General features: G+C 38.4%; 1 protein-coding gene across 3 annotated transcripts; it reads left to right on the top strand.

The window, feature by feature from the left end:
* Positions 1-27070: 27070 nt before the first annotated feature.
* On the top strand, positions 27071-125093 carry P4HA2 (prolyl 4-hydroxylase subunit alpha 2). Of its 3 annotated transcripts, none has more exons than XM_056811147.1 (15): positions 27071-27331; positions 86155-86252; positions 86821-86917; positions 94102-94253; positions 101117-101254; positions 102188-102427; positions 103787-103983; positions 105350-105526; positions 113238-113308; positions 114680-114779; positions 115451-115504; positions 116701-116760; positions 122646-122714; positions 123401-123497; positions 124594-125093. In XM_056811147.1, the coding sequence occupies exons 2-15, from the start codon at positions 86171-86173 to the stop codon at positions 124662-124664; spliced, it is 1605 nt and encodes a 534-aa protein (XP_056667125.1). In that variant the 5' UTR covers positions 27071-27331; positions 86155-86170; the 3' UTR covers positions 124665-125093. The 3 variants fall into 3 exon arrangements, 2 of the variants coding, with proteins under 2 accessions (XP_056667125.1, XP_001371555.2); XM_001371518.4 differs by lacking the exon at positions 27071-27331 and adding an exon at positions 72497-72902; XR_008915053.1 differs by lacking the exons at positions 27071-27331; positions 124594-125093 and adding an exon at positions 72779-72902 and having other exon boundaries at positions 116678-116760; positions 123401-123470.
* The last annotated feature ends 19086 nt before the right edge of the window (positions 125094-144179 follow it).

The following is a 144179-nucleotide window of genomic DNA, read 5'->3' as shown; positions in this document are numbered from 1 at the left end:
TGGGGAAGAGAAAAGTAGTGTGGGAGTTGAGGCCCTACACCTGCAAAACTCTAGAGTGCAGCTGCACCAGATTAAAATATATTTGGGAAATGTTTAACAAAATAAATACAACACACAAATAAGCATCATTCACCATGGAGAATGTCAATCCACAGGAAACCATTACTATTATATTTGCCATCACTGGTGGGAGTGACTGAACTTGCAGGGGATGTTAAACCAAAGGGTTTTTAGTTCTCTGTGGAAGGGTTGTTGCTACACATTCCATTCAGTTGTGTTCATTTAATAACCTGGAACAAAAAATGTAAAAGAATTAAAACATATATATATATATATATATATATATATATATATATATATATATATATATATATATATATATATATATATATATATACTATACTTTGAACACAGATAGCAAGGCTTGAAGCCCAGATAGCAAGGTTTGTCAGAACAGAAGATCAAAGCTTGTAGGGGAGGTTTTAGAGATCATCTTGTGCAATGCTCTTTATACTTAAGGAAATACCAGTCTAGGAAGGTTCTGTAACTTGTCTATTGTCTCAGGCATCTTATTAGAAACCAGAGATATGGCATTAAGCTATAAAATATAAAATGTCTCATTGAAAGAGAATGTAGAACTGGAATCATCCTATACCCAATTTTTTTGAGGAAGGAACTCAGGGGAAGAAATGTGATTTATCTAAAGTTCATCTTCAATAACCTATTTTGGATTCTTTTACTTTTATTTATTTATTAATTGCTTATCTACACCCTTTATTTATTTATGTAGAATATTTTCCCATGGTTACATGATTCATGATCTTTCCTGCAGCTCTCCCCTCTCCCCTCCTGGAGCTAACAAGAAATTACACTGGGTTATACTATAACATTGTTCAAAATCTATTTCCATATCATTCATATTTGCAATAGAGTGATCTTTTAACACGAAAATCCAAATCATATCCCCATTGAAGCATGTGATCAATCATGGTTTTTTTTTTCTCCATTTCTACTTCCACAGTTCTTTCTCTGGATGTGGATAATGTTCTTTCTCCTAAGACCTTTGGGATTGTACTGGAGCTTTGCTGTTACATAAGTCTGTTACATTTCATTGTGCCACAATGTTTCAGTTTTGTGTAGAATGTTCTCCTGGTTGCTCATTTCACTCTGCATCAATTCCTAGAGGTCTTTCCAGTTCATATAAAATTCCTCCGATTCATCATTCCTTAAAACACAATAGTATTCCATCACCATCAGATACCACAATTTATTCAGCCATTCCTCAATTGAGGGACACCCCCTCATTTTCCAATTTTTTGCCATTATAAAAAATGCCTATAAATATTTTTGCACAAACATTTCCCCTTATTATCTGTTTGGGGTACAAACCCAGCAGGTTTATTGCTAGATCAAAGGGCAGGCATTCTTTTTGAGCATAGTTCCAAATTCCCTTCCAGAAGAGTTGGATCAATTCACAACTCCACCAGCAATGCATTAGCACCCCAATTTTGCTACATCCCCTCCAACATTTATCATTGTCCTTTGCTGCCACTTTGGCCAATCTGCTAGATGTGAGTGAGGTAGTGCCTCAGAGTTGTTTTGATTTGTATTTCTCTAATTAAGTGGGATTTTTCATGTCCTAGACAGTTGTGAGAAGATACAATCCACCTAGGAATTCATCAGGGCCAGTTAAGCACAACCCCCTGGGCTTCTAAAAAACAAAGTTTATTTTGTTTAGGGAATAAAGGAAACTGTTAGGTAGGATCCTAATATTCTTAAAACTAACCCCCCCCCCCCAACTTCTAAGTTTCCTGCTTAAGAAGATCTTTCTGTTTTTTCTTGGTGCCCTGCTCTACCTAAAACTCTTCCCCAGGCTATCTGACTCTATCTTGATCTTCCTGGTAGTAATTAGCAAAAGAAAGGGAAAGCCTGGGTTTGGCTGTATTAAGTAAACCAAACTAACAGAAGAAAACTTTGATTACTTTAGCCCCAAAGGATTTCTGGCAGATGGACCACTGGCAGATGATCTCTGGACTCAGGGAAAATGGTTTCCCCCAAATAAATTCTCTACCAGGAAGTCCAAAATTTCTCCATGAAATTTTGACTATCTTGGGAAAATCAGGGCAAAACCTTTTGGCTTCTTGGAAATTCAGGCAGAGAGTCCAACCTACTTCCAGCTCAGAGAAAATCCAAGAAAGAAGTAAACTTGGTTATTTTCAGTTCAAACTCCTACAGTTCCTTTATCCTTTCCAGAATCCTCTCCCAAGACTTATATCAAAATTCCCTTCTTTTAACTAATCTTTGAAGCCAGTCTATCCCTAACTTATGTTCCTACAGATTTAGAACACTTTTTCATGTGATTATTGATAGTTTTGATTTCTTAATTCGAAAACTGCACATTCATATCCCTTGATCAATTGGAGAATGGCTTGATTTTTTTGATGTAAATTTTACTTAGTTCCTTATATAGTTGGGAAATTAAACCTTTGTCAAATAATTTTTTCCCAAGTTTGTTGTTGCTTTCTTTCTAATTTTGGTTTGGTTTGTACAAAACCTTTTTAATTTAAAACAATAAAAATCATTCATTTTACATTTTGTAATATTTACTATCTCTTGCTTGGTTTTAAATTCCTTCCTTTCCCACAGACTGACATGTATACTATTCTGTGTTCATCTAATTTGCTTATGATTTGACTCTATATCTAAGTCATTTACCCATTTTGAGATATTGAACTAAACCTTATCTCTCCTATACTGTATTCTAATTTTCATAGCATTTTTTATCAAATAGTTCTTATAACAAAAGCTGGGATCTTTGGGTTTATCAAACACTAGCTTGCTGAAGTCATTTCCCCCTAGTCTATGTAATTGATCTACCCTTCTGTCTCTTAGAACCAGATTGTTTTGATGACCATTGATTTATAGTACAATTTAAGATCTCATACTACTAGGCCATCATACTTCAAATATTTTTTTTATTATTTCCCTTGATATTCTTGATCTTTTTTCTTCCAGATGAACTTTGTAATAATTTTTTCTAATTCTATAAATCATTTCTTGGTATTTTGATAGGTATGATATTGAATAATAAGTTAATTTGGGTAGGATTGCCATTTTTATTATATTAGCTCATCCTATCCATGAGCAATTAATGTTTTCCCAATTATTTAGATCCAGTTTTAATTGTGTGAAAAGTGTTTTGTAGTTGTGTTCATATAGTTCCTGTGTTTGTCTTGGCAGATCGATTCATAAATATTTTATATCATCTAGAGTGATTTTAAAGTTTCTCTTTCTAACTCTTGTTGCTGAGTTTTGTTGGAAATATGTAGAAATGCTTATGATTTATGTGGGTTTATTTTCTAGGAATCTTTAAGTATACAATCATATCATCTGCAAAGAGAGATAGTTTAGTTTCCTCATTGCCTGCTTTAATCTCTTCAATTTCTTTTTCTTCTCTAATTGCCACTGCTAACATTTCTAGAACAATATTAAATAATAGAGGTGATAATGGGCATCCTTGCTTCACTCCTGATCTTATTGGGAATACTTCTAATTTATCCCCATTGCAGATGATGCTTGCTGATGGTTTTAGATATATGCTTTTTATTAGGAATGGTCCTATTCCTATACTTTCCGGTGTTTTCAACAGGAATGGGTTTTGTATTTTGTCAAAGGCTTTTCCTACATCTATTGAGATAATCATGTTAATTCTGTTGGTTTGGTTATTGGTATGGTCAATTATGTGAATGGTTTTCCTAATATTAAACCATTCTTGTATTCCTGGTATAAATCCCACCTGGTCATAGTGAATAATTTTTGTGATAACTTATAGTCTTTTTGCTAGTATTTTATTTAAGATTTTTGCATCTATGTTCATTAAGGAGATTAGTCTGTAGTTTTTTTTCTCCCTATTTCAGATTCTAATTTTTTCCTCCTCTTCCTTTTTTTGGGGGGAGGGGGGCAAGGAGGAGCTTCCTTTAGGAAATGTAAGGAGGCAAATCTGTCTTGTTCTAATTTCAGAACCTTAGGGATAGTTCCCTTTCCTTCTCCAAAGAAAGAAAAATGTTTTCTGATTACTTCTCCATATTAAAGTCCTTTATATAAAAAGAATAAAAAGCTTCTAGCTTAAGTGTTAAAGAATTTGAAGAAGTTTGTTTTTTTGGTTTTGTGTATGTGTATGTGTGTGTGCATGAGTGAGTCCAGGGAGATGAAAAAAAAAGGCAGTGAAAGCAGAAAGAACACTACTAAGAGATCGAAGATGTGTGTTTCATTTTGGCTTTGTTGCTGTGTCAGTCATTTAACTTTTCAGTTTACCTTCCTTTTTAAAAAACATTACTTTTTTCAATTAATAAGTACTCAATTTGTCTCCCTTGCCTCCCACTCAGCCAACTAAACAACACAAAGAAAATTTTCCTTTCATTATGTTCATTAAGGATATTGGTCTATAGTTTTCCTTCTCTGTTATTGGTCTTCCTGGATTGGGAATCAATACCATATTTGTATCATAAAAAGAATTTGGTAAGACTCCTTTTTTGCTTATTTCATCAGTAGTTTGTAGATTATTTGGATTAATTGATCTTTAAATGTTTGACAGAATAAACTTGTGAATCCATCTGTCCCTGGTGATTTTTTTCTTAGGGAGTACTTTGATGGCTAGTTCAATTTCTTTTTCTTATATGGGATTATTTAATTATTCTATTTCCTCTTCTGTTAATGTAGGCAATTTATATTTTTGGAAATATTCATCCATTTTACCTCGATTGCCATATTTATTGCCATATAATTGGGCAAAATAGTTCTTAATAATGACGTTAATTTCCTCTTCATTAGAAGTGATATCACCCTTTTAATTCATGATACTGTTAATTTCATTCTCTTTCTTTTTCTTAATGAGATTAATGAATACTTTATATTTTTTCAAAATACCAGCTCCTAGTCTTATTAGTTCAACAGTTCTTTTACTTTCAATTTTACTAATTTCTCCTTTGATTTTTAGGATTTCTAATTTGGCCTTTATCTGAGGGTTTTTAATTTGTTTTTTTTTTTAGTTACATGCCCAATTCATTAATCTCCTCTTTCTTTTTTTTGTTAATATGGGTGCTCAGGGATATAAATTTTCACTTGAGTACCACTTTTGCAGTATCCCCAAAATTTTCATATGCTGTTTCCTCAGTGTCATTCTCTTCAATGACATCATTGTTTCTATAATTTGTAGGTTAACCAACCAGTTTTGTAGAATCTGATTATTTAATTTCCAATGAATTTTTTAATTTGCCTCTCCATGTACCCTTACTAATAATAATTTGGATTGCATTATGATCTGAAAAGGTTCCATTTATTATTTTTGCTTTTCTACATTTGTTGGCAATGTTTTATGCCCTAGAACATAGTCAATCTTTTTGAATGTAATCATGTGCTACTGAAAATAAGATGTATTCGTTTTTATCCCTATTTATTTTTCTCCATATATCTATTAACTCTAATGACTTCATTTGTATCTCTTATTTCTTATTTATTTATTTATTTTTTGTTTAATTTATCTAGATCTGATGGAGGAAGGTTCAAGTCTCCCACTAGTATAGTTTTACTATCTATTTCCTCCTTAAGCTCTAATAGTTTCTCTTTTAAAAATCTGGATGCCATACCATTTGGTACATACATGTTGAGTACTGATATTTCTTCATTGCTATACTGGCTTTTATGAGGATGTAATTACCTTCCTTATCTCTTTTAAGACAATCTATTTTTACTTTGGCTTTTTCAGATATTATGATTGTTACTCCTACCTTTTTTTTCTTATTTGATGCCCAATAAATTCTGCTCCAGCCTCTTACCTTTACCCTGTGTGTGTCTACCTGCTTCATGTGTGTTTCTTGTAGACAACATATAGTAAGATTTTGGTTTTTAATCTTCTCTGCTCTCTGCTTCTGTTTTATGGGTTGGTTCATCCCATTCACATTCAGAGTTATGATTACCACCTATGTATTCCTCGTTATTTTGATTTCCTCTTTCAGTCCTGCCCTTTTTTTCTTTCATTATTTCCTTCTATACCAGTGTTTTGATTTTAATCTATCTCACTTTTCTTCACCCTTATTTTATTTTCCTTCATATTCCTTTCCTTCTTATTCCCCTCTTATTTCATTTCAAGGTTTATTAATGGTCCTCGAATCTTTCCTTCCCTTTTAATACTCCCCACTGTACTCCTCCCCTTTGTTATTCCCTCTCAAGTTCCCTGTAGGGTAAAATAGAATTCTGTAGCCCAATAGATCTAACTGTTCTTCCCTCTCAGAACTGATTCCATTGAGAGTTAAGTTTAAGTATTACCTATTACCACTTTCCTCCTCCCCTTCTTATAATAGTATTCTCTCTGCCTCCCATGCACCTCTTTATGCAGTATAATTTATCCTATTTTTCTTCTTCCTTCAAGTGTCTCTTAGTACACCATCCTCCTTTTTTTTGTCCCATCCCCCCATTTTTTTACACATCATCTCAAACAACTTAATGCCACACCCTATACCTATGAATAATTCTTCTATCTACTATCACAATGAAAACAATTTCTAAGAGTTAGAGATACCATGTTTCCATATAGGAATATAATCAATTTAACCTTACTGAAACCCTTAAAATACCCCCCCCCCTTTCTTGTTTACCTTTTTATGATACTCTTGAATTTCATATTTGGACTTCAAATTTTCCATTTAGTTCTGGTCTTTTCTTTAGGAATGCTTGGAAATCTTCTATTTTGTTAAATGTCCATACTTTCCCCTGAAACTGACTAGTTTTGATGGGTAGGTGATTCTTGGTTATAGACCCAATTCTCTTGCCTTCCTGGATATCGTATTCCAAGCCTTGTGTTCCTTTAGGTCCTTTAGGCTGCCAAATCCCGTGTAATTCTGACTCAGGATCCTTGATATCAGAATTGTCTCATTCTGGCTGCTAGCAATATTTTCTCCTTGGCCTGGAAGTTCTTGAATTTGGCTATAACATTCCTGGGGGTTGTCTTTTGGGCATTTAATGGAGGGGGTGATCTAGGGATTCTTTCAATGTCTATTTTGCCCTCTTGTTCAAGAACATTAGGGCAGTTTTCTTGTATAATTTCTTGTAATATAATGTCAAGGCTTTTATTTTGTTCCAGGATTTCTGTTAGACCAAGAATTCTCAAATTGTCTCTCCTGGATCTGTATTCCAGGTCAGTTGTCTTTTCAATGAGATATTTCGTATTTCCTTCTATTTTTTCCTTCTTCTGATTTTGCTTTATTCTTGTTCTACTAGAATTGGGCTTCTACTTGTCCAATTCTAGTCTTTAAAGACTGATTTTCAAAGGAAAAAAACACCATAAGGAAATGTGGAAATCCTGAATTTTGGAGGAGATACTGTGAGCAGAGCAGCAGAACATTGGGAAAGGGAACTCTTAGGTGAACCCCTTTCTCACTTTAAGAAGGTCCCATGGTTCTACCATCCAGGAGGACTGACATCTCAAGAAATGGCCAGATTTCCCATTTGGAGAAAAAAACCAAAGAGAACTTTGGACTAATGGAGAGAAACTTTCTCACAATGCCAGTTCCACAGACAGGTTTTGGAGGGTCTTTCTCTTTTTCATCAGAAGTTCTAAGAGTAGGCCACAGTAGGGAGAGCCCTTTTTTGCTACAGAACAAACAGCTGATTCTTCTAGAGCCCTGAGGCCGAGATTCCCCCATTCTATGTCATTTCCTAGAACCCTGGGATCTGGGCACACCAGGGAGCAAAGTCCTGATTTTGCAGAGAATCAGAGCTGCATGCCTTGCCCTTCCTCCCAGAGCCCATGAGGACTGGTGCTGGGATTCACATTGAGAGAGAGAGCTCTTAGGCTAGAAGGGCCCTCAGAGGTCATGGAGTCCAAGCCCTTTATTTGCAGAGGCCTGGGGACGACCTGGGAATTGCCCAGAGTCCCTACAGGTTGGAGGCAGGTTTTGCATCCAGGTTTCTCCTGACTCTCATGCCAATCCCCTTGCCAGTGTACCAGGCTCTCCCCCTCTTCTTCCAGGGCTTCTCCCATTTTAGTGTAAATGTCCCCCACCCCCACCCCCCCAAAACAGCATACTGTCCCAGGTGACCAGAAACAAGCTGAGCACTGTATTTGCTGGTAGCACAGTTGCTATTTTAATACATTTCTTGAGCACAGTCTATACCACATGACCCCCAGCCTGGCCCCTGGCCCCTGGGCCCTTTGTGGCCTCTCTCTCCAAGACAGAAAGTGATTGGGACCTGGGCCTAAAGGTGTGTGAAGGAAGTTACTGAGGGGACTGTGATGGTGAGCATAGAACTCTGTCGTCCCCTGTAGTCAGCAGCAACGCCAGTAATTAGGGTAGGGGACAATGAGGCAGGAGGAAGGGCGACAGTGGCTCACGAGGCAAGATGTATGTGAGCCAGGGGGCAGAGAGAACGGCCCAACTGGATTCAGTCTCTACCACTAGTGTTGGAACTGCCTGGGGGGCCATCCTGCTACCAGTAACACGGAGACGCTTTAGAATAAACTTCCTCTTAGATCAGTCTGCCTCTACTCTCTCCCTCTCTCCTCTTTCTCACCTTTGCCTTTATAATAAATGAATAAAATAAAATCTAAAAAAAAAAAAGACTGATTTTCAGTTATGATCTTTTGATTTTCCTTTTCAGTTTGGTCTATCCTGTTTTTCATGGCTTCTAGCAGGTCAATTCTGGTCTCCAATTTGAATATTACTTCATTTGAGTTCTGTGCCTCTTTTTCCATATACAATTTTGTGTTTTCATCTGTTATTTTTTTATTACTCTCATTTCTTTTTTCCACTATTCTTCCAATTTTTTCTATCTTTCTTATTTCATTCTTGAACTCCCTTTTGAGTTCCTCAACAGCTTGAGACTAATTTCCATTTTGGGGGAAAAGTTTGGATGTATTTGCTTGTTTATCACTCACCTCTATTGCTTCTATATTTTGTCCTTTTTTCGATAGAAATTATCCAGGGTCAGGAGGTATTTTTGCTGCTGCATATTCTTTTTGCCATCAGTAGATTGGGGTTCCTGCATGTTGCTTCTTATCTTAGCTTCTGACTACAGGGCTTTGCCTTGGCGGTATACTCCTTTCCCATTCAGAAGCCTGAGTGAGGGCAGATAATATGATGTTCTCTGTGTAGTATGCTTTAAAAAATTTTTCCCTGAGGCTATCTTTCTAGTCCCTGCTGCCTAGGCATCATCCAGCCTTGTTTCTACCCACACTCTGCACTCTGCTGCCTAGGGTTCACACTCTTTAGTCTCAGATCTCAAGTCTAGGTGCCAAGGTTTTGCACTGCCCTCAGGGGTAAGTCTATGGTGTTTTCAGCCAGCCCCTGAGAATTGAGAAATTGCCCAACCCTTGCTGTGATTCTGGCTCTGGTGGTATATGGTGTGGGGGAGGTGTAATCAACTTACACTTTTATACACAACTTAAACAATACACAGTTTTGCCCCCTTATAGCATGGGAATCTCCAAACACTGCCTACCTTTAAGGCTGCATCCAATGGGAGAGGCCCTTTGCTCATCTGATTTTGATTTCTGTCCTTTTTTATTTGGTCAATTTAGAACATTATTCCTTGGTTACAAGAATCATATTCTATCCCTCCCTCCCTTACACCCACACTTCCCATAGCCCACAAACAATTCCACTGGGTATTATATGTGTCCTTGATCAGAACCTATTTCCACGTTGTTGATGTTTGCACTAGGATGTTCATTTAGAGTCTATATCCCAAATCATATCCCCCTTGTCCCATGTAGTCAAGCAGTTGTTTTTCTTCAGTGTTTCTTCTCCCACAGATTTTCCTCTGAATGTGGATAGTGTTCTTCCTCCTAGATCCGTCTGGGTTGTGCAGGATCACTGCATTGCAACTAATGGAAAAGTCCATTACATTGGAGTGTATCACAGAGTGTCAGTCTCTGTGTACAATGTTCTTCTGGTTCTGCTCCTTTCACTCTGCATCAATTCCTGGAGGTCGTTCCAGTCCTCATGGAATTCCTCCAGTTTATTATTTTATTGAGCACAATAGTACTCCATCACCAACATATACCACAATTTGTTCATCCATTCCCCAATTGAAGGGCATCCCCTCATTTTCCAACTTTTTGCCACCACAAACAATGCAGCTATGAATATTCATGTACAAGTCTTTTCCCTATGATCTCTTTGGGGTACAAACCCAGCAGTGCTATGGCTTGATCAAAGGGCAAACAGTCTTTTATCTCCCTTTGGGCATAGTTCCAAATTGCCCTCTAGAATGGTTGGATCAATTCAGAACTCCACCAACAATGAATTAATGTTCCCACTTTGCCACATCCCCTCCAGCATTCATTACTTACCATTGCTGTCATGTTAGCCAATCTGCTAGGTGTGAGGTGATACTTCAGAGTTGTTTGCATCTCTCTGATTATAAGAGATTTAGAACACTTTTTCATGTGCTTATTAATAGTTTTGGTTTCGTAAACTGAAAATTGCCTATTCATGTCCCTTCCCCATTTATCAATTGGAGAATGGCTTGATTTTTTGTCCAATTGATTTAGCTCTTTATAAATTTGAATAATTAGACCTTTGTCAGAGGTTTTTGTTATGAAGATTGTTTCCCAATTTGTTACTTCCCTTCTAATTTTGGTTGTATTGGTTTTGTTTGTACAAAACCTTTTTAATTTGATGTAATCAAAATTATTGATTTTACATTTTGTGTCTTTTTCTAACTCTTGATTGGTTTTAAAATTTCTCCTTTCCCAAAGATCTGACATGTATACTATTCTGTGTTCACCTAATTTACTTATAATTTCCTTATGTTCAAGTCATTCACCTATTCTGAGTTTATCTTTGTGTAGGGTGTGAGATGTTAATCCATACCTAATCTCTCCTATACTGTCTTTCAATTTTTCCAGTAGTTTTTATCAAATAGTGGATTTTGGTCCCCAAAACTGGGATCTTTGAGCTTATCATAGACTGTCTTGCTGAGGTCACTTACCCCAAGTCTATTCCACTGATCCTCCTTTTTGTCTCTTAGCCAGTACCATATTGTTTTGATGACCACTGTTTTATAGTATAGTTTAAGATCTGGTAGTGCTCGGCCCCCTTCCTTTTCATTTTTTTCCCCATTATTTCCTTGGATATCCTTGATCTTTTGTTTTTCCAAATGAACTTTGTCATGGTTTTTTCTAATTCAGTGAAAAAAGTTTTTTGGCAGTTTGATGGGTCTGGCACTAAATAAGTAAATAAGTCTGGGTAGGATTGTCATTTTTATTATGTTAGCTCATCCTACCCATGGGCAGAGAATGTTTTTCCAATTGTTTAGATCTAGTTTTAATTGTGTGGAAAGTGTTTTGTAGTTGTGCTCATATAGTTCCTGTGTTTGTCTCAGCAGATAGATTCCCAAGTATTTTATATTGTCTAGGTTGATTTTAAATGGAATTTATCCTAATTCTTGCTACTGTGATGTGCTGGAGATTTATAGAAATGCTGATGACTTATGCAGGTTTATTTTGTATCCTGCAACTTTCCTAAAGTTGTTGATTATTTCAACTAGCTTTTTAGTTGATTCTCTAGGATTCTTTAAGTAGACAATCATATCATCTGCAAGAAGTGACAGCTTGGTCTCCTCATTGCCAATTTTAATACCTTCAATTTCTTTTTCTTCTCTAATTGCTACTGCTAGTGTTTCTAGTACAATGTTAAATAATAGTGGTGATAATGGGCATCTTTGTTTCACTCCTGATCTTATTGGGAAGATTTCTAGTTCATCCCCATTGCAGATTATGTTTGCTGATGGCTTTAGATAAATCCTGTTTATTATTTTTAGGAAAGGCCCTTCTATTCCTATACTTTCTAGTGTTTTCAATAGGAATGAGTGTTGTATTTTGTCAAAGGCTTTTTCTGCATCTATTGAGATAATCATGTGATTTTTGTTGGTTTCTTTGTTGATATGGCCAATTATGTGGATGGTTTTCCTAATACTGAACCATCCTTGCATTCCTGGTATAAATCCCACTTTATCATAATAAATAACCCTCATGATGACTTGGAGTCTTTTTGCTAGTATTCTAGTTAAGATATTTTTGCATCTATGTTCATTAAGGAGATTGGTCTATAGTTTTCTTTCTCTGTTCTTGACCTGCCTGGCTTTGGAATCAGTACCATATTTGTGTCATAAAAGGAATTTGGTAGAACTCACTCTTTGCTTATTATGTAAAATAGTTTGTATAATATTGGGATTAGTTGTTCTTTGAATGTTTGATAGAATTCACTTGTGAATCCATCAGGCCTTGGGGATTTTTTCTTAGGGAGTTCTTTGATGATTTGTTCAATTTCTTTTTCTGATATAGGATTATTTAAAATTCTATTTATTCTTCCTTTAATCTAGGCAATTTATATTTTTCTAAATATTCATCCATTTCACCTGGATTACCACATTTGTTGCCATATAATCAGAAAAAATAGTTTTTAATGATTGCCTTAATTTCCTTTTCATTGGAGGTGAGGTCTCCCTTTTCATCTATGACACTGTTAATTTGGTTTTCTTCTTTCCTTTTTTTTTTTATTAGATTGACCACTACTTTGTCTATTTTGTTTTTTCAAAATACCAACTTTTAGTCTTATTTATTAATTCAATAGTACTTTCACTTTCAATTTTGTTAATTTCTCCCTTAATTTTTAGGATCTCTAATTTAGTTTACATCTGGGGATTTTTGATTTGTACACTTTCAAGGTTTTTTATGTGTATGTGCAATTCATTGACCTCTGACCTCCCTAATTTGTTAATATATGAACTCAAGGATATAAATTTTCCCCTGAGTAATGCTTTGGTTGCATCCCATAGATTTTGAAGGGGTCTCATCATTGTCATTTTCTTCAATGAAATTATTGTTTCTATGATTTGTTCTCTAATCAATTTTGGAGAATCATATTATTTAATTTCCAATTAATTTTTGATTTGCCTCTCCCCATACCCTTACTAATCATCATTTTTATTGCATTATTATCTGAAAAGGTTGTATTTATTATTTCTGCTTTTCTGCATTTATTTGCCATGTTTTTATGCCCTAGTATATGGTCAATCTTTGTGAATGTACCATGTGCTACTGAAAAGAAGGTGTATTCTTTTTGTCCCTATTTATTTTTCTCCATATATATATTAACTCTAATTTTTCTAAGATTTCACTCACATTGCTTACTTATTTCTTCTTTTTTTTAAATTTGATTTATCTAAATTTGATAATGGTAAATTCGGGTCTCCCACTAGTATAGTTTTAATATCTATTTCCACCTTCAACTCCACTAGTTTCTCTTTTAGAAATTTGGATGCTATACCATTTGGTGCATACATGTTGATTACTGATATTTCCTCATTGTCTATTATACTTTTTATCAGGATGTAGTTACCTTCCCTATCCCTTTTTTTTTAAACCCTTACCTTCCGTCTTAGAGTTGATACTGTGTATTGGCTCCAAGGCAGAAGAGTGGTAAGGGAGAGGTAATATGGTCAAGTGACTTGCCCAGGGTCACACAGCTAGGAAGTGTCTGAGGCCTGATTTGAACCTAGGACCTCCCGTCTCTAGGCCTGGTTCTCAATCCACTGAGCTACCCAACTGCCTCCTCCCTATCCCTTTTAATGAGGTCTGTTTTTACTTTAGCTTTGTCAGATATCATGATTGCAACTCCTGCCTTCTTTCTGTCAGTTGAGGCCCAATAGGTCTTACTCCAACCTTTAATTCTGACCTTGTGAGTATCTATTCACCTCAGGTGTGTTTCTTGTAGACAACATATGGTAGGATTCTGTATTCTAATCCACTCTCCTATTTGTTTTCATTTTATGGATGAGGTCATCCCATTCATCTTCAAAGTTATGATTGCCACTTGTGTATTCCCCAGAATTTTGATATCCTCTCCTAGTTCTGTCTTTTTTCTTTTGCTATATCCTTTTAAACCAGTGGTTTGCTTTTAATCAGTCCCCCTAATCCCCTCCCTTAATAATTTCCCCTTTCTGTGCCCTCTCTTTTTGTTCTCATCTTAATTTTTCAGGGTCTATTAAGTTCCCTCCTCCCCTCTCTTTTCCCTCCATTTTTGTACTCCCTGGTCCCTACCCCTTTTAGTTTTCCCTTCCTACTTTTCCTGTAGGGTAATATAGAATTCAATACCCCAATCGATCTAGATGCTCTTCCCTCTCAGAATTGATTTCACTTAGAGTAAGGTTTAAGTATTACCTATTAGCTCATCAAAACAATTTGGTACTGGCTAAGAAACAGAAAGGAAGATCAGTGGAATAGACTGGGGGAAAACGACCTCAGCAAGACAGTATACAATAAACCCAAAGATCCCAGCTTTTGGGACAAAAATCCACTATTCGATAAAAACTGCTGGGAAAATTGGAAGACAGTGTGGGAGAGACTAGGAATAGATCAACACCTCACACCCTACACCAAGATAAATTCAAAATGGGTGAGTGACTTAAACATAAAGAAGGAAACCATAAGTAAATTGGGTAAACACAGAATAGTATACATGTCAGACCTTTGGGAGGGGAAAGGCTTTAAAACCAAGCAAGATATAGAAAGAATCACAAAATGTAAAATAAATAATTTTGACTACATCAAACTAAAAAGCTTTTGTACAAACAAAACCAATATAACTAAAATCAGAAGGGAAACAACAAATTGGGAAAAAATCTTCATAGAAACCTCTGACAAAGGTTTAATTACTCATATTTATAATGAGCTAAATCAATTGTACAAAAAATCAAGCCATTCTCCAATTGATAAATGGGCAAGGGAAATGGATAGGCAGTTCTCAGATAAAGAAATCAAAACTATTAACAAGCACATGAAGAAGTGTTCTACATCTCTTATAATCAGAGAGATGCAAATCAAAACAACTCTGAGGTATCACCTCACACCTAGCAGATTGGCTAACATAACAGCAAAGGAAAGTAATGAATGCTGGAGGGGATGTGGCAAAGTAGGGACATTAATTCATTGCTGGTGGAGTTGTGAACTGATCCAACCATTCTGGAGGGCAATTTGGAACTATGCCCAAAGGGCGACAAAAGAATATCTACCCTTTGACCCAGCCATAGCACTGCTGGGTCTGTACCCCAAAGAGATAATGGACACAAAGACTTGTACAAAAATATTCATAGCTGCGCTCTTTGTGGTGGCCCAAAACTGGAAAACGAGGGGATGCCCATCAATTGGGGAATGGCTGAACAAACTGTGGTATATGTTGGTGATGGAATACTATTGTGCTCAAAGGAATAATAAAGTGGAGAAGTTCCATGGAGACTGGAACAACCTCCAGGAAGTGATGCAGAGCGAGAGGAGCAGAACCAGGAGAACATTGTACACAGAGACTAATACACTGTGGTATAATCGAACGTAATGGACTTCTCCATTAGGGGCGGTGTAATGTCCCTGAACAACTTTCAGGGATCCAGGAGAAAAAAAACACCATTCATAAGCAAAGGATAAACTATGGGAGTGGAAACACCGAGAAAAAGCAACTGCCTGAATACAGAGGTTGAGGGGACATGACAGAGGATAGACTTTAAATGAACACTCTAATGCAAATACTATCAACAAAGCAATGGGTTCAAATCAAGAAAACATCTAATGCCCAGTGGACTTACGCGTCGGCTATGGGGGGTGGGGGGGAGGAAAAGAAAATGATCTATGTCTTTAACGAATAATGCTTGGAAATGATCAAATAAAATATATTTAAAAAAAAAAAGTATTACCTATTAGCACTCTCTTCCTCTCCTTCTTATCGGAGTGTTCTTCCCCTTCCCTTCCCATATGTATCTTTCTGTGATAAAAATTATCCTATTTATTTTATTTATTCAAGTATCTCTTAGTGCCATCTTCTATTCTCCCCTCCCTTTTTTTGCATATCATCTTATAGGACTTATTACCCCAATTTCTTCCTGTGGATGATTCCTCTAATTACTATAATAGTAAATCTAATTTTTGAGAGAAACAAATAACATTTTAAGCCCTTAAAGACAAAAGTTTGAATAAAAAACCTTTCCCCCCCTTTTCCCTCTCTTTCTTATTTAACTTTTCATGTTTCTCTTAATCTTTGTGTTTGGATCTGGTCTTTTCTTTACAAATACTTGGAAATCTTCTCCTTTGTTGAATGCCCACACTTTCCCCTGGAAGTATATAGTCAGTTTTGATGGTTAGGTGATACTTGGTTGAATACCAAATTCTCTTGCCTTTCCGAATATCATATTCTAAGCCTTGTGATCCTTTAGTGTGGAAGCTGTGTAATCTTGTGTAATCCTGATTGGTGCTCCTTGATATCTGAATTGTCTCTTTTTTGCTTCTTGTAAAATTTTCTCGTTAGCTTAGAAACTCTTGAATTTGGCAATTATATTCCTGGGAGTTTTCTTTCGAGGATTTAGTGTTGAGGGTGTTCTATGAACTCTTTCAATGTCTATTTTGCCCCATTCTTCAAGAACATCAGGGCAGTTTTCTTGGATAATTTCTTGTAGTATGATGTCAAGATTTCTGTTCATTTTTGAGTTTTTTGGTAGACCAATGATTCTCAAATTGTCTCTTTGTGCTCTGTTTTCCCGATTCATCATCTTGTCGGTGGGATATTTTATGTTTTCTTCTATTTTGTCAGTCTTTTGACTTCGCTTTATTAATTCTTTCTGTTCTGCAAGATCATTGGCTTCCAATTGACTAATTCTGGTCTTTAAAGACAAGTTTTCCTTTTCGGTTTGGTCTATCCTGCTTTTAGTGGCTTCCAGCTATTTCTCCAATTGGGAGTTCTTGTCCTTTAAATTGTTATTTTCTTTTTGAACTATTTCCCACTTTTCTTGCCAGAAGGCTTCCATGTTTTTGATAAGCTCCAATTTAAATTCTTCAAGCGCTTGTGGACAATTTCCAGTTTTTTGGAAGGTTTTGGTGCATTTATTTGTGTTTCCTTTTCTATTTCCTCTGTAGTCTGGATCTTTCTTCCATGAAAATTATCCAGGGTCAACCCCTTCTTCTTGTTTTTCTTGGTGTTGGGAAGTTGTTATTCCTAGGCACTGTTTGCCATTACTTTGGTGGCTTTTTCTTCCCTTTCCAGTTAGAAATCTGAGTGAGATGGGCAGGCTCTCTGTGTATGGAGCTAAGGCGCAAGGATTTTGGCTGAGTCCAACTCTCGAGTCTATGCACCTTCCACTGTTTGCTGCGCCCTCTCTGTGCTATCTCCGTGCTGGTGCCCATGGTCTGCACTCCTCAGCCTGCTGGGTCTCAGGTCTAGCTGCTCTCAGGGGTAGGTCCTTGGTGGTCTCAGTCAGCTGCCAAGTACCCAGACATGCCCTTCACTCACTCCATAGGTGCCCCTCACTCACTCACTGATTCTAGCACACACTGGCTCTGACTCTGGCTCCATAGGTGGGGTGGGGGAGGGTGAATCAGCTCGTGTTTTTGTGGAGGCTCTTTTATCCCTTATGGTGTGGAGATGCCCAAATCCCATGTACCTTCAATGCTGTACCATATTGTAGAGTCCCTTCGTTCATATGAATTTGGTTTTTTTTTGGGGAGTGGGGTTGAGGTAGTCTGTATCAGTAGGAGGTGAAGAGAGGAAGAGTTCTGTATATAGACTGCTGCCATGTTTACCCAGAAGTCCTGATTTCTGTCCTTTTGAGATGCTTTGTAATGATTGGTTGGAAGGAGATTCAGAAAACTTCTGCTGGCATGCCACTATCTTACCTCTGCCCCCAATCTGGACCACTCTTTTGATCCCCACCCCACCTTCCTACTTGTGCTTTTGGACTTCCCCATCATTCCCTGGAACCTCATCTTACTGCAAAATAATATCAGCCCCATATGCCTCATCTGTGCCCTATGCCTTTGAGGCTCCTCTAACTGGATACAGGAGAACTCACCAATGAATTTCCATTTAGGGTCAAATGTGTTGTTGTTCATTCAGCTGTGCCTGGCTTTTATTGATTCCATAACAGGCTAGGTCCTTTTATACTTTGCCATCTCTGGAAGACTGTTCAAGTCCATGTTCATGGTCTTCAAGATACTATCTATTCATCTTAACCTTTGCTGTTCCCTTCCCTTTTTACCTTCAATCTTTCCCAACATTAGGGTCTTTTCCAATGAGTCTTGTTTTCTCATTATGTGCCTAAAGTATTTAAGCTTCTTCTTTCCAATGATCTTCCAATGAATTGTCTGGCCAGTTATCTCTACATTTTTCACCTTGTCTTTTGCCCTTCCCTTTGCAGCTTCCTTTTCTCTGCCCATCTTTATAAAATTGTAAGCTCCTGTCTTTCTTTTTCTTACTTGTGTTCCCAGTGCTTAGCATAATGCCTGGCACTGAATAGGCCTTAATATTTGTTTACTGACTGACTGATTTTGAGCAATGTTGGTTTAGGTTATGGCCATTCATCTATGGACCTATATTAAACACATACATTTCCTATACAATATTTTACTCTGGACTTTGGGCATGAGCCAATTTTGTGGTCTATCATAAATTCAGTCTATAACTAGAGATCTAAAGTTAGAAGGGAACTGGAGGACCCTGCTGTTCAGATGGTACAGATGAAGAACCTGAGACCCAGAGAAATGAAATGACTTACCTCACATGGGTAGCATGAGGCAAAGGTTGTATTTGAACTTAGGTCCTCTTTCTCCAAATCCATTTCTTTTTCCACCGTATCACACCAATTACTCTTAAGCTCTTTAGCAATTTAGGTTCTTCATAAATATTGTGTCTTTACCCCCATTATTAACAGCCACAGGACATCAAGGGGAGAATATTGATATTCAAAGGATGGGTGTGTCAAGGAATATCATAGGTCCATGCAAAACACTTCCAAATGAAATCTAGCCCACTCTCCTCCTGTTTGATTCTGGGCTAATTTACTTTGTATTTGCAGTGCTGGTCCCAGGTAAATGTACTGATAGGCTGGCCCATGAAATCAAAATCATATAATTTCAGAATAGGAATAAATCTGAGAGGCTAGCTGATTTCTTTAAATAGAAGGGCCATCTAGATGGAAGACATCCAGGCAGTTGTGAATTACAGCACACATACATAAAAGGGACCCTTGATCTGGATGCACTCAGACTGTATTCTTCCTAAGAGGCCTAATCCCTAACAGATGGAGGAGAGGTAGCCACATTTATCTCACTCTCTGGCTCATTGCTCCCATTCATGCCTTTGGGGAAATAGCTAAAACAAAACTCAGATATAGTTTATATTTATAATCTCTCCCAAAAGCAGGTAATAGGTAATTTAGACGTTGACTGTCCTTTATATTTTGAACCCTATAAGGCATAGGGCAGTGACTCATTATAGAACTTAGTTTAAATGCCAAATCTGTGTGTATTAACAAGAAATATAAAACCATAAGCTATTAAACTCATCATTTTCTCCCAAGAGTTAAGGAAAACTTAGTGGGTTTGCTACCTAGATATTTAGGGTATTCACCTTCAACCTGGACAGACCAAGTCCCAAGGTCTGTGGCCCCTTTGGACCCTGGCCAGCCCAAATGTGGTTTGAGCTTTCATTGGTCTTTTTCACTACAGCATTCTCCTAGCAATTGAGTGACATAAAATTTCAGGGAATGAAATTTCTTCCTGGGCAATCAATAAGGGCTCCTTAACATCAATAGTTTAAAATTCTAGTTTGTCTAGTTAGCAGATGCAACTTCTAAGCAAGACTACTGGGTACATTTTTCTAAAATACAATCATGACAGTATATATATATATATATTTTTTTTAATGTCAAAACTATTCCATTAGTGGGAATGGGATAGCACCTCTTAATGAATGCTCATCTCTCTGTGAGCACCATTTTTTTTTTCTGGTGCAAATAAAGACCTACTACAAATGGACACCCGGTTCTAGTGTCAAAGAAGCTTTACAATGGCTTGATCGCTCATGTGTGTGCATAGACATGTGTATACTAGTAACGAGATTTTCCCCTGATGACTTTAACTGCTTGCATTGTACCTATGTGACTACATGACTCTTGCAGGTGTAATATTATTTCCCACCCTTGGCTCAGATGCTGGCTTAGATGTCTTGGGCTCTTTCATTAGGAAGACTATGGTTTTCTTATAACCAGAAGCAAGCCAAGTTCCTCAGTCTGGTCACCACTCAACCCCAAGTATATAGTTTGTTTGGCCTGACACCAGCTTTTGATCACTTAATTCAAAGACTTGTCAAGTCTGTGAAAATCCTGGAAAAAGAAGGCAGGCCTGACTGTCACAGCTAAATGTTTTGCTCACAACAATTTGATCTTTTCATTAATTGATGCCATTACTACCTCCATAATTTTGGGGTAGGAATGGAAAGAAATTCCAACTTTATTTCTTTAATTGTGTGGTTAATAAAAACTTGTACCCTACTTCTTAACTTATGAATTCTCCTCTACCTATCTAGGATCACTATTGAACTTATCCTATAAAGCTAGCACAAAGGTTCTAGCCAATGCTCTGGCAGTCTTTCTTGGGTTCTCTTGATTTTTAGATGTCAACAAAGTAACTAGAAATACCTGTTATCTTTGTGTTTTTTCTCTTTTCTAATTCTTTTCTCTATTATTTCTTACTTGGTTACTATGGTTCAGGCAACAGTGGCCTTAAATGGGACTAATTGGTGATTTTATCATTAGTAAGAGGATATTGGCCTGGGCTCCCCTCAGGATAATGTATATATTTGGAAGTTTGTTAGGGAAATGGCAAAGGACTAAAGAGGAAAATGTTTTGAATATTCTTATTGATTTAAGACCTCCTTCTTTACTATGATTGCTTTTGGGATCTTGTTGCCTGATATTTTCCCAAGAAATCTTGTTTTTGATCTGTTCTGAACTGTCCATAATCACACACATAAAGGCGATGCTCTATTAAAATAAAGATTATGTTACCAAGGGAAGGGGCTGAGCTTCATGGAACCCCAAGTAAGACATTTGTTCTCAGAGCAATGCCCATGACAAGAGGGGTTTGGCTTTTCCTTCTCATCTTTCCATCCCTAATTATATTCACCTCTTTCCCCCTCAAAATCTCCTTCATCCTCTCTGCTATGGTCAGTGTCCTGCCTCACTCGTGACTCCAGGGCTCCCTACTGGTCGTGAAAGATCAGTCAAAATAAACAACAAAGGGAAGACAGCTTAATCATCATGGTCATGGGACTGCTTTGCATTTTGACAGCTGCTCCCCATTCCCAGGCTTGATTTTTATTTTTATACCTATTTTCTTGGCATGCAGATTGCATTACCTAACCCACATGTTCAAAGAGAGATAATTGGGAAAGTGATACATTAACTTTTAACAAATCACTTGAATAACATTCTACAGCATTTTTGTATTGTGATTACAGAAAGAATACAAGATAAATGATTTCATCACAGGTGGCTTACTAGGGAGTTTCTGAGTTACTGATTGGTGTAATTGAGTCACTGAGGCATATTGAAGCTTAGTGTACCTGTACTGTACCTGTAAATATTATATGGGCCTCTATGATTGATTTGTATGCTGGCTTCATGAGAATAGGCTTCTGTGAGTGGTAAAGTTTTGGGCTTGGACTGTAGCTGAGGTTTCACTGGGAATTATGTAACTAAATAAAAGTTAACCCATGATAGTCTTTTGGGATTGGGCTGAAGGTTCTGATCTTTTGGTGATGTTTTAGAGAATTAGGGTACAGGTGTTTTGCTCTTGCATTATTTCTTTTAAGCCTAGTGGGAATAATAATCATGTCAATTGAGAGGTAAGGGGCATTGATGAAAGAGGTCATGTAAAAGGGGACTGGGTGGACAGTCACATCTCACCAAGGACCACTCTGTGATTTCCCCAGATACCATGCGTGACTCTGTCAAGGTGTCGTGGTCTGATGTCCCTGAGCACTTCTCTAAGGTGATTTTTCTGAGTCTGAATATGAATCTTGTCTTGCTTTGAATATGAATCTTGTCCTGCTTTGCGGTATATGTGTTAGTATTCCAGCAGATACCTTCTCACCTGGTGATTATTCTTCTCCTCTGCAAATAGTGGGCTTTCTTCTCTCATTTTAGTGATCTTTTGAAAGGTGGTGATATTAGGGAAAAGGTATGTTAGTAGGTTACTAGGACAGCCTAGGTTGATAGATAGTAGTTGTATAAACAAGGGGAGGGGGAGTGGAAATGGAAAGATCAGTTGAGATCAGTCTGAATTGGCAAGACTGGACAATGAAGTAGGAAGGAAGGTGAAAACAGAAAGATATCTGAAGTTTTGATCCTCAGTGGAAAATAGAAGCAACAGAAAATCAATATCAATAAAGACATTAAAGTTCTGCTAAGGATATGTAGAATTGGAAATGCTTGGACATAATATAGGGGTGGATCTTGAGCAGTAACTTAAATGGAAGCTTGAGATAAATTAGGAGTAGGGATAGATTTGAGATTCATCTGAATAGAGGTCAGGGGACAGTATAGACGAGAAAGATGAACACAGAAATGTGAGGAATTGATTCTCATGTTTCAGGGGCTCAAAGAGTCCAAAAGGCGAATGAAGAAGAGAATAAGTGAATTGTTTTCAGAGGGAAGTTCTCCATGAGAGCTTAATTATTCATTTTTCTGTTAATTGGATGTTTATGGGAAGGGAAAGATTGGCCAGTTTTGCTTAAATATGGGGGCAAGGAGAGGTGGAAAACTTCACTTTGACAGAAATTTGTTCAAAGCAGAATTCTATGTTTTAGTGCTTCCCCAGTTCTTTGGCAGGTACACCATTGAACAGAAATCCTGACAGAGAATGATATAAATCTATTCTATTCATGATGTACTGGGGACTAGCTTTAGCTATTATTTTTGGTCTTCCCCCAGCCTAAAATATATTGCTTCTAGAGTGAGATACACTGGGTAAGATGAATGTGGGAGCTCATGTTGTCTTGACAGTCAATGGAGATTCCATTATCTACATGTACTGTTTGAGTCCCATAAATTATTGCTAATGTAATTTGCAGGGACTCCACTGAAGGTCAAGGTACAGAATCATGGACGTAAGTTCTTTCATAAATGGATTTATCCTAACTATATTGATAGAGGTGGTTTGAATGAGGATAGTATTAGGAGCAAGGACCAGGAAAAACCTCATATAGAAGGAGGCACAAAAGCTCAATTAAGAGATTCTGCTAAGTGAAAGTGAAAACAAGCAGCATTCTAGGGGATATGGGACAGCCTTGTTTTGGGAGACTAGGACTTGAGTATGAACATATAGGATAGTATCCATCTATATCTAAGCCTAAGAAAAGATTCCAAATACTATCTCAAGGGGATGTAGAATCAGTAGCTGAAACTTGGCATAGTCTCCACACCTGGATTATTTTTTTCCCTATTTTGCTCTATACATTCTAAGTGATTAACATAAGTACAATAAGAGGTACTAACTAGGACACTGTTTTCTGCAGCAACCAAAGCTAGCACAGTGACTTCAGCCTGCAAATCTTTCAGGTCTTGAAAGATGCCATTCTCAGTCACTTCCATAATAGCAGAGAGATCCCAGAGTTCATCCCCAGATATGGTACAAATTACTAAGTACCACCATGTTTCTGAGTGTATTCTTCCTGCTAATGTCAGCCATGGTAGAAATTACCCACATTTCTGGTTTCCAAGTATTGATATTAATGTGTCATTTGTAAAGTGAGGTAGTCATATGAAAAATAGTATCAGCTAGACTTGTTTTAAGGAAGATGTTTATAGACTTTTTGTCCTCAGAGGAAGCACCACACATGACACAGAACTATGAAGCAAAAGTAATAGGATCTGAAATATGTTTGGATTTTCTAAGCCTTTTGGGAAAACTGTACCTTGGTTGCATTGAAGAGGAATGCTTCTTGGTAACATTATGCTTGATGGTAATGTTTTCTTTGGGGTGACAAGATCGTATAATAGAATGCCAGGCCTGGTAGGGCAAATCTGTCCTCAGACACATAATAGCTGTGAGACCCTGGGCAAGTCACATTACCTTATTTGCTTCAGTTCCTAAAATCTATAAAATGAGTTGGAGAAGGAAATGGCAGTATCTCAGCCAAGAAGACCCTAAAAGGGGTCATGAAGAGTTCAATAAGACTGAAACAAGTGAACAACAAACATGTTTTCTTTGGTATCATCAAGGTTGCATGACATGCTTACTGCACATACATTACTCCTAAAAAGGCATTACAGTGATCCCTCACCTATTGCAGAAGTTGCATTCCAGAGATCCCTGTGAGCTGAAAATCTGTGAAGTAACAGGAGAACAAACAGTCTGATGCTACAGTCACCGAGTCAATCAGCAACCAGGACACAGAACAGAGATCAGTATTCTTCTCCTTCCTTTAAAATACTCAAATAATAATCTGTAGTTTCCAATTCATGAGAGCTGCATTTTTCAATTCTCAACTTTTCTAGCATATATTTAAAAATATTAATTGCAACATTCTAAATTGATTGCATTTAAGGACAATACAGAGGAATCTTGATCAACATATGCTTTAAAAGGTCAAAAACTTATTTTTGCAGTTTTTAAACACATTGTCTTGATAGTAACATGAAAATTAAGCTCAACAGCAATAATCTATATCTAATATTTCCCAGGGCCAATTTTATCTTAAGGTATATATTCCTGAAATCCTTCTTTCTACAATACCTATTCCACAAATATACTCACCTCTTCTTTTACAATTCTTAATAACAAGACTTTCTTTCAGACAGTGGAAACATCTAACCTGGGCCCTAGGCTAAGACTTTTCTTTTTTCTTTTTTTTTATCTTTTCCCTTATAGACATGCTGGGCTATATCTTGTAACTCATCATTTCCTTTCTAATTCAATGGGCAATTCTTTAAGAAAAAAAGTTTCAGAGCCCAATTAAACATGGATTTATAATTTCTAATATTTAAAATAAATTTTACTTTACTATTTAAAAATAAGTATTAATTTTACTTACCCGCAAATTGCTTCCTACACAAAGCTCTCCTTCCTGCTTGAACCTGAAAGGAGAGCTTTGTGTAGGAAGCAATTCTTAAAATTCTTAAGTTCTTAAAAGTTCTTAAAATTCAAATTGGAAACTTGCTTTGAAATATAGCCCAAATTGACTTTTCTCTGTTTCTTCTTACCCTTATATTCATATAGGGTACTGGTCTTTAGTTCCCTGATATACTTCTTTTGCTAATTAGGGCAAAAAACATAGAAATACCATCTTAGGACTGGCAGAGATTGATTAACTAAAGTAAACCTGGGAGGGTTTTTTGGTAGCAAATGGTTCTGTATACTACCTAGCATTTTTAGACAATGTATTATAAAAGATGTTAGGGTGTCATTTTTAGAAATTGATAAATACCTCAAATTTGGGGCTGGACAGAAAAAGCAAGCATCAACTCTACAAAGCAATCCTCTGTAAAAATATTTCAGCATGTATAAAAAATAATATTCAAACCACTGTTTGGAAATTGACAGTAAAGGAACTATCTTTCTGAAGGCTTACAAAACTTTCCAGAAAGGTTTCCATTATTTCCCCAGGAAGAAAATTTGAAGACACAGATAGACACAGGGAAGCATTTGCCAGAGAGATTTTTCCTTCTTATCTCCATGTGTATAGTTTTCTACTCATACAAAGAAGTACAGAGTTGAAGGACCTCAGGGAAGCATTCCACTGTGAATTGCAATTATATTTTACAGCCAGCAAGTTGCTGTAGTCATTAGATGGCTCCAGAGACTGTACTATAACCAGAGGATCCCAAACAAAGACATGAAGCTCTTAAGGAAAAGAATTCTTTTAGGCTCAATTTTGGTTGCCTTTTTCCTCAACTGGGAAGATGAGCTTCCCTACCCCTTAATAGGAAGCATTTCTCTCAATTTAAGATCGAAAGCCCTCTTGAAGAAGGAATAATTCAAAGGTTTAAATTCCTTACAGGAATTGCCCAGGCTTTGTGTTCCCAATTATTGTCAAATTAACACTGGACAAAAATAGTACTCTAAAAGAGAACAAAAGCTGCAGACCTTCTCAATAAGATGCTTGCCTTAAACTTGGGAGAAATTGAGGCCAGGAATTTCCTGTTTGTAGTCCTTCCCGAAAAATTGAGATTCTATACAGCAATAGAAATATTGTTTGAAGAATAACTTGTGTATCCACCTCCAGAGAAAGAGTTGATAGATAGAAACAAGTAAGACATAGTTTATACATATATCTTTTTGTCAAATGATACCTTTTCTAGTGCAGGGATAGGAGGGAAGGAGAGAGAAAGGGAGGTATCTGAGAACTTAATATAACAAAATAATTAACAAAATAAAACTAATATTACAGTAACCTCATCTGAAAGTTTATGTACAGTTCAGTGGATAGAGCACCAGGTTTGGTATCAGGAAGTCCTGGATTCAAATATGACTTCAGACATTTCCTGGCTATGTGACCCTGGGTAAGTCACTTAATCCTAATTGCCTATCAATAAGTCTAAGGTGTTTTTTTAACAAAGAAAGTTCATATAACATTGTATATGTACAACAAGGCTTGTTCCACTCCCACCACTCTCTTAAAATTCATTTATTTTTTCTTCATCCTATTGAAGGAAAAAAGAAAACTTCTCACAACATATGCATAGGCAAATACCACAAATTCATCTGTCATTTCCTTTCTACTTCTCAAAAGAGGAGAGGGAAAGCCTTCCCTCATAATATAAGTAGCCTTATAAAAAACTTTTTTTTTTCCAAACAGCCAAGATGGGAGATATAGTTCAGTTTTCCTGGAGTCTGGAATGAATAGTATGTTTCATTATCAGATTTATGAACCGTGAATGGTCATTGCATTGATTATACAAAGTTCTTCGACAGTTTTTCTTTTGTTGTCATATAAATTGTTTTTCTGACTGCACCTTTCATTCATTAGTTTAATAAAAGTCCACAAAACTGTTCATTTTTATATAGTAATAATGGAAACGGATCTTTTCACTTCATTCTGCATCAGTTCATGACCTTCACTTAAAAATATTTCCTTTCCCAGAGCGCTCACATTTCCCGCCTCCAGATTCTGATTGGTGGATTTCTATAGAGAGTCTCCCAGATTGGTTGGAAGTCGGAAACATCCCTGTCGCTCCTTTCAGTTGGGCCGCCCGGACTGGCACCGGAGCTGCTTGGAGGTCGAGAGACTTCCTTCTTTGTTTTCCTTGTTTGTGTAATCTTTTCTTTTGGTCCAGCCCACAAGAGAAAGACAGCTGGGTGTGTTCTGTCATCCAGTTCCCGCGCTATAACGGCCTTGGGGGTGGGGCGGAAGGACTGCTTCCGCTCTTCCTTCCGGTTGGGCAGTTCTGAGCTGGAAGTGTTTTTCGGCGTCTGCGTCAGCCTGTTTCTTTTCCCTGGATGAAGAGTTAGGTCAGTCTCACTTTTTCGTCCTAGGGCCCCTGTCCCTCTGGTCCGATCCCAGAGCGAGTCTGGGTTGGTCTGAGCTGCCTGAGGAGGCTTCCGGTTCGTATGGCTACTAGTTCTCTCTGTAGGAGGAACGAAGGCTAAGATGAGCGGGGCCTTCCACGCTAGCCCTAGATGTCTTGTGTCCTTACTTCCTAGTCACCTGCTTCTGTCATCGGATGAATGACCTACCTGCCTGCCCACCTCGGAGAGTTGTTATGAGGGTCAAATGAGAGAACTTGGGAATCGCTTACAGATCTTTTAAGTGCGATAGTAATATTTGCTATTAAATGTAGCAGTGGAAGTATGATGCAAACATTGTTTGCAGATAATCAATTCATTCTGCGGTTTAGTCTCAAATAAAAACTTTTCTGAGCAGTTTGTAAAGTAAGATGAAAAGTAGAAAGATACACATACATTTCTTCATTAATAAAATATTGAAAATCAAAGCAATTCTGTCCTTTAACAACAAATAGGAACATATGAACAAAGGTAATAAGGTATGGTATGATTTAATCAGTAGAGGGAACTCTAAGTGAGTCTTAGTGAGAAAGCTCTGAGAATTAAAGTGATTGGCCTAGAAGTCACATAGCTAGTGTGTGTGAGAAACAGGGCTTGAATCTAGTGCCTCCCATTGAGTCCAGCACTTAATCTTCTGTACATCTCTATCTTTAAATAGCCACTGTTGGAAAGATTGAAGAAAGTCAGACATGCTTATATCCTGTGGTTGATCTGCACATTGGTGTACATCTTCTAGAATGCAGTTTAGAATTATGCAAGAAAAAATTTACCCAATTTTCCTACCATTTAACCTAGTCAATCTCCTACCTAGAGACTGAAGTTAGAAAAAAACAGTATCATATATGACTAATTAAAACAGCACTTTTTGTCGTAGCAAAAAACAAACATCGTGTGTTACCTATCAAGCTACCAAGAAATTCTATATAGATTTAGAAAAAAAACTATCACAAATTTCATCTGGAAGAACAAATGATCAAGAATATCAAGGGGAAATGTGAAGGATGGGAGCTTAGCAGTACCAGATCTTAAACTACTATAAAGCACTGTTCATCAAAACAATCTGGTGCTGGCTAAGAGACAGAAGTGTGGATCAATGAAATAGAGTAGGGGTAAATGACCTCAACAAGCCAGTGTTCAATAAACCTAAGGATTTGGGATAAGAACTCATTATTTGACAAAAACTGCTGGGAAAATTGGAAAACAGTATGGGGAAAATTAGGTGTAGATCAACATCTCATGCCCTATAGCAAGATAAATTCAAAATGGGTAAATATTAAATATAAAGCATGAAATCATAAATAAATTAGGTGAACATAAAATAGTGTACCTGTCGGATCTGTGGAAAAGGAAGGAAGATATAGAGATATAGAGTTATAGAGCAAGCTATAGAGAACATTACAAAGTGTAAAGTGAATGATTTTGATTATACTAAATTAAAAAGGTTTTGTGCAAACAAAACCAAAATTAGAAGGAAAGCAACAAACTGGGTGGGGGGGATTGTATAACAGAATTCTCTGACAAAAGTTTAATTTCCCAAATATATAAGGAACTAAGTCAAATTTACAAAAAATCAAGTCATTCTCTAATTGATAAATGGTCAAGGGATATGAATAGGCAGTTTTCAGATGAAGAGATCAAAACTATCAACAATCACATGAAAAAGTGTTCTAAACCCCTCTTGATTAGAGTAATGCAAATCAAAACAACTCTGATCTGACATTTCCTAGCTGTGTGACCCTGGGCAAGTTACTTGAGTCCCATTGCCTAGCCCTTACTACTCTTCTTCCTTGGAATCAATACATAGTATCAATTCTAAGATGGAAGGTAAGGATTAAAAAAAAATCCAAATTCTGAGGCACTACCTCATACCTAGCAGATTGGTCAATATGGCAGCAAAGGAAAATGATAAATATTGTAGGGCATGTGGCAAAATTGGGAAGCTAATGCATTGTTGGTGGAGTTGTGAATTGATCCAACCATTCTGGAAGATAATTTGGAATTATGCCCAAAGGGCTTTAATAGAATGCCTGCCCTTTGATCTAACAATACCACTGCTAGGTTTGTAACCCAAACTGTACAAAAATATTTATAGTCGCTTTTTATAATGGGAAAAAAATGAAAAATGAGGGGGTGCCCCTCTATTGGGGAATGGCTGAACAAATTGTAATAGCTGATGGTGATGGAATACTATTGTGTTTTAAGGAATGAGGAACTGGAATATTTCTAGTTGAACTGGAAAGACCTCAAGGAATTAATGCAGAGCAAAAGGAGCAGAACCAGGAGAACATTGTACACATTGTGGCACAATGAAATGTAACAGACTTTTCTACTAGTAGCAATGCAATGATCCAGGACAACCCCAAATGTCTTATGAGAAAGAACACTATCCACATCCAGAGAAAGAACTGTGGGAGTAGAAATGCAGAAGAAAAGCATGATTGATCACATGGTTCAATGGAGATGTGATTGGGGTTTTGGTTTTAAAAGATCACTCTATTGCAAATTTGAATAATATGGAAATAGGTTTTGAACAATGATACATGTATAACCCAGTGGAATTGCTTGTCAGCTCCAGGAGGGGGGAGGGAAGAGGGATGGGAAAAATCATGAATCATGGAATCATGGAAAAATATTTTAAATAAATGGTTATGGGATGGTTTAAAAAAAAAAACAACCTCTGCAAAGTGGATGATCCCAGATCAGGAAATGTTTGGGTAAATTTAAGACTCAATTTTTTCCTATGCCTTTGGTATTTTCCCCTCTTCCTGTGAAAGCTTTTGTGAATTGATCCCTCAATGCAGTCACAGTTATGTGTGCTCCACCCTTTATTTATTATGTATACTTGTATACCTTGGATATATGAGGTGTTCAGAGAAGTCTAGGACCTATAGTATAAGGCTTTCTTAAGCCTTTTTCAGTGCTGCTTTCCTCCTTTGATATCCACCTGCCACCGCACTCTCACCTGTGGCTTTAAGAAGCTGTAGCATGCACAGTGGCTATACCATTGTAAAACTATCTTGGTGGCTAAACTATGTTGAAGGTAGCTGATGGGCCACAAAACTGTTGGTGAGTTAGGGCTGGGGTATCCCCCAGGCTTATGAAGACTTCAGACATGTGATGATAGTTTGTTCCAATGGTCATGAAGCAGACAATATGGAGCACTTAGAGCTTGGTGAGACACTGAAGAAGCCAAGGCCATCTACTGCATCCTGGACCATCATCAGTTATCTTGACTTTTGTCTTGCACTGGAATTTGATGACTCTGGAAGAGACAGTGAGGCTGATGACTGTGTAACTCTACCTCCCTTCAATACAATTCATATTCCAGTCAAAAGATATCATCTGTGATATCATTTTGGTCTTATATGAGTACAAAAGACAACAATCAATCAGCACTCATATAGCTAGATGGCACTGGATAGAGTGCTAGGCCTGAAGTCAGGAAAATTCATCTTGTTGAGTTGAAATCAAGGTCTTAGATACTTAATAGCTATGTAATCCTGGGAAAGTCACTTAATTCTGTTTGCCTCAGTTTCCTCATCTACAAAATGATATAGAGAAGGAAATGACAAAACTAATCCAGTATTTTTGCCAAGAAAACCCTAAATGGAGTCTCAAAGAGTCAGACACAACTGAACAACAATGACATTTGCTCTGGTAGCTGCTTTTCCCATCTTTGTTTTCTGTAATACCATTTCTATCTCCTATATAAACCTATCTGGTAGCATTTCCTTGACTTAACGCTCTATGTAATCTAGCCCTGAAGCTGACAGACTTGCTCAGTAACTCTTCAATATAGTATATTCTAGTGGCTTTGTGGGTGTTCCCAACAACAATGCAGATTCCAATCCATCTAGATTTGTCCATCTCTTAGTCTAAGTCTTCCTATTAAGTTCATCAAATGGTGTGCTCAAAGTGCTTGCTTGAATTTCACTTCAGTTTCTTGATACTAATTTCTAGAATACCTGGACAAATTCACACCTATCTCAACAATTCTGGTATCTCTGAAATGTGGAACGCATCAAAAGTGACTAAACCATGATAACCCTTTGGCCCAGTGATACCACTATTAGAGGTAGTCCTCAAAAGCCTCAGAGAAAGAAGAAAAAGGACCTATAATGCACAAAAATTTATAGCAGCTCTTTTAGCATTGGCAAAGACCTAGACAAAAGTGCCCATCACTTAACCAGTTACCATTACAGAAGACCAGTGAGGAACCGTGCTACTCACTTCATGAAACAGAAGCATTGGATTCAAAATTCCCACTCTGATCCTATATGAAAAATGTCATTCTCTATTGTCTTGTTTCATCGTGCATATTTCTTTGTTTTTTTCTTTTTGTAAAAATTTCTCTCTCTCTCTCTCTATATATATATATAAATTTTTTATTATTTAGTCAATTTAGAACATTATTCCTTGGTTACAAAAATCATATTCTTTCCCTCCCTCCCCTTCTGCATCCCTCTTGTAGCCGAGGCACAATTTCACTGGGTATCACATGTGTCCTTGATCAAAACCTATTTCCATGTTGTTGATGTTTGCACTAGGATGTTCACCCAGAGTCTACATCCCCAATCATATCCCCATCGACCCATGTAATCAAGCAGTTGTTTTTTGTGGGTATTTCTACTCCCACAGTTTCCCCCCTGAAAGTGGATAGCATTCCCTCTCATTGGGATCACTACATTGCCACTAATGGAGAAGTTCATTACATTCAATTGTACCACAGTATATCAGTCTCTGTGGCACAATATTCTCCTGGTTCTGCTCCTTTCACTCTTCATCAATTCCTGGAGGTCATTCCAGTTCACATGGAATTCCTCCACTTTATTATTCCTTTGAGCACAATAATATTCCATCAACAACATATATCACAATTTGTTTAGCCATTCTACATTTGATGGACATGCCCTCATTTTCCAGTGTTTTGCCACTATAAAAAGCGTGGCTATGAATATTTTTGTATGAACATTTTTACTTATTATCTCTTTGAGGTACAAACCCAGCATGATAAGCACTTCAAAATGCTGAGATGAATATTCTCAGCAATGGTATTACTGGGTCAAAAAGTTTGATCATTTTTTAAACTTGGTGTATATTTTTGCTATCAGCCTTCCTGGAAAATTGCCAAGATGGTACTGAGCAGAAGCCAGCTTTACTCTTCAAGTTAGAGAACCATTGATCAGCCCAAGATCTGCTAATTACTATTGTTCCTCCTAGTACCAACTATATACAGCTATAAACTAGGCTCACAAATCTTTGTCCCTAAAAGACCCCTAAGAGGGTCCCAATTGCTAATATTACCTCAATTCTTTGATTCCACATTATAATCTGAAACATTGACTTCTTCATACAGATAAAATAGGTGCTTGGCTTTCTCTCACTCTTTTGTCTAAAGGAGTCCTAAGTCTAAAAAAATGCAACATGCCACCTTATACAAAACTATCCACTTATATAACAATTTCTATTTTATTCTATTCTCTCTCTCTATATATATATATTCATATATATATATATATTCCATTTTAGTCTGTAGGCCTATAATCCAGAGAGTCACTACATGATTTATAGGATTTGTGTTTATATATATGTGTGTGTGTGTGCATGCTCACATCATGTGCAAATTATTTACAGAAAAGAAGGGGACTTATATTTAGGACTAGTTCCTCCAAATTCTATGCTAATCCTGAAATGAGCTTTGGGTTGATGTCACATCTGAGCTCTGGGGTTTATTTTACCCTATGTATTGCCAGGTTATTTCCAGCTGTTGCTCATTCCAGCTCATTCCAGGATTCCTTGACCCCTATTGGAATTTAGCTTAGTCCTAGCACCACTGTCCATCTTCCTTTTCGACAATAGGGATGATGTCCTTTATAGATATGCTCTCTTTCCACAATGGCTGCTGGGATCCATGGAAGTAAAGCCTTCTTTCTCCAATATCAACTTTGAGTCATTCTGAGACTTTTAAGGCTAAAGAAATACTTCAGAGGATTTTAGAACTAGTATTTTAGAACCAGATAATAGCCTTATATTCCATATCAGGCCAGCTGGTAAGAGCTATCTGGAAATACAAGAAAGAATAAAGATTAGAAAGAGGAAAATAGGAACAGCTCATAGCCAGAGACCTTTTTAGGTGAGTGCAGGTAGAAAATAGAGGGAACTTTCTTGTAGAGGTCTGAGCATAGCACCCAGAGAATTCATGTATGAGCTTCCCTCTAGTCTTCTAGATCTGCATCAGCAGGAATTAGTTTTGGTCCATCTCAAATTGTAACCTGAGGCCTGCTAATAATTTTGCTGATAGAATTTTCTGAATTCCTTCTCAGTCAGTATTTAGAGCAGTTCAAGAAGAATGAGAAGAAAAGCTTTCAAATAGTTTATTTGGGAAAAGACAGTCCTAATTCAGAGCCTTTCGTTGTTTCTCTTGTGGTAACTGCTTTGTCCTTTACTAAAGTGTTGTTAAAAGACTTATCCAGAGAGTCTTCCTCTCTAGTATTGGTGTAAAAAAAGGAAGGGCTTTTCCCTTTATTTATACCCCATTTGACAATCTTGTCTTTTTTTTTAAAACATTATTTTATTTGGTCATTTTTATACATTATTCATTGGAAACAGAGATCATTTTCTTTTCCTCCTCCCCCTCCTCCCTCCACCCCTCCCCTAGCCAACGCGCGATTCCACTGGGTATCACATGTGTCCTTGCTCCGAACCCATTTCCTTGTTGTTGGTATTTGCATTAGGGTGCTCATTTAGAGTCTCTCCTCAATCATATCCCCTCCACCCCTGTAGTCAAACAGTTGCTCTTCCTTGGTGTTTTTACTCCCACAGTTTGTCCTCTGCTTGAGGATAGTTTTATTTTTTCTCATAGATCCCTGCAGATTGTTCAGGGCATTGTATTGCCATTAATGGAGAAGTCCAGTACATTGGATTGTACCACAGTGTATCAGTCTCTGTGTACAATGTTCTCCTGGTTCTGCTCCTTTCACTCTGCATACTTCCTGGAGGTTGTTCCAGTCTCCATGGAATTCCTCCACTTTATTATTCCTTTTAGCACAATAGTATTCCATCAACAACATAGACCACAATTTGCTCAGCCATTCCCCAACTGATGGGCATCCCCTCATTTTCCAATTTTTTGCCACCACAAAGAGCACAGCTATGAATATTCTTGTACAAGTCTTTTTCTTTATTATTTCTTTGGGGTACAAAACCAGCAGTGCTATGGCTGGATCAAAGGGCAGACAGTATTTTATCACCCTATGAGCATAGTTCCAAATTGTCCTCCAGAATGGTTGGATCAATTCACAACTACACCAGCAATGAATTAGTGTTCCCACTTTGCCACATCCCCTCCAGCATTCATTACTTTCCTTTGATGTCATATTAGCCAATCTGCTAGGTGTGAAGTAATATCTCAGAGTTGTTTTGATTTGCATCTCTCTGATTATAAGAGATTTAGAACATTTTTTCATGTGCTTATTAATAGTTTTGGTTTCCTTAACTGAAAATTGCCTATTCATGTCTCTTCCTCATTTATCAATTGGAGAATGGCTTGATTTTTTGTACAACTGGTTTAACTCTTTATAAATTTGAGTAATTAGACCTTTGTCAGAGGTTTTTGTTATAAAGATTGTTTCCCAATTTGTTGCCTCCCTTCTAATTTTAGTTACACTGGTTTTGTTTGTACAGAAACTTTTTAATTTGATGTAGTCAAAATTATTGATTTTACATTTTGTGACTCTTTCTAAGTCTTGCTTGGTTTTAAAATCTTTCCCTTCCCAAAGGTCTGTGTTCACCTAATTTACTTATATTTTCCTTCTTTATGTTCAGGTCATTCACCCATTCTGAGTTTATCTTGGTGTAGGGTGTGAGGTATTGATCCAAACCTAATCTCTCCCATACTGTCTTCCAATTTTCCCAGCAGTTTTTATTAAATAGTGGATTTTTGTCCCAAAAGCTGGGGTCTTTGGGTTTGTCATAGACTGTCTTGCTGAGGTCATTTACCCCAAGTCTATTCCACTGATCCTCCTTTCTGTCTCTTAGCCAGTACCAAATTGTTTTAATGACCACTGCTTTGTAATATAGCTTGAGATCTGGGACTACAAAACCACCTTCTTTTGTATTTTTTTTCATTATTTCTCTGGATATCCTTGATCCTTTGTTCTTCCAAATGAACTTTGTTATGATTTTCTCTAATTCAGTAAAAAAAGTTTTTTGGAAGTTCAATGGGTATGGCACTAAATAGATGAGTTTGGGTAGGATGGTTATTTTTATTATATTAGCTCATCCCACGCATGAGCAATCAATGTTTTTCCAATTGTTTAGATCTAGTTTTAATTGTGTAGAGAGTGTTTTGTAGTTGTGTTCATATAGTTCCTATGTTTGTCTCAGCAGATAAATTCCTAAGTATTTTATATTGTCTCGGGTGACTTTAAATGGAATTTCTCTTTCTAATTCTTGCTGCTGAACTGGGTTGGAGATATATAAAAATGCGATGACTTATGCGGGTTTATTTTGTATCCTGCAACTTTCCTAAAGTTGTTGATTATTTTGACTAGCTTTTTGGTTGAATTTCTAGGATTCTTTAAGTAAATCATCATATCATCCCCAAAGAGTGACAGCTTGGTTTCCTCATTGCCAATTTTAATACCTTCAATTTCTTTTTCTTCTCTAATTGCTACTGCTAGTGTTTCTAGTACAATATTAAATAGTAAAGGTGATAATGGGCATCCTTGTTTTACTCCTGATCTTACTGGGAAGGCTTCAAGTTTATCCCCATTGCAGATGATGTTTGCTGATGGTTTTAGATATATACTGTTTATTATTTTTAGGAAAGGCCCTTCTATTCCTATACTTTCTAGTGTTTTCAATAGAAATGGGTGTGGTATTTTATCAAAGGCTTTTTCTGTATCTATTGAGATAATCGTGTGATTTTTGTCAGTATGCTTGTTAATATGGTCAATTATGTGGATGGTTTTCCTAATATTGAACCATCCTTTCATTTCTGGTATGAACCCTACCTGATCATAGTGGATAATCCTTGTGATGACTTGCAGGAATCTTTTTGCTAGTATCCTATTTAAGATTTTTGCATCTATATTCATTAGGGAGATTAGCCTATAGTTTTCTTTCTCTGTTTTTAATCTGCCTGGCTTTGGGATAAGTACCATGTTTGTGTCATCAAATGAATTTGGTAGAACCCCTTCTTGGCTTATTCTGTCAAATAGTTTGTATAATATTGGGATTAGTTGTTCTTTGAATGTTTGATAGAATTCATTTGTGAATCCATTTGGACCTGGGGATTTTTTCTTAGGGAGTTCTTTGATGGCTTGTTCAATTTCTTTTTCTGATATGGGGTTGTTTAGGTAATATATTTCTTCTTCTTTTAGTCTAGGCAATTTATATTTTTGTAAGTATTCATCCATATCACCTAGAGTGCCATATTTGTTGCCATGTAATTGGGCATAGTAGTTTTTAATGATTGCCTTAATTTCCTCTTCATTAGAGGTGGTGTCTCCCTTTTCATCTTGGATACTGTCAATTTGGTTTTTTTCTTTCCTTTTTTTAATTAGACTGACTAGTACTTTGTTTATTTTATTTGTTTTTTTTTCAAAGTACCAGCTTCTAGTCTTATTTATTAAATCAATAGTTCTTTGATTTTCAATTTTATTGATTTCTCCTTTGATTTTTAGGATCTCTAATTTAGTCCTCATCTGAGGATTTTTAATTTGTTCACTTTCTAGTTTTTTAATTTCCATGTCCAATTCATTGACCTCTGCCCTTCTTAATTTGTTTATATATGAACTCAAGGATATAAATTTCCCCCTGAGTACTGCTTTGGCTGCATCCCATAGGTTTTGAAAGGATGTCTCACCATTGTCGTTTTCTTCAATGAAGTTATTAATTGTTTCTATGATTTGTTCTTTAACTAGCCGGTTTTGGAGAATCATATTGTTTAATTTCCAATTAATTTTTTATTTATCTCTCCATGTACCCTTACTAATTATTATTTTCATTGCATTGTGGTCTGAGAATGTTGCATTTATTATTTCTGCCCTTTTGCACTTGTTTGCAATGTTTTTATGACCTAATACATGGTCAATTTTTGTGAATGTACCATGTGCTGCTGAAAAGAAGGTATATTCCTTTTTGTCCCTATTTATTTTTTCCACATGTCTACTAACTCTAATTTTTCTAAGATTTCATTTGCTTCTCTCACCTCTTTCTCATTTATTTTTTGATTTGATTTATCTAGTTCGGATAGAGGAAGGTTCAGGTCTCCCACTAGAAAATTTTTTCTTTCTATTTCATCCTTGAGCTCCTCTAGTTTCTCCTTTAGAAATTTGGATGCTCTGCCATTTGGTGCATACATATTGAGTACAGATATTTCCTCATTGTCTATACTGTCTTTTATCAGGATGTAGTTACCTTCCCTATCTCTTTCAACTAGATTTATTTTGACTTTGGCTTTGTAATATAGCATGATTGTGACTCCTGCCTTCTTTTTATCATTTGATGCCCAATAGATTTGGCTCCGTACTCTTACTTTCACCCTATGCGTATCTACCTTCCTCATGTGTATTTTCTGCAGACAGCATATGGTAGGGTTTTGGATTCTAATCCACTCTGCTATTCGCTTGTGTTTTATGGGTGAGTTCATTCCATTCACATTCAGAGTTATGATTACTAGCTTTGTATTTCCCAGTATTTTGATTTCTACTCCTGGTCCTGCCTTTTCTTCTTTCACTATTTCCTTCTACACCAGTGTTTGTTTATAATCAGTCCCCCTAGTTCCCACCTTATTTTACTTCCCTTTCTATCCCCCTCCCTTTTTATCCCCCCCCCCTTATTTTCCCCTGTAGTCTTTTTAAATTTCACCCCCACCCTCTCCCTCCCTTGTACTGCTTCCCTCCCCACCAGTCCATTTTTTACCCTTCTACTCCCCTATAGGGTGCAAATTTATTCTCTGCCCCAATGGATTGGATGGCTCTTCCCTCTTTGGGTCAGTTTCAAAGCACGTAAGGGTTGAGTATTTCCTATTTCCAACCTCTTTATCCTTCCAGTGTATCAATGTTCTCCCCCTCTCCCGCCATGAGCTACTTTGTGACATATCAATTTACCTTCATTCGTTTCTTTTCCTATTTCTTTTAGTATTAGCCTCTTTTTTTTAGTTCTGGTTGTATATATACATATATATGTATATATATGTATGCATATATATACACACATGTATATGTATTTATGCATGCATATACTATTATAAACCTTAAAATTTCACAGACTTATGAATGTTAAAAATTTTACTCCACATTGAGGAATCCTCCAATTCCCTACTTGAAATAATCCCTACCAGATAGTGAGACCTCTACTTGAATGTGAAAACTCCTTGCTATGGGAGGATCTCTACCCCATCCCTACTTGGGACTGCTTTAGGGGAGAAAACTCCTTGATATGTGAGGACCTCTATTCCACCCATACTTAAGAATGCTTTTGGGCAGAAAACTCCTTGCTAAACAACGAAAGTACTTGAAAACCATACTTATAAAGGAAAGGAATTCTTTGAGCCATGCCTATTTTTGGAATTGATACAATGGGATGCTAAGTGTCTATAAAGGTGGGGCAACTTATAAACTACTTAGACCTAAAAGGTGAAAACTTACTCAGAGGTTTTCTCTTAATGAAATTAGTCGACACAGCAGCATTTTTTTTTTGACTTACTAAAGAGATTAATCTACTCAGTGTGAATTCAAAATGGGCTGTCTTTTGGAAAACATCTACAGTGATTGGTAGATGGAAGAACTTAGGGGAGGTGACATAGGAGATTTTGCCCTTAAAAATAAGAGCTCACCAGAAGAGCTGAAACTCATTCTGAAACATTCAGATTGAGGAGGACTCATTTTGAGGAAGACTGATTCTGAAACATTCAGATGGAGGAGGGAGCTGGTGAAATCAGCTGAGATGATGCTGGCCTGGTGTCACTAGAATCCTTGCTTAGACAGATCTTGTGGTGAGTGTTAAAAAACTGACTGATTTCTCTCTTAAGACTCAGGTCTAGGCCATATTGGCTTGAGGCCCTTCATACTTATTCCTTTCTTACTCTCTCTCTCTTTCTTTGATTACTCATTATATTATTAATTAAAATTCTTTATAAAACCCAGTTAACTTGGGCATATTCATAATTGGGAATATATTCCCTGGCGACCACCTTATATTTGATTTAAAACAAGACATTGTAGGAAAACATATTTTGAGCGGTCATAATGCTTTTCCTTGTCTCTCCACACTTTTAAATGCCACAGTTTAAGGTTACAAATTATTTTAAATCTCACAGTATGTACCTATTTATGTCTTGTCCTTTCATCCTATACAGTTTGTCACTGTTCCCTCTAAGTGTAATTCTTTTAGCTGCCCAGTTGATAGCAATAGTTTTTAAGAGTTACCAATGACCTCTTTTCTTATAGGGATTCATATTTTAACTTATTGAGTCTCTTAAAGAGTTTTTTGTTGTTGTTGTTTTGTTTTGTTTTTCTTTTCCCCCTCTTTTTTACTTACCTTTTGATGATTCTCTTGAGGTCTGTGCTTGGACATCAAATTTTCTGTTCAGGTCTGTTCTTTTCTTCACAAATGCTTGGAATTCTTCTATTGTGTTGAATGACCATACTTTCCCCTGTAAGAATATAGTCAGTTTTGATGGGTATTTGATTCTTGGTTGTAGACCTAGTTCCCTTGCTTTCTGGAATATCATATTCCATACCTTTTGGTCCTTCATTGTGGATGCAGCCAGATCCTGAGTTATCCTTACTGTGTTTCCATGGTATCTGAATGGCTTCTTCTTGGCAGCTTGTAATATCTTTTCTTTGGTCTGATAGTTTTTGAGTTTGGCTATAACATTTCTGGGTGTTGTCAGTTGGGGATTAAATACAGGAGGTGATCTGTGGATTCTTTCAATCTCCACTTTCCCCTATTGTTCTAGGATATCAGGACAGTTTTCCTGAATAATTTCCTGTAGTATTATGTCCAGGCTTTTTCTTTTGTCATGGTCTTCTGGTAGACCCATGATTCTTAAATTGTCTCTTCTTGAATGATTTTCTAAATCATCTGTTTTGTGAATGAAATGCATTATATTTTCCTCAATTTTTTCATTCTTTCCATTTTGTTTTATAGTGTCCTGCTGCGTTGTGTGAACCTTAAAAATTCTCAGACCCTACTTCATAAGGTTTGGTTAAGACCATTCCCCATTTTAAAACAATGAAGGAACTTAGGTCAGGAATGTGAGACCTCTACTTAGATCAGGAATGTGAGACCTCTACTCTACCCCTACTTAAGCCTGCTTTAGGGGAAGAAACTCCTTGCTGAACAATGAAAGATACTTAAACCCATACTTATAGTAAGACAAAAGTTCTTAAGCTGTGCCTATTTTTAGATCTAATACAAAAGGGTGCTAAGTACCTACAAAGGTCAGGCAACTTGTGAATTTACAAGGAGCAAAGAGGTGAGAACTTACTCAGAGGTTTTCTGGTGCGAACTTAATAAAAAATTTAAGCCTTCTTAGGTGTGAACTAAGAATGGTCTGTCCTTTGGAAAATGTCTACTGTGATTGGTAGATGTGAGAACTTAGGGGAGGTGACATAGGTGAAAATTCCCTTTATAAGGAGAGGAAAAGCTGAGTCTCAGGACAGTCTCAGGGAGGCTGGCTCTGGCTGGAACTCCCTCTGAGGAGACTCTGTCCCTCTGAATCCTTGCTTGGACAAATCTTGTGGTGAGTGGATAAAATACTGACTGATCTTTCTCTTAGGGCTTGGGCCTGAGTTGGCCTGGGCTGGCCTGGGGTGGTCTATCCTTTTTCTCTATATTTCCTTTTTCTCTTTCTCTCTCTTTCATTAATTCCTCATTTGTATTAATTACAATCTCTATAAAACCCAGCTGACTTGGGTATATTTTCATATTTGGGAATTTTTCCCTGGCGACCACTTTATTTTTAATATAAAAAAACATATCTTTGAGGTCACAATTTAAGCCATCCTCTCTTTTACCTACTACAGTTTATGTCTTCCACTATATTAATCTCTACACTTGTGATGTCACTTAGTTCCAGTTATTGTATTCTGGTTCTTAAAGACTGGATTTCATCCCTGGCTTTTTGGTCATCCCTCTCCTTCTGGTCTGATTTTCTTTGGAGGTCATCTTTCCTCCTCTTTACCTCATCTTTCATCTCCTTTTTCTCATCTTTCATCTTCTTCACCTCATCTTTCACATCCTTTGCTTCATTTTCCAGCTGGTTGATTTTGGCTTTCAAGACACTATTTTCTCGTTTTAGTTCAAGTGCCTCTGTTTCCAGATGACTTATCTTAATTTTTAAGTTCTTTCCCCAATTGTCTTCAGCCTCTCTTAATTGTGTTTTGAGTTCTTCCACAGCCTGTATCCAATTCGCTGGGATTTCTGATTTATCGTTTGCTGATCTCTCCCTTTCTGTTCCATTTGCTGAGTAGAAGCTATCTATTGTAGTTTCTTCTTTTTCTGTTGTTTGCTCAAATTCACCCCTTCTTTACTCCCCGTATTTGTCTGTACCCTTGCTCCTCTCATCTTTTTTGGTTTGGGGGCTTCTGTTAGTCTCCCCTCTTGGAGCTTTAACAGGAGATCTCTAGGTGTAGTCTCTGGTGGAGGTTTGTTGGGGTTTGAGCTTCCCTGTCCTCTGGAGGCTTTTGATTGGATTAAAGTCCAGCAGTCAGTGAGGATGGGTGTGGAGCCTGGGCTTCCCTGTATTCTGGAGACTTTTGATCCAATTAAGTTCAGCTTAGCTGGGCTGGGTGTGCTCTAAGTCCAAAACTTCCTGGGAGGCTGGAGCAAATATAGAGGATCTCCACTGCTCTGGCCAGGCTGCCAGGTCTATGCTCTCTCTCTAGCTCCTTCCTTGCCATCTGTATTGGACACTCTGAACTTATCACAGCCCTGGTTGCAATATACACCCTACAGACCAGCACCTTTGCCCACCCAGAAGTTCCTGCTGCTGCTGGAGTCTGGGAGTCTCAGCACTCTGGGTGGGATGGGGGATGGGTCCTGGGACCTTCCTTCTGTCTTCCCCTTAAACCTGAGTGTTCTCGGATTCCGGCTTTTTGGGGGCGTACCTTTTGAATTAAGTCCAGCAGGAGGGTTCCTTGGCTCTGTCTTGTTGTTAAGTTTGTTTTTTAGTCCTCTGGGAGCATTCAGTTTATGATCGGTTAGGAAGGGTATTCAGAGGTCTGAACTTCTACTCCTTCTAGGCCACCATCTTGACTCTGCCTCGACAATCTTGTTTTAATGGGTTTTCCATAATCTTTTTTTACAATCCCAAAGACCTTCCTTAATTGCTGACTCAGTCTCTATATTTCCTCAATTGCAAAGTTCCAAGGATTGGATTTAAGTATCCTCAACAAGGCAATGTAACACTTAGAGAAGCAATGAAACATGAAATCTGGCAGCTCACTGTCACATTTTTAAGCCTCAAGAAGTTTTATTAGGCCAGAAAATTCTCATGTGTGACATGTTTTAGCTTTCACTTTAGGACATTAACAGCTTTAAGAGAAACATTCATTCATATGCCTTCTCTACAACCCAGAGACTTATAGGATCATAGAATGACCCACTGCAAGCCCAGAAAGGACCTAAGAGATCATCGAATTGATGCCTTTTATTTTTTATCATATTCATTTCCAAATATATCTCTTTATCCCTCCCCTACTTATAGACCAGTCCTTGTGGGAAAAAGTAGAAAACGAGAGGAAAAGAGACAACTTAGCGAAATTAGATGGCATAAACAATATCTGACTATAATTTTATTATTCTCATTTTCCATCAGCTTTTTTTTCATTTCTGTGTTTTAGCTTGCTCATTATAACTAACAAGTATTCAGTTTTATCTTAATCTTTCTGTTTATTCTGTTGCTTGTGTTGTTTTCCTGGTTCTACTTACTTCATGCTGCATAAATTCGTGTAAATATTCTCATCCAACTCTTTTATCTTTAAGAGGAAACTGAGGCTCTGACTCAGAGAAGTCAAAGGGTTTGTCCATAGTCTCACAGGTAGAAAGAGGCAAGGCTGGTCCTCTTACTCTAGATCTGAGGTTTTGTCTACTGCATCAAACTGACTTCCCAAAATACAAATATTAGATCTTAATTTTCTCTATTTGTTCTAGATTTTTCATTATAATCAGTACTATAAAGATTTTAAACATGTGAAGCAGTATTTTGTAGTAGATATGCCCTGGACTTGGAGTCAGAAAAACCTGGGTTTGAATCCTGCCTCAGATTCTTCCTGTGTGATTCTAGGCAGGTTAATTAATCTTTCTGGACCTCTGTGTCCTCCTGTAAAATGATTTGTTTGGACTCTCTATGGTCCCTTCCAACTCTAAATCTATGGTCCTATGAATATAAATTTATTGAAGTGTGTTTATTGCTCTGTAGTGCTTGTAATACTCTTCTGCTAACCCTTATCACTCAGATTACTTCCATTAAGACCAACTTTAACAGAGGTTCTCTTCAGGGAGTGGTTTTTCAAGATGGCCCTATCCTTCATTGGCATGTATCAGGTTAAATTATGTTTTAACTTTTTTAATAGTAGGGTGTGGGCAGTGAAGGAAGCATTTTTACCTGACCCAATATTTAGAGTTTATAAAAACATTTGTACACACTCAAAAGCACCCAGATGCTCATTCCTATGCCAGTACACAGAGAAACATAGATATGCATGCACATGTAGACTTATAGCACATTTTCCAACTAAACAGATCTAATCTCTGGATGTGACATTCCATCTCACCTCCTTTTATCTCTGTGCCTTTTGCACTGACTATCATCAGTGCCCTAGAATGTACTATTCCCTCCTCCTCTCTGATTCCCAGCTTCCTTCAAGAAGTTCTATCTCCTACAGATCCCCCAATTTATAGGCCACTTCTACCAAACCACATTTGAAGATCATGAATCTGTCACTGGATTCTGTCTCTCCAACATTTTAGAGCCTTCTCCCTTTTTTTCTGATTTTGTGATCAACATTGTATTTCTGACCATCTTTAGCTCTCTCAATAACATTTTATTTAACAGTCTCATTCCTTCTCTAGTCTATCCTCCAAATGTTTCCCAAAGTGAAATTATTAAACATGAGTCTGACCATGTCACTCCTATGCTCAAAAAAATCTGGTGAATCCCTATGGCTTCTAGAATTAAATACAAATTCTACTGTGTGACATGTAAAAACCTACCTAACCTGTTAGAAATATTTATTTCATATGACTCCCCTTCATACATCTATAGTAGTCCATGCAAATTGAACTTCTTAATGTTTATTCCTCCCAAAAATACTCCATTGTACATTTCTGTGCTTTGCTTACCTGGAATTCACTCCTTCATGTCTGTCGCTTAGATTCCCTATCAGTTCATATGCTCAAAGGGTTCTAAAATTGTGACCTACTCTTGGATCCAGCAATACCACTACTAGTTCTGTATCCCAAAGAGACTGTTTTAAAAGTGGGGAGAGGAGAGGAAATTCATTTGTATAAAATATTTGTTGAAGGTCTTTTTTCTGGTGCAAAGAACTTGAAATTGAGGAGTAGTTCATCAATTGGGGACTGACTGAATAGGTTGTGGTATATGATTATAGTGGAATACTACTGTGCTATAAGAAATGATGAGTAGGATGATTTTGGAAAATCCTGGAAAGACTTACATGAATTGATGCAAAATGAAATGAGCAGTATTGGGAGAACATTGTACACAGTAATAGTGATATTTTTTGATGAACAGCTGTGAATGACCTATTTATTCTCACCAATAGAGTGATCTAAGACAATCTGCGACTCATGATGAAAAATGCCATCTGCCTCTAGAGAACAAATTGAGGACGTCTGAATATATATTGAAGGAGTACATTTCACTTCCTCCTTTTTTTTTTGTTCGATCTCTCTTCCTCAAAATGATTAATGTGAAAAAATTTTACATGATTACACATGTAAAATCTATATCAGACTGCCATTTCAGGAAAGGGAGAAGGGATGTGAGGAAATAAGGAATAGAAGGTAGGAGGGAAAGAATTTGGAACCCAAAATTTAAAATACCAAATGTTAAATTTGTTTTTACATGTAATTGAGGAAAAATAAAATATTATCTTAAAAAATGTTTAAAGATCCATCAATTCTCCATTGCTGCTAGTGTGTTCCTCCTGTAATCACCTCCTATCTATATTGCCTCTCTCTCTCTTTCTCTCTCTCTCTCTCTCTCTCTCTCTCTCTCTCTCTCTCTCTCTCTCTCTCTCTCTCTCTCTCTCTCTCTCTCTCTCTCTCTCTCTCTCTCTCTCTCTCTCTCTCTTTCTCTCTCTCTCTCTTTCTCTCTCTCTCTCTTTCTCTGTCTGTCTCTGTCTCTGTCTCTCTGTCTCTGCCTCTGTCTCTGTCTCTCTTTCCACATATATACATCTTCCCTGATTGAATGTAAACTTGAGAACCTGTGTTATATCACTTTTGTGTATCACCAGTGCCTAGTTTCATGTCAAGCATATAATATGTACTTAAAAATACTTAATGATTTTCCCCCCATCAACTGGTCATAATTTTGCCCTGTGGGGCTAAGCTGAACAAATTTTAGTCTTCATGTACATGACAACCCTTTATAGTCTTTAACCTGGAGCACAATAGCTAGGTTTAACATTTCTAGTACCTCTAATTGCTCCTTGTGTGATACTAATCCTCTTTCCCCCTCTCTTTTATTTATTTATTTATTTAAAAATTTTTATTATTATTTGGAACTTAAAACACTATTTACAAATAACATTTCTATATACAAAATAGAAGAGAAAAAGAGGATTGTGCAACAAATTCTTTTGTACAGCTTGCTTTTACTTGTTAGTGTATAATTCAACACAGTTTTCTTTTTTAAAAAATTTAGCAATGTTTCATTTTTCTCAATTACACATAAAAATAATTTTTGGTATTTGTTTTCTAACATTTTTACTTTTGTGTTCCCTCCCTCCATACTTCTCCCCCACTTCTTGAGACAATAAGCAACTTGATATTGGTTCTACATATGCTATCAAACAAAATATATTTTTGAGTATTTGTTATGTTGAGGAAGAAGACACATTAAAAAACCTCATGAAAAAAGTTAAAGTGAAAAAATGGGTACAGAAAGAAGAAGGTAATTAAATCCTGGTAAACTCTGACCTGGTCTGACCTTACCAGGATTTAATTACCTTCTTCTTTCTGTACCATTTTTTGACTCAGTGTAGCTTAAAATTGCTTTAGCTTTAAAAAAAATTCTGTCTCACACAGGTAATAACATATTGTGCTTGCAGTGCATTAAAATCCCCAATTCTTTTTAGAGAAATAGCTATCGACCCACACCCTCCACATATTGTCCTTCTGAAGTTGATTCTTTTAAGACTATAGATAAGATTTAACATTATTCTAACAGCTTTGTCTTACTACATTTAGTATGGTGTTTGGTAGGGTGATCTTTTTGGATCCTAATTGGACCATAAAATGAATGATGTATTCCTATCTTTGTGGAATTGTAAATTGGTCCCATCATTCTGGAGAGTAATTTGGAACAGTGCCCTATTCTGCTAAAAACCCTTTTTCCAAGTTGACATTCAACTGTTAATGATTACCCATTAGTTAATTAATGTTTTCTCTGTAACTGGTTCTGATTCCACTTAGAGATTCTTAATTTGGGACTCAAACTTTTTCCTCTAATATTTTGATAACTGTACATAATTTCAATAAAAGTGGTTTCCTACACATTTTATTTTATGTATAAAAACCCTTTTTTTAAAAAAGGGGGTTTGGGGGCAGCTGGGTAGCTCAGTGGATTAAGAGCCAGGCCTAGAGACGGGAGGTCCTAGGTTCAAATCTGGCCTCAGACACTTCCCAGCTGTGTGACCCTGGGCAAGTCACTTGACTCCCATTGCCTAGCCCTTACCACTCTTCTGCCTTGGAGCCAATACACAGTATTGTCCATGAAGCAAATAAAAGTGATTAAGAACCCTTGATCTAATTGTACTATTGTCTAGACCAATGGTATATAACTCAGGTCCCTGCTGGTTGCATATTGACTTAGAAAACCACAAATTAACAACTATATGTACTGTACTTTTGTTTATTTTGATAAACATTTTCCAATTACATTTTTCTCTGGTTTGGACTACATTCCCAAGTTTTCACCCTTGCAACTGGGCTCTGAGTTTGACACCTCCAACCTAGACTACAGTTCTCTATCTTTTCCTCAAGAATAGTTATAGACTTTGTTGAATGCTTGACTTAAATCTTTACATCAGTGTTCAGGTTTTGGTTTTTGTCAGGTTTTTCTGCATCAATTTTAAGCTGGCTCTATACATCATGTTTTGAAATCAATATGTTTTGCTTATATAAAGATCATGTTTTCTTTTAATGGTATTGCTTTTCACTTATCTTCTTCAAAATTGTCCTTCATTTCTGTGTATTTGTGTTCCTAATCAATTGTCCTTTCTTTTGGTCCTTTAGTAACACCACAGATTCAAAATTTTCTATTTTGCTAATTTTTTCTGCTATGCAAGCCATAAATCCTGCTTTGGCCATTCTTATTTCTCTTTTAAATCATTCAGTAACATCTTACTGTGGTTCTATGTTCTCTTGGGAATCCACAGGGTCCTCTGTCCATATGTCTTTCTGTTATTAATACCTTCTCTCTTTTGGTTTATTTGCTTGTGCTCAAAGTCTTTAAGCACATTTTCTTTCTTCTGAGGTCCTTGAGAATTCCAGTATTTTTTATGTTCTCCAATCATTTTTTGACTTGTTCACCTTTGATAGTAGTTTCCCCGGGGAACTGGACCTCAAAACTATCTCAGCCTCCTGTAAAGTTGAGGAATCTATGTTATTAACCTCATGCTCTACTCCAAGCGACTTTTGAAGAACAGAGCCATTCCCAGCTGTATATTGGCTTCTTCCCCTCAGGCTTAATGGAGTACCTCACAAACTGATGCCTGGCCTTAGTTCCTTTTTGTTCCTTAATTCTCTACCTCAGCTTTTGTTGTAACATGGGCTCTGCCAAGTTATAGTCCAGACACAACAAGTTTCTGCCTTCTGTTTTTTCATAGCATAGTGATGAGAGGTGTATGTGTGTGACAGAGTTGTGCTCTGTTGGAAACTTGTGGGTTAGCTTATGCTGCCTTGCCAGTGTCCAGGGACTGCTGAAGGAGGGAATGTTGAGTTACCATATTAAGGGTTAGGAATTAGCTTTCTCTGCTGTTAATTCATTAAGTTATTATCTTGATAAGTTTTTGTGTCCTTCCCCCTAGAGATAGTTGAAACTCCTTTATTTCTTATGTATAACGATGCTTTTGGAGAAATTTGAGAGATTATGCTGATTGGACAAAGTAGCTAGTCCTATATCCTTGGTTACATGCCTTAGAACTGTCTCAATACCTTTCAAGGAAAAACTAGTCTTATTTTCATAGGGAAGATGTTGAATTTTTCTTTTACCATAGAGGTATACCCTTGAGAAGTTGAGGTAATTCTTTTTACTGCTTTCAGCTCTTCCATCTTAATCATCAGTTATACTGAATGTCTCCCTTATATCATTGACCCAGTGACTTTCCTCCAATATTATCAAATCAATTAATTTTTACAAAAGGAATATTTACTGAGAAGCTATAGCAAGAATGAAAGTACAAACACCATAATGTGCCATAATGAAGCACATTCTCCCCATACTACTTTGATCTCTGGGAAGAGTGAGTTCAAACTTAAAGTGTTTGCTACCAAGAAGTCATTTCAAGTTTCTCCCATGTTTGCCAAAGCCATTGTTGCCTTATCAAGACACTGCTGGTAAGTCAAATAGTCTGCTAGTTTCTTGGTCCCTTACCAGACTCGGCTACTTGCAAAATTTACCATATATTCTAGTTCTTGGGCCTGTGGTAATCTCCTGACCTTCCAAAGCTCACAGTATCTCAGCCTGGTCTTTTCCATCTCCAATTCTCCTTCACCTAGGGCAAGAACAGATAAATTGGAGACAGAAGAATTATTAGAAACATGTTCTCATGGCCACGTGTTGACCCAGGTGAGGAGAATGAGCCACTGGCACTCTCTTTCCTTCTCTTAGCAATGGTAGGGCCATACATTTGCAGCTTCATGCTTGCATGTCAGCTCTGAGGGAAAGAGGGCAGGAGACCCTTCCTCAACCTGCAGGCTCACAATAGCTCATCCTCTGTACTTTACTCCATGGAAGAATAATGATTAAGTTATCCCTTTGGGGCTATTTTATATGCATTTTCAATTCTGGCTCAAAAGCCAGTTAAAGAGAGCAGTAAGCAGACTGGAAACAGTTATAGAATGCCTGTGCACATTTGGAAGGAGAGAGATAGACTTGTTCATTACACATTATTCAGCATTTCTAGAAATAGACCTGCCAAACATGCATGCTCCCAGAACTCAGCTTTGTTGGCTAGTGTCTCATTATATCAGTAAAAATCTACTTTAAAAAATTGCTCTCTCTAAATCTCTGGACAATGCTAATACTTTTTGATTATCTCTTCCTTCTTTGTTTCAAATTCTAATATGAAGTGACCTGTTTCCTTAGAAGGTTTCTTCACTTCTATAGTCTTATTAGTTAGAATCAGGTCCAGATAATCCAACCATTCTGGAGGGCAATTTGGAATTAAAGCCAAAGGACTTTAAAAGACTACCTGCCTTTTGACCCAACCGTACCACTGCTGGGTTTGTACTCCAAAGAGATAATAAGGAAAAAGACTTGTACAAAAATATTCATAGCTGCACTCTTTGTGGTGGCAAAAAATTGGAAAATGAGGGGATGCCCTTCAATTGGGGAATGGATGAACAAATTGTGGTATATGTTGGTGATGGAATACTATTGTTCTCAAAGAAATAATAAACTGGAGGAATTCCATGTGAACTGGAATGAAGTCCAGGAATTGATGCAGAGAGAAAGCAGCAGAACCAGGAGAACATTGTACACAGAGACTGATACACTGTGGTACAATTAAATGTAATGGATTTCTCTACTAGCAGCAATTCAATGATCCAGGACAATTCTGAGGCACTTATGAGAAAGAACGCTATCCAGAGCCAGAGAAAGAACTGTGGGAGTAGAAATGCAGACGAAAAACATATGATTGATCACGTAGTTTGAAGGGGATATGATTGAGATTATGTCATTAAAATATCACTTCACTGCTAATATGAATAACATGGATATAGGTTTTGAACAATGATACATGTATAACCCAATGGAACTGCTTGACAACTTCAAGAGGGGGGATGGAAGAGGGATGGGAAAGATCATGAATCAAGTATCCATGGAAAAAAATATTCTAAACAAATAAATAAATTGTAAAAAAAAAAGTTTCATTAATTGCTTTCTCTACCTTTTGAAGAAAGAAATTATCATTAAGTGAACTAAATATTTATTAGTTGTTCTCCTAGTCAGGGAGAGAATTTTAGCAGATGTCCAAATAATTGAAATCCCTCATAACTACCGTATCTTGCCCCCTTTCCTGTGCTCCAAATATACTCATGCTAGTACAATTTCTGTTTATTCACTCAGATACTTTCTACCATGCTACTCTACTCTGGTTCCTAAATTTCCTCCTATGGGCATATCTTCATGATATAAAAATATTCTCTTATTGCATCTTGCCTATCATGTACCTGTTAAATAAGATCTTTTCTTATTCAAAAGTATAGTATTTTCATCCTCCATCGCTCTATGTATGTATGTATATCTGAGTTTGTTGTCATAATTTTCTCCAGACTTAAGAAAACCTATATGTGATGAACCCACAAAACCCTCTAAAGTGAAAACCTGGAAGTTAGAGATGAATAAACCTTCAGTAAGAAACAGTTGGAATAAAGTAAATTCTTAAGGCAATAAGTCTGAGTTTAATTAATTGCCCTAATCAAGAGTTTCCCATTTGACATGAAATGCTGGAAAAAACAAGCAGTTTCACAGAAGTTAGATTTAGATCAAGATCTGCACCATATGTCATAGTAAGCTCAAAATGGATATATGACTTGAATTTAAAATGTTATACCTTGAAATTTTTTATTGTTTTGTGAAGACTTTATGAAGACATCAGAAAGAATTACATAATGTGGGAAGGGAACTCTCTCCCAGGATCACGCATGGGGTCCTATCTGTGTCCCAGCACTCCTAGATTTACTTAACTTATGTCACCTAGGTTAGGTACCCACTTATATCACCTAGTGTGGGTCACAGTACTGTGGACTATGTACTTGATCCAGACATGATTCAGGACTTGATCTGAAGGTAAAAAGAATTCTTAGGTTCTAATTCTATCCTTAAAAGTAATGATACAGGAAGTAAAGTATTTTTCCTTTTTCTCCAGTGACTGCGCTTGGGAAGCTGCTGTGGTGACCAGGCTGAAACCACCCATGTGGCTAGCTAGAATAGGCTTTTCTCTCTATCTCTCTGCCTTTACCTATCCAAGTAATTCTAATAAACTTCATAAAAATTATATGGACTCAAGTCCTAATTTTAACTCTTACATTAGGATAATGTGGTATAGACTGTTGCAATCTATTAGTGAAGAAATATCAGTGAGAGGAGGAATCCATTGAAATACTGAAGTATTCTACATATTTAGCAAAATGAGTTTTTCTTTAACTTTCACCCTTGGTAATAGTTCTTTCCTCAAGGGCCTAGCAGAAAGTCTAATCAGTCTAATTATCTTTAAGTTTTATAAGTTTTTCAAGCCATCCCTTTTTGTATCATCACCATTCTTCTCTCCTTCTTCTGCATATGATCCAACTTAACAATATCAATACCTTAATCAATGTCAGGTACAGAGGCTTGAGACAACTTCATTTGAGGCACTCCTAGACTGACATCTATCTGTAACTATCTCTTGCTTGACTCCTCCTTGGATTCAAGCATTTAACTGATTTTGAATCTCTGTTATTCTCAAATGTGATATACTTAGTTTCTTTCTATTCAGTTTCAAGTGTAGCTTATTGTCTTTCTACTGCATTTTTTTTCTGAGATCTATGAACTAATAGATAAGGTTAATGGGCTGCTTACCCACCTATATATCATAATCTGGGTAACACACATTCTTCATTTATTTGACTTTCTTATCTTTTCCCTTTTCTTGGTGATGCAATATGCTTCCTTGCTCTTCCCTAAACTCAAAATACCATCTCTGATTTATGTATATTTGCATGGGCTATTCCCAAAGGCCTGGAATATATTCTTTAAGGTTTTTTGGCTTGTTTTTAATTTTTAATTTTTTTCCTTAACTTTCGCTTCTCAGAATGTGCTTTTCTTAAAAGCTTAACTCAGGTGCTATCTTCTTCAGGAAATCTTTTCTGATTTCTTCCCCTTTTCCTACTTTGCTAATATTCTTTCTTCAAATTACCATGCACTTAGCATTGCAAATATTGCTCCTTCCCATTAAAATGAAAAGTTCCTTGAGAGTAGGGTTTTTGTGAGTGTGTATGTATGAGTCCTTACATTTCCACCTCAGACAACATCTTCATCTAATAGCACTAAATACATGCTTGTTGAATGAGTTTTTAATCTGATCTTTTCTTTTTGAGTGGCTTATTTAGGAGATTCTGTAAAATCTCAAATGTAATCATATGACAATGATATCTACAAAGAGCACAATGGCTGGCACATAGTAAGTATGTAATAAATGCTTGTTGATTAAGTGCTGAAGGTACAAAGGAAGGCAAAATTGTAGCCTCTGCATTCAAGGAATTCCCATTCTCAAAGATGAAACAGCATACAAATAATATATACATACATGGGTTAGAAGGAAGGGGGAAAACATGTGCTTTGCACCTTCTATCAGGCACTGTGCTACTTTTTTTTTTTCAAAGATTACCTCAGTTGATCTTCACCACAACACTGGGAATGGATGGTATTATTAGCCTCATTTTATAGATGAGGAAATAGGCAAACAGAGATAAAATGATTTTCCCAGGGTTAGACAGCTTGTACGTGTTTGAAGCCCACTGTGAACTCAGCTCTTCCTGACTCCAGACCCAGTCAGTTTTCTATGCATTATGCCATATAGCTACCTAGAGAATTATTTTTTTTTAAGTTTATACATTGATCATTACTATTTAGTAAAATTTCTTCGGCATCCTGGTTCTAATCCTATCCTTAAAAAGTTATCCTAGGACTGCCATCATGCCCATGCCATTATTTTGTCAATGAAAGATATATCTCACCAATATATTCAATGTACTAAAGTCTGCCATATCTGGATTCTTGTCAGTCTGATGGTCAAATCTGCTAATTCCAACTTGCTTCTGTCATCATGTGGCAGTTCATAAATCATTCTGGGAGGAGCATTGTTACCAAATATCTCATTTGAGCTAGCAATAAGATTCAATCAATGCTCAACTTGCCTACAGTTTGAGAACTGACAGTCACAGAATGCTGGAGCTAGAAGGAATGTTGGAGTTTTTTTAGTTAAACCTTCTCCATCCCCCTTTATTTTTAAATGTTTAATTGATAGCTTTTATTTTTTATATGGCCCATAAGCTCCTTAAGGGCAGGAACTGTTTGATTTCTGTCTTTGTATCCTCAGTGCCTGGCATATAATAGATAATAAATGCTTTTTGATCAGGCACAGCAATTTCTCTATATATTACACACATACATACACACACACACACAGAGTCTGTCCATACACACAATGAACCTTACTTTTCCTTTTAACAAGAAAATTAGTTAAGCAAAACTGACATAGTGGCTTCATCAGTGTCAGCAGTATTTCTTATTTGTATAGCTTTTCTACTGAGAGCAGATAAGTGTGTTTCTAATTGACTTTAACTTAATAGTTGTTTTGATTGTGACCTGAAATGGAAATGCATTTCATCGTCTTGTCTTCTTGGACCAAGGTTGATCACAGAGATTAATTTGAATTTAGCTAGCTGTGAATGTTTTTTGGCTATGATATTGTCATTAAGTTTATTATTTTCTTGGATCTGTTTTATTTCACTTTACATTGCTTTACATTAGCCTGTTTCACTAAGTCCCTCAAATTGGTGTTTCATTTATCACTACAATAATCAATTACATTCACATATGCAATTTGTGCAGCCATTCCACAATCAATAGATACCTCTTTTGTTTCTAGGTCCTAAATGCAACAATACTGTAATAAAAACTTTGAGGACTGACTTTACAGAAAACTCCCCATTTTAGAAAGGAGCAAACTGAGGCCTAGAAAACTGAAGCACTTTCCCCATGTTGACATACACATGAATCACTGACAGTGCTAAGATGAAAATTCATGTCTCTTTTCATTGCACCAAACTCATAAATGTCCAGGGGTCAATGATTGTCATCCAGCATAATCTGGATGATAGACATTTTAAATCTGATTTCTTTTTCCTTAACGGATGATCTCTTTTTAGAAGAACTAGATTTCATTGTAGAAACTGTGACAGAGGCTGGCACTAAAGAAAAAGTACCCGGCTAAAGAGTGTGTGAAACTGATCATCTCAATGGGAGAGGGACCCCAAGGGATTGGAATCTTGAGGAGAAGAAGACTCTGGCTTGTAGAGGGGTTGCTCTCTCAGTCTTGAGAAACTGAAGAAAGAAGGTGGAAAAAGACTTTCTCCTGAGGTTTACTCACTTTTTCTCTTGGTGACTGGAAATCTTTCCCCCCAACATTTCCCAACTGAAAAGACTATTGAAGATGAAACCTGAGAAAGACATTTTGAATCTCTGTCAAACTTTACTTCAGCTCCTATTGCCCTGAGTCTGAACTGTGACCAAGGTGCCAAACCCAGGGTGACTCAACCTCTCTCAGGGGGCTCAGCCTGCTAAAGCCTGAGTTCCCCCCAAACTCGAGGAGGGAGGAAAATGGTTTTAGATAGAGATAGGGACCCCTTTCCCCCACTTTCCTCTCTTATTCTTTCCTTGATAGTTTTTCTTTTGTATTATCCTAATTGAGTTAAGTTGACATTAAATAGCTATCTTTTCCTCAAGCTGTGAATCAAGTGTGAGTGAACAGATCAAGGGGAGATGCTTTGGTCTCGATCAGTAGAGGGGGAACAAGAGGGAAAAGAGCGAATCTGGGAGAGCAGCCTTAGCTAAGGAGGGAAGGCAGAAGGAGGAAAATCTTTAAAAACCCCTCTTCTCTCTCCGAGCCAACCTTAAACATTAACTGTCTCCCCTGAACCCTGCTTTTCTTTTTTTTAAATATATTTTATTTGATCATTTCCAAGCATTATTCGTTAAAGACATAGATCATTTTCTTTTCCTCCCCCCCACCCCCCATAGCCGACGCGTAAGTCCACTGGGCATTAGATGTTTTCTTGATTTGAACCCATTGCTTTGTTGATAGTATTTGCATTAGAGTGTTCATTTAAAGTCTATCCTCTGTCATGTCCCCTCAACCTCTGTATTCAGGCAGTTGCTTTTTCTCGGTGTTTCCACTCCCATAGTTTATCCTTTGCTTATGAATGGTGTTTTTTTTCTCCTGGATCCCTGAAAGTTGTTCAGGGACATTACACCGCCCCTAATGGAGAAGTCCATTACGTTCGATTATACCACAGTGTATTAGTCTCTGTGTACAATGTTCTCCTGGTTCTGCTCCTCTCGCTCTGCATCACTTCCTGGAGGTTGTTCCAGTCTCCATGGAACTTCTCCACTTTATTATTCCTTTGAGCACAATAGTATTCCATCACCAACATATACCACAGTTTGTTCAGCCATTCCCCAATTGATGGGCATCCCCTCGTTTTCCAGTTTTGGGCCACCACAAAGAGCGCAGCTATGAATATTTTTGTACAAGTCTTTGTGTCCATTATCTCTTTGGGGTACAGACCCAGCAGTGCTATGGCTGGGTCAAAGGGTAAATATTCTTTTGTCGCCCTTTGGGCATAGTTCCAAATTGCCCTCCAGAATGGTTGGATCAGTTCACAACTCCACCAGCAATGAATTAATGTCCCTACTTTGCCACATCCCCTCCAGCATTCATTACTTTCCTTTGCTGTTATGTTAGCCAATCTGCTAGGTGTGAGGTGATACCTCAGAGTTGTTTTGATTTGCATCTCTCTGATTATAAGAGATGTAGAACACTTCTTCATGTGCTTGTTAATAGTTTTGATTTCTTTATCTGAGAACTGCCTATCCATTTCCCTTGCCCATTTATCAATTGGAGAATGGCTTGATTTTTTGTACAATTGATTTAGCTCATTATAAATATGAGTAATTAAACCTTTGTCAGAGGTTTCTATGAAGATTTTTTCCCAATTTGTTGTTTCCCTTCTGATTTTAGTTATATTGGTTTTGTTTGTACAAAAGCTTTTTAGTTTGATGTAGTCAAAATTATTTATTTTACATTTTGTGATTCTTTCTATATCTTGCTTGGTTTTAAAGCCTTTCCCCTCCCAAAGGTCTGACATGTATACTATTCTGTGTTTACCCAATTTACTTATGGTTTCCTTCTTTATGTTTAAGTCACTCGCCCATTTTGAATTTATCTTGGTGTAGGGTGTGAGGTGTTGATCTATTCCTAGTCTCTCCCACACTGTCTTCCAATTTTCCCAGCAGTTTTTATCGAATAGTGGATTTTTGTCCCAAAAGCTGGGATCTTTGGGTTTATCGTATACTGTCTTGCTGAGGTCGTTTTCCCCCAGTCTATTCCACTGATCTTCCTTTCTGTTTCTTAGCCAGTACCAAATTGTTTTGATGACTGCTGCTTTGTAATATAGTTTGAGGTCTGGGACTGCAAGGCCCCCATCATATGTGTTTTTTTTCATTATTTCCCTGGATATCCTTGATCTTTTGTTCTTCCAAATGAACTTTGTTATGGTTTTTTCTAAATCAGTGAAGAAGTATTTTGGTAGTTCAATGGGTATGGCACTAAATAGATAAATAAGTTTGGGTAGGATGGTCATTTTTATTATATTGGCTCGTCCTATCCATGAGCAGTTAATGTTTTTCCAATTGTTCAAGTCTAGTTTTAGTTGTGTGGCGAGTGTTTTGTAGTTGTGTTCATATAGTTCCTGTGTTTGTCTTGGGAGATAGATTCCTAGGTATTTTATTTTGTCTAAGGTGATTTTGAATGGGATTTCTCTTTCTAGTTCTTGCTGCTGAGCTGTGTTGGAGATATATAGAAAAGCTGATGATTTATGTGGGTTTATTTTGTATCCTGCAACTTTGCTAAAGTTGTTGATTATTTCAATTAGCTTTTTGGTTGAATCTCTAGGATTCTTTAAGTAGACCATCATGTCATCCGCAAAGAGTGATAACTTGGTCTCCTCCTTGCCTATTCTGATGCCTTCAATTTCTTTATCTTCTCTAATTGCTACTGCTAGTGTTTCTAGTACAATGTCAAATAGTAGAGGTGATAATGGGCATCCTTGTTTCACTCCTGATCTTATTGGGAATGCATCTAGTTTATCCCCATTGCAGATGATATTAGCTGTTGGTTTTAGATATATACTGTTTATTATTTTTAGGAATGACCCTTCTATTCCTATGCTTTCTAGTGTTTTTAATAGGAATGGGTGTTGTATTTTATCAAAGGCTTTTTCTGCATCTATTGAGATAATCATGTGGTTCTTGCTAGTTTGCTTGTTGATGTGGTCAATTATGTGGATGGTTTTCCTAATGTTGAACCAGCCCTGCATCCCTGGTATGAATCCTACTTGATCATGGTGAATGATCCTTCTGATCACTTGCTGGAGTCTTTTTGCTAGTATCCTATTTAAAATTTTTGCATCTATATTCATTAGGGAGATTGGCCTATAGTTTTCTTTCTCTGTTTTTGACCTGCCTGGTTTTGGAATCAGTACCATGTTTGTGTCGTAAAAGGAGTTTGGTAGAACTCCCTCTTTGCTTATTATGTCAAATAGTTTGTATAGTATTGGGGTTAACTGTTCTCTGAATGTTTGATAGAATTCACAGGTGAATCCATCAGGCCCTGGGGATTTTTTCTTAGGAAGTTCTTTGATGGCTTGATGGATTTCAATTTCTGATATGGGATTATTTAAAAATTCTATTTCCTCTTCTGTTAGTCTAGGCAGTTTGTATTTTTGTATATATTCATCCATTTCTCCTAAATTGGTGTATTTATTGCCATATAATTGGGCAAAGTAATTTCTAATGATTGCCTTAATTTCCTCCTCATTGGAGGTGCTGTCCCCCTTTTCATCTTTATTGCTGTGAATTTGCTTTTCTTCCTTCCTTTTTTAAATTAGATTGACCAGTACTTTGTCTATTTTGTTTGTTTTTTCAAAGTACCAGCTTCTTGTCTTATTTATTAAATCAATAGTTCTATCACTTTCGATTTTATTAATTTCTCCCTTAATTTTTAGGATTTCTAATTTGGTTTTCTGCTGGGGGTTTTTAATTTGATCGCTTTCGAGTTTTTTCAATTGCATTTCCAATTGATTGATCTCTGCTCTCCCTTGTTTGTTAATATGAGCTTTCAGGGATATGAATTTGCCTCTGATTACCGCTTTGGCTGCATCCCAAAAGGTTTGAAAGGATGTTTCGCCATTGTCATTTTCCTTGATGAAATTATTAATTGTTTCTATGATTTCTTCTTTAGCTAAACGGTTTTGGAGTATCATATTGTTTAATTTCCAATTGGTTTTAGATTTGGTTTTCCATGTACCATTACTAATCATTATTTTTATTGCCTTGTGATCTGAGAAGGCTGCATTCATTATTTCTGCTTTTTTGCATTTGTGTGCTATGTTTCTGTGACCTAATGTATGGTCAATTTTTGTGAATGTGCCATGTGGTGCTGAGAAGAAGGTGTATTCCTTTTTATCCCTATTTATTTTTCTCCATATGTCTATTAATTCTAATTTTTCTAAGATTTCATTCACTTCTTTTACCTCTTTCTTATTTATTTTTTGATTTGATTTATCTAAATTTGATAATGGTTGGTTTAAGTCTCCCACTAGTATGGTTTTATTGTCTATTTCTTCCTTCAATTCTCCTAGTTTCTCCATTAGAAATTTGGGTGCTATATTATTTGGTGCATACATGTTGATTAATGATATTTCCTCATTGTCTAGAGTCCCTTTTAACAAAATATAATTACCTTCCCTATCCCTTTTGATCAGGTCTATTTTTGCATTGGCTTTATCAGATATCATGATTACCACTCCTGCCTTCTTTCTATCAGTTGAGGCCCAGAAGGTCTTACTCCATCCTTTAATTCTGACCTTGTGGGTGTCAACCCGCCTCATGTGTGTTTCTTGAAGACAACATATGGTAGGGTTTTGGATTCTAATCCATTCAGCTATTTGTCTACGTTTTATGGGTGAGTTCATCCCATTCACGTTCAAAGTTATGATTGTCATTTGTGGACTCCCTGGCATTTTGATTGCCTTCCCTAATTCTAACCTTTTCTTCTTCGGCTCTACCTTTTAGTCCAGTGATTTACTTTGAATCAGTCCCCCTTGTCCCCTCCCTTGATGTTTCCCTTTTTAGTCCCTCCCTTTTTGTTCCCTCCCCCTCCCCCCTCTCTTTCCCTCCCTTTTTGTTCTCCCTCTCCCCCTCCCCCCCTTGGTTTTCCCTTCTCCTTACCCTTGTTGGGTAAGATAGAATTCAAGATCCCAATGGATCTGGATGTTTTTCCCTCTCAGAGTTGATTTCCCTGAGATTGAGGTTTAAGTAAACCCCCCCCCCCTCTTCCTCTCCTTCTTATAGGAGTTTTCTTCCCCTCCCCTTCCCCTGTGAATCTTTGTGTGAGAACCATTATTCTATTTGGTCTTTCTTTACCCCCTATTTATACATTACATTTTCCCCACATATTAGTATACATAGGTTGATATAAATGTAGTCCTTATAGAAGAGAGTTTGAGTAAAAGAAGATAACATTTTTCCCCTTTCCTTAATATTTACCTTTTCAGGTATTCCTTGCTCTTTGATTTTCGGTATCAAACTTTCCACAGAGCTCTGGTCTTTTCTTTGCAAAAAGTTGGAAGTCTTCTATTTTGTTGAATGCCCATACTTTCCCTTGGAAGTATATAGTCAGTTTTGCTGGGTAGCTGATTCTTGGTTGGAGACCCAGCTCTCTTGCCTTTCTGAAGATAATGTTCCATGCCTTACGATCATTCAGAGTAGAACTTGCAAGGTCTTGTGTGACCCTGATTTGCATTCCTTTATATCTAAATTGTCTTTTTCTGGCTTCCTGTAGGATTTTTTCTTTTGTTTGATAGCTTTGGAATTTGGCAATTACATTCCTGGGAGTTGTCTTTTGGGGGTTTAGTGTAGAAGGTGTTCTGTGAGCTCTGTCAGTGGCTGTATTGCCCCCTTGTTCTAGAATCTCTGGGCAATTTTCTTTGATTATATCTTGTATCACCATGTCCAGTTTGGTGTTTATTTCTGGCTTTTCTGGGAGTCCAATTATTCTTAAATTTTCTCTTCTCCCCCTGTTTTCCAGATCTATCACCTTGTCGGTGAGATATTTTATGTTCTCTTCTAATTTCTTGGTGTTTTGGCTTTGCTTTATTAGTTCTTGCTTTAAAGCCTGGTTTTCTTTTACAGTTTGGTCAAACTGGTTTTGTAGATGCGTGAATTTCTTTTGCATCATTTCCCACTTTTCCTCCCAGAGGGCTTCCATCTTTTTGGTCCTTTCTGATTCAAATTCTTCATGTGTTTGTGGAGAGTTTCTATTTCCTTTGGAAGATTTTGGAGAATTTTCTTGTATATCTTCTTCTATCTGCTCTGTATTTTGTATTTTGGCTCCATAGAATGTGTCCAGAGTCGCCCCTTTCTTCTTATTTTTCTTGGTATTTTGGGGCTTCTGTGCTTCTGTGGAGTTTGTCATCTCTGAACGTGGAGGATTGGCTTTTCTTGTCTTTGTCTGGTGATCAGAGGCTTTAGTCCTGGGCAGATGTTGGTTCTATGAGCGTTCCCTGGGTTAAACTGAATATGCCTCACTGGAACTGGAATGGAAGGGTCGGACCACGAGGCCACACTCTCCCCCTGGCTCGATTTCCGGAAGTTGCCTTCAGAATCCCTGGCCGTGAGGCTGTTTCGTGGGCCTGCGGGGGATGGGCTGCCGCTTCCCCAAGCTCCGAGAGCACAGACTTTCACTGAGACTTGGATAGCAGGATCCAGCCCGTGAGGCTGTCTTGCCCGCCCTGAGGGTTGCTGTTGTTTTGACCAGCTCTCTGCAGTGGAGGCCCCAGGCAGTAACTTTCACCAGGACCGACCAGCTCTTTGCAGCGGAGGCCCCAGGCAGTAACTTTCACCCAGACCGACCGGCTCTCTGCAGCGGAAGCCCCAGGCAGTAACTTTCACCCGGACTGGGACTTGGGTAGAAGACCCTGAGGGTTGTTGTTCCTCAGACCCTGCTCTCTGAGCCCGGCGCGGCTGCCGCTTCCGGGAGCCTTGGACTCTGCGCTCCTACCCCTGAGGTCCGAGGGATCTCGGGTTCTGGCTTTTAAGGGGAGCCGTACCTTTTGAACGGGGTCCAGGTCCAGGAGGAGGGTTCCCAGGGTCTGTGCTGTTGATCGTTTTGAATTTCCGTGCCTTAGGAGCTTCTAGTTTGAGATCGGTCGGGAAGGGTTTTCCGGAGATCTGAACTTCAGCTTTCTCTAAGCCGCCATCTTAACCGGAAGTCCTCCTGAACCCTGCTTTTAAGAAGGGAGGTTCTCCACTCTTTCCCCCACTCAATACTAAAAGATTGAATCCCTCAGCTACAACTAAGCAACCCCTCGAATACAAATGGCACCCTAGATTTAAAAGAACCCCATAAAAAAGCTTTAGTGACAAACTGTCACCAACTGTCACTAACTGTCACCAACTGTCAGTTGTAACTCCTGAGGCTAGCAGTCATAGTCACTGGCTTTGCCTAGGGGTTTCCACACAGGATCAAAAACATCTTGATTCCTGGTGGGGGGAGTACAAGTCATTTTCCAACTGCCACTCTGGTCAGTTGGAAAACTGAGGAAGAGAGGCTATTGTAAAAGGGGAGCTGTGTTAGGGCTGTCAGCGACAGGATCTAGCCATTTTGGATCCTATCTAGCTAGAAGCAAAGCATGTGGGGATAACAACCATTTTCTAACTGTTAACTCCTGGCACTGAGAACCTAGGAGAGATCTAATGGGAAACATGTTACAACTTATACTGTGGTTTGCTGTGGTAGGAACAATTGCAATTTATTGGAGTTACTGTATCACTTATAATACTGTGGCAGGGATGGTAGACAATGTTCTGGCGACATTAACCAATATGAGTATGGGATGGACACAGTTACCAATGAATTATCTAGATGCGAATTACCTCTGGCAAATCATACCCCAAATTTATATGGTATTTGTAGCAGTTACTAACATATTAAAGATTATCAAAGCTGGTGTCAACCTGATCTTCAAAATAAAACTGTACATGTTCTAGTCATAGATAATAGATTAGAGGAATTGCTTGGTCAGATCCCTATTATAACTGAAATATGCCAGGATTACATGCAGAGAAAACAAGGCATGGGGAAGGGAACCAATGTGGAGACTGGGGATGTGACAGGACAGACTAATAAGGACACTGTAGTTACTAATACTAATACTGGGATACCATTAGGGGCAATAGGAGGAAATGACCTTGCCAACAACATGCAGGCACAAAACAACAAGGTACCAACTAATGCATCTACTAACAATCTTGCAAATGCATTAGGAGTTCAAAAGATTATGTCTTGTGTGATGTAGCTAAGGTCACTGATAACTCTGGCATCTTACATGCAAAGGTTCATAAGTCATTCACCACCCATGACTTAGAGTCTTCCTCATCTCGCAATTAAAGAACTAAAAAGAGCATTCCGCCTCTATGAACCAGATTTTGAGGATGTAGAAATTCTTTTATCTGAACTTTTTACACCCCAGGAACATAAAAACTTTATTGAGCAAACTAGAAAAAGATTCCTCACTCTCGAGCTGGCCAGAAGTTTTTGAAGATCTGGATTTTTCTAATCCAAGATCAATGACTTACCTAGGAAAATGCCATGTGGATTTATTGCATGGAATGAAGCAATTGTCAGAAAGACCCAATGCACGGGGAAAATTTGACAGGTCATCCCAAGAAAAAACGAACACCCAAGTGCATTTATCAATCGCCTTATTAAAAAAATTGAGGGACTGTTAGGCTTTAACCCTGATTCAAAAGAATCAGAGGCACATGAGAGGAGACAATTTCTCAAGGGCTGTGATAAGCACTTGAGGGATTTCTTCAGGAATTATTGCTCTAAGTTTGAAACCATCTAACTCAATGAACTTAGGGACATTGACACCTATCTCCATGATAACAAAGTAGATGAGGAAAGGGTAAAAGACGATGTAAAAAAAAACTCCAAGAGACCAATGAAATATTAAGTCAGAAAGAATTACAGGATGTTAAGAAGCTGGCTACAATTAAGACTTTAGCAGACAAACCACACAGTATAGACAGAAACCCCAAATTCAACAGAGGGTGTAAAGAGACACCAGAACTTGCTTTTTATGTTCTTGTCAAAGATACATAATAAAAAAATTGCCCAATGAAACATCGCTATGAACAGGGCCAAAATAAGAAAGTTGGGAAAGGTCAAAATGCGTATTATAAAGGAAAAGAGTAAACTAACAAAAACTATGGGAGATAGGACTCTAATAACAAGCAATGTTGCTCTCACTGCAGACTGAGAGAACTGGAGACCCCAGACCTGAAATCCATGGAAGCAGCAATAGCTTCCAGAGCAAAACCCCATTATTCAGAAGTGGTAGTGAGGAATAATCATTATACTGCATAATGCCAGGCTCTAGCATTATCTAGTAAAAAAGAGACCAATGCGGGAGGTACCCTAGGGAGGAAACATGAGGGCATAAGCATAAAGGGCAAAAAGGGAGATGGTAGAAAGGAAAAAGAAAAAATTAAAATTTTAATGGTGGAGAAACAGATAGTTGGCAATGCCAAAGGAAGCAATTTAAGTACAAAACAAAAGGCTAGAATTGAGGTGGGGAATGAAATTGCACAGATAATAACAGACATAAAACATGACATTTATAGTTCACAATACATGGGCACCCAAAACTGCATGGAGAAAAGCAAGGAACAGATTAAAACCTTTTTGGAAAATTTCTTAACTTGCAGAATGGGTCTAGGGAGTGGGAAATCAAACAGAGCTAGCAAATCTTTAAAACAGCAACTTAAGTATCCACACCATTCTGACAAGGTAGCCAAATGAGACATTATTGCAAGACATTTTGGAGCTGATACATTTATATATCTAAGAGGGGAAAGAAAGACAAATGAGGGGAGAACTAATGTAAAACCAAAAGCCAAAGACTTTTACCCACAAAATTCTATAACACTCAAAGACACCAGTTTTGGGGATGGGTTTAGCACAGATCAATACCAAAATTCCAATGACTGTCTGTTCCCTGAACCAGAGACTGAAAAACAATCTAAGGGAGTGGGAACAGAAAAGTCTTTGATAATGGAACATCATCTAAGCAGTTCTCAAACTGAAATTAACACAAATGCAAACCTTTCCTCTGAGCAAACTGTTAGCTCACAGACAGCAGTGGTCCAAAGTGATCCAGAGTTAGTTAATAATATTTCATTGAATGAGGGTGGAATAACTGAAGAGGGGATGGTAGATTACACTATAATATCTGGAGAACCTGAAACATCTACTAGTTATACAAGTGCATTCATTACAAACTATGGGGCAAGAAAAAGGTTCTGATGATAATAGGAAACCTGCGTGTGTAAACACCGTAATAGCTAATTTACAAGAGACTCCAGAACCATATCATGGGACAGAAGTGGATGATCTCTTTTTAGAAGAACTAGATTTCATTGTAGAAGTCTTAAAAAGTTCTGGGTCTTGATGCAATCAGCACTATGTTGTTTACAAACAAATATTCGGAGAACTTCATCCTTTGAAAATCTCTCCTTTTAATGCATCAGTTGACAATAATGAGTGCTCTGAAGAGACAGCTCTGTTATTGTATTTTTCAGGGAGTCAAGTATGATCCTTTCATATACATGAAAGACTCCTTGCTGAAGAAGATTTAAGTCTATTTTGTTCTACCAAGTCAAATGCTTTTTAATTTCCATAGTCAAACCACAAAAACACAACCAGATCTCATATTCCCTGGACTGTCATTCATTTGTACAATTGCAAAGATGTAGTGTGCTTTAGTGAATTGCTTGTGAAGACCAACCCCTTCTCATATTTTCCTCAAAGATATGTATGTAAATCATTCTTGCAAAAGCTAAGAAAGTGAGTATATGAGTCAGTAGTTATTTGGGCATAGTAATATTGTTTGTGACTTCCCCACCCACCCCCATATTTCGAAAAACTTTACCTTCCAGAGATATATTTTAAAGTAGATCCTTCAGTACTTTCAATTGCCTCCAACTCTTCTCATGTATTATTTGTATTTTGGGGTGGATGTAGGGGATTGAGGTGCTTGAGTCCAATGGTAGTGACTCCACTATCATAGATGATAAAATAAATTGTTTTAGAGGTGTTGACAAATATGTTTCACTTTTTTGGTCTATTTGTTGTCCACCATCCAGTTCATTTTTGAATGCAATTGGTAGGATATGGTTAAATGAAATCCCATACAAAGCTTTCTGTAGACTTGGAACTTTTTCTCTTCCTGTTCCTTTTTGTTGGTTTGTAAGATTGATACTGTGATGACCTACTAATCCCTTTTACAATGATTTATGAAAGTGGGTATTTATCCTGCTCCATGTTCTGATATGGATTGCTTTGCCCCTTATGGAGGTAGCCTGGTAGTCTGCTGCTCTTTGGGACTCACAATACTGTTCTTGAATTTAGAGCAGATGCCTGATTCATGTTAGCCTTATCACAGATTAGAATTCATGGAAGACTTCGCTAGAGATATAACAATTGATCAGGGTTTTAAATATTGAGAAGGATTTTTACCCTTTTTCTTTTTTAAAGTTATATCAGGTAGGTACCTTTGAAATAATATTTTTAACATTTAAAAGAAAATTTGAGTTCTAAATTCTTTCCCTGCCACCTTCCATCCATTACTCCTTTCCACTCCTCACCCTTCCCTGAGATGGTAAGCATTTTGATTTAGATTTTACATATGCAATCATGTACAACACTTTTTCATATTAGTCATTTTGTGGAAGAATTCAATTGAGTAGGATTTCAATAGGCATAGGGGACTGGAGAACATTCTGAACATGGAAAACAGACAGCCTGAACAAAGAGATATAGGTAGGATAATACTGAAGGTGATGGTGGAACCAATAGTTGTCCAGTTTCACTAGAATGTAAAAAGATAAAATCAATTTTATATAAAATATATACATATATAATATATAAATCTAAAATTTTAAAGGGTTTTTTTTTGTCCAAACTAAACCAATGCAGCTACCATGAGAAGAGAAATAGAGGGACTTTCTATGAAATAAAAAAATAAAGGTTTTGAAATGAAATAAAGGTCTTATCTTCATGACTTATATGAGATTAATTCAAATTTATAAGAATAAGAGTCATTCCCCAATAGTAAAAAAAGATATAGGGAGGAGAGAGACCCAAAGTGGATAGAGTATGTAGTAGATATTGATACTAGGGGAATTGTGGTAATGGGGAAATATCAGAGATGTAACACCAGGAAGCAAGCCAGGGAGAAGAATGGATCTTGAGCCCCTCTCCCTGCACTACTTTCTGTTCCCTTCCAACTGTCTTAGAAATATTCTTCTTGGAGATGGTGAGCTTGAAGATTTCTCCTAATAACCAAATCCCACAATCAAATCTCTCAACTAAAAGGTCTTTTATTCTTTTGGGTAGAGGAGGGAAGGAGAGGGGGAAGGGTGAAAGGAAATCGGGTTTCCCTAAATTTTCTAAGTTATGCTGTTAATTGAAGATTTCAAGATATATTCAAATTCAGGAAACAAAGTTATCTTTTCCTAAGGGGAGATATTGACAGCAATGCTGACAGGTTTCTTCTGGGCTAAAATCCAAAAGTCTTTCCAGCATACAGTCCTATGAATAAGACAAGGGAGAGAGTCTATCTTTCACCTTCTGGTCCAACAGTCAGAGAAGGAATCTTTTTAGCCAGCTCAAGCTGCTTAACTGCTTTTTCCCAAGGTTCCATGGAACTCTTCACATCTCAATTGATTGACATTTCACAAAGTTCTGAGCTCCTTTCCTTTTTGAAGATGCATTTGTTACTTCTCAAAATCTTCATTTACAAGTAGTTTCCACTTGCTTATTCCCCTGTGTACCCAGCTGTGATCTCTGGGAATTCTAACCTCTGGTTAGTGAGAATGAAGCAGAATCACTTTCTCTCACTAGGCCAGTTGTGCGAACGCCTTGGAGACAATTAATGTATAAAATCAGTATCTCTTTTATTATAAGAGGGCATCAAACTGAGGATCAGAATAAGGTGTCCCTACCTCTAAGGGATCTAGCTATTTACTCCACAAACCTCTATGTCCCTTCCAAGAGGGAGCCTTTGGGTCTTCTGGCTAACTTACCAGCTCCCTATTTCTATCTTGGTGTTCCCCAAAAGCTGACTAAGCTATGTATCTATGACCCTCAGTAGTTGGTTAGATTTAGTTCAAAAGCTGTCTCCAAAACCTGTTATGATTGCTCTCAAATAGCTAAATACACCCCAGGGGGGGTCTGACCCCTGAGGTAAAACCTCAAAACTGATCTGACAGGATTTTTAGATAAAAACCTTCTGGAAAGCACAGCAGGTATAGTCAGATCCTTTTCTAGATGTTTCCCAGTCAAACAGAGAACCTCCAAAAGATGATTTAGGGGTTTCTCTTTCTCCATGGTGAGATTGAGGTAGCTAAGCTCTGACAAGTTGTCTTTCCTCCACCCTTCCAGACAGGAAGAGCTTCCTCTCCTTCAGGAAGTCACTCACTCAAGCAGTTGTCATTTCCAAACTGTTCCTCCTCTGTCTTCTGCCTGCTAAAATTCTCTCCCTTGAGTTTCTAGTATGTCTTAAAGATGGCCTTCAATTTCTCTTAAATCTTATCCTATCTCTATCCTTTTCCCATTACAATAGACAAATTGTCAAAGAATATAGAAAGCTAATTTCCCTGTTTTTTAAAAGAAGTTTTTTTTTATTGATGTCTTCCATTTATTACCTTATCTTCATTATCTCCAGTATCTTTTAATCTCCAGTATCTTTTCCCTTCCTGGAGAGCCATCCCATATGGGATGCTCCAAAATGTTATTCTAAAGAAGAAAAAAACCAGCATACTCTAATAACATATTGGAAAAAAAAACCTCCCAAAACATGTACAGTGTGTAACACCTATCAACTTCCCACTTTGCTGAAGGGGTTGGCTGAAGTGTAGGCAATTTTCAAAGGAAGAAATTCAAGCCATAAGCAGCTATGTGAGAAAATGCTAAAAATAATAATTTGAGAAATGCAAATTAAACAACTATGAGCTTCTACTTTATATGACAATTGTTGGACAGGCTCTGAATAAAAATGGCCTCAGTAATTCACTATTGGTCCAGTAATTCTGAAAAGTAATTTGGAGCTGTGTCCCCCAAATCACTAACCGGTACATACCCTTTAACTACTACATAGTTATAGGTACCAGAAGATATTACTACTGGGCCTATGCCTTAACATATCGTAGAAAGAGAATGAGCAGTCATATGTAAAAAGGAATTCATAGCAGTTTTCTTTCTTATAGCAAAATACTGGAAACTGAGAGGACACCTTTCAGTTGAAGAATGGCTGAATAAATTATGGTATATAAATGGTAAGACAATGGTGTCAAACTCAAATGTAAATGGATTCCTGCAGGTGTCATATTGATTTAGAAAATCACAAATTAACATTATCCATGTTACATTGTATTTTTTGTTAAACATTTCCCAATTGCATTTCATCTGGTTCACTGTACTCAGGAGTTTTACTGCCACTAGAAGTGTACTGGTTCTGGGTTTGACATTTCTGCAGTATAAGAAATGACAAAAGACATGGTTTTGGAGAAATATAGGAAGACTTATAGAAACTGTGTCAGAGATGTAAAACAGAACAATTTAATTAACCACAGCTACAATATTGTAAAGACAATGTTGAAAGACTTTAGAGCTCCAGGCTCGCAGTTCTTTGTTGCATTGTCCAGAGAATGAAGGATGAAGCATATTTCTTGTCTCTGAACAGAGAAGTGAGATGTACTCAAACTGTAGAATAAGGCTTTTTTTTTTAAAAAAAAAATAGGGCCAATGTAGAAATTTGTTTTACTTGAATATACATATTTGGAATACGTGTTTTGTTTTATTTTTTCAATGAGAGAGGGAAGGTATAAGTTCCTCTCTTAAAAATGAAAAAGAAAAAAGAGAATCATTGAAGCATTTAAAATATGCATAGAGAACAGAAGGGAGGATAAGAGAAATTAAAGCAGAGCAACTTCATTTTTTAAAAATTGTATTACACTTTTTCTAGCTGAGAAAATAATCTGCCTAATAATAACAATAGAATAAAGGTATAAAGTAAGAACAATGAAACAGCAGGAACAGGTAATGAAGTGAAGTTATACTTAAGTGTGGATCAAAAGAAGTGATATGAGAAGGAAACTTCTTGTTCTTTGTAGAGGTCTATGCATGTAAAACACTAAAGACCAAGCCACGTCAGCAAAACTAATCAACACATCAAAATAGTCTGTTTTCTTCTTTATTGGTTATGAGGGGTGGATCTTTGGGACAGGGAGAGCAACACTGGGACAAAATACCAATAAAATTTACTTTTAAAGAAAAAAATATAGAAATTGAAGTGTTACCATTTTCCAAGAAACTAAAATAATATAATCAGAAATCCACATCAATTTTAGGAGATGGATTTGACTGCAGCATCACAACATAGGAAAATGGAAATACATCTTGCAAGTGGCACATGTATAACCTATATCATATTGTCTGCTGTCTTAGGGAGAGGGGAGGGGAGGGAGATAAGGAGAAAATGTATTGTAGGAAATGTCAGAAAATGATTATTAAAATTATATATCACAGCATATCAGTAGGGATGACTTGCATGTAATTAGTGGTGTCAAAATATAACAAAAATGTATGGTCAGAAAAAAAAAGAGGGGCCAGTCATGTAATATAATTAAGGGATAACAGAAGGACAGATCAAGAGGAAATCCTCAAGCATGTTGGGCAGATGTGTAATGGAGAATTTAGGGGAGGACATTGCCAAGAATTAACAAGGATGTGTGGATAGCTTGTAATATGAAGAATGTACACTTCAATTTACCTGGACAGTGCTAAAAGCTTAATTTCACTCTACTATTTGTATTTTTCATTTTTACTTGCATGCTGGTCTGAGTTCTTAAGGTTGTGGAGGGGGCAGAGATATGGGTTGAGAAGTACCTTTAGCAGAATTGGGAATGAGAGGGTGGAATTGTGGAGGACTGACGTGGAGCGTGTATATGAGCACGACTGCTGAATTGAGCCGGGAGTTGGGAGCCAGCCCAGACATCCCAGACAGTACCGTAATTACTCAATGAGCAGGAACTCTGTCCATACAAATCTCAGACAATTTTTTTTTTCTTAACATGGGACAGCTGGTCCAATAACAATTAACGGTGTTCACCCTAAGGACCTCAATGGTTCTATTCTGTGTTAAGAACAGGTTTATAGAGACCTCTGCCAAACCAAACACCAAGAATGTGAGTGGCAGACAGTTTTAGGATCTGAACTTGGGTTCCTTCTGATGAAAGGGTCTTGAACTGTGCATTTGCTTCTCCAAATAGTTGGGTAAATATATGGATGGGCTCAGGTAATTATCAAATGAACACACACCTACTAGTTATTTTACTAGACTTTGAAAAGAAGCCAGACAGAAATATATCTGTTATATTGGAGGACAAGGTATTTTTCTTTACTGTCCTTGGCTCTTTATTCTGAGATTTCACTGGTCCAGTGGAAAAAAGTCAGAGGATCTGAGTTTGAATCTCCACCTCTACTATTCATTGCCACTACTGATTGAACAAACCACTTGACCTCTCTGAGCCTCAGTTTCCTCACATGCTAAATGAGAGGGTTTGGACTCGATGACTTCTAATATCTCATAAACCAATGAAATTAAGAGCATAAACAAGAGAGTGCTGGATTTGAACTAAAAAAAGAACTAGGCTCAGAGTCTGCTTCTGATAATAGCTGTGTGACATGTGACAAGTCACTTTCTGTTTCTTCTTCTATAAAATGAACAGTTTGGGTCAGATCTCTAAGGTCCCTTCCAGTTCTCTGAATCTGTGATCCTAAGACCCATATTTCTTTTATGTATACCTGCAATCACATATATTTGTCTCTGTATAATTAAGTTTATTTCTTCACATTAGTAGTAGCTATGCATATGGGAATATGTGGGTGTACTCATGTGTGAAAGAATTTTCTCTCTTTGAATTCAAGCATGTCTTTCTGTGTGTGAAGGTGTGGGCATGATCCACTATTATTATATGAACACCAGTGTTGGTTCCAGGGAATCTGGAACACATTTGGTACTTGAGGTTGAATGTTGGGCACCTCTTGCTTTTGGCTTCAGTCACTGATGAGATTGTCAGATGTGCTTTTTGCCTCATTCATGGAGCAGTAACACATTCAGGAAACATAGGAATCTGTTCTTTGCTTTTGGGAGGATCAGTGTGAATGCTCAGGCTCTGGTTGAAGATCAGTGGCCACACTAGGAGTGTATAAGCAAAGGCACTCTGGGATGACTGATGGAAATACTAGTGCTCCTACTGGCCTTTGGTCACTTCTGATGAATGAATTTACCAACATTGGAGGGATTATCTCAACACAATGATTTTCTTATTCAGCATCCATCCAAGCACTGCATTATTTTCTTGGAGCTGGATTTAACAAGTTCCTTAGAAGATGCGCCCCCCCCCCCACCCCCCATTTCACAGGAGAAAAAAAGAAGAGAGAAAGAGAAAGATGATGAAAGGGAGAATATAGAAGAGAATGCAGAAGAAAGAAAACTTAGATTTGGAGTTAGAGGACATGAATTCAAAACCCAGATCCGGGTGACTTTGGGGGCTCCTCCAGCTCTAAAGCTATTATTCTTGACTTGAAAAGAAGTGGGATGGGGGGGGGGAGAAGCCCTGGCTGGACCCACTAACAGCATCACCCCCCCCCCCTCCGCCCCCGTCCCCCTACGAACCAGGGACTATTCTTTTCCCCTCTGATCTCGCTCGAGCAGAGCAGAGTATTGACCCTTTTTGCAGTGGGGAGGGCCTGGAGGGCACTGAGACTTTTTCCATGGCATCGTGCAGGGCATCCCCTAGACACTCCTTGGTGTGAGATCGTCGGGGTTTTGGCTCTAGGTCTGACGGGCCAGCTCTGCCCCGTGCTTGCTGCTCCCTGCTCCAAAGAATACGGGCGGGGCCGGGCAGTCTGCCCAGGAGGGAGGGAAAGAAGGGAGGTGGGGGCTTTACGTGGCCGCTGCTCAATCTGGGCGGGAGGCGGAGCTGGCTAGGAGGAAGAAGCCAGAGTGAGCCTGAGTCTGGCGGGGCTGAAGCTGCCAGGCTGCTGTTGCTGCTGCCGCCAAGGAGAAGTCGTCTGCTCAGGTGAGTTTCGCTCAGGGACCGGGCTCTGGAGGGACGAGTGAGGTCCCTCGCTGAGGTGGAATACCAGCTCAGAGCCCTTTTTCTCCCCAGACCCCTCACCCCCTGTAATGCCGGCGCCCCCAGGGGGCCTGCTGTATTCTAGCCAGAGATGATCTCATAGCTAAGGCTCTTGGCCCTCCTACCCAACCAATGAAACCAGGCGGCGGGCAAGCACAAGGCCCAGTTGGGGATCTCCTAGCACTGCATCAGACTTGACCAGTCCTGACTGGGAGGCTTTCCTTGCCACACCTAGCACCCTGCCCTTAGGTCCAATTTCCCTTTAATTTTATTTATTGGTTCTCGCAGGATTGAGTACCTCTCTCTGTGTGTCCATCAAGCTTTTCTGGGCTGATCTGTGGGGAGACAGGGAGATGAGATTAGCAGAATTCAACTGTCCCTAGATTGGATCTTCACTTCTTATTCATCTGATGACTGGACAGATGTGGGTTTCTCTTTGCCTGAAGAGTAGGGAGAAGTAGGGAGATGACTGGACACCTTTACCTCTTAGATGAGTGAATGCCTGAAGCCTTGTTTTCTCTCCCTACTTCCTCCGGAGGTCCCCTTCCATGATAACTTATGAACAGCCTCTGTACCCCAGCTGAGCTTGTACACTTAACTGAACTGTTGTCCAGATGGAGATGGCCAATGATTGTGTTTAAACACCAAATCCTTTTCCACAGAAACACTATTCCACCTCAGGACTTGTGAGAGTGCTCAGTGATGAGTGAAGCCCTCATTACTTCAATTGGACACCTTGTCCTTTCTTTGCTGGAGCCCAGAGCAGTAGGGAAGGAACACACAGAGCTAAATCTGTGTAGATATAGATCTGTGATTTCATCAGCATAGAGAATTCTTGTTGCAGAAAGTACTTTTACTGAAAGAGATTAGCATCTCATCCTTATTTTACCATCTTAGTCATCTGAAGGCACTGAAAAATGAAATGACTTCTTGGTTACATAACCCCATGATATAGGCTGGATTTGAACCCAGGTCTTCCAACTCCAAGGCCAGTCTCTTCAACACTATATCATGTTTCTTAGATGTTGGGCGGAGTGTGAAAACATTGAAAAAGGTAGTATAGCCTTTTCTGGGTGTGATAGCTTTTATACTTTTGGACTCCTCAAAAATACTTATATAAGAAAGTAATAGAATCTTCCAGGTGCCTCAGGTTAAATGCTGTGTCTAGGGTTTTATAAAAATTAAACAGTTTTAAGCCAGTCAGAAACGACTCCCTCCATCCTTCTCTGAGGGTCTGATATTCTGGAATAGGGTAAGGTCTTCAGGATACCTCTAAAACTGTACTTTCTCAATGACTTTCCCATTTTTCATTGATTACTGTGGCTATGGAAAGAAGGAACCTTTGAACAATGTCAAAATACTCTTTTACAGGATCTACAGGGGGCTCTCTCCAGTTTACCCAAGGTTTGGTCAACAACTCTGTGCCCCCTTATGTGATATAGCAAGACATTAATCTTGACTTGGTCTTTTTAGACTGAAAAGTCTTTGTGCCTTTACAGCTCAGCAGAGGAAATTTAAGTCTGAAAGGAGGGAAAGGCTGCTACTTTAATCAGTTGACTAGGGGTATTGCTTATGGTAAATTTTGTTTCCCAGGGAAGAAACTGGTTGACTGAGCAGCAGAGCATCACTAATACAAATTGGGGGAGAGGCAGTCTACCTTTTCATCTGAATCTACTCTAGTGTGTTAGTGGTATCAGATAATTTTCTTAGAGGGAAAAAGTCTTGTTTGTATTTGGATTAGTTGCTCAATGGTGTGTTCAGTCATTCTTTCATTCCTTTTCTCTTATGACTATTGTATGTCAGAGTGATAAAAGAAGGCAACAAAGCTTTCATACTATCATGGTGAAGAGAAGGCTTACTTATGTGAAGCCACTAAAGAAGAGGGCCAGGTTGTATTCTGTAGGTGCTAAACAGATGGTAGAAATAGTAAGTAATCAGAATTCAGAGAATGGAGATATTGGTCAAGGTCTTGGGAACAATTTTATTTTTAAAAATGTAGAATTACAAGATGGCCTTGAAGGGTGAATAGAATTTGAAAAGGTACAAAAGAAGGTGGGCATTGTAGACCCTGTCTCATTTTCCAAAGGGAACTGTATGATCTGTTGAGAAGCAACTACCTGACCAGGTTTACATGACTTTGTACTTTCAGATGGGGAGAAGAACCTCCATGTTAAAATATTTTGTAATGTCTCCTGGCTTGATCAGCTGATAACATGCAAAGGGGCTGGTGTCCTGCTTGGTCCCAAGGATCATGTCAAAATTTAATTTTGTGCATCTGGAGTTTGGCAGGAAATGTGGTGATGTAGGCATGAAAAGGCATGTGTTATGTAGTGAGGTCAAAAGTGAGACTCTAAAAAGGAAGATTAAATCCAAGGATCTTAGGAAAATTAAGGACCTTGGGAAGGAAAACCACTTTTCCCTAGGAAGAGTTTTCCAGGAAAAATTGCTATTGGTGGGAGTGGGACATAGATTCTCTTTTAAATTTTAGCCATGGCAGGTAGGCTGTTGTATAGAATGGTTAGACCTTGCAGAACTTTTTTCTGAAGATCTCAGGAAAGTAACTTGTTGGCATCCACTTTGCCAAATGGTGAAGTGGTAATATTCCTGGGCTAAGAGAGAATAACTGGCTTCTAGTCCCAACTCTGCTAATTGTGATGACCTGGAAAGTCATTACTTAGAGCATCTATAAAAAGGGTACAATGAAAAGAGCACAAGATTTCTAAATCTAGACATCCAATCAAAATAAAAAAACAAAACAAAATGAAGATCTTGCATTTAACTTTCTGTGTGACCTTGGATTTGTACTCAACAAATTTTGTATTGAGTAGTCTCTTCCAGCTCTAAATCTATGGTCTTGATCTGCCCTAACACACCTCACAGAGGTCTTAAGGATAAGATGCTATAATTCAGACAAAAGATCCTGCAAAAAATGTGTCCAAATTCAAGGTGTTAATAACTCTTGGCTAAAATCCTCAAAGGAAGTCAGTTTGGAAATGAAATGGTACCATAATTCCTTCAACAAGCATTTAAGGGCTAACTAATGCCAGGCACTCTGCTAGATACTAGTATTGTAGACACAGAAACAAAATAGTCTCTGTTCTTAAGGAGGAAATATTCTATGAGAGAAAATAACATATTTGTATACAAATAAATAGAAAATATTTACCAAATGAATCCAAATAATCAAGAGGATTAGAAAAGGCCTTGTGTAGGAGATGGAGCTTGAATTCAACTTTAAGGGGAAGTAGGAACTTTATAAGGGAGAATTGAGCAAGGAAGTGTTCTAGTACCAAGACTAGTACAAAGGCTCAGAGGAAGGAGATAGAATATCATATATATAAAACATCAGGTGGCAGCTAGGTAGCTCAGTGGATTGAGAGCCAGACCTAGAGATGGGATGTCCTAGGTTCAAATGTGGCCTCAGACACTTCCTAGCTGTATGACCCTGGGCGAGTCACTTGACCTCCATTGCCTAGCCCTTACCACTCTTCTGCCTTGAAGCCAATAAAGAAGGTAAGTGTTGAAAAGAAAAGAAAAGAAAAGAAAAGAAAAAAATCAACTAGGCTAGTTTGTCTGGATTGTTGAATACATGAAGGGGAGAGATTAACTAGTAAGCTTGGCAAGTTAGGCTAGAGACAGATCTAGAAAGGCTTTAAAATCTGGCCCAGTGGAGTTAGAGAAGTTGTTTATCTTAAGGAGATTCAGAGAAAAACATGGTAAAATATCTATTTTAACCAAATCTGTGGAGAGTCGAATTTCTGGCTTTCTAATTTTCTTGAGATAATCTTATCCCTGGGCCTCTATACTTGATGAGAGGAAGATAGTCTTGTAGGTAAGTTATTTTCTTGGCCACTGTGGCCATAGGATAGACACTTGGGAAAAAGAACAAGGATATGTCATCTATGTGTGAGCTAATTGTACCCCACACACTCAGCTTTTAGAAATGTTTTGTGGCTAGCCCTGAGAATGGCTTTTGATTTTTGACTAACCAGATTTTAGAGCATGAGCCTTACTGCCCAGGATTACCAGGGCAAGTCTGGAACCTTTTGCTTTCTCAGAAGAAATAATGCACACCCAGTTTGGTTGCTTGTTTCCTTTAAAAACAAATCCTCTCTGCAAAAGGGAGAGAGGAGGGAGATAGTATTTGAGGGACAACGTGGCGGGTGGGGGTGGAGGGGCTGGCCAGCAAAAAGAGACAGCATGGATCACTCCTGGCTTAATTTTCTCATTTGGAAAGACAGAGAGATCTGAATTGACACAGCAGTTCATGTGGAAAAAAAGACCTAGAGTTTTTATGTGACCAAGAGATCCCTATGGTCTAGCAGTGTAGAATAGTAGTAAAAAAAAAAAAAGCCCACCTTAGCCTGCAGTATTAAAATAATTTTCTCAAACAAGGGAGCTCTTGTGACTGCCCGACTACATTTACAGTCAAATGTCTGTTTCTGGGTACCTTGCTTAAAGAGGACTGTGTCCAGACAAGAGTTTCTAGAATTATGAGGAGACCAGAAATTATCTCTTGTGAGGAATGGATGAAATAATATGAAGGAGGAATACTTAGTTTAGAAAATAAAAGACTTAGGGGGAGGGAACATGGCAATTATTTTCAAATAGCTGAAGTGCTCTCATATGGAAAAAGGAGTTCTTCACCTAAAAATCAAATTACAATCTGAGTTCTTTGAAATTCTCTAAGGCCTTGATCCTAGAGATAGCTCAGTCCTTGGGGGAGCTGAGAAAGTACATTCTTGGGGAGCAAATATCCTGGAGATAATCTGGTTCCATGGCACTGGAGATGGATTCCTTTTCTACCCTTATAGAGTAGAAAGTTTGAAACTGAGCTGGAGGAGAATTTGCTGCTGTTCTTTTCTGTTTAGCCTTAAGCTTATGGACATCTATCTTCAGCATTCAGGAGGACTGGGTGGTCCAGCTAAGTCTGTGATGGTCAGTGGTAGGTATACCATCTATACATGGGTGGAAGTTTAAGGGCCTATATTATTCCATTTCCTATTGATCTAGGTTTGGTTATTGCTTCGTTTAGGCTCTGTTCTCTGTTTTGTTGTTGTTGTTGTTGTTTTTTGTGAATCCTTAGTCCATTTATTTTGTTTTGTCCAATTGCTCCCAAGATTGAGTTCTGAACATTCAAAAATACTTATTTACTGTCTGAAATAAACATTTGTGGCTGCTGGATTTTATTCCAAGTAAAGCAAAGTAAGAAATCATAGGATCATTTTGTAGACTTAGAGCTAGAAGGAAACTCTGAGGCCATCAAGTCCAAATAATAGAAACAGTAGCTTCATTGCCTCCATTTTACCTCCTAAATAAATTCTAAATTTGGTCTGGAATTAAAAGTCCTCCATAATCTGACTCCAACCTTGGTGGTTTCAGAGGCTAGATCTATGGAATATGGCGTCAGAAAGAGCTGAATTCAAATGTTGCCTTGAGTACTTAAGTAGATGTATTGCCCTATAAGATGAGGGTTGAACTTGACCTATGAGCTTACTTCCAGCTCTAAGTCTATGATCCTATAATTTCTCTCATTACTTCACTTAGAATAAAAACCAACAGTGTAGCCACAAATGGTCTTAGCTCAGTTCTGTGTATCAAGGGAACTACCTGAAATGCAAAGAGAAATCAGCTAAGATGATGCATGGTGTGAGAAAAGACAAAATTTCAGAGAGCTCCCAAAGTGACTAGGAGATTAGGGATAGATATCCAAAAAGTGGACAGAAATGTAGGTCATTATTTCCAGTGGCTAGTAGACTGGAGAGTAGATAGGAGCAGTGAGGAGGATTAGAGCACTATATTCTCACTGTAGGTTTAAATTGCAGATGCTTTAGTTGTGGAGTGTGACATCTTCTACAAATGTATACTGATTAATCAGAAAGAGAAGCAATCATGGATTGAACCTCAGAAACTTTCTAGGTCAACCCCCTTAATTTTTCATATGCAGAAACTGAGGTTGTAATATTCCCAAGATCACAAAGTAATCATCAGAGGTGGGATTTGAGTCCTGATCCTCTTACTCCAACGCCCATACTTTTTCCTGCATCTATGAGATGAGGACCTCAGATCTTTTACATGTTTCATGTAACAAGTGGGATGGTGCAAGGCTGCTCATGGGGGTGGGGGGGTAACCTGAGCTGTGAATCTGCCCCTTTCCTCATTTAGAGCAGACTTGTTAGTACTGACCCTACTTACTAGATATGTGCTCTGGCATGGAGAAACCTATTGTGGAATCAATACTTCTAGTCTTCAGAATTGTACATTTTTAGTGTTCTGGTGTGGAACAGGATTTGGAGCACTGAGGGAGGCTGCTTGTTGCCTTCCAGGAGGAGAACATATGAATGATTTAGATATGATAGAGGGATGGTTCACTGGACAAAGCCTTGAATTGGAACTCATGAGATTTGATTCCTAGTCCCATTTCTCCTGCTAATTCATTATATTACCCTTCAACAAATCACTTCCCTTTCTGAGACTATTTGCTATAAAATTCCCACCACATCTCCCACATTTTAGGTTTAAGAATACAGCGGAATAATAGGTGGATTTGGTTCTGGTTCTTCTGTATTCAGGTTTTAGGGCCCCATGAGCAGAGATGACCCCTGCATTTTGATTCTAACTGGTCCAGAGAAAAGGTTTTTTTCCAGTACCTTTGGGAGTCTGTTCTGGCTCCATAACCTCCTCCTTGGAACATCCAATGCATGATTGCCTCTGTTTCTGTTTCAAGACTCTCTGAGACACACTTAGCAGGAGGCAAGCAAGAGGCAGAAATCAGCATGAGTCCATGATCACATACATACACTTCTATGTCTTGGGGGATGAATGCCAGCAAGAAAATAAAACATGCTTGTGACTTTAGATGAGTGCTGAGCATTTCTTATGTGAAATGGATGTTTTCTATATATTGATACACAGGGATTGATTGGTATACAAATCAAGACTTCCTCATATGGGGAGGGCTGGTGGCAAGTGTACAATTTTGAAGGGTGTGGCCATGAAAAGTTGCATGCATCTGGGAAACATCTGGCAGACATACCCAGAATCTGCTCACAGAACATCTTTGAGGTAGGAGTGGGATGATAATTAGAAACTTAATGTATGTTGTTGTGAATATGGGCAGGCGCCAGGGAGACTCAGGCTCCTCTTTTAAAAGAAAAACCATGTCAATGAAGGACCATGTTTAGTCTCTCATCACTATTTACCCAAACTGTGGTAATATCTTTCTGATTGACTTCTCTGCCTATGCTTTGGCTGAGTAGTTTGGACTTTTAATGCCCTGGATTACTATAGGAACCTGGCAGATCAAAGGAAACTGGGGGAGCACGTGAAGTATGGCTCAGATAACTGGCGTTGAGGGTATTTAGGAATAGGTGCATGATTGCTCTCGCCAGTAGATATGAGAAACCTTGCCTTTGGGAGAATTGTTTTAGCAGCAGAAAAAACTAGCTCCTGTAAGCCTTCCACACATATTGGAGGCTGCAGCTGTGTGGGTAAGCACTTTCTGTCACAGATGCCATTTGTGTTTTATAGCTCTCTGAGGATGTAATTGGGGTATATAGGTGTAGATCCCCTCTCGTCTCTTCCTCCAGATATCTTCTGTACTCTGGCCATGTTTGGTTCCTATCCTATCAGATAAAGTCTCTAATAGTGTGAGCTGAAACACTGGAAGCCCCAAGTTAAAAAAATATATATTGATAAGCTGGAGAGCATCCAGAAAAGAGCAACCAGGACAGTGAAGAGTTCTGAGTCTGTGTTGTATGAGGACTGGTCAAAACACCTAGAAATGCCTAGCCTGAAGAAGAGAAGATGGGCTGGGGAGAGGAGAAGGGGAGCATGAAGTCTTTGAAGGATTATCATGTAGTAAGAGGGAGCAAATTTTTTCCGCTCAGTCTCAGAAAGAACACAGGAATAATTAGTGAATTTGTGGAGAAACACATTTAAGTTTGATGTTGGGCAAATTTCATTTGATGTTGGGAAAATTCAGCTGCCTGAAGAGATGGAATTTTGGAAGAAAAATGTGTGTGCAAGGAGATGCTATAGCATTTCTTCTTCCAAAATATCATCTCTTCATGTCCCAAAGTAAAAAGGACTGCTTTGCATTTGGCAGATTCCCTTTCTTCAAGGTCTCCAAACAGAGGCTAGATAACTACTTTTCAGGTATAATAAAGATTCTTTTCAGATATGGATTGGATTTAATAGCCCCTGATGTTCCTTCCAACTCTCAAATTCTTGGATTCTGTGACTCCATCTTGTCTTTTTAAAGTGGTGTGTTTGACCACCCCAAATGTAATGTGTATGGCCTCTAGCACTAAAACCAAGATAAAACAGTGGAGTCAGCTCTAACAAGGTAGCATGTTCCATTGCTGAAGGTGGATGCTTCTATCTCTATAGTCTAATGAAACTACTCTCTCTAAAGTAACCAGGGATCTTCTAATGTCCCAAATCTAGATTTTGGTCCTCATCTTACCTACCTTGATCTTTCTGTGGTATTCAACATCTTTCACCATAGTCTCCTTGGTATCTCTTCTTTCTTTGTAAACCACATACCTCTAGTTCTCCTATCTCTCTAACTACTTGACTCCTTCATTGCCTCCTTGTCCTCCTGTCTCTGGACCCATAATGTGGATATCCTTTTTATTTTTCTCTGCTCTTTCCCGTGGCAAGATCCTATGACTTTAAACTACCACCTCTTTTCAGATGACTCCATATCTATTTCTAGTTCTTATCTCACTAGACTTCTAGTCCCACATTTCCAACTGCCTGCTGAACATCTACATTTAAATGTTCTGCTAATTCCTCTAACTCACTCTGTCTAGTTCTGAACTCATGATCTCCCTAGCTTGCCTTTTTTCCCCCCAGCCACCTATGCCCTAAACCTGAGCCACCTTGACTCTTGCTTCTCACTCTCCCCACCCATTCTGATTCAATTAGTTGATTCTACCTTTATTATCGAATTCACTTTTATCCTCTCCTTCAACTTTACACTGCTAACCACCCTAGGTCAGGCCCTTATTACCTTTAGTTTTTAATGCACAGATCTTATCACATACCTCCCTGCTCAGAAAAACTTCAGTGGCTTCTCATTACCTTGTTGAGAAAATATAAATTCTTTTAAATGGCATTCAAGTCTCTTGATAATCTGACTAATTTACCAACCCACCCTACTTCCCCTACTTTGTGCTGTAGCCAAATAGATTTTAACTAGCTATTCCTTGATCTTGTGCTGTCCTCTTCTGCCTCTACAAATCTGCATAGGTCATTTTCCATTGCTGGAACATACCTTTTCCCAACTATTCCCTTTTAGAATCTGTATCTTCCTTTAAGTCTCAGTTCAGATGCCCACACTTCTGTGTAGCCTTTCTTGATTCCTTCTAGCTGAAAGTATTTTCTCTGTCTTCAAATGTTCCTAGAGTGTTTTGTCTGGATTTCCTTTGCATCATTGCTCTGGACCTTGTGTCATATTTTGCTGGATGCATGTTATTATCTTCTAACTCTGCACACCCAACCCCAACCATTTTTTCTGTTTTTTTTTTCCAATCTAGAAAGTTTGCCCTGCTCCTATAAGGTCCAGCTTAAATGTTACCTTTTCTAGGAAATCTTGCTTGATGATTAAGTGTTATTTTCCTTTTGCAAATATTCTCTATGCTGAAAGTTTATATGACATCACTTAGTACTTGGTTAGATGAACTTTTACATATAGTTCTCAATTCATTTCTATAATAAAATTAAAATTTAGAATGATACCCCTGGGGTAATATTTCATAAAGTGCTTTAAAGTTAGAAAAGTTCCTTACATGCATTATCTCATTTAAACCTCAAAACAGTCCTATGTACTAGGTACCATGGGTATTATTAGTCCTATTTCACAAATGAAAAAACTAAAATCTTGAGAGCTAAAGTGATTTGCCCAGGTTGACACAGCTAGCAAGTGGAAGAAATGCACTTTGAGTCCAAGTCTGCTTTAACTCTGATACTGACCTTTATCTATTATAACACAGTATATCTCTAAAGTGAATCTTGTTTTAACTAGGTTGTGATTTTCTTTAAGCTAGTTAACTGCAGCTTCTCTACTCTCTCCCCCACAGTGTAGCTGCGCACAGGTCTAGGTACACAAGAGGCATCAAATTTTTTTCCACTAGCTAGCTTGCTGACTTAGATCAGCATCTGTCTGTCTATCTATCTATCTATCTATCTATCTATCTATCTATCTATCTATCTGTCTATATTTTTAAACTTTTATCTTCCCTCTTAGAATCAATACTATGTACACTGGTCCTGAGGCAGAAGACTGATAAGGGCTAGGCAAGGGGGGTTAAGTGACTTTCCCAGGATCACACAGCTAGGAAGTGTCTGAGGTCAAATTCAAACCCAGGATCTCTAATCTCCAGGCCTGGTCCTCTATCCATTGAGCCATTCCTATCTATCTATATATTTTTAAATTGTGTCAAGATCTATGATTTAATTGGTGGGAGAAAATTCCCTCTTCCAATGTAGATCAGTGATTATTGTGCAACTTCTAGCTTTGGACAATTGCCAGAAGTTAAATGACTTGCCTCGAGTCACACAGCTAATATGTGTTAGAGGCGAACCTTGGATTTCAGTTTTCCTGTTTCTGAGGCCAGCTCTTTAACCATGCCATGCCACCTCTCTATCCACAAATTCATCTAAACCTTTTTTAAATGATGTTTTGCTCAGGCTGTATTACATCTGAGTATATCAAATTCCACTTGATTATTTCTAAATTAACATTTTTGAAGATTCCATTGAGTTCTTTTATCCTTGTAACCCAAGTCCAGGAGTTATTCTTCTCTATCCATTCTCTTTGGGATTGGTTGGGATTGGATAAACCTCTTAAATAAACTATTGCCTTTCTAGACTGAGGAACCCTCCCTTAGCTTTTCAGTCACTTTGCATAGCAGCCCTTTCCCTCCTATGAATCACTTGAAAGACTTGAGCTAATTTTCTCTGGACATCCATTGGCTCAGTTGAATTCTTCCGTGAGATTCAGCTCCAAACCTGCCCACAGAGATAACATACAAGGAGGCTCATAAAAGCATTTGCTGATTATTTACCATTTCCCTTGCTGAGGATATAAAGCTGGCCGCTGGGTTTGGTTTAGGAGTTGAGCTTTTTGCACAGGAAAAGGGCTAAGAAAATGTTTGCCATGAAAAGTTGAATGAGTGAGAGCACCTTGTTCAACTAGCCCTCAAAGAGGAAATTCCTAAGGAATTAATCACCACAGAAAGTCTGTGAAGTGCCCTACTATAGTAAACCAAGTCCAATGAAGATATCTACTAATCAGAATATCTAATAATAAAAATGTGATATAGCAGCACTGTTTCTTCTGACAAAGAACTGGAAAGAATGGGGGGGGTGTAATGGCTTGGGAATGAATTAACAAATTATACGATACGAATGTAATGGGATATTTTTATGCTATAAAAATGGTAAAAAAGAGAAATTCAGAGAAACCTATGAGGACTTGCATGACGGAAACAAGATCATTGATGCAATAACCAGTTCCAACTCCAGAAGACTACTTAGACTTCTTACCTCTTAGCAGATAAGTTGTGAACATGAGGTGCAAAATGTGACATCTGTTTTCTGATAGAGCCCATGTGTGGGTTTGCTCTGGGTAGCATACTTGTTTTTTTCATAAAGCAGAACTTTTCTTTGTTTTATTTTGGGATAGGGGAGAGTACAGAGGTCTGCTGGGGAGATTGTATACTGAAAGTGGAATAAAGTATTGAAAAATGGAAGAAAATAAAGAAAAGAATAAGTAAGCAGAGCAATACTGCAAATATAATGTTAAATTTGAATTATATACAAAAAAGCAAGCTACATGTAATAGGGAGAGGAAGACAAACGACATAACAGAAGTTCATAGTTTCATATGCAATCCCCTTTATTATTGTTTATCCTTTTAATATCAAAACATGCAAAAAAATTTTAAGGGCATTAAAGACATTATCTGAGATGTTTTTAGAACATAGTGAAAACTCCAGTGGAATACTTGTTTTTTTTTTTCATTTTGTTTAGCCAAACTGGCCTTGCTGTTCCTCACACTTGATATTCCAGCTCCATCTATGTGCCCAGAGACAGCACAGGCTGTCTCCTATAGCTGAATGTGCCCCCTCTTCATTTCTGCCTTTTAGGATGCCTAGTTTCCTTCAAAGCTCAGTTTAATTACTGCCTTCTCCATTGGACCTTTCCTGATTCTCTTCCACTTACTAATGCCTCTGAATTGCTTTTTATTTATCATGTATGCATATTTATTTTGTATTTCTAGTTCCTCCAGGTGCTAATGCCTTCTCCTCTCGAGTCCCTTCCTTTATCTTCCGTCTCTCTAGTTGTTCTTACTCACTTATTAGAACTTGAACTTTTTAATGGCAGGTACTTATTTTTGCCTTTCTTTGTATACACAGTGCATGGTACATAGAAAACTCTAAATAAATGTTTGTTGACTGGCTTATTGACATGTGTATATTTGGCCTCCCCTTACTGAGTGTAAGCTCCTTAGAGGCAAGAGACTCTTTATGTCCTTGTATCCCCAACCTCTGGTACAGTGTTTGGTACACAGTGGGCACTTAATAAATGCATGTTGATTTATTGGCTGGAAATGACCTGTCCAAGGTTGAGCTTCCCTTGGCTGAAGGGCAGATCTGACCATGCCTTCTGAATATATTCCCTCTACCTGCCAATTGCTGGAGCAGGAACACAGAGATAAGTAAAAGAGCTCCTCTCCTCTAATGAGGACATCATTGCCATTGAGCTGGCTGATGAGATATTTACCTTGGCATAACATGATGATAAGAGGAGAGCATTTCCTGGCCCTGGAGAGGTTCTGCCTTCAGCTCACTTCCCTACTCCACTTGTTGCCTAATAGGGATCAGAGAGTCTAGCAGAGGCTTCCAGGGAAGGAAGAATCCTTTGCAGAGGACCATTTGCCTAAAGCATGTTCCAGTGATTTCCTGATCTGAAGGCCAGAGTTTGTTTTAATTTCTGCTGAGTTTTTAATCAAAAGCCAAATCAGTGCTTCTCTCTGAATCTCAGTCTCTATACACATAAAAAAATAACATGTAGGTTTAAATGTTCTTGATACTATGAGTTTTCCATTTGAATGTTACTCTTCACATTTGTTTTGTCATGTTGATCTGGTGTCCTAATGCTACAGTCATATTTAACTCTCTTACAGACTGACATCTGTGACCATGAAGACCTGCATCTCCCCTTTGCTCCTGGCCTGGATTAGTTTTCTACACTGCACATGGGCTGAGTTCTTCACCTCAATTGGTACATCTCTACTGAGAAATCCCAAGTGTTAACCTCAGACTCAACCTCTCCTTTTACCAGAATTGTGGTTCTTTGTTGGATTGGGTTGGGAGGATGGACAAGTTCCCATCACTTTCACTAGTGGAGAGGACCATCAAAGGGTGGAACTTTGAAGACTTGATGCATCCCATACATCCATCACTAAAGGGTATAGGGATGGATGGATCCTGAATCAGAAGATCTCTTTAGGTGCTTGACCAATAGGAATAGCAAACTCAAGTAGAAACAGGCTTCTAAGCCATAAATAAGGATCTGTGGGTTATAAGTTGACTTAGAAAGTCTCAAATTACTATTATCTATGTTTTATTGTATTTTTTATTTTATTAAATGTTTCTCAATTATATTTTGATCTGGTTTGGCCTCTACTTGGGAGTGTTGTGGGCTTGCGATATACAGTGGGTACTGTGTCAGACATCTCCCTGCTAATGCTGGCCCTTTGTTGGCGCCCAGAAACACCTCTAGTCACTCAGGTGCTTAGGGTCAGGTCCAGGATTGGCTCTGAAGTTATCTATTTTTTCTCACTATTCAGGGCAGATGACAGACTTGATTTATGCAGAGAAAGACCTGGTTCAATCTCTGAAAGAATATATAAGAGCAGAAGAAGCCAGACTCTTCAAGATTAAAAGGTAAATCATACATTCCCTCATCAAACATTTCTAAAACATTTATTCTCTTTTAATTAGGTTCTTAAGAATATAGGAAGGTGAATGAGAGTTTCCCCATTGGGAGCTTAACAGTTTGGTGAAGTGATAGTGCCACTGAACTGACTGGTGAAACATTTATCTACAAGTAGCTTCAATTGCTAGAGCCCTGGCCAGGAACAAGGCATACATCACTTATAGTAAATGGAAGTCAGGAGCATAAGGTCTAAATGAGGGACTCTGAATTCTAGGTTAGAAAATTTATTTTCTGGTTTGGGGCATGAGGGAAAGCTTTGTGTGAGAACTGAGAACTGGATCATTTCAAGCATAAAGAATGATGAAAGCAAAGAAATGGAAATAGAAAAGCATGGAACATGTTTTGGGACTGAGGGGGCATTGGGAGGAAGAACTAGTGAAACTGGAAAGAGAGACTTAAACATAGATATTAATATAAATTCAAAAACCAAATGTGGTAAACCTCCAAGCAACACCCCCCCCCCCAAATTATTTGTATCTCAATTAAATGGGAGGGAAAGAAAAAAATATTGCCAAAATAAAATTGAATATATTTTTAAAATTAAGTTTATTTATTTAATTTAGAATATTTTTCCATTGTTACATGATTCATGTTCTTTCCCTCCCTTCATCTCACCCCCTTCCCATAGCCAATGAACTATTCCAATGGGTTTTTCATGTGTCATGGTTCAAGACCTATTTCCAAATTATTAATATTTGCACCAGGGTGATCATGTAAAGTCTACATCCCTAATCATATCCCCATCGACCCATGTATTCAAGCAGTTGTTTTTCTTCTGTGTTTCTACTCCCACAGTTCTTCCTCTGAATGTGGATAGTGTTCTTTCTCATAAATCCCTCAGAGTTGTCCTGGATCCTAGCACTGCTGCTAGTAGAAAAGTCCATTACATTCAATTGTGTCATGATGTATATTGTGTACAGTGTTCTCCTGGTTCTGCTCCTTTCACTCTGCATCAATTCCTGGAGGTTGTTCCAGTTCTCATGGAATTCCTCCAGTCTATTATTCCTTTGAGCACAATAGTATTCCATCACCAACACAATTTGTTCAACCATTCCCCAGTTGAAGGACATCTCTTCATTTTCCAATTTTTTTTTGCCACCACAAAGAGTGCAGCTATGAATATTCTTGTACAAGTCTTTTTCTTTATTATCTCTTTGGGATACAAACCCAGCAGTGCTATGACTGGATCAAAGGGCAGGTGGTTTTTTAGTGCCCTTTAGGCATAGTTCCAAATTGCCCTCCAGAATGGTTGGATCAATTCACAAATCCATCAGCAATGCATTGATATCCCAATTTTGCCACATCCATTCCAACATAAAATTGAATATATTAATAAACACATCATATAGGGAGAATGTGGGAAGAGTGAAGAATTTAGAGTCAGAATAAGGTAGCAGAACCATTATTTGAACTCAGATTGAATCATATGATCCTTGACAAGTCCCACAAGCTTTTTGAGCCTCCATTGCTATAAAAGAAGGGGTTTGGACTAGACAATGAGAGTTTTTTCTTTGTATGTATGTGTGTGTACATATGGGGCATATGGCTGAGATATTTAAAGATTCTGAGAAATTGGATCCAGATGCCAAAATCAGTTTATTGATTAGGCTAGCATTAACCAATAAATTGATTAATGAATTTATCTAGTAATCAAAGACCAGGAAGGCCCCTTATCCAGATTTATAAACAGTCAATTTTAAGAATTAATTATTCAGCTCCTCCTTCGGATATCCCAAGACATCTCTAATTGGTGAATAGCTAATGAGGAGGTGACACATCAAAACTATCAACTCCTTTCTATCCCCTGGTGGATGCTAGACAAGTCATGCATTTGACTTGTGCTCCCCAGCTATCTGGAAGAGAAATTGAGTTCTTCCAGTCAAAATTTACCCCTGCAATGATTCTTAATGGGATCTTGAAGGACTCATTTGGGTTACGTGTGGGTACATCTAGCATAAGCTGGTTTTATTTACTGAGGCAGATTTCACAATCTCTTCCATAATGTCACTTTCCTATCTGTTCTGTGATGGAAGAAATTCTTTGAGTGGAGTGTACAGGGACCCCTCGGACTGATTTGAGTTTCTAATTAAAAATGAAAATATAGAAATAATGTAGTATACAAAAGAAATCCTCTCCTGGATCCCCCAAAAGATACACATATGTGCATATATACATATACTATATATAAACACTTATATACTTATGTACATATATATGTATGTGAGTTTTTCTTTATTTATATGTATGTCAGTATGCGTGTATGTATGGAGTGTATAGTACACTCAGTATGTAAAATGTAATATGTGTAATATTTGTATATATAGGTGTGTGCATGTGTGTATACATACATATTACCTGCAACTTGGCAATTTGTGTCTTTTCCCTTTTGGAGCAAGTTTTCTTCTGAGTGGGTAAACAAGTTTATTTGAATCTGGTATAAATGAACAGAACTGTGAAGATAGTAATATATATATATATTTTTTTCATATATATATATATATTTGTAGTCTATGGGAATTCTGGGTCTGTTGATCTGTCATTTTCTTTGACCCTTTCCTTGTCTCCTCATCTTATTTTTTATTTTGCTTTTTGTGGCATTATTATTCCTCAATTATTTTTATTTTTTATTTTTTTAATTTTTATTTTTATTTGGTCATTTCCAAACATTATTCATTGGAAACAAAGATCATTTTCTTTTCTTCCCTCCCCTCCCTCCCACCACCTCTCCCATAGCCCATGCACAATTCCACTGGGTATCACATGTGTTCTTGATTCAAACCCATTTCCATGTTGTTGGTATTTGCATTAGAGTGTTCATTCAGAGTCTCTCCTCAGTCATATCCATATCCCCTTCAACCCCTGTAGTCAAGCAGTTGCTTTTCATCGGTGTTTTTACTTTCACAGTTTATCTTCTGCTTGTGGATAGTGTTTTTTAGATCCCTGCAGATTGTTCAGGGACATTGCATTGCCACTAATGGAGAAGTCCATCACCTTCGATTGTACCACAATGTATCAGTCTCTGTGTACAATGTTTTCCTGGTTCTTCTCCTTTCGCTCTGCATCACTTCCTGGAGGTTGTTCCAGTCTCCATGGAATTCCTCCACTTTATTATTCCTTTTAGCACAATAGTATTCCATCACCAACATATGCCACAATTTGTTCAGCCATTCCCCAATTGAAGGGCATCCCCTCGTTTTCCAATTTTTGGCCACCACAAAGAGTGCAGCTATGAATATTCTTGTACAAGACTTTTTCCTTATTATCTCTTTGGGATACAAACCAAGCAGTGCTATGGCTAGATCAAAGGGCAGACAGTCTTTTAGCGCCTTTTGGGAATAGTTCCAAATTGTCCTCCAGAATGGTTGGATCAATTCACAACTCCACCAACTATGAATTAGTGTCCCCACTTTGCCATATCCCCTCCAGCATTCATTACTTTCCATAGCTGTTATGTTAGCCAATCTGCTAGGTGTGAGGTGATACCTCAGAGTTGTTTTGATTTGCATCTCTCTGATTATAAGAGATGTAGAACACTTTTTCATGTGCTTATTAATAGTTTTGATTTCTTTGGCTGAGAACTGCCTGTTCATGTCCCTTGCCCATTTATCGATTGGAGAATGGCTTGATTTTTTGTACAATTGATTTAGCTCTTTGTAAATTTGAGTAATTAAACCTTTGTCAGAGGTTTTTATGAAGATTGCTTCCCAATTTGTTGCTACCCTTCTGATTTTAGTTACGTTGGTTTTGTTTGTACAAAATTTTTTTAATTTGATGTAGTCAAAATCATTTATTTTACATTTTGTGACTCTTTCTAAGTCTTGCTTGGTTTTAAAATCTTTCCCTTCCCAAAGGTCTGACATGTTTTATGCGTGAGTTCATTCCATTCACATTCAGAGTTATTATTACTAGCTGTGTATTTCCCAGCATTTTGATTTCTGCTCCTTTTCCTGCCTTTTCTTCTTTCACTATTTCCTTCTACACCAATGTTTGCTTTTGAGCAGTCCCCCTTGTTCCCACCCTTATTTTACTTCCCTTTCTACACCCGTCCCTATTTATCCCCCCCTTATTTTCCCTGTAGGGTGCAAATCTATTCTCTGCCCCCAATGGATTGGATTGTTTTTCCCTCTTTGAGTCACTTTCAAAGCACGTAAAAGTTGAGTATTTCCTGTCTCCAACCTCTTTACCCTTCCAGTGTATTGATGTTCTCCCCCCTCCCACCATGAGCTTCTTTATGACATATAAATTTACCCCCATTTGTTTCTTTTCCCATTTCTTTTAATATTAACCCATTTTTAAGCTCTAGTTATATATATATATATATATGCATACTCATGCGTATGTATTTTTGCATGCATATATCTATATACCTATTTATGTCTTATCCTTTCATCCTATACAGTTTGTTGCTGTTCCCTCTAAGTATACTTCTTTTTGCTGCCCAGGTAATAACAACAGTTTTTAAGAGTTACCAATGACCTCTTTTCTTATAGGGATACATATCATTTTAACTTATTGAGTCTCTTAAAAAATTTTTTTTGTTTTTCTTTTTTCTCCTCTTTTTTAATTACCTTTCGATGATTCTCTTGAGTTCTGTGCTTGTACATCAAATTTTCTCTTCAGGTCTGGTCTTTTCTTTACGAATTCTTAAAATTCTTCCATTTTGTTGAATGACCATACTTTCCCCTGAAAGCATATAGTCAATTTTGCTGGGTAGTTGATTCTTGGTTGTAGATCCTTGCTTTCCAGAATATCGTATTCCATTCCTTTCTTTTTTTCAGTGTGGATGCAGCCAGATCCTGAGTTATCCTCACTGTGGTTCCTTGGTATCTGAATGACTTCTTCTTAGCAGCTTGTAATATCTTTTCTTTGGTCTGATAGTTCTTGAATTTGGCTATAACATTCCTGGGTATTGTCAGTTGGGGATTAAGTACAGGAGGTGATCTGTGGATTCTATCAATCTCCACTTTTCCCTCTTGTTCAAGGATTTCGGGGCAGTTTTCTTTAATAATTTCCTGTAATATAATGTCCAGGCTTTTTCTTTTGTCATGGTCTTCTGGTAGGCCAATAATTCTTAAATTGTCTCTCCTTGAATGATTTTCTAAATCCTCTGTTTTGTGAATGAGATGCTTCATATTTTCCTCAATTTTTTCATTCTTTTGGTTTTGTTTTATAGTGTCCTGCTGCCTTGTGAGGTCACATAATCCTAGTTGTTGTATTCTGGTTCTTAAAGACTGGATTTCATCCTTAGTTTTTTGGTTGTCCTTTTCCTTTTGGTCAGATTTTCTTTGGAGGTCATCTTTCATCTTCTTCACCTCATCTTTCATCTGCTTTGCCTCATTTTCCAGCTGATTGATTTTGGCTTTCAAGACACTATTTTCTGTTTCCAGATGACTTATCTTAGTTTTTAAGTTCTTTTCCCAATTGTCTTCAGCCTCTCTTAATTGTCTTTTGAATTGCATTTTGAGTTCTTCCAAAGCCTGTATCCAATTCGCTGGGATTTCTGATTTTTCCTTTGCTGATCCCTCCCCCTCTGTTTCATTCACTCTTTGCTCATTACCTGTGCAGAAGCTGTCTATTGTAATTTCTTTCTTCTTTTTCTGTTGTTTGCTTGAGTTTACCCCTTCTTTGCTCCCTGTATTTGGCGGTGCTCTTGTTCCTCTCATTTTGTTTTGGTTTTGGGGCTGTCAATCTCTCCTCTTGGACCTTTGTCAGATCTCTTGGTACAGTCTCTAGGGGAGGAATGTTAGCTTCCCTGTCCTCTGGGGGCTTTTGATTGGATTGAGTTCAACTGGGTTGGGCTGTATGTGGTATGAAGCTTTGAGGCTCTGAAGACTCCTGGAAGGCTGGGCCGCCCAGGCTCTCTCCAATTCTCTCCAGCTGCTTCTCTGCTGTCCGCAAGTGCCTTTGCCCGCCTCCCTAAACTCTGAGGAGTTCTGATGGAATTATGTTCAACTGGATTGGTCTGGATGTGCCCCGAGGCAACGGTGAGACTGAAGCCCGATAGAGAGACCCAGGCAAGGCTCCATCTCTCCCTGGCTTCCTCCCCACTGTCCAAGCTGGATGCTCCGAGCCCAGCACCCCGCTGCTCACAAGGTAGACCCTCCAAACCAGCACCTTTGCCCGCTCTGAGGTTCCCACTGCTGCTGGGGGCTCATCCCTCTGGGTTGTGGGGGAGGGGTCCTGGGACCTTCGCTCTGCCTTTCCCTTAGCCTTGAGTATTCTTGGATTCCGGCTTTTGGGGGGGCGTACCTTTTGATTTGAGTTCAGAAGGAGGGTTCCCCGCTTCTGTCCTGTTGTTCAGCTTGAATTTTGGTGCCCTAGGAGCATTCAGTCTGTATCAGGAAGGAAGGGTCTTCCATGAGGTCTGAACTTTTGCTGCTTGCTAAGCCGCCATCTTGACTCTGCCTTTTTCCCTCAATTATTTTTCAAGTCATTCCTGGTAGACTTTTTAGGCCCTCCCTGATTTTCCCACCCTATTCCTAATTCATTCAGTCCCTTGCCTGTGCTATACTCCTAGCCTGAAATGCATTTCTTCCTCCTTTCCACTTGTCTAAATCTTATTCTTTCTTGAAGAGTCAACTTAAGGCTTCAGAGCAGCTTCTATAGTCCATAGGGCTTTTAAGCTTCTGCTATATCTAGAATGCCAAGAAAACCCCAAATGGGAGTCACAAAAATGTGGATCTGACTGAAAAATGATTGAACATTAATAACATTGCCTTAAATGACATGTAACAGACACATATGTACACACACCATTATCTACCTCTCTGTGATTTCAACTCTTTGTCTAAAGGACAGATTTGCTCCTTCCATTGATAACCTTTCAGATGTCTGAAGACAGCTATCATGTCTTCTCCGAGTCATCTATTTTCTAAATTAAACATCCCCAGTTCCTTTAACATTTGAATCCTCTTTCTGTCTTTAGTTATTTCCACTGGATATTTTCTAGCTTGTTGATTTTTCTCTTAAAGCATGATGCCTAGACATGGACACAATATTCCTGGTTGGTGGTCTCACTTTTCAGGGCCTTAGACCATTTGAATCTAGTGGGAAATGGACAGCACTGGAAAGACAGTCTATTTGAATTTAAGGGGAAAACTTTATCTTTTCCTGTGTCTCCCTCTCCCTCTAGCTGGGCTGAAAAAATGGATATTCTGACAAGCAAATCAGCTTCTGATCCTGAAGGCTACTTGTCTCATCCAGTAAATGCCTACAAGCTGGTGAAGCGTCTAAATACAGATTGGCCAGCTCTGGAGAACATGGTCTTGCAGGATTCAACCTCTGGTGAGCAGAGAAAGCTCTGTGTGTGTGTGTACATGTGTATGTATGTGCATGTACGTGTGCACATATGCATGCATGTTAGACAAAAATACAGATGGATTGTATGGATCTGTATATTTACTCTCATGCCAGTGCATACATGTATTGGTTTATTCAGCAAACATCTCTTATATACCTACTCTGTTTATAGTCCAGTAGTGAGGAGAATATGAAGATGAGTAAGGTGTGGTCCCTGCTTAAAGGAAGTTCATAGTCTATCAGGGTTAAGAATCCTTGCTGTGACCTTGTTGGGCAGAGGAGCTCCAAGATTAGGCAAAGACCACCACAAAGAAATGCTGTGGAACAGGGGAACCACAACTCAGTTGTCACCCTTATTAATATGCAGACATAGTATATAATATGTAGAATCCTAACTAGTACATCTCTAGTGATTATATTTTCAGAGTTCACTCTGTGCTCTTGTGGTATTCTCAAGATCTTCTCTGAAGAAAGCAATGGAAAAGTTATTATATGCCTTTAATAGAAAAGTTAAATGACTTATGCCATCCCATATAAATAGTGCTAGAAGAAAACTTGGAACATGGATTTTCTTACTTCTAGCCATGAGCTCCTCTCACTAGGCTCCACTATCTCCATCTTTCAGTTTACAGGGCATATAAAATCTTTAAATTTGGCCAATTATATGTTTTTAAAAATTTGTCAATGCATTTTGTTCTTGCATCATTACTGTTTTTGAATATGCCCCCCCAGAATAAAACTATCTCTTGTAACAAAAATAATTAAGCAAAAAAACCAAATACAGTACAAAATGTACTTACCATCCCTCTGTTGACAATTCTCAAATCTGCCAATTTTGTCCAATTCTGTGCTAGCCTTTAGTCTTGCATCTCAGCTGCCTTCTTTTGAATGTTCTGTAGACATCTTAAATACAACACGGCTATCTTTCCTCTTAACCTAGCTGCCTCTTTTGGCTCCCTTTTGCCTTTGAGGGCAAAACCATCCCCTTAGTTCCCCAGACTCACAACCTAGCTATTGCCCTCAACTTCTCACTGTCTCTCACCCCCTTTTTAAAATCTGTTATCAAAGCCTGTCAATTTTTCCTTTGTAGTATCTCTCATACACCTCCCCCCCTTCTCTCCTCTGACATTGCCAGCACCCTGGTACAAGTCCTTATCACCTCACACCTTGATTACTGCAATATTTTGCTGGGAGTCAGGCTGCCTGCCACAAGTCTCTCCTCATTCCAATCCATCTTCCATTCAGCTGGGACAGTGATTTTCCTAAAGCACAGGCTGGACTAGGTCAATTCAATAAACTGTAGTGGGTTTTCATCAGCATTATGGAACAAATACAAAATCTTCTGTCTAGCATTCAAAGCCCTTTAAAAGCTAGCCTTCTACTTATCTAGTCTTCTTACTCCTTACTCTCTTCCACTTACCTTTTGATCCCATGACACTAGCCATCATGGCTGTTCCACAAACAAGATATTCCTTCTCTTGGCTCTGGACATTTTCCCTACCTATCCCCCATGCCTGGAATGCTCTCCCTCCTCATCTCTGCCAATGACTTCCCTCGGCTTCCTTTTTAGTCCCAACAAAAATGTTTAAAAAATTTTTTTTAATTTTAAATGATTTTAGATATCATCTTTTTTTTTCTTTTTAAATTAAACCCTTACCTTCCATCTTGGAATCAATGCTGTGTATTGGTTCCAAGGCCGAAGAATGATAAGAGCTAGACAATGGGAGTCAAGTGACTTGTCCAGGGTTACACACCTGGGAAGTGTCTCGAGGCCAGATTTGAACCTAGGGCCTCCCATCTCTAGGGCTGGCTCTCAATCCACTGAGCTACCCCACTGCCTCCTAGATATCATCTTTTAAAGGAAGTCTTTCCCAGCTCCTTTTAATTCTAATACCTTAATTATTTCCTCTTTATCCTGTATGTAGCTTGTTTGCAAATGTTCATTGGCTTGTTTCCCCCACTAGACAGTGAGCTCCCTAAGGTTAGGGTCTGTCTTTTGTCTCTTTTGGAATTCCTGGTGCTCAGCAATATTCCTAGGGCATAGTAGGTACTTATTTATTAAATGTTTATTGATTGACTATAGTCCCCTGCCTCTAAAGAGTTAGACAATTTTCTTTACTAGTTCTCTAGAATCATGATTAGTTTTCCAGTTATGCAGAATTCATCTTCTTTTTAGTATTCTTTTAATTTATGTGGTTGCAATCATTGTCTCTCTGGTCCTTCTGTTTCTGCTTATTTCATGCTTTGCCAGTTCATACAAATCCTCTCATGTTTCTCACAATTTCTTATATTTGCCATTTATTACTAAATTATAATATTCAATTACATGTACATATCACAGTTTAGCCACGTGCTGATTGATGTGTACCTACTTTGTTTCTAGTTCTTTGCTACCACAAAAATTACTGCTGTGATTTTATATATTGTGTTATTTAGTTGTTCTTCAGTCATGTCTGACTCTTTGTGATCCCATTTGTGTTTTCTTGGTAAAGATACTGGAGTAGTTTGCCTTTTCCTTCTCCAGCTCATTGTATAGTTGAGAAAATGGAGGCAAACAGGATTAAATGACTTACCCAGGGTCACATTGCTAGGAAAGGTCTGAGGCTGAATTTGAACTTGGGAAGAGGAGTCTTCGTGACTTCAGACCTGACATTCTATCTACTGTACCATCTAACTACCTCATGGTTGAATATATACACATGCACATACATGCATATGTATATGTATAAATATGTATTCATATATACACACATGTATGTGTGTGTATATATGTATATATATATATATATATTTTATATATAATTTGCAATCTGAATCATTGGAGTAGGGACCTTTTGCTGAGGAAATAACTTCAGCCAATGCATGTCTGCAGCCATTCCTCAGTCTCTGGTTTTAGAGAGCTGCTCTAGCACCAAGAGATTAAATTATTAAATTATAAGCCTTCTAGCTTCAGGACAGGATTTGAAGCCAGGCCTTCCAGATTCTGAGAATGCTATCCACTGTTCCATCCTATCTTGTGCTGCAGTAGTCAAAGAGGAGAGGAAATTGAGCAGTGGCTCCAGAGTATTGTTTTTACTCTCTAGAGGGTTTGGATTAGGAGAGCAAGACTGTCTCTCCTGCTTTCCCGAACTGTTGCTTGAGAAACCTAAAGGAAAGGCCAGCATTCTGAGGCAAAAAAGACAAGTTTACTGGAAAGAAAAAAGGCCTGGACAAATAGGAAGGACCTCTGAATTCCAGGCTTCAGCTTTTTCATCTTTAAAATGACAGCTTGGTTTAGATGATCACCGAGACCCTCCCTAGTTCTCATAGTGTATATACGTTTTCCCTTCTCCTCCAGCTCTGCCCTTGTTAGATGATTTCTTGGTGAGGAATTCCAGGGCTAGAGCCAGACCAAAGAGAGAGGTAGGGATGAGGGGGAGGAGCACTTGCTCTTAGCCACCGGCTGTGCCACTGGTGAGCTCATCCCTGTGTGGGGGCTGTGCTGCTGGTGAGGTCACTGACAGCTCAGAGCCTTGGCTAGCCTTTTTCCAGGTCTCACTAAAGCCTCCTCCTCATGGGCTGCCTTCCTGGGGTTTCCGACTATGAGTTAGTTATGAGGAGGACAGGAGACAAAACTGAATCCTAAACTCCTATGGGAGATTTTCCTTCTCTGATCTTCTGTCTGTCCTGTTTCTTAGTGAGGGCTCGTGCTGAACTTTCAACCCCACATATTTTTTAAAATGTGTGTGTGTGTGTGTGAGAGAGAGAGAGAGAGACAGACAGACAGACAGACAGACAGACAGACAGAGAAAGACAGAGACAGAGACAGAGACAGAGAGAGGCAGAGAGAGACAGAAAGAGTGACAGAGAGACAGAGACGGAGAGACAGACAGAGAGAGAGAGACAGTCAGAGAGAGACAGACAGACAGAGAGAGAGAGAAAGAGACAGAGAGAGAGAGAGAGAGAGAGAGAGAGAGAGAGAGAGAGAGAGAGAGAGAGAAGCTTTTACTCTCAAGATAGAACCATGAACAGCAGCATAGAATGCCTGAGCTAGAAGGGACCCTCAGTACAATCCAATCCAGCCTTTCAAATCCAGCCTTTCTAGCTTTTTTAAAGCTAGGAATTCCAAGAGGTGGAAGTGAAAGTGGAATATTTCTGGCATGGGAGTAGGGGGTCAGAACAGAGTGTGAAATGGAGTCAGGAAATGGAGAATGGCAACTTGGCCCGTTTGGCTTGAACATGATGGGCATAATGGGAAGGAAATCTGAACAAGGTGGTTGGAGCCACATTGTGAAAGACAAAGCGGTTTAGATGCCAAATTAACTGGAATAGGGACCTGATTTGTTATTTCACTTTTATTAGGAACTCTAAGATAAGGAAACTCCATCTACCAGAAGATCAGCACCTTCTTTGTAACTTGATCTCTCAGAGATTCAAGCAAGTATGAGAGTAAAAGTGGTTTACTTAGGTCCCACAGCCAGTGTTGAAAAGGTCTTGAACCTAGGTCTTCTTGGCTTTGAGGGTGGTGCTTTCCACCTACTGAACTTTACTACCTTTCTAGTATTTTGTCTTAGAGGCAATAGGAAACCACTAAAGCTTTGTGACATAGTAGAAATATGTTGATTTCCACACCTTATTCAAAGCTAGTCTTTTCTTTTGTAAATTTAGATGTGGAATTTAATCATAAATATTGAAAATGAATATTTTTTATTTTCAATAGAATATCTTTTTTTGCTTGTTTTTTTTCATAATATATCTTGATTATTCTCTTAATGCTTTGTGGTTTGATTTCTGTTTTTTTCTAGTGTTATTATTCCCATTTCTGTTTTCTGTGTTTTAACAATAGCATGGCAATTTTTAGACTCTCCTTCGAGTATGAATCTTCCTGGATTTATGTTTAAAATATTAAACACACATTGTGAGAGTCCACCTAATATATTCTATAACCAGTTTCCTTTCAGTAGAAAGTAAATACTAATGATGTTTTGTGCTACAGTTGTTAGGTTTGTCCTTTACTTTTGACTCAAATATTATTCAATTTATTTGAGTGCACGTAATTACTTTTCTTAGTGTTATTAAAGCAAATTTATAAAAACTATTTTACACAAAACTTCCTTTTCACATACTATTAACTATAACAAATTTCCTTTTCTCTGGCTTTCTCCCTTATCAAAGTCAATTTGAGATTACTTGCCTTCATGCATACTCTACCTTTCCCCACTTTTTTCCTTTGTGAAATTTTCTTCTGACTAGACTAAGTAGTATAATATTCTGAAGATTTCCACATTATTGAATAGTTCTCTTAATTTGAGGAGTATGAATTATTTAAAATTCTTATATATTTTGGATTTAAGGCTTGGTTTTTATTCAAAGAATTCCTTGGAATGTACATATAAAGTATAATTTTTTTAAAGTTCAGAGCCTTCTTAAATATCACCCTATATAATATACCTATATAAAATTTTGCTTTAGAAATAATTTGGGGTCCATAGCTGTTGAGTCTTCATTTTGTAAATATCATATTCTAATTTCTTAATAGTGCCTTGACTTTCTTGAGAAATCCATTGTAATTATATTGTGTTGTATGCCATTTTTTAATGTCTTCTTGTAGGTTTCTGGTCTTTTTTTTTCTTTGTCATTGTAACATTGGAATTTAACTATAACATTAGACGGAGAATTAAATCTTAAATTTGTCTAGGTCAGGATCTGGAGAATTCTCTTTCTATATTATAACTTGTTTCTGTTAAATCTGAAAGGTTTTCTTGAATGATTGATTTCTCAAATAAAATCGTATTCTTTTGTTTATCTAAATTCTTGGATTTATTCCTCTGGTCTCTGTGTCTTGGCCAAATTTGTCACTTGAATCAACATGTTTTCTATTCTTTTCCATAACTTTTTTTGGACTTGTTTTTCTACTTGGCCTATATAATCTTCTTTTTTTTTACTTCATATCTAAGTCTGTTAGTTATTTCAGTTGTTTTCCTTTCAGGATGTCAACTAAATTCTCTCTTGTTTGTATTTTTCCTCTCATTATTTTCTCCTGATAGGTTTTTTAAAAAGCATTCTTTAATACTAGTGTTAGTTGTTCCTGAATTTGACAATTTCCATAAATTGCTTTCTTTGCTCTCTTTTACTTTTATAAGTATTAAATATTGCTCAAATTCTTTAAATGTCATTTATTCAATTTGAGAATATCACTTGGGGTATCTTGTATCCTTTATTTTTAATTTGTATTACTATTTCAGCTACTTTGTATAGTTTTTTTAAAATTACATCAGAACTTTTTTGCTTTGCTTTTTTATTTTGATAGATTTTTAATATGTCATGTGGACTTTGTAGTTATTTTTTATTTTTTGGTGTTTCTTTTGTTCTTCAAAGAGTTTTTGAATATCTTGGTTTCCTCAGAACCAATCACTTATGATGCCAACTTGTAAGGGAAGTCCTGTCCTCCTACTTCACATTGTCTCTTTTTTCTTCTACCTTCTTCACAATCTTGTTCCTCAAACCTTAAGATCCTTAGCCTTTTCCCCTTTTTCTCCTCTTTTATTTAGTGATCTTATTCAGTCATACAGTTTTACTTATGATTCCACAAAAATGACTAATAAATCTATATATCTAGTTCTGATAAAGCAATAAATACTAGGAGTAAATGAGTTATAAGGTTGATAAATGTTTTAGAATTTCATGAGAGGGGGAGAGCACTATGGGTTGATCCAAAAAGGTTTCCCAAAGACATAGACATTGATTTGAGAGGGATGTTTCACATGGGTAGAGGTCACCATTTTTGATTGCCTCAGATATATCCAGTAAATGTGCAATAATTAATCACTCATTTATCTTTCTCTCTTCTCCTCTCCCTATATGGGAAGATTTTATTGCCAATTTCACCATGCAGCGCCAGCTATTCCCCACAGAAGAGGATGAAACAGGAGCAGCAATAGCATTAATGCGCCTTCAGGACACATACAAACTGGATCCTGACACTATTTCCAAGGGGGATCTTCCAGGTAATGATTCTGAATTTTCTGTGTTCAGCATCTCTTTGAAAAACAGCTTTTTTTTCTAATCAATAATTATTCAGAGAATTTTTCATATAGTTATATATGACTTTGAAGTCTTTATCCAAAAACTTCATATTTTTCCAAAAATGGAAACACTAATACACTGTTGATAGAACTATGAAGTGAAAAGGCCATTTTGGAGAACAATCTGGAATTATGCTGAGAGAGTTAAAAAAAAACTGTGTAGACCTTTTGACCTAACAATACCACTATTAGATTCATTTCCTAAGGTGACCAGGGAAAAAGGAAAAGAACTTATATATTCTAAAATATTTATAGCAATTCTTGTTGTGGTGGCAAAGAATGGAAATTGAAGGGATGTCCTTTAGATGGGGAATGATTAAACAAGTTGTGGCATATGATTGTGATAGAATACTCCTGTGCTGTTTGAAATGAATTGGTTAATTTAAAAAAAAATGGAAAAACCTATATAAAGTTATAAAGAGTGAAACTAGCAGAACCAAGAGAACATTATATACAGCAACAGAAATATGTTTGAAGAGTGACCTTGCATATGTGTCTACCGCCACAGAAAGAACTGATAAGAGAAATGCAGCAAGACATAGTTTTATATACATTAGTCAAATGATGCCTTTTCTACTAGGGGAGGGGAAGAAAGGAGTTAAATAGGTATTTATTGTAATAAATAAATACATTTTAAATTAAAAAAAAGGCAGCTTCTGACTCTTGGTTCATTACCTTTTCTCCTGCTCCAGGGAGCACCCCAATTAACTGATAGAGCTGCAGGCTCTCTCTGCAGTGCCTAGAAAGAGGTAGTCTCTTTTGTCTTAGAACCACTCCTGGTATGTTGACTCCTGAGTTTTGGGAATGGTATCTTCCCTCTGTGCTCAGGTGCTCACTGCTCTTTTTGCCCTCCAGGTACCAAATACCGTACCACACTGAGTGCAGATGACACCTTTGGCATGGGTAAGATAGCCTACAATAATGGGGACTATTACCACACAGTCCTGTGGATGCAGCAGGCACTGAAGCAACACGATGCTGGTGAGGATGCTACCACATCTAAAGTCGAAATCTTGGATTACCTCAGCTATGCTGTCTTTCAGCTTGGAGACATTCACAGGGCTCTAGAATTCACCCGACGCTTGATTTCTCTTGGTAATTTACTGTGGTGTGTTCTCAGGAACAAGGGAGAAGTGACTGGGCCATCCACACAGTTGTTCTCCAAAGCATCATGTGGAAACTAGACATAGCACAGGGTCAGATCAGACTTTGAGGCATATTTCAGACTGACCTCGCAATACCAGCATAAGATGATCTTGTGAGTCCGGTGACATTTTTTTAAGCCCTTACTTTCCATCTTAGAATCAATATCATGTATTGATTCCAAGGCAGAAGAATGGTAAGAGCTAGGCAGTGGGGGTTAAGTGACTTGCCCAGGGTCACACAGCTAGGAAGTATCCAAGTTCAGATTGGAACCCAGAACTTCCTGTCTCTAGGCTTGGTCTACCCTCCAGTGACATTTTAACTCCATACCTTTTGTTAACTTCTGACCTTGGCTATAGAAGATATCTGTCTGACTCCTTTAATCCTGGTCAGAAATTGAGTCCTAATTCCAGTCATAGCTGTTCAGTTTCCTACCTTGCAGCCAGAAAATACGTGGTGCATTATTGTTAATGTAGGCATACTGAGAATCTGAAATTGTCCCATGTGTTACAGGGAATCACAATATGAGTGACAAGATCCCTTTTTTCAAGGGGGTGATTGCAATTTAAACACAAATTTATTAGATGTCTGCTTTGTGCCTATACATTGAGGGTATAAAGGCAAAAATAAAACAACTCTTGAGGGCAGCTGGGTGGCTCAGTGGATTGAGAGCCAGGCCTAGAGATGGGATGTCCTACATTCAAATCTGGCCTCAGATACTTCCCAGCTGTGTTACCTTGGGCAAGTCACTTAACCCCCATTGTCTATTAAAAAAAGGCAACTCTTGCCCCCAAGAATCTCATGTAATATTGGAGTGAAGTTGAGAGTGACAGCAAGAGAGGTGATGCTATTTGATATGGGAATCTGACTTTTTCTTTGTTTTTGTTTTGTTTTTGTTCCTTTCACCATCTGTGTCCTGATGAGGGAAGTACTCCTGATGAGGAAAAAGTAGTAGCTAATATCTAGCACTTTAAGGTATGCAAACCCCTCTAATGGAGGAGTTTGGGAGCTGAGGAGGCAGAGGTCAGAGAGTGAAGAAGCTGACTCTTTTATCACAATGCTGCCCACTGCCTGCAGGGGGGGAACCCTGTGGGCAGAGGGAGCTGTCTGCCCCTCTGGTGCTGACACAGGGAGCAACTGCTGCCTTTCCAGTGTGGAGCACCTGCATGTTGGTTTGGCAGGATTTGGGTCACATCTTAGACTGGGTTGGGTACAGCAGGGCCCTGGAAAGTTGGAAAGTTCCTGCCAAAGGATGGTTCTCTTGGACATCTGTGGTTTCCTTGTCCTCTTAAATTTCTCTCCTTTTTCTAGACCCCAATCATGAAAGAGCCGGGGGGAATCTGCGGTACTTTGAGAAGCTAATAGAGGAAGAAAGACTAGGAAAGACATTAAATAAGACTTCAGAGACTGAACCGGCAACACAGGGAGCTTTCTATCAGAGGCCTTCAGACTACCTGCCTGAGAGAGAAGTCTATGAGGCCCTCTGTAGAGGGGAAGGCATTAAACTGGTGAGACCAAACTATAGAATCAAAAGAGCTGAGAGCTGGAAGGGACCTTGGGGAAAACATGCCCTTCCTTACAGAGGAGGAGTCTGAGGCCTAGAGAGGTTACATGACTTGTCCCAGGTCATACAACTAGAGCTAGAACTAAAATCCAGATCTTTCTATTATTAGTTGGTATTTTCCCCTCTCTGTACCATAATCTGAACCTACCATAATACCTACATGTGGCTGTTCTGAGATTTCAGAGTACATTTACTACTGGCCTTTTCTTTCTATAAATAAGTGTAGACAATTCTTTTTTCCCTTGGACATTTTTCTATCACCATTTTTATAATGAAATGAGCTTGCAAATAAACATACAATATATAACAGCCACCAATTTTGGATGTGGCTCTCTTCTTGCTAGGAAGTCTATCATTACTTAAATTAATGCAATTGCGGTTTAGTTTTGTTCACAGGATCATATATAGAAAGAGAAGGGTCATTAGAATTCATTTAGTTGGGCAGCTAAGTGGTTCAATGGAAAGAGCACTAGGCCTGGAGTCAAGAGGATCTGAGTTCACCTCTTAGCTATGTGACCTTGGACAAATCATTTAACACCAGTTGCTTAGCCCTTAACATTCTCCTGTCTTGGAGCCAATACTTAACGTCAAGTCTAAAACAGAAGGCGAGGGTTTAAAAAAAAAGAAGTCATTTAGACCATACAAATAAGGAAACTGAGGCCCAGATATATGTTTACACTGATACAAGCTTTAGGTCTTCTGACTCCAGATCCAGTGTGCTTTCCTTTGTTTGACTCTCTCAGTTATCTCTACATAAATTCTCTGACCCATTTCTAAGAATAATATACTTTCTGAGGCTGTAATATCACTGGAATGGTATATTTAGAAAAAGACACTCCCCTGCATATTAGCCAGCAAACGGTTGAATTGCTTGTTTTAAAAATTGATTGCCACAAACTTATACTCTCAGTTGTTTGGAGGCATTCCTTTGTAGTCTCTAGCCTTGTCCTGAGAGAAAATTATTTTGTATTAAACATGGGTGAATTATTAAAAAATACATTAACATCTTATATAAATTATAATTATATCTTGCCCAGGCAAGACTAGCTGAGGTAACTGTTTAAGACTTTAGAGAGGCCTAGGGATCCATCTTCTGTTCTGAAAAGCCAGCCTGGGATAAATCTGTAGGTCTTTCTATTTGGAATACCGATTTGTTTTTTTTGTTTTTTTTTTTGTTTTACTACTGAATAGTGTGGCTGTATTGGCACAAGTTGGAGGGTTATTTAGAGCAGAGGCTCAACCATGGGAGGAGTCTGTTGGCTGACCAAACCTCACTCAATTTAGTACTTGTTTCTCTGTGCCCTCCACAGACACCTCAGAGAAGGAAGAGACTTTTCTGTAGATACCACGATAGCAATAAGACACCCCAGCTGCTGATTGCACCCTTTAAGGAGGAAGACGAGTGGGACAGCCCACACATCGTGAGATACTACGATGTCTTATCAGATGAGGAGATTGAGAAGATCAAGGAAATTTCCAAGCCTAAAGTAAGTTCTCTGGCTCTCCCTGATTGCTCCTTTTTGTTCCTAAGGTCTTTTTTCATGATACCATTAAGTACCTCCACGTTGGGTTAAATTAACATCTAAGGCAATTCAGAAAAAAAAAATTAAAATATTTTTTATTTGCTTCTCCATGAACCCTTATTGATTATAGTTTTTATTGCATTATGATCTGAAAAAGTTGCATTTATCATTTCTGCTTTTTTGTATTTGGTTGTGAAGTTTTTATGTCCTAGGACAGTGATGATGAACCTTTTAGAGACTGAGTAACCAAACTGCACTCTCATGTGTATGTGAGCCACCTCCTTGCCCCAGAAAGGGAGGAAGGACTTCCATTGGGCTGCTGGGCTGAGGGGCAGATGAAGTGTGAATTGTACTTAGACATAGTAGAAAGGGGGGAGGAAACAGCCCCCTCAAGCATGTTTTGTGCCATAGGTTCACCTAGTACATGGTCAAAATCTTTGTATATGTACCATGTGTTGCTGAAAAGAAGGTATATTCCTTTTTATTCCTATTCAGTTTTCTTGAGATAGCTATTAAATCTAACTTTTCTAAAATTTCATTCACTTTAAAATATTTTTAAAAGCAGATGTTTTATGAAAAACTTGAGAAGTAGTTGTGGCATAGTGAATAGAAAATTGGTTTTAGTCCTCTCTGTGACACCAACATACTAACCATAGAGAAATCATTTAACCTCTCAGGGTCCTGGGCCACTCTCCAGGCCTACAAGATGTGGAGAAGAGACTGATTTACATTAGTAGCTGGAGTTTCCTCACTGAGAATTTCCTTTAATTAAATTTCCTTTAATTAAATTACAGATTCAAAAAAGGAGAGAAAACATTAAAAACATCAAATATCATTTCAGCTAAGTTTGCATAGTAACTATATACATTTTATTTCATTTACTTAAATGAAACATAAGTTCTTAGCAGAGGATGAGAGACTGGATTCATTCTCCTCTGCCCCATAAATCAACAACTTACTTTCTAGAACAACCCAGAGATTAAAAAAAAAAAAAGTTCCTATTTGCCTATATACTAGTAGACTGAATTCTCCTTCTATTTGATCTGGAAAATTGGACTCATGGGTCCCAAGCTGAGCCTTGGGAAGGTGTTTTGGAACAGACACACTCGGCATGAATCCCACTTATTTATGTGTTGAGACATAGGCTTTGCCAAAGTGCTGTGCCAAGAGGATCCAATGGGATAGTCCTGTGAATGGATGGTGGTTCTGCAAGAATCAGAGAGTGGGAAGGCCAGTCACTTGGTCCTCCTTCTAAGGCATTTAACCCACGACCTTTGTAAACAGCTCCTGGAAAGGAGAGCATGAACGCACGTCTCTGGGGCTGTGAGTTATATTTGGATATTTGGATTGTCTGTGCAGCAGGTTTTCTTTGTGTGTTAGCCAGAAAACAGGTCCCCGTCTGCTAAAAGAATCACTCCCTGGTGAACCTGGATGTGTGCCCTACTATATTCTCACAACAGATGAAATTCATTCCAGGGCCTGTGTGGAGAGAAATTCAAAAGATCGGTTTCATAGGGTGTTTCCCCTCAGGCCAAGGAATAAATTGGTGGCAAAAAAGGTCTATTTTTAACACCTACTGAGGATGTCTTTCACACTCTCACTTTTCCTTTCTTGAAGTTTGTTTTGGGAATTAGCAATGAGTTTCTGAGATCTCTTCCAGCTCTAACATCCTGTGTTTTGTCGTTTGTACCCAGCTTCATGCTGTGTGATGGTGTAGCAACACAGAGGTCAAGTTTTCAGATTCTGCTGAGAATATTCTGAGAGTCATTGTGTGTGAGACTATGGGACTGTGGGACTGTGGGAGATTTCTTTGGTAGAAGGAACTAATCTGCATTTTATTAACTTAGAAAGTCTCCTGGGGCACAGAGAAGTTAAGTAATAGCTAACATTTACATAGTTATATACTATGTGCCAGGCACTGAGAATTTTACAAATATTATCTCATTGGAGCCTCACAACAGCTTTAGGAGGTAGGTAGGTATTGTTAGCCCCATTTAATAGTTGAGGAATCTAAGGCAGAGATTAAATAACTTGTCTGAGTCACAGAGCTAGTAAGTGTCCCAGACTGGATTTGAACTCAATTCCTTCTGGACTCTAGGTCAGCTAGGTGCTCTTTCTAACTGCCTCCCACACCTTGGTTAAGTGATTTGCCTCTGGTCATATACCCAGTCTGGGTCAGAATCAGGAATCAGGTCTTAAATTTGAATCTTCCTGACTCTGAGGTTGGCACTCTTTCCAAAAAAATGAAAAAAACAAAAATACAACAATTTGTAATCTTAATAACTAGTTAGAAAACGTTGGGCTAAGTGCTGGGGGTACAAAGAAAGATAAAAGATAGTCTTTGCTCCTACCAAGCTTTTAATTTATTGGAAAAACAACAGGCAACTGTATAAATAGAGGATAAAACTGGAAATAATCACAACAGAAAGAAGACACCTTTGTGGCTCAGTGGGATTGAGAGTCAGGTCTAGAGACAGGAGGTCAAATCTGGCCTCAGATACTTCCTAGGTGTGTGACCTTGGGCAAGTCACTTAACTCTCATTACGTAGTTCTTACTTCTCTTCTGCCTTGGAACCAATACACAATGTTGATTCTAAGACAGAAAGTAAGGGTTATTTGTTTGTTTGTTTATTTATTTTATTTTATTTTTTTAAAACCCTTACCTTCCGTCTTGGAATCAATACTGTGTTTTGGCTCCAAGGCAGAAGAGTGGTAAGGGCTAGGCAATGGGGGTCAAGTGACTTGCCCAGGGTCACACAGCTAGGTGTTTGTTTGTTTTTAAGGAGAAGTCTAGAAAGATTTCCTATAGAAGGTATAATTGTAATGGAATTTGAAGGGAGTGAGAAGGCAGAGGTGAGAAGGGAGAGCATTCCAGGCAGGTAGTATTGCATGTAAAAATTCATGGAATGGACAGGTGGAGTTATCTTGTTCAAGAAATAGCAAGGAGGACAGTATCACTGCCTTGAAATATACTTATGTGTGTGTGTTTGGGTGTGAAGGGGAGTGGGTGTAAGGTAGAAGCCTGGAGAAGGTGGGGAGTTCAGTTTATGGGGCTTTGAACACCAACCAGAGGATTTTGTATTTGATCCTAGAGGTGATAGGAAGCCACAGGAAATTATTGAGTAGGTAGGTGACATGGTCCAGTCTACGCTTCTAAGGAAAGCACAGATTACTTGGCCCAAAGAAAGGCCACTTTGATACTTGAGTAATGGATAGATTGGAGTGGGGAGAGACTTGCAGCCAGCATCAGGTAAGAGGTAAGAAGATCCCAGAGGAGATAAGGGGGGATATGCAGGAGTCATTTGTTGCAAAGATATAATCAACAGGACGGGGTACAGGATTGATGGGGGTGGTGGTAATGGTGAGAGAGAGAGAGAGAGAGAGAGAGAGAGAGAGAGAGAGAGAGAGAGAGAGAGAGAGAGAGAGAGAGAGAGAGAGAGAGAGAGAGAATGAGAAACCAAGAATGGTATCTTGTTTGTGAGCCTGGGTTCATAGGGGGTTTCCTCTTAGACCAGGGACTAAACTAGTGGCAGTTAGCAATCTGTTGTGTACTTTTTTTAACCCTTAATCTTGTGTCTTAGAATCAATATTGTGTATTGGTTCCAGAGCAGATGAATGATAAAGGCTAGGCAATTGGGATCAAGTGACTTGCCCAGGGTCACACAGCTCAGAAATATCTGAGGCCAGATTTCAAGCCAGGACCTCCCATCTCTAAAATTGACTCTCTCTATCCACTGAGCCACCTAGCTGCCCCTGATAATCTCTTTTTAACCCTCTAGAGGGATATCCTTAATATTCTGAATTTTCACATATTTTATTTTGTTTTGGGAATGAGCAGTGCATTTCTGAGGTGTCTTCTAGTTCTCTAACAACCTCCTGGGCTTTGATCATCTGTGCCCAGCTTCATGCTGGGTGATGGTATGGAATGCTGTTTTGGCTGCAGCTATGTGAGATCATAAACCTAAAACTGGAAAGACCTCATAGATCGTGTACACCAACTCCTTCCTTTTATTAATTAGAATTCTAATACTGATACAAGAATAATAATGAAAATTTGCTCATGAGAATTCTTTTCTAAAATTTTTATTTAATTGATTAGTTTATTTTTCCAGGATTACAAAAATCATTTTCTTTCCCTCCCCTCCGCCCAGCCCCCTCCCATAGTTGACCCACAATTCCACTGAGTTTTATGTGTGTCATTGGTCAAGACCTATTTCCATATTAGTGATATTTGCCCTAGGGTGATCATTTAAGGTCTATAACCCTGCTTATGAGAATTCTAATACTAATACTAATACAAGAATAATAATGAGAATTTGCTCATGAGAAGCCCCAGAGAGTGACTTTTCTAGGGTCACACAGATAGTATTGGAGAGTGGAACTCGAAGCGAGGACCTCAAACCCCAGAACCAGTGTTCTTTCTACCACAACAAGGCTTTCCTAAGAATGCCAAAGGCTATGCCTGGTAGTAATTTACCCTCTGGAAGTCTTTTACTCTCCATGTTTCCGGTGCCAGAGTGCTAAGAATGTTATTGCTGGCTCAGTGAGCAAAGACCTATCTTCCAATTACTCCACACCACTTGACTTTCAAGCTGGAGGCTACAGATACCCAGCCTGCTCTGAAATTGGGATGATTGGTTACTAAGCTGGTAGGGAGGCTGGGCTTTGAAGTATCATCAGTAACACAGCCTAGCACCAGAAATAGCCACAGCCAGGCTGGGCAGAACACTGCCTTCCTGTCTAGAAGTCAGAGATATTTGGTCAGAACCAGGAAGGGGCTAGAAAGGTAAGGATGGTGGCAGTCAAGACACTGCCATTTTACAAGGACCAAGGCTGGGTAGCAACCTTGGAAGAGAGTTAATAACTTTAGAGAAGCATTATTTTCCTTTCCCACATGAGTGACCAGGTAGAATATACAAGGTTTATAGGGAGGGCAATAGGGGAATGGAATATATCGGTATGAAGAAAAATTCCCAGTACAGTAGATGTCTTTGGCCACTGTCTTAAGCAGGTTAATACTAACCCAGGAGTCCACTACGGTCTGAAGGAGCCTTCCCTATACTTGGGGAAGTGGAAGCTGGTCCACAGTGCCTGTATCTAAACCAGGTATGACTAACATCATTCTTGGAGAGATAAGACTGTGCTGCCCTGGTAGGGACAGCTAGAGAGTGACTTAATTTGTTTACTTCATCTGTTTCTCATAATCTGCATTTGAGCTTGTGAAAATTCACACATAGGACCAGGGAAGCTGTCTTGTTTTTCTTATTTCTGTGATACAATGGAGGACTATTTGCTGTTATCATTGCTATCTATCTGTTGGCTGATTGAGGTTGGTGTTGTTTCTTCTTTGATTATTCCTGGAGGTTCCAGGCCATAGAAGATTCATATAAGACTTGGGATAAATCATATACATTCATCCTCATTCTTGTTTGTTTGTTTTAGCCTTGATTTCTCTTTCTTCTTGAATCCTCAGATGAAGTTAAGGATGAGTCTTGTTATGTACAGCTTTTCTGTTTCCCTTGGGCTGCCATAGAAGCTTGTGGTTTAGTTTTTGAGAAAGAATTCAGGTTTGTTCCTTGTAAATAGCCATTCCTTTTACATGGACATGAGTCATATTCCTAATTCTGGAGAAAGCATTCTGTTCCCCATCCTCTGCCTGTCAGACTCTTAGGATCCAGCTGGCATCTGGGGATGGGGAGATGCAGTGTTTGAAGTGAAATGATGATTATAAATTAACTTGAATTTAAGAAGAGAAAAATTTGCAAATGGAAAAAATAAGCTTGTTCCAGGGGTCAGAGAAGGGGTTTGGAGCCCATTGACAGTAACTTTTGGAATGGAGAGAAAGTTGGGATCCTGGCTTTGTTTGAGTCAGCAGTGTGAAAAGCTGTCTTGCAGTGGGCAGATGTGTGAGGAGATGGGGGTTGGGAGGTATGGGTGGAGTTGTGTGTGCTGAGTGGCCATCTGGTGAACTTGTGTAAAAAAAGGGAACAGGCTATGAGGGCCACCTCCTGCCCTCCCTTTTTGAGAGTCAGTCCTAAAGGAAAAAAGGATTGGATTATGTGAAGTGTCAGCAGGTATTCAGGAAAGAGTCAGTTATGGGAAGTTCTGTGTACCTTCAGGAAGTATTGGCCAGCTTCAGATGAAGGCTATAAGTTTGGGTAGTTGGATTGATCTTCTCTTCCTGGGAACTTCTTTCTAGTTCTGACCATTCATAGCTCCAATAGTGGAAGATGCCAAAGTCAAGCAAGAGCTAGGATGAACCTGAACATCACTATTATGGAGCTTTCAAAAGAGTCCTCTGTTCCCCTTTGGATCACAAGCCTAAAGGGTATAGATGAGACTCTTCTGTTTTCTCATCCATTTTTACTTTCCCTATAGTCTTTTGAGTTAGCTGTGTCCTCACCTTCTCTCTCCTATTCCATTATCTAGGGGTGAAATGTAATGATGGACATCCTTTCCAGGTAAGAAAAGATTCCATCGTTTAGAATGTAAGGAGGGCAGGGACTTTCTTTCTTTTATTTTTGAATTCCTAGCACTTAGCACAATTCCTGGCATATATTGAGCACTTAAATGCTTTTTTAAATTTATTTTTTCAATTATACATAGATGTAATTTTTGACAATTGTTTTCTGACATTTTGATTCATATTCTTTCCTTCCATCCTCCTCCCTGCCTCCCTGAGGCAGTAAATAGTCTGATATAGGTTATATCAATGTTTTCATACAATACATATTTCATTTTTCCAATGTCATGACTACATATCTCATATACAATAAAAAACTCATGAAGGAAATAAAGTGAAGGATAGCATGCTTTCATCTGCAATCAGACTCTAACAGTTCCTTCTTTAGCTGTGGATAGAGTTGTTTGTTTTTTTTAAATTACGAATCCCTTGAGGAATAAATGCTTTTTCTTTCATTCCTTCATTCACTCATTCTCTTCCCCTGTAATTAGGAATATACCTAAGAATTCTGTTATGGAAATAGGCTGGTCCGTCCTTTTTGTGGTTGGGGGGAGCAGACTTCTTAACTTTGTCTTCTGTCTCTGCGTCTGGTCCCACTTGGTGTGTGGTGGTGTTGTGTGTGCCCTTGGCCTGGACATGTGGTGTCTCATGGCTCCTTCTCCAAATCAGACTTGGGTTCTTTAAGCCTTCTTGCTGTTCTCTGAACTTGAAGTTCCATTTTCTGTCTCCATGGCCTTTGAATGCTGAGAATGCTCACTCTCCTCATTACCAACCTCTTGGGATACCTGTTTCCCTCCGAGCATCAGTTTTAAGTGCTAACCCTTTTAAGAGGCCTTTCCCAGTTATCCTAGATGTGTCTGTTCCCACCCTCCAAAACAAACATTTTTATTTTGCATATACCTTATATTCACTTATCTATAAACATACATCCCATGAAGGGAGGGACTTTATATTTTTATTAAAATATATAACACTGTATACCAGCAGAGTGCCTGACACATAGAAGATGTTTAATAAATGATTTTGATTGATTAATTAGGGTGCTTTGAGACTGGAACTACTTGACCTACTTTACTGTGTAAATCAGTCACATGGAGCAGAAGATTAGTAACCTCAGCTTTGTTGCATTATGGTGCAACCCAATTGTGGGAGGGGGCTGGTGACTAAGATAAAGAAGAAAAACTCCTGATCCTCTGGTCCTACTCCCTACAGCTGTCAAGAGCCACAGTCCGTGACCCAAAGACAGGCCACCTCATTGTGGTCAGCTATAGGATTTCCAAAAGGTAAGGAGGGGCTACCCTGGTTTCTGGGCTCTCAACTCTAGATTTCATCCTGGGGCATTCTGGTTTAGAGCGTGCCTTGTCATTTTTTCAATTATACCCCTTTCCTATCTTGCTCTACCCCTGCTGCCTAATCTTCTGTGTGAGACCTGGCTCACATGGGATGTTAAGTTTATGTGTGTGTGTGTTTCTGTACTTGTGCAGTGAATTGTAAAGAAGTAAGGTTGTATGATGGAAAAAATGCATGTTTTCAACCCTGATCTCCTCAACTTGGCATTTAAGCCCTTTTCAATCTGGCTGTAGCCTACTTTTCAAGGCTCATTTCACATTATTCCCCATCATGTAGTCAGCACTTAGGCTAAGCTGGCTTCCTTACTGTTTTCCAACTCAGAATCCCATCTCCTTCCTCCATCTCTTTGCACAGTAGTTCTGAATGTCTGGATTGTATTCTTCTCTCTTTCCCTTCTTACATTCATTAGCTTTTGTCAGGATGTAGTCTAAGTGCCTTCTTTTGTGTGAATCCTTTCCCCATCCCTTTAGATCATAAATTCTTAACCTGGAGTTTATGAGCTTAAAAAAAAAAATATATATATATATATATATATATATATAATATGTATTTATATTCCACATGTTCATAAATATAAAATGTCATATATGAACCAATATAATTTATTTCTTTTGCATTTCTATTTTTTATTTCATAATCCTATATACTTTATTTTATGCATTTAAAACCATTATTGAGACCATTCATGGGAAGCCAGCTGCCATAAAACTATGATATCCAAAAGACAAAGAACTGCTGTAGTCATTAGTGCTTTCTCTATCTTCAAATTATCTACAATTTTCTTAGGGATAGATATATCCCCTAGTGGAGGACTCATAGTCATAGATTATTTTTTGGTTTTGACTTTGCAATTGCTTGTGCTTTTCAAATAGTAGGCACTTAATAAATCCTTGCTGAATTTGATTGAGTTGAATTCTTAGTATCTTTGTAACCCCTAGATAAGTTGCCTAACCTGAGCCTCAGTTTCCTCATCAATAAAATAAGGGAGTTGAACTAGATCACCTTTAATGTTCCTTCTGCCTCTAAAATCTGTGACCCTAGGTTGTTGCTGGTGGTATGTTTATACATAGGATGTGAAGTATGTTTGTGTATCAGTTGTGGGGTGAGGCTATCGGTTTTGACATGCTGGGGTTGTGGGAGCTCACTGGTATTCCAGTGCCAATATTCTAAGCCCTTCTTTTTCCATTTTCTACTAAAACCAGTTGTTTTCCCTCCTGCCCCCCTCTTTCCCAAACGAGACTATTCCCATGAATCCTTTAGTACCCACTACATGTACCTCTTCTCTATCTGTTCCCCTTGCTTAGTTCGTGGCTAAAGGAAGATGATGATCCGATCATTGCCCAAGTGAACAGACGAATGCAGTACATCACAGGATTATCCGTAAAGACAGCTGAGTTGCTACAGGTAGGGGCTCCGTCTGGGGAGGGGAAGTGAAAGAGTATTTGTCTCTGTAGGGTCTAGGGTGGCATCTCCAAGGGAATTAGGGGAGAATTCTCTCTTTGGAGATGGTAAAAGATGGGGGGGGGGGGGGGAAGAAGGTTGAGGAATCTCATTCAATAAATGTTTAAGTTTTTGCTATGTGTCAGGCACCTTGTGAGAGGTCCTGAGAATATAAAATAAAACAATTCCTTCATTCAATAAGCTTTCATTCTATTGGGAGAAATAATGTGTGCACAAATACAAAATATATACCAAGTGAAATCAAGCTCTTTTCAATGAGAAAGGCTCTCATAGAGGTGGTTGAAATCATTGGAGTGGTCGAAGTATCTTAGGAAATTGTGTAACATCAAAGGGCTAAGGCTTTTAAATACCCTCAAACTGAGGACCAGGATGGGACTCTGATATTGGATTTAACTCCTTATCAAACCACCAAAATGACATTTGCAGCCTGAGTAGGCCTTGGGTTTTCCTTTGGTTCCTCTGTTGGTCAGTCTTTTCTCATTTTCCAAACCAAATTGAGACTTGTTTTCCCCCAAGTTGAGGACTAAACAAAGATACTGCCCTGGAGGAATCCTCATTCTATTCTCCATTTAGACCTCATTTGCTTGACCACATCCATGTTATTTCCTCCACAGGTTTCTAATTATGGAATGGGAGGACAGTATGAGCCACACTTTGACTTCTCCAGGGTAAGTTGCAGAACTTTGTACTGGGCTAATGGGTCCCCAGGAGTGAGAGAATCTTGGTCCCCTAGTTTCCCAGGGGCTCGAGTTTTGTATTATAGCTAAACAAGAGGAGAAGAGTCCAGAATTTCCTGAAAACTGGAATGGGTCCATAAGGAGGTGGGACTCTGGATGTCTAAATTCAAATGCAGATTTTCTGATTCCAGATATCCCAGGATCCTCAAGGATAAGTCCCTCTTAATGATAAGAGAAATATGACTCCATATTCCCTTCCCCACTGAGAAGATATATTTTTCTTGGCCTTTTTCCTTTTCTCCCTCCTTCCCTGCCCCTTCCTGCATGTGGGATTAATTCATGAATGTTAACCAGAGAATGTCCCCATTCTCCACTGGTTCTGTCTGGCTGTTCCTTTCCCTATGCTCATACATATATACATAGACACACACACACACAAAAATATATATATATATGTATGTGTGTATAAATTCATATATGGTTTAATATATTTATATAAATATAATAGAATTCATATTCATATTATATGTTATATAAATATGTTCATATATTTTATTTATAGTTATAGGGTTCAAGATTCCAAATCAATACATATATTAATATGTTAATGTATTTATATAAATATATTTTAAATAGAATGTATAGTTCTTTATATTACATTAAAACATTTATATATATGCACACACATATATATCTGATTAACACCTTGTTAGGGCTTATTCCTAACACTAGATTTCAATCTCAGCTATAAATAAACCTCCAAATAGGTTTCTTCTTCTCTCTCAGTGAATTCCTGATAATTCCCAGATGGTACCCAACTTCTCCTTCCCTGCCTCCAGACCCTTACCAAGTGTACTTCCCCTTGCCTTCCCTCCTGTCCCATCTAGAAAAGCTAGTGGTTGGTGTCTCTTTGTTGTGACCTCTACTGCATGGCTGATCATGGTAGTCATATCCTGGGCTTCTGTGTGACTCCAGAGTCCTTCCCCTTGGGGAGACTATCCTGTCCATCTGTGTTCCTAAGGTTGCAGTGTGGGTTCCCTGTGTTTTCCTGGGCTTCTGGGTCCCCAGCAATGCTTGGCCCCCGGCTTTAGGGCATGCCCATGCCAGTTATATCTGGGGCCCCCCTTCCCCTTGTGTAATGGGCAGGACTGATCATTCACTCAGGTGGAAGTTGTTGTCTGTTACAGCGGCCTTTTGACAGCGGCCTGAAAACGGAGGGGAATAGGTTAGCGACATTTCTAAACTATGTAAGTACTGGGCCTTGGCCCTCCTCTTCATTCATACTTAATTTTTATAGAAAGGTGAGGCAGATCATTTCAAGCATTTAGGGACGGGGAATCGTGTGGCCACATTCTTAAACTATGTGAGTATGATGTGTGCACAAAGCCAGCACCACAGTGATCATATTCCAAGAACTCACACTCCTCCCAGCTCTTACCTCTGGGGCTGGCACACAATACAGTCATTTTTCAGTTATCCACAGCTTACCTTGCATTGTCCTCACCCCCACCCAAGGGCCCTCTTTTTTAGCTGTCTGGAAGAGGAGAAAGAAGGGAAAGTGAAGGATAGTCACTTTTGGATTTTCCCATGTATGGATCAGCCACTCATTTCTTTAAACCCAGATTGACTTCCCCAGATGGCTCCGAGCAACCTCTTCCACAGGATCAAAGAAGGAGACCCCTTCTTTTTACCAATGAGGAACCTGAGACACAGAGGGGAAATTACTCACTCAAAGTCACACTGGTAGTAAGCAGCAGAACCAGGTATTAAATCAGGCTCTTTGACCCCCAATTCAGTAATAATCATAAATAATAGCTAACATTTATGTAGCATTGTAAGATTGTAAAATGATGTCTATAGCTCATTTGGTCCTTTGAGATAGATACTATTATTATCCCCATTTTATAGATGAGAAAACCAAAGTTGAGGGAGGTTAAATTGCTTGTCCAGGATCCCGTAGCTAGTATGTATGGAGCAGGGATTGAATCCTTGGGACTTTTCCTGACTCTCAAGTCCAGTACTTTTATCTACTGTGCCACCTAATTGCCTCTTGGGTACACATCAAATACCAAATGATTCAAATATCAGCCTGGGGAAGTAGAATAAGAAGGTCAAGTCCACTGCACTCTGTTCCAGAGCCAAGGAGAATGTTGGACTGTCACTTTGCCCTTCAAAAAATGCTGAGAATGCGATTCCTTGGGAGTACCCTTATTAAATATTTGAAAATTGGGGAAGAGTGGAAATGCAATTTAGGATGCCTATGGATTTAAAATAGCCCTCTTGATGGACTCTCCTCTAACCCTCAAATGCTATGGATAACTGAGAACTGGCTGGAGCTGAGGATGGTGCTGTGCAATCTTGGCTTCTGTTTCCATCCACAGAGCTCCTCAAGGGTTGACAACCCAGGTTCTTCCTGAATGACTTCAGATATTACTATTTTATATATATATTGGGCCTTGCAAAATGAGGAGCCACGGTGAAAGGAGGCTCCTGACTGGGAACAGAAGGGAATAAATTGTAGATGAATTGCTTTTAACCCCGATCTGCTTCCTGCATTATCTCTCCAAGGGAACAGGGTTAAGCCCATTGCTTAATTCCTTTGGGCTGCTTCTTGCATTTTTGTTGTTACTGGAGACCTAGGGGCAGGGCCCCAGTTTGCAGCTATGATTCACTTTACCTTCTAATCCAGGGGAGTTTTTTACTTTGTGCTCATGGGTGGGACAAGCCCTATCTTGTTCCAGGGAAAGCAAAGAGATTTCTCCCTCTGGAAAAAGAGGTGTGTGTGTGTGTGTGTGTGTGTGTGTGTGTGTGTGTGTGTGTGTGAGAGAGAGAGAGAGAGAGAGAGAGAGAGAATTTTTTTGTAGAGCTTGACTTTTGCCTCCAAGATTTATTACCATGAACTAAAAATGTTCAGCTTTGAAGCCATTTGGGGGTCTAGTTTTGATTCAATTAAGGTTTTAAAAAATAGCCACCCAGAGTTCCAGATGGGGAACAGCTGCCTGCTCATTTCTCGGGCCTTCTGGACTGGGTGTACACAAGCTGTAGAGCTATAAGTCCTAATTATGAGTATAATTTGCAACAACCCCTTTATTGGAGGTGAAAAGAGTCCTAGTGAAGGACCTAAGGAGGACCTGAGGACCTAAATTCTTGCTGTACATTTTTTCCTTTGTCTCTGTGTACTTGAAGAGGAGACTCTTCCCTGGGTCTCCTCACTACACTGGGACAGCAAGAAATGGATAAACTGGCAAGATAATGGATGATAGATTTTCTACAAACTGCTCTAAAATTAGAAGTCTTAAAAAATTGGAAAGAAAAGAAAAATGGAGTTATAAACCAGATAAGGAAAATGAAAACTGACTCTATAGTTGTTTTAGGTCTTACTCATGTTTTCTTAATAATTGAGGTTCAATATTGGAACAGAATGAAATATTTATAGTCCAATCAACTGTTTACTTCCTGGTGTGTATGTAATGTTTTATTGAGAATTGTTTCATCCTTACTTAAAAAGCCAGCTACTCCCATATTATAAAATAAACTTCTTAATACTTTTTGTTGAGCATATCTTAATGCCTGTTATTAAGGATCCCTTTGTTATTGTTCAGTTATTTCAGACCAATCTGACTCTTTGTAATTCCATTTGAGTTTGTTTTTTTAACAAAAATACTGGAGTGGTTTTTGCCAGTTCTTTCTCCAACTCATTTTATAGATAAGGAAACTAAGGTAAAAAGTATTAAGTGACTTGCCTAAGGGTCACACAGCCAGTAAGTATCTAGGGCCAGATTTGAACTCAGGAAGAGGAGTCTTACTAATTTTAGGCCCAGTAGTCTATACACTGTGCCACCTCACTGTCCCAAGGACCTCTTAAACCCTGTTAATTGTGGACATCCAGTGAGTGCTGTTATAGAGCTCCATGGTACCACAGGTTTTTAGGAGGTTGGATCTTTACCTGGAATGTATACTCAATGTGCCAATCTTACACAAAGAGCACTCAGTGACTCCTTCAGACTGGTCCAGTGGCATAAGATCTGTGCTTCAATATCTACCTTAAAAACAGAGGCAAGGGGATGTAGAACATAGAGCCCTAAAATACTGAATCTCAAGGCATCCTCCCTCCAACCCAACCCAATTAGTGTTTAATAATGGTAGGGATTAAACATAAGGATAAACATAGGGATAAATAAATCTGGAATACAAAAGACAAGATGAAAAAGAAATTCAGGCCTTAGAGCTTATTTTCTGCTGGGGGATAGGGCTTACAACATGTACATATGATAACTGGAGATTGGAGAAAGCACTAATTAGTAAGGGAAGTCTAGGGAAGCTTCTTAAATTTGAGGAACCTCAAGGAAGCCAGAGTTTCTAAGAGGCAGAGGTAAGGGGGAAATAAATATCCTCCCTTCCACTCCCACAAATTCCATGATTCACTGCCATGTAGCATCTTTAGGTGAATATTGCTGTTAAAAGTCTGGTCAGTGGGGGTGGAGCCAAGATGGCAGAGAAGGTATACAGACTCACCTGATTTCTACCAAATGACCCTCCATATAACTATGATATAACACCTCAGAAAATCTGGAGCAGCATAACCCACAAAAGGATAAGGTGAAATCATTTTTCAGCCCAAAACAATTTATCTCTTTATCAAAAGATCTCTTATGTCAGGGTAAAAGTGGAGTATCCAAGCAACACACCGGCACAGACCTCACCCCAACAACAGGCCTTGGGGAGTGGCTGAATCAGCTCCAAAGGCTTCTGGGGTTCTCAGCCACAGAGGATTTTAAGGGGTGGTCAGACAACCTCTCACAAGGAGATTATAGGACTTGCTTGGCACATTCTGGGTGCAGTACTTTTGTTTCACTGCCCATATACAGATGCAGTTAGCTGTCCTTGGGTACAGTCTTAAGAGTGAGGACGAACATTAGTACACACCAACACTTGCTGCCACAGGGGAGGAGGGGACCTTGGTCATAGTTCCAAGACAGAAAAGAGTATTTGTGGGTACTCACAGACCAGAGCATGGCCAAGAGAGTATTAAACACACATCTCCTTATATCATACCACCTTGGAAAAACTGAAAACATGTAGATCCCCAGAGTTAGCTGTGAAGGCAGCTGCCAAAGAATTTGAAGGAACAGGAGCCCGACTTTAATAGTGTTTTAGGTTAAAGGAAAAGAAAAATGCTGAAAAAATGAACAAACAAGCAAAGCCTGCAAGCCCAGAAAGAATTAATGGAGGATCTCAAATGGGATTTTAAAAACCAAGTAAGAGAAAGAGAATAAAAACTAGGAAGAGAAATGAGAATGATTCAGGAAGATCATGGAAAAAGAGTAAAAGAAGTAAAGCTTGGCAAAGGAGGCGCAAAAATACTAAAGCAAATAATACCTTAACAAACAAAATAGGCCAATTGGTAAAGGAAACACAAAAATCCATCTGAAGAGGAAAAACTTCTAAAAAAGCTGAATTGGCTTTATGGTAAAGGAGATACAAAAACCAACTAAGGGAAAAAAAAAAAACTCTTTAAAAAGTAGAATTGGCCAAATGAAAAAGGTGGTACAAAAACTCATTGAAGAAAATAATTTCTTAAAAATTTGAATTGGGTAAGTGGAATCTAATGACCTCATAAGATTAAGAAATAATCAAAGTCAAAAGAATGAAATAAATAGAAGAAAATGTGCACTATTTCACTGGAAAAACAACTGACCTGAAAAATAAATCCAAGAGAGATAATCGAAGAATTACTGAGCTACCTGAAAGCCATAATCAAAAAAAAGATTTTAGACATCATCTTTCAAGAAATTATCAAGGAAAACTGCCCTGATATTGTAGAACCAGAAGGTAAAATAGACATGAAAAGAATTCAGTGATCACTTCCTGAAAGAGATAACAAAAGAATAACTGCCAGGAATATTATAGCCAAATCCCCAAACTCCCATAATCCAAATATTGTGGAGCCAAAGTGAGGATAACATAACATTTAGCAGTTTCCACATTAAAGCATCATGAAGATTGGAATACAATATTTCAGAGGGCAAAGGAGCTAAGACTTCAACCAAGAATCAATTATGCAGCAAAACTGAACATAATCCTTGTGGGGGGAAAGTGGGTATTCAATGAAATAAAGAACTTTCAAACATTGCTGATGAAAAAACCAGAGCTGAATGGAAAATTTGACTCTCAAAAAGAAGACTCAAGAGAAGCATAAAAAGGTAAATAAGAAAGAGAAATTAAAAGATAATAATAAAGTTAAACTGTTTATATCCCTACATGGAAAGATGATTCTGATATCTCCTAAGAACTTTTTTATTATTAGAACTGTTAGAAGGACCATGCATAGGAAAAAGACAGGTATGTGATGGGATATGATGGGATGGGTTTTTTTAAAAAATTAAGGGGCAAGAAAGAGGAATGCATTGGGAGAAGAGAGCAGGGAGAAATAGAATAGGGCAAATTATCTCATAAAAGAGCTCTTATAGTGGAGGGGAGGATGAAGGAAGTGGGGAGAGGAGTATTTGAATGTTACTCTCATTAGAATTGGCTAGGATTTTTCCTTCTCTTTGAAATATCTAAATGTATCACCCCTGAGCTAAGGAATTGGGTTGGCATGAGAGAAAGGAATCTTGTATTGAAGAGCCACACTCCATTAGGAGAATAGGTGGTCAAGCTGGCACCATTGTATCCATACAAAATGATTGCTGTATTTAGTTATTCTCCTAGAGGGTTTGGATTATGCATAGAATATTATTCTTCCTTTTATCCTGGTGATAAGCTTTATTCAAAGAAGGTTATTTTATAATGTGGGAATACTTTGTTTTAAGCAAATCCAGTATATGAATATACAGATTTAGGGGAAAAAGAAGATAATTGGGAATGAAAAGTTGGTTAGAATTATTCTAATTTAAAGATTGTCTTTCTAATTTAAAGAAAGATTCCTCATAGAAATCCTTTGAATACAGCATCATCTCTCTTCCTCACCCACCCAGTGCATTCATATAGGATTTCATTAACCAAAATTCAGTATATAAGCAACCAACCACTCTGAAGGATAGCTTTTGCTTTGACAGGAAGCTGATCTTCAATATGGCTAACTCTGAGATTTTCCTGAAATATGCTTAACTACTGTGACTTATTTTCCTAGATGAGTGATGTTGAAGCTGGTGGAGCCACAGTATTCCCAGATTTTGGGGCAGCAATTTGGCCCAAAAAGGTAAATTGTCTTTTTAGATGAAGCTGTGCTAAGGCTTAGGAATCTGACCTTATTCACAGCTGAGCCCATTCTGTTCCCATGGATAGAACATCATAGTTCCAGAAGCTAGCGATCACCTGCCCTCCAAGACTCCAAAGAGCCTCCATCTCTGTTTGTGAAAATGGCCAGTCATCTATCTCTGCCTTCAGCCTCAGACATACCAATCCATGTTCTTAACCCATAACCCTAACCCCAAAGAGGAGAGAAGAAAGGCAAAGATTAGCAGATTCTTGAGAGATTACATAGAAGAGAAAGGAAAAAAAAACCTGATGACGAGAATATCTAATTCTCTTGGCCCCATGAGGACTGTTTTTAGAAGACTGGTACCTAGCCCTGACCAAGGGAGAGGAACTATACTGGATGCTGCAGATAATTGAATTCAAGTTGCATTGTTCTAGAATAGCCAGGGATAAGAAGAAACTAAATGACCTTTGGTTTCCAAGGCACTAAAATACCCCATCCTTACCCCCTTAATTAACCAGATTTGTCATGTCCAGTTGTTCTTCCACACTCTTTCCCTCCACTGTCACTTCAGCTCCTTTAATGTATAGTCCCTGTATGCTATCTCAGAGCCTCACTATCTGAAGATTATGAGAGCAAATATTGCAGGCTGGGCCCCCATCATGATCAGTTTCTCTCTCTTCCAGGGCACATCAGTATTCTGGTACAATCTCTTCCGCAGTGGGGAGTGTGACTACCGGACAAGACATGCAGCCTGTCCAGTGCTTGTTGGCAGTAAATGGGGTGAGTGACAGCTCTGTGAGTTTCTTTGGCCCCTAAAAGGGTAACCTAGTGTTATTGGGAGCACATGGGCTGAATATTTCCTATCAATCACACTCTTATTGATATAATTTATATAACTAGATTCACCCAAAGCAGGATGTCCCCAGGTTTGGATTTTCTGTGCTAACCCACATTGTCTTCTGCTTCAAGTTCCCTTATGCAGAACCATGTGCACACTTTGACACATGCATGAGAGGGGAAATGATAGCAAAAAAAAAAAATCATGGGCAACGCCCTTCAGCTGTCTTTGCCACAGTTGTGACTGGCTCAGGTAGGAAAGATCTGAATTGAACTCCTATATAGGACCCCAGGGAAGGAGGAGAGCTCAGCAAATTTAGGGTTCCCATCATGCCCCAATTAGTGTCTAGTGCATGCCTGGCATAAAGGCATTTCACAAATACAGAATTTAATAGAAACATTAATGGAGGATATAGTGGGGAAAGTATAGGACTTGGAGTTAGGAAGAATTGATTTTAAAATCCACTTGCATGTTCATGGAAAATTCTCAACTTCTCTGAGCCTCAGTTTCCTCACTTTTAAAATGGGGATAATATCAATAATATCTACTTGGTTGTGATATAGCTAAAATAAGGTGAGAACAATAGTTAACATATAGTGTTTTAAGATTTGCTAAGCACTTTAAAAAGATCTCATTTTATCCTCACAACTAACCTGTAATTGCTATTCTTATATCTATTTTAAAAATAAAGAAACCAAGGCATGTGGTGGTTAAATTACTTACTCAGGGTTATATAGGTTGTCAATGTCTGAGGGTGGATTTGAACTCAGGTCCTTCTGGCCAAAGGTTCAACACCTAAACATCTAAAAACCTTGGCCAACTTTATAAAGAACTATGGCCACTCTGATTATTTTCATACCGAGGATAAGATATTGAGAACACAGCAAAACATAACACATGTGCCACGTGTGTCTCTGCCTTGGACATCTTTCGTGATGATGGATGTTTAGCTCACATTATTCTGAGATCCATAGTTTTCCCTCAGCCATTTCTTAAATGGTAGAGATGGTCATAACTCACTGTTTCATTTATTCACAGTTTCCAATAAATGGTTCCATGAGCGGGGGCAGGAGTTCTTGAGACGATGTGGATCAACAGAAGTCGACTGACCTCCCTTCCATCTCCAGCTCCCCCAGTGCTCTTTCAATGCCTTTCCTTACCCTTCTAGATCAATCAGCCCACTGGCCTGAGGCCGCACAGAATTGTCCCAGCCAATCTCTCAAGGAGTGGCCACTTGTGAGCAAAGTGAAGGTAGAATGGGGAGGGAAGGCAGGGTGGGTCTCTGTAGCCCCCCTAACATCCACACAGTGACCTCCACTCACTCCTCCCTGCTAGTCTCTGGTATGTCCACTCATGGTGCAGAATGTGTGCCTGCCAAGCCAGTTTATCTGGTTGTGTGATGATATTTCCCAGATGTTTTGGATATTTGATATTTCCTCAAACCAAAGTTTTAAAACATCATGTGTTCATTTAATTTTATTGTGTTCCTATGGCTTGCGGAATTTACCTGGAAAATAAATATTTCTATACAAAGGGCAGAGAGATTGTCTTTGCAATGTGTGTGTGAAAAAAGTAGGAAAAGCCCAGTTTGCAGGTATTTTCTGAGCTTGGGGCCCAGTCTCTTCCAAGCTGGTATAGAGGGGCTGGGTGATGGTCTAGACGTCCTGACCTCAAGGGTGTGTGATCAGCCAATCAGACAGTTGTAAGTGGGGGTCATCCCACCTTCCCTGATAGCCAACATACCTACTCTTATTCCCCCAATTCCTCTCCACTCCATCCTTTCCTTTCCCCAAGCAAACTTTCAAACTCCCAACACTTCTGAGCTGGGTGTTGACCCCATAGCGCTATAACTGAATTACTCTCCAAATAATCAACTATCATTTATTAAGTGCCTACTATGTTCCAGGCACCCACAGCAGCCACTGAGCTGGTGTCATTGGCAAAATTCCATCTGCCATCTGGAGTAACTCCCCTCTATCTTCTAAATCACTTAAAAAACAAAAACAAAAACAAAAACATTTCCTTCTGTCTTAGAATCAATACCTAAATATAGGTTCTAAGGCAGAAGGGTTTTAAGAGATGGGCAATTGGGGTTAAGTGACTTGCCCAGGGTAACACAGGTAGAAAGTATCTTCTCCAAATCACTTGATGCCTGGGACAGGTTCTCCTCAGAGGCAGCCTCCATGCCAGTAACCAGTGAAGAGGAACTCCACTAACCCCTTTCATTTTAGGTGGGATAGAGGGAATCTCTTATGGGTAAGTTGTGATCTGCATCTAAGATTCCATTAAGTTATGTCTTTGAGAACATGTGACCCGTCTTCCTAATTTTTTTTGTAGAGGCACAACCATCCTTCCAGTCATCTGGTTTAAAAATTAGGTATCATCTTCAACTTCTTCCTCTCATACCACAAAGTTGCCAAATCTTGTAATTTCTGCCTTATTGACATTTCTCTTATCTGTCCTTTTCTTTCTATTTATACAACTACCACTTTAGTTCTGATTCTTATCTCTTCTTGCCTAGACTATTGCAATAATCCCTGTCTCAAGTCTCCCCTCCTCAGGCCATCTTTCATTCAGTTGCCAACATTATTTTTCCAAGGATCAGATCTGACTACACACTGTTGTATTTAATAAACTTCAGTGGCTTCTAAATGACTCTAGAAATCAAATCCCATTTCATCAAGGAATTATGTGATTCTTGAAATTTTTCTGTTTTAATGTATTATAATATAGATATTGTACATAGTACAATATGCATTAGTGCAATAGTATATGAAATTAAATAAGTCACTATGTCCATTGGAAGATGAGCTCAAATTTTTTATACTGATAGGAATTCATGATCAAAAGAGTTTGGAGATGACCCAGCTAGTCTACACAGAAAACATTTCAGTCACTTCTCAAGGACTTTAGTCATTCTTTAACCTGTAGCAAAGGGTCACAGCTCAGAATGAAACAGTTCTTTTGGCAATCAATTGAAAAAAATTTGTTAAGGGCATAGTATGTTTCAAGAACATTGAGGCCACCAATACAAATGTGAGACATCCTCTGCACACAAAATGCTACCCAGAAAGTCATCAAAGTGATACCCAGAAAGAGTATTGGATTTTGCAGACATCTTGAACTACTCTAAGGAGAACCTATGTCAGTGGAGTCTTTATCAAACTCACAATGGGCACTTGAGGGTGCCCCTTTTTTTTTTTTAAACCCTTACTTTCTGTTTTAGTGACAACTCTAAGACATAAGGTCAAGGGCTAGGAAGTTGGGGTTAAGTGATTTTTCTAGGAAGTGCCTTCCTGACTCTAGGTCTCGTATTCTATCTGTTGTGCTACCAAACTGCCCCTAAATTAACAGAGGAGAGCTCAGATGTCCCTTCTAGTTCTTTTTTTTAAAGACAGAGTTTAAGTGGCTTGACCAGAGTCACACAGCTAGCAAGTGGTTGAGGTTGTATTTGAATTTATGAAGGTGAATCTTTCTAACTCCAAGCCTGGTGCTCTATACAATATGCCACTTAGCTGCCCCCTGCCTATAAACAAGTCAAGTGGGTTATTCTAGGACAGTTCACTGATAATCTTAAGACTTTAACAATCTTATTTATAGACAGTTTCCACCACTCCCCACCTCAACATGGCAGTGGCCTCTCTGGATTAAAACTCAGGTTACATGTAAAATATCTGGGGATTTTAGTAGGCTACTTGACTAGTTAACATTAGCCAAGAAAGCAAATGTGTTTACATTAAGAAAATCTACCTACTTCTGGAAACTGAGTTTTAATCCTGGAACATTTTGCATAATATTCTCCTAATTGATGAGGAACAGAATTTTCCAGAGAACTTTGGAACTCAAATAGATGAGCTGCTGCCTCAACATATCCCTGATTTTCAGTTTACCTCCTTAGAGACTTTGGGAATTTCCCCTTGGGTGAAATCAGGACCTTTCTCACCACTGGAGATTTTAACTCATTTCCATTTAAAGACCTTATTCAGTCTTGTGTATTTTCTGGTATATTCCAATTTGTAGAACTCCATTTTCTTATTGCTGCCTGCTTGGATAAATGGGTTTATTCACTTCACTATTTGTGATGGTCATTTGTATAACTAGATTTCTGTATACAGGAGTCACTCTTACCACTTAAGAGATGGCAGACAGAAATCTCAGGGCTTTGTTGCTTCTGAACCTAAAAAAAATATCACCAGAGCAATGACAAATAGGGAAGACAAATTGACATATATTTTAGTCTGGTTCTTACTATCAGAAAACTGAATGGTCCAAGCCCTCCTGCTGGGGAGAATCAAAATCTTCCTTAGAGAGGAGAGGACAAGGTTCCAGAGATAGCTATCCTGTAGCTAGCCTCTCCACAAACTTCATTTATTTGGCCCATATGGGCACATATAATCTACATGGATAGCACACACCTTATATTCCAAAGAATCTAGCCCACTGCTCTCATCTTGAACATATGAAGTTGATCTTTTGAATTCATGTGTAACCTCTACTGGGATAAATATGGTCACCAAACAACTGTAAGTACTGAAGTTTACTGAGCACACAGCACCCCAAGAGAGCCCTTGGTGACTCTACTGTCAGACTTATGGGAAATCAGGAATAGAACTTCTTGGGAAATCAGAGGAATGGAGGTAGAAGGGAGCTTAGAGAGCTTAGGGAGCACTCTAACCTCCTTACTTTATAGATGAAGAAAATGAGTTACAAGAGGTTTAGTCAAGTATCACAGGTAGGGTCAATACTTTCTTCACTCTGTTATGATGCTTTGGCCATGGACAGAAACTATCTCATTTACCTGGGGACCTGTGAAATGGCCACACATTGAGGCCCTTGATTATGGCAACAAAAGAGGATGTCTATTATCATTCATGGGCAGAGTGCCTACTGTCTTAGAAGACCATTTATGTAGGACCCACTTATGTAGGTGCTGGAATGTCACAGAAGGGCAATCTTCTTCCTGGATCCTACAGGGGTTCTGCCCCCAGAGGCAATGGTTAGGGAGAGGTACTGACATTTTAGGGGTTGAGTTAGCTTGGCCCATCCATCCATTTCACTACCTGTGTGTTCTCCAAGTGAACCAGTCCATCCCTTGATTTAAGGAGGCAGATGAGAGATATGAGAAAACTACTTCTAGATGATGAATGGCTTTGGGGTTCTTCTTTTCTCTCTTAAAATTAAATATTTTATTAATGCTTTAAAAAGTACCATCACTTCCCAAAGACTCCCTCCCTTCTTCACAGTTTATATCTCAAAGTATAACTATACTTTACCCTTCACCCATGACTCCCTGACTCTTGTGACCTATCACTGTTCATGCTTGCCAATCTTCAGTTTGGAAGGATTCCCATACCATCTGCTTTCTTCTCCTGTACTGAGCTGCTGAATGCAGATGGAAGAAATCATGGAACTAGGCTTCCCTGGATCCACTACAAATTCATGCCATCTAATCTCATCATTACTAATCCAGAGACATTCTTTCATACTTCCTTCATTGCCTCTTTGTCTTTCTCTCAGTCTTTCTAAATCCACTTTTTTCTTCTCAAACATTTAATAAAATGTCCAGCCTCCTTTTAAGAAATGACCTACTTTACTGAGAAATCAAGACCATCTGTTGTGAACTCTCATCTTCTCTACCTCATACCCCAATCTTTCATTCCTTCTTTATCACATACTTTAATCATACACTCAACTCATATATCGAATTGAAGTGCCAGTGAGCCTTCACTTCTTAGCAAAGGAGACAACTTCAAATTGTGGTAGGAGGGTGAAGATGGTGGTTGCTGAAGGCTTGGCTTTTAAAGAGTGCTTGAGATGGAATCTCAGCTAACTCAATTTACTTGTGGAAAACTGTTTCCCAAAAAAGAGGAAGACTGGCTTAGCTGAGAAAGATCAGAGATAAGAATTGGTTGGCTATTCTTCTGTGTAGAAGCCACTATTCTGTATGAGGGAGACAAATGGTATCAGATGTTTTTTTTGTTGGTGGTAAAATTCCATTTGTCCTCAGCTTAGTTTGTTAAAGGGGGTGTTTATTCATTTTTTATGTCTTTACTGACTGAACACTTATGCTCTCTGAGGGGAGAGCAGACACTATCAAACATTATACTGCATGTGTCAGATAATCTGTTGAAATTGTAAACACTGCAAGGATTCCAGAAGAGGGAGAAATCAGTGAGCATATCAGTGAAGGTTTTGTGGAGGGGAAAAAAGAAGGCACTGGAGCTAGCTCAAAAGAGAGGCATAATTTTAATTGCTGAGAGAGGGTGGGGGCATTCCAGGTCCTGCCTTAATCTCCAAAGAGACCTACTGAGCCATATATGTCTGGTAAGAGTTACATGATACTAGTTCCTGGAAGGAGAGAAACCCATGTGCTACAGCTCTTGTGCAATAATGTTTAATTCTGTGTAGCTGGAATTTGGCAGGGAATGTGGTGATGAAGGCATAAGGAGAAAAGTGAGAGTTGGGAAAGGAGGATTGACTCCAAGAAACCTTGGGGCTATTAATGAAGAACCCTGGGAAGAAGGGGAGGGCATTCCTTCTTTACAAAGAATCACAGAACCACAGAAGTATTTTAAATGTCCATGTGGCAGATGGACTTGAACTAGCAATAAAAAGATGAATGAATTTTGAGTCAAAGGATGTGGATTCAAATCCTGTTTCTATTACTTACCACCAATGTGAACTTGAACAAAGCACAACCTTTGTGAGAGTGGAAAGGGATATTAGGGGCCATCTGGCCCAATTCATATAAGAATAAAATTCCTATTATAACATACCTGAATAGTTGTCATCCAACTTCTACTTGAACTCCTCCAAGCATGGAGAATCCACCAACTCTCAGTCTATTCTACTTTTGTACAATTCTTTTTTTTTTTTAAACCCTTACCTTCCATCTTGGAATCAATACTGTGTATTGGTTCCAAGGCAGAAGAGTGGTAAGGGCTAGGCAATGGGGGTTAAGTGACTTGCCCAGGGTCACACAGCTGGGCAGTATCTGAGGTCAGATTTGAACCTAGGACCTCCCATCTCTAGGCCTGGCTCTCAATCCACTGAGCTACCTAGCTGCCCCTACTTTTGGACAATTCTAATAATTAAGAAGGTTTATCTCCTGACATTGAGAATAATTATCATAAAAAGAGGATTTCTAGGGAGCATTTTCATTTTGAGGAGCCAAACTCAAATTAGCCAAAGCAAACAGGATTGTCTGACATTTAGTATTTTAAGGTTTATAAAACATTTTACATATATCATCTCATTTGAGCCTTACAAAAAACTCAGTGAGGTAGACATTGTTCAGTGTTGTTTTACCCCCATCAAAGTGACTTGCCCAGTATCTTTTGTTGTTCAGTTGCTTTCAGTCATATCTGATTCTTCATAATCCTATTTTGGTGTTTTAGTGTTTTTGGGGGGGGCAACGATATTGGATATTGGAGTGGTGTGCCGTTTCCTTCTCCAGCTTATTTTACATATGAGGAAACTGAGGCAAATAGGGTTAAGGTTTATGCCCAGGGCCACACAGATAGTGTCAGGAGACCTCTTAAGTCCTACAGTTTCTGCTACACTATAGTACCTTAGAAGTATTCATCAGCAGGAGGCCAGTTCATGGTGTTCTCTATATTCATCACAAGATCTATGATCTTTACCCTATGAACAAGTCCCTTTGAAGGACTGAGAGGAATGACTCTACCTAGTATCTCATTATTAGCATAATAGGATGGAAAAAGTTGGGGGTTGGGAATTCGGACATAAGTCCCAGGGCTAGCCCAAATTCATTATGTGAATTTGGACTAACAACTTCCCTACTCTGCTCTGCCTAAATCACAAACAGAAGTTTCTGAATAGAATGAGAGGATTTAAGTGAAAGGCTAACAAAGCTTAAATAAGAGAGCATTAGATATAGCAACAGGAATATTGTTAAAAGAATGACTTGTGTATGTCCACCTCCACTGAAAGAACTGATAAGTAGAAATAAGGAAGACAGTTTTATATAGGCATTTATCTTTTTTTTTATCAAATGATGCCTTCTCTAATTGGGGAGGGAAGAAACGGAATTACCTGGGTATTTTAATGTAACAAAAAAATAAGTTTAAATTAAAAAAAAAAAGCTTAAAGCACATGTAAATGTAGCTTGCTAGTATTACCTCTTTGTGATAAGTCTCTAGGGAAGCCATTCTGTGAGTGAATTTAAGATAGCTTGAGGTAATTCTTTTCTAAGAAAGTAATGTGTCATAAAGCATTTGGCAGTTGCTTCAAGGTATGGTTTCTGACTCCTTTTGCTCCTAATCGGACCCTACACCTTAACTTTTGTTACAGGCAGGCCCCTATGCTTGTTGATAGGAGAAACCTGGCCTGGCCTTCAGGGGAATTCCCAGGACAATGGTAGGAAAGAGGGGAGGAGAGAAATGGAGGGTTGGGAATTTGTGAGAAAAGGTATAAGGACACTTGCCAAGAATATGTATTAATCACATCTGTCACTAAGCTTTTGCGGATGTTCTAGCATCTAAATTTAACTTTGGTTTTCTATTTTCTATATTTCCTTGTGTAAAGCACAATGTCTTATAGAAATGAGGAATTTGGCAAACTGGTGAGAACCACCATTTTGACTTCTTATTCCCTTTCCCAGACCTATACCTAGGGGCTAGGTCATCAGGGCTTCATCCCAAGGTATTGAGTTTAAAGGCTGTTGACAGCATTTTCAGTGTTTCAGCATTGAAGGATCAAAAGAGTTTATCCACCTAGTTATCATGAATAAGTTAAAATAAGTGACCAGCGTCAACCTGAAAATTAAGAGGACTACCAAAGTAGCAACAAGGGAAGAGGAACTACAGTTCTGGGACATCACACAACATGGGAGAGTATGGGAATGCTTACTCTAAGAAGGAAGGAACGGGCTTAAATATACTTCAACAGAGAAGAGTGATCAGAAGGGGAAACAGTGGGGAGGAATGATTAACATGGTGAGATCAAAGACTTTAGATGTCGTTAAATGACTTCTTGGAGGAGTGACTAACATTTGAGGAGATCAAAAGCTCTAGATGTGATCTAAAGTGTTAGCAAATCAAAGGCTTTAGGAGTGGTAAGTTTCCAGAGATATCTGCTCCAACCATAAGGTCAATGAGGTTTAGGTAACCACTTCTGATAACTGCATTTGACCCCAGATAAACTGGAGTAAACTCTATCATGCTGGTCTTTGATTTCTACCCACCTTTAGGTACTTGTTCATGAACCTCTCTTTTACTTATTTATTTTCAACATTAAAAATATATTTAAATTCTAAATTCTCTCCTGAGAAGATAAAAATATTTCAATTATACATGTGAAATAAAATAAAACTTTTCCATATTAATCATATCACACAAAAGCAAGAATAATAAACTGAAAAAAACTATACTTCAATTTGTACTCAGCATTCATCAGTTCTTTCCCTGATGGTAGATAGCACTTTTCATTATTAGTCCTTTGGAATTGTCTTGAATCATTGTATCTAGGTAAGTCTTTCATAGTTGATCATCATCAAAATATTACTGTTTCTGTATACAATAAGCTAATTCTGTTAATTTCATTCCATTCATATAGGTCTTTCCATGTTTTTCTGAGACCATGCTCCTCCTTATTTCTTATAGTACAATAGTACTCCATCACAACCATGTGTCACAACTTGTTTAGTCATTCTCCAATTGGAGGACATCCCCATAAATTCCAATTCTTTGTTGCCACAAAAGAGTTGCTATAAATATTTTTATTCATTTAGGTCCTTTGCCTTTTTCTTTGATCTCTTTGGGGTACAGACTTTAGTAGTGCAATTGCTGGGTCAAAGAGTAGGCACAATTTTATAGCTAATTTGCCATGGTTCCAAATAATATTCCAGGATGTTGGACCACTTCACAACCCCAGTAAAAGTTCTTTAGTATGCCTCTTTTTCCTCATCCCTTTCAGCATTTGTTATTTCTGAAAGATGCAAGGCAGTACCTCAGAGTTGTTTTAGTTTGCCTTTCTCTAACCATTAGTTGAGAGAAACAACCACCTACTCAAAAAGATCTTGAACTTAGTATTAATGTGGCAAAGGCTCTTTTATTTCATTTTTAGGATAATAGGTACTCACAAGCCAGTTTTACAGGTATTACAGCCAGCAAGCAAGTATAAGGAATGAGAGTACACAGGCTTCTTTTCATTAATGCAAATCAGTACCCTCCCCTCATTCACCATTGGATGGCCCCTAAAGACCAGGAGTCTCTAGTCAGGAGAGAGATCTGTACACAATTTACAGTCCCAATCATTCACCTGGGTTTTAACTAATCAAAGTAAAGCAACTTCACCTGTTAGCTTCTTAAAAGTCTAATCTATCATGTGTTATTAATTATGTACTTAGAGGAGGATATAGGGGGAAAGGAGCTTAAGCTAGCAACATGAAACTTAACTCAATTTTATTTTCTTTTTACTCCATTATATGGACTTATGAGAGCGAGTGTCTACTATCTTTTCAGGACCTGTTCCTCATATTTATGATTTAGAGAATTTTTTCATATGACTATAGATGGCTTTGATTTCTTCTTCTGAAAACTGTCATTTCATTTCCCTTAACAATTTATTAATTGAGGAATGGGTCTTATTTCTATACATTTGACTCTGTTCCCTATATGTTTCAGAAAAGAGGATTTCCTCAGAGAAAATCATTAAAATTATTTATGTTCCAAAATGTAGTTCTCCTGACTATCTTTCAATTAGGTCTGTTTTTGTTTTTCCTTTGTCTAAGATCATAATTTCCACTTTTGCCCTCTTATCGTTAGTTGAAGCATAATAGATTCCGCTACATCTCCTTATTTTAACTCTGTGGGTCTTTTCTATTTCAAATGTGTCTTTTATAAAGAAAATATTGTTGGATTCTAGCTTCTAATCCATTTTGTTACTTGCTTCCATTTTATAGGTGAGTTCATCCCATTCACATTCAGTCATGATTACTGTGCATTTCACTCCATCCTATTTTCTTCAGTTTATCCTTCTCTATCTTATCCCTCCTCAAAAGTCTGTTTTGCTTCTGACCACTTCCATACTTTTCATCAGGAATCATGTCCTGGTGTGTGTATATGTATGTATGTATTTCTGACTGTTAAGGGCAAATTTTTTGGCTCGAGACTGAATATATTATTTAGTGGTTGCCAGGGATTTAAATTCTAAATCCCAATGAATCAAGTCAGAATGGAATTTTATGGTGGTTTATTTACAATAGAAGGAAGAAATTAAGAATGAAGGAGAGAGAGAAAGAAAGGGGAAGATCTCTGCTCTGGCCTGGCCTGAGCCAGGGGGAGTTCAGAGGCCTCAGCCAAGGGGCTTTCCCAGAAGATTATATCTAGCTCAGCTTCCAGCCAGGAGGCCTCCTCCAAGATGAGGGGCCTCCTTGGAGGCTGATGCCTTCTGAAAGGTCAAGGGAAAGGGGAGTCAGCCTTATCACTCCCCACATGGTCGCTCAGGGAAGCAGGCTAAGGATCCATGCTCTACCAAGTCAAGTTCCACCACCAAAGTCAGCAAAACCCCCTCTCACAGGAAGTGACACGAAATATAAAGGAAATTCTTTACATCACTTCCTGGGTCTCCCAGGTACCAATGATGGCTCAAACTTGGCTTAGGATAGCCCAGAGGATCAGTCACTTGCTGGCGCACACAGGTCACAGACCATCCTCCCCCACAGTTAATCCTTAAGTGGGGGTGTACACATTCCTGGTTGCTAAAATTCTAAAGACTAAGCAGGGTGGAGTAAATTTAAAATTCACACCTCTTTGAACCAATTCCAATGAGATCCACATTTAATCATTACCTGAAACCACCACCCTTTTCCCTCCACTGTAAAAACTGTTCCTTGTGTACTTCTTTTATGTGAAAAAAATTTCCTCATTCTATCTCTCCCTACCTCCTTTTCCCAGTACATCTCTCTTTCTCACCCTTTCATGTTTTTTGAGATCTGACCATAATCAATTCATACCCATACCCTCTGTCTATGTAGATTGCTTCTAACTGCCCTAAAAATGGTAAAATTCTTAGGTGTTACAGTTTAAAGTTACAAGTATTACCTTCTCATATAGGAATGTAAAAAAGTTTAACTTTATTGAGTTTCTTATGATTTCTCTTTTATTTTTACCTTTTTAGGCTTCTCTTGAGTCTTGTATTTGAATGACAGATTTTTTATTTAGCCCTAGTTTTTTCATCAGGAATTCTTATAAGTCCTCTATGTCACTAAATATGCAAATATTCCCTACTCAGTTTTGCTAGTTAGGTTATTTTTGGTTATAATCCTAGCTTCTTTGGCCTTTTGGAATATCATATTTCAAGTCCTCTGCTCCTTTAATGTGTAAACTGCTAAATCTTATGAGATCCTGAGTAGCTCCATAATATTTGAAGGTTTTTTTTTCTGGATGCTTACAATATTTTCTTCTTGACCTGGGAGCTCTGGAATTTGGTTATAATATTCCTGGGAGTTTCTATTTTGAGATATCTTTCAGGAGTTAATCAATGGGTTCTTCCAATCTTTATTTTACACTCTGGAACCAAGATATCAGGCCAGTTTAATTTCTTGAAGTGTGATGTCTAGGCTCTTTTTTTGATCATGGCTTATAGTAGTCCAATAATTCTTAAATTATCTCTCAATCTATTTTCCAGATCAATGTTTTTGCTAACAAGATATTTCATATTTTCTTCTTTTTTCATTTTTTTGACATTTGAAAATTGTTTTTTGATATTTCATGGAGTCATTAACTTCTACTTGCCCAAATCTAATTTTTGAGAGATTATTTTCTTCAGTGAGCTTGTGTACCTCTCTTTCCATTTAGCCAATTCTGCTTTTTTAAGAATTTCTTTTTTTAAGTGAATTTGTGTACCTCTTTTTTACCATGAGTCTAATTCTCTTTTTTAAGGTGTTATGTTTTCAATATGTGTTGTGCCTTTTTTTAACAAGCTCTTAAATCTCTTTTTTCCATAATTTTCTTATATCACTTTCATTTCTTTTCCCAATTTTTCTTCTACCACTCATCTTTTTCTTTAACCCTTCCAGAAATTCTTGTTGGACTTTGTTGCAATTAATAATTTTTCTTTGAGGTTTTGGTTTTAGGACTTTTCACACTATTGCTTCTTCTAAGTTCATATCTTAATTTTCTCTGATATCATAATTTATTTTTTTATGTGCAGGTTCCTTTTGTTTTTGATGTTTGCTTATTTTTCCCATTCTATTTCTTGACTTTGAACTTTATGTTAGAGTTGACTTCTGCTCACCTTGGGGGTAGGGAGGCATTATATCAAGCTTCAGGCTTTTTTTTTTTGTGCTGTGCTTCTTAAAACTAGTTCTAGGGACCAGCAGGTTTTTGTTGCTTCCAAAAACACCATTTGGATTCTTGCCTTTGACCCTGGAACTTTATTCAGGTTCCCTCCTATCCATCAACCAGAAAAATATAGTGTTTCACTATTTCTTGGAACGATGACCAGGGCTTCTTCTCTTTCCTGGAACTGAGATCCAGAATTGTGTGTGGGTGTATTGATTTGTCAATCAGCACCAGCTGTACCCAATGCCAGCAGAGGGGCTCCTGTAATTTTTCTAAACAGTTTTCTGAATCCTTTAGCATCTCTAGGCTGAGACCTCCTGAAATTGCTGCTACTGCTGCTATCAGCTGTCCCCAAGGCCTGCTGCTGGTGCTGCCACTACATGCACTGTGAGCCAGCCTCCACCTGGCCTCTTTTCTTAGACAGGAAAATCTCTTGTTGGTTCTATCTCTCCATAATTTTATTTGAGTAATTATTTTAAAGTTGTTTGGAGGGGAATGTTAAGAGAGTTTGGGCCTCCGGTTCTGCCTCCAAGCTTCTCTGAGTCAGTTTTCAAAAATGATCTAGAAAATCATAACCAAATATAACAAATATTTGCATATACAAAAAGGGCCAGAAATTAGGGTTATTAAGAAATTTTGTTTCCATTAAATAAAAATTTAAAAATATTTATTTATATATAAATTCAATACTGCTATACCAATATTGTTCAGCTGAACTTCCTTCCTTCTATTTTGCAATATTTAAAAAATATTTTGTTCATGCTCTTGTGTATTTTGAATGTTGTACCCCAGGACTATGTTCCCCAGAATTTCTTTCCTCTCTCCACTATATGGAGTGATCATGTTTTGTATATAGTTGTATGTTTCCCCCATCCCTTTCTCTTCTTTTCCTGCTTGCATGGTCTGAGTAAGTCCCTCTTTACTGAAGGTCTTTATCTTTCCTCTACTTCAAATGATTATTAATAAATCTTAAAAAATATAATTCTTGGATTATTGGATATCAAATTTTAATCTTCTATATTTGGCAACCACAAAGGGATACAAATTCTCAGAGTTTTCTTTACTAACCCCCCTTAGTAAAATTGCTAGGCTTTTTCAGTTACTGAGGGCTGTGTTTTTCCTGCCTAGGCAGACCCCACCAGCCCAGCTCCCACCACCCCTGCTGCCTCAAGCCATTTCTGGCATATTCAGGCCCCACCCCCACCCCAGCTATGGCCTCCGCTATATTCCCACTGCCTCAAGCCGCTATTAATAACACAGCCCACCCACCCCCACTGCAGCTTCTACTGCCCCAGCAGCCATTTCCAACTTCTGCCAATCCTACTCCTCAGTTTTAAACTCCCTTCCCAGCCCCAGTCCAGTGTGGAGGAGGAATCCCTTTCCCTTACATGGCAGCTGGTTGCCTCTTAATTGCTGCTGGGCTCCTGGCCCTCCCTCCTAGCTAGGTCCTCTTACCCACCCCAGCTTGCTTCTAGGAACTCCCTCCCTGCCTTGCCCCAACCTGCTCTGCTCCCAACTCTCCCACTGGAGCGAATTTGCTTTTGGGACAAATGCAAACACCAAACTCACCTTGCTCTTGCAGCCAATGGAGGACCATTTTGGTTTTGGGTCTTACCCTTCTATGTTGTAGTTTCCCCTCTTGGCCACTAGAGGTCAGTAGTGAGCACTTAAATTTTTTTTTCCTGCTGAGTTGCAGTGTTGCAAAGCAGAGGTCAGAAACAAAAAAGTGTTGGGTTTTTTTTTTGTTTTTTGTTTTTTGTTTTTGCAAATAAAATCCAATAAAATAATATAACATCATATAAAATAAAATAAGCTAAAATACCCCTACCCCATAGCCTATCTCTACCCTAGTAATAAAAATATTTTTAAATATAAAATACATTGAAAATTATTTTCTTTCCCCCTTTACTTTAATCAAACCTTCTGATTAATGCTGAGCAGCATGAATGCTACTTTGCAAGAAATCCTTCTGACTTTTGCCAAATTAGGAACCTTTAAAGTTTTGGATTGCCTCCTTCTCCTTATGTTGCTAGGAAATTTTCTCTTCTTGATCCTAAATGTTAAGACAAAATAGGCCGCCATATGGAAAATTAAAGCGGAAATGTAGGCAAATGAGGATTCTATCCAAAAAATGTCAGAGAGAAAAAAATCTTATTTCTCCTGAAATAGAGGTGTAAGACCCCCTCTCCTATATCTCAGGTGGAGAACCTCCTCTCCCATGCTTTGCAACTCCTGACTAACCCTCTCTCCGATGATCCTTCTCCCGATTCCCCATCCTCTCCTGTCCCTTCTCCCACCCCACAACCAACCCTAGCTCCGAGGAAACCTCGTCCTCCTACCATACCTGTTCCTACCCATGCTGCCTCGTTATCCCCACAGACAACTTCTAAAAAAACCACGACCACTAACTGATTCCTATGAATGTTTTTTCCCCTTAAGGGAAGTTCCCACAATAGGATGAAATGGGGATGTGGTAAACCTAAGACACCATACACCTTTCATACCCCATGACATAAAAGAATTGAAATGTAATTCCCCTAGTTATGAAGAAGAACCCATTGTCATAACAAAAAAGACACCAACATATTTTTTCAATATAAGATGTCTTATACAGATGTTGAAAATTTGCTTTAGGCTTTTCTAACAGAATGTGAGAAAAATAAGGTAATCTCTCATGTTAATAAAATGTGTGTGTGTGTGGGGGGCTGGCCCACAGCCCTCACATGAAAGGAAAGATAGAAGGTTGACCTTGGGGGAAAGGGACTGAAGCCAAGGGGATGGATAAGAAGAAGGCAGACATCCACACAATATTTATAATAACCGAGCTACACAGATCAAGCTCCACCTACTTAACTTTCACAAGGATATGAAACAGTTAAGTAACTTTAAATCAACACACGGAGTAAGCAATGAGTTTAGAGATTAGCTGAGAGAAAAACCACGATTCCTTAGAGCTGAGGACTCTAATCACGGATCATTCCAGCTGGAGGGTAGGAGATTAAGAAAGAGAGATGATTCACAGAAATAGAGGAAATTCCATGAGAAAAGCTGATTCTTGGCCAGAGGCCAAGCTCCAGGAAAGACAGAGACAGATGAAAGGTGATAAGGGCTGGCTTGCTGTGCTCTGCTCATATTTATTGGTATTGAGATGCAAATGTACGTAATACATATTAATGAATACACAGTGGATTTCCATTGGTTCAGTTGCAAATTACGACAAGGCAGAGGTGTAGTTTATCTCAGCCAGGTGAGCACACAAAGAAACCTGAGTTTGCACCTAAACCTTAGAAATGCTGGGATCTGTAAAAAATAGACTCGAATACAGGACTACAATCCCCATTAGCCTTTGCTCCACTTCCCCAGAATGCCTTGTAATCTCACCTGGGCCGAGATCGAGAAGGTATTTAAGTTGATTCAAAGGCTTTTGAAGGGCTCTTGGCTCTTTTTGGACTTCCGTTTTGGAGCAGACACGGCTCTTTCCATAATGTAGGTGAGGTCTAGGCCTCTGGCCTAGACACGTGTTTTTTCTTATCCTGTATTTTCTTTTAATCCTTAACTTTAATAAACCTCTAAAAAATATAATACTCCTTGCAGAGAGAAACTAATTTCTACCTGCCTCAGATGCCTCAGTCTCCCCATCTCCCCTAAATTTTAATCTTTACAGATCAAAGGTCAATGCCTTTCTTGCCATGCACAGGACTGAGCATAGGCTTTCCTAAGACAGTCCTTACAGATAAATTATTTCCCTTGTGCATATACAGGTGTGGACTGTTACATAAAATCTGATGGTGCAATGCACACTGGCTATCTCAGGATCTTCAATGGGACTATAATGACTCTGAGGATTATTTGCAATTACATTGTGCAAGAGATGCCATTTTAAAAGCAATGAGAGAATCCTCTGAAAGGCCAGATGCATGGACCAAATTTGAACACCTTAAAAAATATCAATGATTAGACACTCTCCTAATTCATGGATAGGCTCATTTTGCTAGGAGGTAGATATATGGACCTTGACCTTTCTATGGAAAGGGATATTAGGTAAATAAGGTGACATTTTGTCAACACCTGTTGCAGAGTGGTCTAGAACTACTTTAAAATGCATTGCCCAAGGTGGTCTGAGTTGGATCCTGAACAGTTGAGGAGTTGACACATGTAAAACCCAGTGGAATTACATGTTGGCTATGGGAGGGGTCTGGGAAGAAGGGAGGGAAAGAGCATGATTCTTGTAAATATAGAAAAATATTCTAAATTAACTAATTAATAAAAATTTCAAAAAATAAAAATAAAGTTATTTCCTTCCTCAAAAAAAAGAGTTGAGGAGAACTGCTATTTATGTATCTATAGGCCATAAAGAAAAACAGGAAGAGAATACTAATTTACTGAAAGTGCTTCAGAAGAAACTAGACTCTTTAAGTGATAGAATTGATAAACAAGAAAAAGGGCATGATACTCAACCAATGGCACTTGCCCCTCTCCAAGAATCTCCAAGTCCCTTACCTGCCACTTCTGTAAGAAGAAGGGCCACATAATGATGAAATGTAGCAATTTGTTCCAGGCAATGAAAAATAATATCCACTAGAAATATAGAAACAATAACTACAATAATGATTTCAGGAATCATAACTTTAGGACTGATTACAATTCCAGGAATATAAATCAGGCAACTGATAACTCAGACCAAATGACCCCACAACAGTATATCTTGTGTGAAGCTCATCCCTGAACTACTCAAGTTGCTAATGCCTTATAGGGGAGTGCCCAAGGAATTACCCAGATTATGAAGGTGTAATGAGGGAGGGGTGGGGGGATATGGGCACAGGAATCAGAGGATACAGCCTTTGATTTTCCAGACCCTCATGTCTTGCTGCCCATTGTCCTTATCCACTGCCTCCCCTCCTCCCCCCACTGATGAGCCCCATGAAACATTACAGGTTGGTAAAACCTGTTATGATTATCTTTTGGACACTGGAGCATCCAGGGCTGTATTGAAGAGTATACCTGATTTAGATTGCAATTCCATTGGTTTAATAAATGTAGTGGGGATATTCAGGATGCCCCTAAAAGTTCTAGAGCTTTCCCCTAGAATGGTGTCTGTAGGACCCTTGGAAGTGGAGCATTCTTTCCTCTTGATGCCTGGTTCCCCTATAATTTTTCTGGGGAGAGATCTTTTATGCAAACTTAGAGCCACAATAACTTGCTCTCCAGATGCCTCCATGTCACTGGAATTTCCTGAGGAATCCTTACCTTTGCTACCTGTACTTCTTATAGACAGTCATGAGATAAAGGAGTCTCCCCCCTTTTGAAATCTCAACTGATATGCCTGAGTCTCTCTGGACCACATCATCTTCTGATGTTGGTCTACTTAAATTGTCTGTCCCTGTCCAAATTAAAAACAAAATTTAGCCCATCTCCTTCCATTCCTCAGTACCCTCTCTTGAAGGAGGCAATTGAGTGTATTACCCCGATAATAAATACACTAGTTGACCAAAGCATCATAATTACCTGTATATCTGAATACAATATTCCCATCCTGCCTGTTAAAAATCCAAAATTGGTACCCAATGGCAAGAATTGCTATCAATTTGTCTAGGAATTGAGGGCTGTGAACAATCATGTTATAAAGAGACACCTCATAGTTTCCAACCTAAACACTGTTATTTCTTTTATTCCTAGCACAGCTACATACTTTACAGTAGTAGACTTGTGCTCAGCTTTCTTTTCTATATCTATACATGAGGATTCCAGGCATATCTTTACTTTCACCTGGAAGGGTTCACAGACGACCTGGGCCAATTTGCCTCAAGAGTTCATGGACAGCCCTACATCTCTTGGCTTTACCAAATGCTACAGCTTGTCAAGAGGATAACAAACATCTTTTCGAGCTACATAAGAGAGCCCACAAGGTCTCCAAAGACAAAGTTCAGTGGTGTCTCCCCAAAGTACAATATTTAGGTTTCATTTTAACTGCTGGGTCCCATTCTATTTCTGTTAAGTGTATTGAAAGTATCCAAAAATCGAGCTCTCTTACCACTAAAGAGCAATTGAAAGCAATTCTTGTAGCAACAAAATTTCGTTGGCAGTGGATCCCTTGTTATGGGGAAATCACTAAGCCCCTTGTATCACTCACAAAAACTCTTGGTCCCTGAACCACTTAAATTAGAAAAGGAACACCTAACAGCTCTTTTCAATTTAAAACAGGCTATCCTGTCTGCCCCTGCTCTAGGCATCCCAAATTACCCTAAACCATTTACCTTATATGTCCATGAACAGAGAGGGGTAGCTTCAGGTGTTCTACCTCAACTTTTGGGACCTGCTCAATGTCTAGTATCCTATTATTTGGCCCAGCTGGACTCAGTAGCTTCAGGTGTACCACCATGCCTTAGAGGAGTAGCTTCTACAGCTTTATTAGTAACCAGATCTGCTGATCTAGTATTAGGATGCCCTCTGATCATAATGTGCCCACATGAGGTTGAAGCATTGTTATTAAGACACAGGACACAGGCATTTACTGATAACAGGATTACAAGATATGAGATAACCCTATTTAATAATGAACATATCATGTTAAAATGCTGTGGAGTTTTTAATCCTACAAACTTACTCCCTGATCTGCCACCTTCTAGAGAACCTTTACATGACTGTAGATCTTTAGTGTCCATTGCTGATAAACTTCATAATGATTTGCTAGACACTCCTTTCAATAATTAGTATTTAATATTTTTTACAGATGGTTCTTCATTTATGAGGGATGGTGTGCCCTATATAGGAGCTGCAGTAGTTGCCAAATTTGATACTCTCTGGTTAGTTTTCTTACCCTCAAATATAAGTGCACAAGGTGCAGAACTTACAGATTTGAAACATGCCTGTATCATTGCAAAGGATAAGAGGGCCATGATTTACACAGACTCCCATTATGCATTTGTCATATGTCATGCCATCAGCCTGCTATGGCTTCAGAGGGGATTCTTAACATCAACTGGAAAATGTATTGCTAACTCAGACATTATTACTGAACTTATTTCTTCCCTCCAGCTCCCTGAAGCCATAGCTGTCATTCACTGCTCTGCATGCACATGTGGAACTGACCCCATCTCTAGGGGAAATGATTGAGCAGATATTGCTGCAAAGCTAGCAAACATAGAAGGGCCTGAATTAATTTTAATATTAACAACCATTGATGACTTAAATTTATCACTTTCCTATAATGAAAAGGAAGTGGAAAAATGGAAGCAAATTTTTAAAGCAAAGCACATTAATGGAGTCTGGGTGTCATCTGAAGGAAAACCCCGGATCCCTAGAACTTTCTATAACAAA

This window comes from Monodelphis domestica, chromosome 1, assembly GCF_027887165.1.
Source record: "Monodelphis domestica isolate mMonDom1 chromosome 1, mMonDom1.pri, whole genome shotgun sequence".
Lineage (NCBI taxonomy): Eukaryota > Metazoa > Chordata > Mammalia > Didelphimorphia > Didelphidae > Monodelphis > Monodelphis domestica.
This window is presented reverse-complemented; position numbering and strand designations above follow the sequence as displayed.

Bases quoted from the DNA above. Each gene is read 5' to 3' on its own strand.
- P4HA2 (XM_056811147.1), top strand. From the start codon at position 86,171: ATGAAGACCTGCATCTCCCCTTTGCTCCTGGCCTGGATTAGTTTTCTA. The intron at 105,527-113,237 runs GTAAGTTCTCTG...TACTCCCTACAG, and splicing joins AGGAAATTTCCAAGCCTAAA to CTGTCAAGAGCCACAGTCCG. The intron at 123,498-124,593 runs GTGAGTGACAGC...ATTTATTCACAG, and splicing joins GCTTGTTGGCAGTAAATGGG to TTTCCAATAAATGGTTCCAT.